At 46.6% G+C, this 139875-nt stretch overlaps 14 protein-coding genes, 1 long non-coding RNA gene, 1 other non-coding gene and 1 pseudogene across 18 annotated transcripts; 9 read left to right on the forward strand and 8 right to left on the reverse strand.

Annotated features, from left to right (window-relative positions):
• The first annotated feature begins 2830 nt into the window (after positions 1–2830).
• Positions 2831–4505, forward strand: LOC4341942 (xyloglucan endotransglucosylase protein 7). Its single transcript, XM_015785680.3, has 3 exons — positions 2831–3194; positions 3285–3478; positions 3923–4505. The coding sequence occupies exons 1-3, from the start codon at positions 2907–2909 to the stop codon at positions 4305–4307; spliced, it is 867 nt and encodes a 288-aa protein (XP_015641166.1). The 5' UTR covers positions 2831–2906; the 3' UTR covers positions 4308–4505.
• Positions 4506–5856: 1351 nt separating this feature from the next.
• Positions 5857–7465, reverse strand: LOC9271654 (uncharacterized). Its single transcript, XM_015785681.3, has 3 exons — positions 7048–7465; positions 6723–6771; positions 5857–6638 (listed from the first exon to the last, which is right to left on the reverse strand). The coding sequence occupies exons 1-3, from the start codon at positions 7363–7365 to the stop codon at positions 6430–6432; spliced, it is 576 nt and encodes a 191-aa protein (XP_015641167.2). The 5' UTR covers positions 7366–7465; the 3' UTR covers positions 5857–6429.
• Positions 7466–14395: 6930 nt separating this feature from the next.
• On the reverse strand, positions 14396–15826 carry LOC4341944 (probable xyloglucan endotransglucosylase/hydrolase protein 25). Its single transcript, XM_015786197.3, has 3 exons — positions 15445–15826; positions 15176–15369; positions 14396–15085 (listed from the first exon to the last, which is right to left on the reverse strand). The coding sequence occupies exons 1-3, from the start codon at positions 15697–15699 to the stop codon at positions 14662–14664; spliced, it is 873 nt and encodes a 290-aa protein (XP_015641683.1). The 5' UTR covers positions 15700–15826; the 3' UTR covers positions 14396–14661.
• Positions 15827–21697: 5871 nt separating this feature from the next.
• LOC4341945 (DEAD-box ATP-dependent RNA helicase 35B) lies at positions 21698–24777 on the forward strand. The gene is made up of 2 exons (NM_001421825.1): positions 21698–22768; positions 23661–24777. The coding sequence occupies exons 1-2, from the start codon at positions 21777–21779 to the stop codon at positions 24526–24528; spliced, it is 1860 nt and encodes a 619-aa protein (NP_001408754.1). The 5' UTR covers positions 21698–21776; the 3' UTR covers positions 24529–24777.
• Positions 24778–29149: 4372 nt separating this feature from the next.
• LOC9271809 (uncharacterized) lies at positions 29150–30367 on the forward strand. Its single transcript, XM_015788769.3, has 2 exons — positions 29150–29635; positions 30026–30367. The coding sequence occupies exons 1-2, from the start codon at positions 29277–29279 to the stop codon at positions 30111–30113; spliced, it is 447 nt and encodes a 148-aa protein (XP_015644255.1). The 5' UTR covers positions 29150–29276; the 3' UTR covers positions 30114–30367.
• A 779-nt stretch (positions 30368–31146) lies between these two features.
• On the reverse strand, positions 31147–33484 carry LOC4341946 (DNA-directed RNA polymerases II, IV and V subunit 8B). The gene is made up of 5 exons (XM_015788767.3): positions 33421–33484; positions 33124–33200; positions 32722–32879; positions 32284–32381; positions 31147–31472 (listed from the first exon to the last, which is right to left on the reverse strand). Exons 2-5 carry the CDS (start codon positions 33194–33196, stop codon positions 31361–31363), a joined length of 441 nt encoding a protein of 146 aa, XP_015644253.2. The 5' UTR covers positions 33197–33200; positions 33421–33484; the 3' UTR covers positions 31147–31360.
• Positions 33485–33627: 143 nt separating this feature from the next.
• Positions 33628–35058, forward strand: LOC9270055 (uncharacterized). Of its 2 annotated transcripts, none has more exons than XR_003242985.2 (2): positions 33628–34147; positions 34823–35058. It is a non-coding gene; the product is annotated as an uncharacterized lncRNA (long non-coding RNA). The 2 variants fall into 2 exon arrangements; XR_001547019.3 differs by having other exon boundaries at positions 33628–33779.
• A 3134-nt stretch (positions 35059–38192) lies between these two features.
• Positions 38193–39923, forward strand: LOC4341947 (AAA-ATPase At3g50940). Its single transcript, XM_015786574.3, has one exon. The coding sequence runs from the start codon at positions 38239–38241 to the stop codon at positions 39763–39765; it is 1527 nt and encodes a 508-aa protein (XP_015642060.1). The 5' UTR covers positions 38193–38238; the 3' UTR covers positions 39766–39923.
• A 2406-nt stretch (positions 39924–42329) lies between these two features.
• On the reverse strand, positions 42330–44132 carry LOC4341948 (AAA-ATPase At3g28580). Its single transcript, XM_015785741.3, has one exon. The coding sequence runs from the start codon at positions 44062–44064 to the stop codon at positions 42550–42552; it is 1515 nt and encodes a 504-aa protein (XP_015641227.1). The 5' UTR covers positions 44065–44132; the 3' UTR covers positions 42330–42549.
• Positions 44133–48737: 4605 nt separating this feature from the next.
• On the forward strand, positions 48738–49345 carry LOC107281317 (uncharacterized; annotated as a pseudogene).
• Positions 49346–55817: 6472 nt separating this feature from the next.
• LOC107276211 (homeobox-leucine zipper protein HOX18) lies at positions 55818–57488 on the reverse strand. The gene is made up of 3 exons (XM_015788201.3): positions 56883–57488; positions 56585–56664; positions 55818–56486 (listed from the first exon to the last, which is right to left on the reverse strand). Exons 1-3 carry the CDS (start codon positions 57315–57317, stop codon positions 56213–56215), a joined length of 789 nt encoding a protein of 262 aa, XP_015643687.1. The 5' UTR covers positions 57318–57488; the 3' UTR covers positions 55818–56212.
• An 8229-nt stretch (positions 57489–65717) lies between these two features.
• Positions 65718–65818, forward strand: LOC112939458 (small nucleolar RNA snoR128). Its single transcript, XR_003243172.1, has one exon. It is a non-coding gene; the product is annotated as a small nucleolar RNA snoR128 (small nucleolar RNA).
• A 211-nt stretch (positions 65819–66029) lies between these two features.
• Positions 66030–68891, reverse strand: LOC4341949 (probable protein phosphatase 2C 59). 2 transcript variants are annotated; one of them, XM_026026191.2, is made up of 9 exons: positions 68827–68891; positions 68663–68754; positions 68125–68252; positions 67911–68009; positions 67646–67804; positions 67338–67424; positions 67127–67218; positions 66894–66968; positions 66030–66503 (listed from the first exon to the last, which is right to left on the reverse strand). In XM_026026191.2, exons 1-9 carry the CDS (start codon positions 68833–68835, stop codon positions 66333–66335), a joined length of 912 nt encoding a protein of 303 aa, XP_025881976.1. In that variant the 5' UTR covers positions 68836–68891; the 3' UTR covers positions 66030–66332. The 2 variants fall into 2 exon arrangements, with proteins under 2 accessions (XP_025881976.1, NP_001408755.1); NM_001421826.1 differs by having other exon boundaries at positions 66031–66503; positions 68663–68891.
• Positions 68892–69570: 679 nt separating this feature from the next.
• Positions 69571–70819, forward strand: LOC4341950 (cleavage stimulating factor 64). The gene has a single exon (XM_015788203.3). The coding sequence runs from the start codon at positions 69645–69647 to the stop codon at positions 69942–69944; it is 300 nt and encodes a 99-aa protein (XP_015643689.1). The 5' UTR covers positions 69571–69644; the 3' UTR covers positions 69945–70819.
• Positions 70820–73377: 2558 nt separating this feature from the next.
• LOC4341951 (protein ENHANCED DISEASE RESISTANCE 2) lies at positions 73378–77039 on the reverse strand. Its single transcript, XM_015788199.3, has 3 exons — positions 76517–77039; positions 75822–76413; positions 73378–73595 (listed from the first exon to the last, which is right to left on the reverse strand). Exons 1-3 carry the CDS (start codon positions 76904–76906, stop codon positions 73588–73590), a joined length of 990 nt encoding a protein of 329 aa, XP_015643685.1. The 5' UTR covers positions 76907–77039; the 3' UTR covers positions 73378–73587.
• Positions 77040–89039: 12000 nt separating this feature from the next.
• LOC4341952 (exocyst complex component EXO70A1) lies at positions 89040–91821 on the forward strand. Its single transcript, XM_015787568.3, has one exon. It carries the CDS (start codon positions 89381–89383, stop codon positions 91400–91402), a length of 2022 nt encoding a protein of 673 aa, XP_015643054.1. The 5' UTR covers positions 89040–89380; the 3' UTR covers positions 91403–91821.
• A 1074-nt stretch (positions 91822–92895) lies between these two features.
• On the reverse strand, positions 92896–96503 carry LOC9272123 (eukaryotic translation initiation factor 5). Its single transcript, XM_015787569.3, has 2 exons — positions 96387–96503; positions 92896–94825 (listed from the first exon to the last, which is right to left on the reverse strand). Exon 2 carries the CDS (start codon positions 94508–94510, stop codon positions 93158–93160), a length of 1353 nt encoding a protein of 450 aa, XP_015643055.1. The 5' UTR covers positions 94511–94825; positions 96387–96503; the 3' UTR covers positions 92896–93157.
• Between the last annotated feature and the right edge of the window lie 43372 nt (positions 96504–139875).

Below are 139875 nucleotides of genomic sequence, written 5' to 3' on the forward strand. Positions count from 1 at the left end.
TCTGAAACAAATCTTTGATGATTTTCATACTATATACGTCCATTCTTCCAATATTAATGTTTGAAATTATATGCACCATGCATATATTTACCCTGTTGCGCTGATCCACTACAATACATATATGCAGTCTTCATCAGTGACTATGACTTTTCTACAGAGAAAATGGAGGGATATGTTACTTTTCGTTAAGAAAATGAAGTGCATTTTAATATGAGTTCCATAGAGCCAAATTAAACCTAGTTGGTTCGTGCCAATGCGCACCGAATCTCTCACCAACTGAGCTCTTGAGCGATAGTGATCGATTAATTTTGTTGCCACCATTATCAAAGCTAGTCTATAATGTTCTATCACTTGGAAACCTACGTTTCAAAGAAAAACGAAAAGGTGACACACGTGTCCCTCAGAGGACCACCAGGCAAGCAACACAAAGTGATCACCAATGCATTAGCACTAATCATAGAGAACCCAATGTGGTTAGTCCACTGAATGCTCATGCATTGTGGCTGACTAGCTACAAATTAATATACGTAGTACAATATATCAGTTGGAGGCTGGAAGAAAAAGAACAGCCTACAGCTCATCAGTGCGGATAGCTGAACACTCTGATAGTCTGATGTATATGCATGATTCCCAACTTTACCAGCCGACCCATTATCATCCTAGAAATTGGCGACACCACTTGATCCATAGAAATGATTTTATGATATAGGAATCGAAGGCCATGGCGACCATTACTGTCGCAACATGATTCTTGCATGCGTAGCTCCCCTTTTGATCTATCTGAAAAAGATAGGTTTAACAAGAGCTAAAGACGGTGGACAATTGAATGGGATGGGTGTTGTTGAGCAGATAAGGCTAGCTACATCTACATGGTCATGGAATGGAGCACTTGTCTAGGCTAGCTCTAGAAGAGAGCATTATAGGGTATATGCTTGTTGGATTGATTATTGGACGAGCGGTATGCATTTGGGATTCTGAAGCTTATATTAGCACGGTCAGCGTTACATTTCTCTGAAAGTCTGAATTCGCCTTGTTCACGGAGTGCCATTTAATTTTGCAGTACGTATGCATAAATGATCAGTTCGTCGATGCATGTATTTCCGAGTTCGATTGATGCTACGATAATTATTGACAGCCTGATCTAATACTTCAATCCTAGGGGTTTAGACAGAGTCGGTTAAGCTGTCGCTTTGATTTGAGAAATGAGAAATTCAGAGCGCATCTCCCGTGCTCCCATTTTTGTCAAGCTGCAGACGGTGTATGATGCGTAGTCGCCTATGGTGATCTTTTTATCCACGGGGAATCAAAACTGGTCAAAACCTAGCTATGCGAGGGAAAACGGCCAACAGATCGTTCGTTAAGGTGTCGACTTGGCTTTACCTGATTCCCTTTGTGCGTGTGTTGGTTGTGTCAGGCTTTCATCTTTTGGCTCAACCAGCATATGCTAATACTAAAATTTAAATTTTTAATTTAATTTTAAAGTAGTTTTTGAGTTTTTTTTATCATAATTTCTTTTACAACATAATCGTTTAAGTCGCAAAGAAAATAAATGTAAATGTTTTAATCACACATTATAGTTTTTCGCTAATACGCTATTTGGCGTATTTTGTGCATATAGCCATCCGATGAGGCTATCAGTTAAAAGAATTGCTCCTACAACTGCAGATCAGAATCTCTTGCTGAGTAGTACCTTTCTAAGGATTGTTAAAAAAAAAAAAGCTTAATCCATATATGTTCATTTAATCAGCGTGTAATTGACAAGCAAGCAGTAGCATAAATTTCCATAACAAGCTAGCTAATGAATAGGACATCTAAACAAACTAATCCTAATCACCATCATGCTCTTATTAGTTCGGTTCGGTCACATCGTTTTTAAATCCGCACCCGTTTGTTTTTGCGTGCATCATATCTCTTCATTCATGTTTCGTTAGTACAGCTGCAATCTGTGCGTACTTATCAGTGATCAATGCATGCATTTGAGTGTCACTCCACGACTCCTCAGCTTGGGATCAGAATAGGTGACGAGAGGTTGCCGATCATTCGGTATTTCGGTGCAGTGAGCCAGCCGGACATACAACCTCTGCCCACATGTCAATTGCACACAGGGTTCATAGTCCCGAGCGGTATCTTAGGTTATAAAAAAATATATTGGTAAATCAATAAAAACCAATGGAAATCGAAGAAGTTTTTTTTTTGTCAAAAAATCAAATTTTAGTTTGATTTTTTTTAACTTGACTAAAGAAAAAACGAGTGCTTTGTGCTATCGTGGTAGTCCAGAAAATCCAATTTTCGCGTAAACTAGACTGATTTTTGTTGGGATTGTAAACGCTTGCACCTAATACATATATATTACTGCACAACAGCATAGCAGGGCAGAGGCAAGACTAAGGCAGCTTAGACTTGAGCCCGGCTTACCTCCATAAATATGCTTAAATCCTTTTAAACCATTACATATTTTTCTAGAAAACCAATATCCTATTAATTGAGCCCTACTCGAGCGCTAGGCTTAGAAAATTTTTGGCTCCACCGCTACTACACAGAATTCCGTTCCGAGCCAGGAACCCCTTTTCCTGCATGCGCGTGACGCACACCAATCATATCACAACACTAAACCGAGCAAAACTAAGGCCCAAAAAAGAAGCAAACTGGCTAAAACCAAGCCGTGCGATTCTGACCCGTGTGTACGTCCACATCGTCAAGCCGCTCAATGGATCCAGCTCATGTACGTTACATTACACCCTCTTCTCGTCTCTGGTCCAACCATCCGACCGAAAGGCTACCCTTCCACTCCAGTGGCCTATAAAAACCGCAGCTCGCACAACGATCTTTCACCACCACTGCACGAAAACCATCTGATCGATCGATCAAAAACCGAATCCAATCCAACAGTGTTACACACACACACGATGGTTTCTTCTTCCAATCCCGGGAGAACGCCGCCGTTGGTGGCGGCGATTGTGTGCTCCGTGCTGCTGCTCGCCGGCGGCGCCGCCGGCAACTTCTACCAGGACGTGGACATCACTTGGGGCGACGGCCGCGGCAAGATCCTCGGCAACGGCCAGCTCCTGACGCTGTCGCTGGACAGGTCGTCCGGCTCCGGCTTCCAGTCCAAGAACCAGTACCTGTACGGCCGCTTCGACATGCAGATCAAGCTCGTCCCCGGCAACTCCGCCGGCACCGTCGCCACCTTCTACGTACGCATCGCATCGATCATCGCCAATCGAGTACATATGCGTATGCCTGCCTGTAAGAGCTAATGGTGATTGGGTGTTGCGTGGAAGCAGCTGTCGTCGCAGGGGTCGCAGCACGACGAGATCGACTTCGAGTTCCTGGGGAACGCGAGCGGCGAGCCGTACACGGTGCACACCAACGTGTACAGCCAGGGGAAAGGCGGCCGCGAGCAGCAGTTCCGCATGTGGTTCGACCCTACCAAGGACTTCCACACTTACTCCGTCCTCTGGAACCCCTCCCACATCCTGTACGTATCACGGTTATGTTCTTTTCAACTTTTTTTACACCAATGCACTTATACATTAGTAGAGTCGTGGTTATATGACTCAACTCATTAGAATATAAATTCTGTTGCTTACGAATATTAAGTAATTTTATCATACTTGAAAAGTACTGGGAGGTGCCATATTTTTTAATTTAAAATTTAGTACATCTAACTACTAATTATCTTGAGTTACCAAAATTTCTAGTATAAAATCTTATTACCTCTAGACACTTTATCAAGAATTATAAAATTCCTCATGAATATTATGCATGTGTAGATGGGCTTTTAATAAGATTTTAGTGATATCGAAAATATATCATTGGTTTGTGTTAGAGTGTATAGTGGTGTGCGCGTGCGCGCGTTTATCGTGGTAATCGCTAAAATGACAAAAGGATCAACTTCTGTTAATCTGTTTTGTTTGTTCAGTTTCTACGTGGACGGGACGCCGATACGGGAGTACAGGAACACGGAGGCGACGACGGGGGTGGCGTTCCCGCGGGCGCAGGCGATGCGGGTGTACGCGAGCCTGTGGGACGCGGAGGAGTGGGCGACGCAGGGGGGGCGCGTGAGGACGGACTGGTCGCGGGCGCCGTTCACGGCGTCGTACCGCGGGCTCGCCGCGAGCGGGTGCACGTCGCAGGACGCCACGGCGTGCGCCAACCCGGGGAGCCCGTGGATGTACCAGCAGCAGCTGGACAGCGCGTCGCAGGACCGGCTCCGGCAGGTGCAGAGGGACTACATGATCTACAATTACTGCGCCGACACGTACCGGTTCCCCCAGGGGTTACCGCCGGAGTGCACTGCCAAGTAGGAAAAAAAAAGGGGCACTTGAAACTATTTTATTGTAGAATTATTCTGTATCTATTGCTGTATGTGTTATTGTCGTGTAAAAAGTAGTAGAGAGATGGGAAAAGGATACGAGGAAGATAATAAGTCGACGACGATGGATGTATAATAAGTTTGTTTGTCAAAAGTGGCTTTAAAGATTGTGAGAAATATTCTTTGGGCATTTCGATCTGTTGTTACAATGACATGGTACATATGCGACGGGGACCGGTTCACGCGCCATTACGCCAAATTCGACCCAAAGATTAGGATTGAAGTGCAATTAGAACGATTGGAAAAATGATTGATGGAATGGAACCAACCGCCCTGGGCACCCGGCGGCGGCTGGACTTCCGTACGAAGACAATCTTTCATCAGGGGTCCAACTTTGCGCACCAAAGCTCAGGACCTCAGAATTCCACAGACGCGCATGCACGCCATGACGCCAGCCTCCTATGATCCTATCAGAGACAATTAGCCATGATTTCGAAATATAAAATTTGCTAAATGATATTTAAACGTTGTGATCTTTACTGTAGAACATAACAAGAACATGTATCCGCTATAGAACATGTGAAAAGTACGAATATACCCCGAGAACCATATGCTTGTAAAGTGAGTGAGGATGTGTTCGCTGCAGGCGGTTGGGAACGTATCTCCAGCGCACGGAAAACAGAGTGGTCTATTAGCGTGTGATTAATTAAGTATTTGCTAATTTTTGTTTTCAAAAATAGATCAATATATTTTTTAAGCAATTTTCGTATATAAACTTTTTGCAAAAAAACAACATTTAGTAGTTTTAAAAGCGTGCGCACGGAACATGAAAAAGATGGGTTGGGAACCCTTGCTGCTAAACTAAGCTTGAGTCTAGTTTAAACCCTGGCCACTTTGACTCCCCGATCCCCTTGTGTCCTCGACGTCCTTGCATCCAATATGAGTGTGCAACTATAGGAGCAATTCACCTGTGCGGAGGAGGAGGGGTGCAGGAGGGGAGGCGGCGATGGCGAGGCTTCCTCACCTCTGCTCTCTCTCCGCTCCCGTTGTCGTTCTGCTCCCGCCGCTCCGCCGCTCCGCCGCTCTCTCCATCTTGCTCGCCGCCGATGATAAAGCAGGAGGAGTTGGGTAACTGACATGTGGGTCCAAGAATTATTTTATTTTTATTTTTATTTAAGTTTGTTTTTATTTTAGTGCCACGTAAGCACCACATCGATGCCATGTGGAATGAATACCAAGTCAACCCACCATGTAGGATGAAACCGCCTCCGAAACCGCCAGAGAGTTGATTTGCAACAGTTTTGAAAGTTAAGGGACGGGTTATACCCGGTTTTGCAGTTGAGGGGTGCGATTCAACCACGCTCATGAGTTGAGGGAAGCAAAATAGACTTATTCCTACATTTGTTTTGTTGGTCTGGCCCGCAAACCAGTCCACCGCGGAAAAGAGGATGGGCCGTGTGTCCAGTTCCGCCTTCCGAACTCCAAAGCCTTATATTTGGCTGTGGGCTACATCGCTCTGTGATGGACAGTAAGGCCTGGTAGAAGGAAAAAGTACACCGAAGGTCCCTCAACTTGTCATCGAGTTACAAAATCGTCCCTAACCACGAAACCGGATACAACTCATCCCCCAACTTATAAAACCAGTGTAGGATTAGGTCCCTCGGTGGTTTTGCACCCGGTTTTGTCCGACGTGGCGGCTGAGTCAGCGTGAGACCCACGTAGGACCCACATGTCAGGATGCCACTTCAGCAGGCTGGCCTCTCCCTTCCTCTCCTTTCCTCTCTTCTCTCTCTTTCTCTCTCTCACTCCTCTCTGGACTTGGCAGGCCGGTCGACGGTGGGGAGGAGGTCGCCGGCGATGCGGTGGCGGAGACACGGGAGAATGGGACGGCGGCGGCAGGGCGAGGCGGCGTCGGCGGGCGAGCGCGGTGGCGGAGAGGAGGCGGCGGCGGCGGCTGCGACGCGGGAAGCCGAAGGCGACGGCGTGGGTGAGCGTGGAGGCAAAGTGAAGAAAGCTCACCTCCTCTTGGATCTAGCCACGCCGCCTGGCACCTGCCTCGCGGCCGCCAGCTTCGCCTTCGCCGGAGAGGCCGTCGTCGGGGCTGGCAGATTCTCCTACACCACCACCACCACTGGTTTCTGCTGCTCTGGCTGCGGCTGCGTCGGCGGCGGCGCAGGCGTCGGCAGAGACGACGACGATGAAGAAGAAGGAAAGGCAGCGCAGAACGCCTTGAGAAGCTCGTCGGCGTAGGAGAATCTGCCAGCCCCGCGTCTCTGGACTGGGCAGGCCTCTACGAGTTCAGGTCCAGCAGCTCGATGTATAGCTACAATGAGAATTGTACTGGAGTATGAGATAGTCAATCCGTGATGAGATAAATGATAGCTCACTAGTAGCTGCATTCAATCACCTCCATCAACACCTCCACCTCCTAGCATTCGTTCATTAGCAGCATTAACCTGAGAAATATGAATAACTGTCATCTTCTTCGTCGTCATACCCAGATAGTTAAGAGTTAGAGATTATTGCTTTAACAATTTTGCAAATATTTCTAGAAAGATTGAGGATTAGTGAAAGTCAAACACAAGACTAATCCCACCAAATGTGTGGCCACGCGCACTAATCCTACCAAATCCACACGAGCAGCATCAGATTCGAAACGCACCATAGCCACGAACACAAGCATCGGCAAGGATCGAGGAAGGGAATGAATTAACAAGGAAGGAAGGACGTACGATGGCGACGGTGGCGCCGTCGACGGACCAGAGGGTGATGTCGTCCTTGTGCAGCTTGAGCGCGCCCGCGCCCGCATCCGCCGACAGCCGGAACGCCTCGCCGCCGCTGAGCCCAAGTGCCGCCGCCATGGCGAACGATGCCCTCGTCGCGCCGCTGCTCGGTGGCCGCCGCCGCCGCTGCTTGGGGAGGAGTGGGAGAGGGAGTGGGAGCCGCGACGGCGTCGTCGCCGCCGCCGCCTCTCCGCCACCGCGCTCGCCCGCCGACGCCGCCTCGCCCTGCCGCCGCCCTCCCATTCTCCCGTGTCTCCGCCGCCGCATCGCCGGCCGACCGTCGGAACTCCTCACCCGGCGACCTCCTCCCCACCGTCGGCCGCCCTGCCCAGTCCAGAGAGGAGTGAGAGAGAGAGAGGAGGAAGGGAGAGGCCAGCCTGCTGACGTGGCATCCTGACATGTGGGGTCCACGTGGGTCCCACGCTGGCTCAGCCGCCTCGTCGGACAAAACCGGGTGCAAAACCACCGAGGGATCTAATCTACACTGGTTTTGTAAGTTGGGATGCGTTGTATCCGGTTTTACGGTTAGGCGACGATTTTGTAACTCGATAACAAGTTGAGGGACCTTCGGTGTACTTTTTCCCTGGTAGAATTGTGCACAAGATTGGGCTTCTCCTGTACCCCACTTTGCACCTAAGCTAAGCCCAAGAAGGCTACGGGATTGGGAATTTGGGAACCCGCTTTTGCACGTAGCCTGTCACTAGTAGAAACTACAAATCTACAAGGAAATCCACGTTTTCCTCAAACGATTATGGGCAAACGAAAGGGATAGATATCCCAGGCGAATCTGTCGGCACTCGGCAGCAACACGATGCAGCATCGTGCGGAATAGCGGCAGGATTTCTCGTTGCACCACACGACGACGTCGTAATAGAAGCGCTAGCTAGCTACACCACCAGTGGCACGGTCGCGACGACGACGTTGCCTCGTCCGGTCATCAGTCGAGCTGAGGCGATGACAAGAGAAAAATTGACAATGTCTGATACTCTGATGCCAAAGTTAAATCGCGACGCGACGTAAGATCGATCAGCATCAGCACCGGCGCCGACGAGCCCGCGTGTTGATCGGTGATCGCGTTGCGCGGTCACAGGCCTTCCCGTTGTCAATGCGGACGATTTGTGGTCTCACCGGCTATCGAATCGCAGTAGCAAGATGTGGATGCATCCGGTAAGTACTATAAGTCTATAACTCCTATTACCAATATTGATCGGGGATTTTTTTTTTCGCGAACAGATAAAATGATTACACGTCAATATATTATAAGAAAACGAGTTTTTGTTACACAGCACCACTCAGCTAGACAAGCCTATGTCAGGGGATTGCTGTGACATCCCGACCCAATAAGGATTAGGCCTGTGTGGCCCATATAAGTTGTGTGCGCATGTTTAGTACCACCTTACTAGTTTAGCCGAGTGGAACCGACTTATAAGGCCTCTTCCTTCCAACCACATCACTCCCGGGTTAACCCTTTTACACGAAGCGATAACGAAAGTGTAAGGGGAGTGATGTGTGTAAGTGGGCCTGCTTATCGGTTGGGCTACGCTACGCGGTTTTGGAGGGATGGTTGTTACAATTGCAGATTTGCTATTTAGCGCAGCTGTGCTCCTGACTTACGTTTTTTTTTTTCTAGAAACTTTCGTATGGAAATTTCCAGGAATTCAGCTGCGCTAAACTATTTTGTTTGTTGCACTCGCGGTACATATGAGCACGGACGAAAGCATGAAAAGGGTAGGACAATGATAAAATTTTCCAGCTGTGAACTTTTGAGTTGAGCGATCGGACAGGATTGTTCATGCACAAGCACAATGGATAATGATTGGGTTCCTTGATATTTCGAGTGGTGATTGGGGTTACTAGCGGCAGAGCAGAAAACAATGCAGGATTTCAGGCAACATCAAAGCTGGATCAGTTGCACAAAAAAGCACAAAGGCACTAACACCCAAACATTAAACCCTACTACCCGAAAGCAAAGCCTTTTGCCGAGTTCGTAGCCTCTTGAGCGCCGCACCACGGTTTAGCTGGACACAGACAGTGTCCAGAGTTCAGAACAGAGTACACATTTAAGCTCTCAGCAAGCTACGATCGAGTTGGATCCAGCTCGATGTTCATAGGCCGAGTTGAAAGTTCAGCAAATGCATTCTTGTTGCTCGTCAGTGGCTATTAAAGCCTCCTTTAAATTCGGATGGGTTTCAACTTTCAAGGCCATGCCTTTCATCTCTGCGAGATGATTGACATAATTTGGGTTGTTTCAGGCCATGTGCCATCACATGTGTTCTCCAAGCTTATAGTTAAACAGATAGTGTGATTTATAGCTTGCATCTCCATCACCTTCCAACTAGGATGAAGTGCATACATGATAGATCTAGATAGTAACTGAAACCCAAGTAGTGACAAGCAACTGAATTATCTTCTTTCAGAAAAGAAGCAACCGAGTTTTCTCATACTTGACCAAACTTAATGATGTCCAGGACTATCTAAGGCGTGATCCAATCCAAGAGGAGGACTAGTCTTGCACGTATAGCAGCTGTCCGCAGGAGAGGGACTGGTCCCTCAGTTATCAGAAAGTCGCTTTAGAATGCCATTGATGCATCAAAAGTAGTAATCCCAATTCCCAAATGCTAATTAGGCTAGATGATGATCCTCTAATATCTAATCATATGCAGGTTAGGCCAGGGTAGTTGTCTGAACTCAGGTGTGCCAATTATGTTGGTGCTGAAATTGTGCAATTAATTTGGATGAATGTACTGAAGCTGGAATTTGCAATGAGTCCAACTCAGCTACTGTATCTCTGTTTTATTTGTAGTGCGAATTTTAACCTGTGACTCTGTTAGGCAAGTGAAATCTGGAAATGTAGCAGCATATCTGGAATGGATTGCATGTAATCTCATCTTCCACTAGGTTCAGGACCATCTTGCAATCATCAAATGATTAATTAATTAAAGAGAGTGTGGTATACAGCTACTATGTAAGACCTTGGATCATTTAGTAATAGCAATTATGATGTTTTTTTCTCTTATAGCTTGCACAGTACAAATAAACATGTTACATGTGCGGCAAGAAATAGCGTGGACTAGCAAGGAGCCAAATTCTATAACAATTTTCACGTAAAATAAAATAACATATGATATATCCTAATACCATGAATCTATATTTATTGTTTATATTAAGACGGAGGGAGTAAATCCATTCGAGGTTAATCCTACGATCCAAAAGACCCCATATTTTTTCCCACGTTTACCTATAAAATTTCTATTGAATTATGATCCAAATTAATGCTTAACTAAGTTCCCGACCTTAAATGCAATGTCTTCGGGATGTGTCTCCTTTTGGTCGAGTTCTTTTTTAAAAAAAAGAAAAAAGAAAAAAGAAAACTAAGTTAGAGCAAGATTAATAATACAACTAACTTGTTGGTTCTTTATAGCCTTTTCTTAGCCTACGCATATAATAGTTAGCTATTTACAATTCATATATGGCACACCTGTCTCTCTCACGTAATTTTTTGGTTATTGCGTCCAAGCTGACTGTAAGTTTACAGCCCGCTTCTCCTCTCTTTTCTCCTCTACTTTAGCATTTAGCGGAATTACAACCCCCTATTATACTTGCTCTTGTCTCTACGTGACTTGTCAACGGCAGTATAGCACTGCAGCTAGTGCTAGGGTCTTGCAAGAGAACAAGAGATGCAGCCCTTGCAGCCCTTGTTTAGTTCCAAACTTTTTCTTCAAACTTTCAATTTTTTCATTACATCAAAATTTTCTTACATATATAAACTTTTAATTTTAGGAAAAGTGGAACTAAACACACCCGCAATGCAGAGTGCAACGAAGGCGGCAGAATGACACTAGCTAGCATATACGGATATACCCCCACCCATAAATAAAGCGTCGTGGACAACCAATTATTTGGCTCCCTGTTTAAACTTCATAAATTTGACAATGTGGGTATATCCTGTTCTTGAGTCTATCATTGCACTGCGTACAACCAGCTCAATCATGCATAGATCAGTACTGGTTCAGAGTTATTTTTTCCTCCTGGAATTGGATTTCAAACTCTCATTGAAAAATTTGTACACTTTTTCCACGAACGCGTAAAAGGATTGCACATCAATATATTAGAAAAAAAGAGAGTTTGTTTACACAACGCAATCAGCTAAACCGGTTTATGCTAAGGGGAGGGAGAAAAAACAAAACAGAAAAACCAAAAATGAAGAGAGTACGACGACTAAACGCAACTCCAATCAGCGGAAACAGGGCAAAAAGAAAAAAAATGTATACACGACAAAAAATGTATACACGACATGTTGGTGTTGAAGTTGTTAACTCCCTGAACCGTCCATGATTTAATTGCTGTTCAAACCAAGCTTCCAAAAGTTCTAAGGAATGTCATTATCTAAAACAAAGGGGCTCAAGGAATGTAGGAGTACATAATTTTTACTAGTACTACTAGTAGTAGTTTACAAAAGGAAGAGCAGATGTACTAGTTTGATCATGTGTGTTGATGCTCATGCAAGAGTCACAAGTTGTGATAGAGCTTTTGTGTAGCAATCAATCGTAAGTCACTGGTTACTGCAGATACCATGCATGCCCACTCCCAAATCCCTATCAGACGACACCCGAAGAGACATGATGAGGTGACAAAACAGCCGGACGTCGGTTGCATACTACTCGCACACTGTAGGTACAGCTAACTATAATGACACTTAGCGAACTTATATCCCAACAAGAAACAATGGTGCATAAAGAAAAAAAAAACAAGAAATAGGGACATCTTTAGTCATTCTCCTCTCCATTTTTTCTGGTAAATCATCCATTAGTGTAGATTGCCAAAGAGATTGTTGTACTTAGCTCAAAACTCACCAACGGACTCATGTTCGTTTGAAATAAGTTGTTGAGTGAATTGTTGCCGCAGATTATCTACTCGATTATAGGGATAAATTAATATTTGTGGTAAATATATTTAACAAATAACGAAAATAGGTGGTCTAAGCAATATAAGTAGAAGAAAGTTCTTTTTATAGAAATTTTATTTTATTTTACCACCGCGTAAATAATCTGTTTGAACAGTTTGATAAATAATTAAAAAGAACTAAGGCTTTGTTCATGACAACACTTTGGATGAGGTGATTCAATAACACAAAAAAATGAAAAGAAGTCACATGATTAATTAAGTAAACTATTATTAATTAATTTTCTAAAATAATTTTATGTAACAAGTTTTTATATAAAAAATATCATTTAATATTTCAGAAACCGTGCTCATATAAAAAAAAACTCTCTAGAACACAGCCTGATCCTAATAGGTTGTCACAATATTTTGCAAAACTGCAAGCTCATCCTTTGACTTTTCATCATGATTCATTAAAGCATTGTACCGAAGATTTCTACTACTACTCCAAATTTAACAGTTTAACACCACGGAGTACTGATCGTCTACAAACGGGCTAACGTCCCTACCAGTTTAACACCACAACCAAGCGGTGTGGGCGACTGAAACCGCAAGTAGCACCTACTAAATATTTAGAAAGCAATTCTACGGTTTTTAAGGTGATTTTGGTACCTCATGGTATCTCACATTATCTAAGTAACATGAGATACCAAATTTACAATAGAAAAAATAATGCCTTATGATATATTCTCAAGTAACGTAAAATTGTTTATTCAGAAAATTCAGACACTCCTAGTAGCTGAAAGCCTGAAACGGCTGGTCCGTGAGACCGTGACCTGACCAGCTCGAAAGGATAAGGCAAGCAGCCACAGCCCACAGCCACCATCTTTCTTCAGAGAAAGAGAAGATCACGGCTTGTAGCTTTGTTCCGGTACTCTGTACTGTGTAGCAGCAGCGATCTGTTTCTGTTGGTGAATTTTGGCTCGATCGATCAGCTTCGTGCTGATCCAAAAATCCGACCGACGATGGCCAGGCCAGCCATGGGCGAAGGCTATCTACACCCTGTGAATCTGTCGGTGCGGCCACTTGTCCGAATCAGAAATTGAACACGCATTTCACATCGATCGCCCAGTGCCCAGCGAGACAACTGAGAGTCTGCAGACCTGACGGATCATTACGAGCCCTTGTCCTTCTCGTGTATTCGTACTCGTGCCCCTTCTCGTCGTCTTCTGTCCTGTGACTCGCACAGTACTCACTCATGCTGCTGCTTAATTAGCCTTGTGGATTAACTGAGAGAGGGGCATCTGAATTTGATTCTGAATCGAGTTAGTAACTGATTTGCTTGGATTTGATTCTGAATCAAGTTAATTGATCTGTTTGTTTGGTTGTTCCATGCTGATATACTCGTGTGTGACGTAGACTAGTGGTAGCATCTTTAGTTAATCGTATCTTAATTTTCGCACTAATCACGAAAGCTCTCTTGTCGAACCAAACATCCATATCGTGAATCGTAAAGAATTACTAAGACGCTTAATTTTTTAATGATCAATTAAAGAGACTGTTTGGCATCGAATAATGGAATAGGCTACGTACGTACTACACACAGCTGTTCAACACCTGGAGACCGCAACATCTACTCCGATAGACCCAGTGCTGAGTAGGAGTACGTACGTAAGTAATTGACCTGGTGTTGACACACACTGCTGACCAATAAGACCAATATCAACTCTTTTTTTTTTGAAACCCGATAGACCAAGATCAACTTATTTCAACGCACAGTGCATGACTGTACCACGAGTAATTAATCAGACCAAAACTCTATACTTGTACACCTCCGCTTACAGTAAGTTCATTTCTTAAGTTTCCCTCATTTATTCCAAAATAATTTGATTTTTAAATAGAGAACAATAAAGAAATAAGTAATTGTATTAGGATTTGAGAAATTGAGAAATTCTTACTTTTTTATTTTCTAGAAATGTTTATTTTAATCTTATTATTATTATATGGTTTAGTCGCGAGTTCGCTTGGATATATATACTTTTAGAAAATTATGAGCTGCAGTTAGAAATCTGATCATCTCAAGTTAGCATGCGAGTTTTTTAAATAGATTTCTTATATAAATCCTTCTGTATTATCAAAAGTGAACAGTCTTAAAAAACCGACTCAAATACATATATGTATTTTTAAAAGCAAACGAAATTAAAAACCGATTCATACACGAATAACGTATCAAAATATCGACAAAAACATTTTCAATATTTATAATAGTAGAGATAGAGATTAATACGTGCGAAATATGTGAAAAATGAATTTGTTTCGGGATGGGATTGAGGGAGTAGTAAGCAACAAAATTTATACAGTTGCAACGTAGAGCAGATCACGATCACGTATGCACATCGAGGACGAGACACATGTATGTTGTTGAGGAATATATTACACATGAATTGTTGCATGGACACGATCAGTTACACACGAACAGGGCGTGCAGTGGCTTACTACGAAACAGAGAACAAAAAAGAATTTTACCCACCACAGCTACATTACACTTTTTTTTTACCACCCCCAGTGCCAATCTTTATTTATTTTTACAGACGCCAGCCAGTCACCTTCCTCATCTCCGGCCATCTTGCTCCGCCGGCGATCGACGACGACGACGACGACGACGATGGGATATTCTTACTATCACATGGAGCACTCGGCGGGGACGCCCTGGGGGAAGCGCTTGGGATCGGTGCAGTAGTTGTAGATCATGTACTTGCTCTGCACCCACCGCATCCGCTGCTGCCGCGTGAGGTCGAGCTCCTGGTTGTACCATCCACCGGCGGCGGCGGCGGCGCCGGTGCCGGGTGCGGCGTCGGTGCCGACGGTGGCGCCGCAGCGCGTGCGGCCACCGGCGGCGACGACGCAGGCGTCGGCGCGGAAGCCGCGGTAGGAGGCCGAGAAGGGCGCGTGCGTCCAGTCCGTCTTGACGCGTCCACCCTGCGTCGCCCAGTCGTCGGCGTTCCACAGGCTGGAGTAGAGCCTCATCGGCTGGTTCTTCGGGAACGCGATCCCCTTCCCCTCCAGGTTCCTGAAGTCCCTGATCGGCATGTCGTCCACCATGAATCTGCAGCAACAAACAAAACGAACAATCCATTCACGATTCATTCTCTTGTCACCTGTAAAATTTCTGAATTCTTGTGTGGACTTGACTTACATGATGTGCTTGGGGTTCCAGAGGATGGAGTAGGTGTGGAAGTCCTTGGTGGGGTCGTACCAGAGGCGGAACTGCATCTCGCGCTGGCCCTGCCCCTGCGTGAACACGTTGGTGTGCAGCGTGTACGGCTCCCCGGTCACATTCCCCAGGAACTCGAAGTCGATCTCATCATGCGTCGGCCCCTGCGACGACAACTGCACACACAAACACCATCAGCTCACATGATCACATCGGCGACAACAACGGCGGCGGCGGAAGGTGACACTCACGTAGTAGGCGGTGACGGTGCCGGCGGAGTTGCCGGGGACGAGCTTGAGCTGCATGTCGATCTTGCCGTAGAGGTACTCGTGCTTGGACTGGAACCCTGAGCCGGACGTCCTGTCCAGCGTGAGCGTCAGCAGCTGGCCATCCTCGAGGATCTTGCCACGGCCATCGCCCCAGGTGATGTCGAACTCCTGGTTAAAGTTGGCCGTCGCCACCATGGCCGACATGGCAACCAACACGACCACAAGCAGAGCCGCCATTCTTCTCCTCTGCTCCAACTCAAACAAAACAAAAAGGCCTTTTAACCAACCAGCTACTAGCTAGCTCACTGATCAATGGGGGAGCTCGAAGCTTAGCTTTGGGTTTGTGTCGGTGATCAGTGTGTGTGGGAGATTCAGGGGGCGAAGCTGGGGTTTATATAGGGGTTTTGGAAGATGGTTGGATGGATGGTGCCGCGAAGTGAGTGATCTTTTCTCTGCCATGCCATGCCGTGCCATTGCCAGCCGTGTAATGGGTGTGAGTTGGCACCAGAGGGGCGAGAGACAGCGGCCTCTGTAGCGAGCAGCAGAGGGGGCTCGGCTCGGTTCGGCTCGACGACGCCATAGAGGGTCACGTAGTAGTATAGTACAGATATTAAAATCGACCGAGACGTTCAGCGAATTCTGGACGCAACGGCTCGTTTGCTCATCGCTGGATTTGCCATCTTTGGTTGTGTTCTCCTCAGAATTCAGATGGCCGTATAAATTTTCTTGTGGTTCTTTGGTACTCCGTCCTACGGAGTAGTATAATATAAGAAATTTTAAAGGTACGTGATATTTTCTAGAAACTACGAATCTGAATAGGACCCCAATGCACCAGGTTTAACTGTACATAAATTTGGTGGACTATTAGTTCCAACCAAAATTTAAATTTTAAAAATAACTATTTAATCGTTGTTTACTTTTTAGCATTAGTTTTTAAGTCGTTAAATGCACATTTTAAAAAGATATTTATTAATTATTTTTTCGCAATAAGCGTATCAGTCATGTGCGAAACGATGACAATGCAGGAAAATGCATTGCTAATATCAGCCTGGCTTTGGATTCTTAATTTCTTGCAAATTAATGGCTTGAAGATTTAATAGAGTTTGCATCTCAAATGACAGGTTAGTGATTTGCCTAACTCGTCATTTTGATGGAATTTATTTCCACAGATTTTTTTAAGAAAAGAAGTTGCATTGCTATGAGGGCATCCACAATATAAACTATTCCATTCAGCCACCTATTAACATTGTGCAACTAGTTCATATAAAGAAAATAGCAAAATGTATCCATATGCATATGAACTACCCATATGATATAAATAATATTATCTATCTCTATTTCTCTCTCTTCTCTTAATGTCATATTGTATCCATATACATTTGTGAGAAGTGCTATAGTTAAAGTTTATTTAACTTTTACTATATACATTAGTGGTGTCCTGAGAACATGTCAAACTTGTGCTGGTACTACCTCTGACCACTCACACCATTCGTTTCATTTCTTTTGCGTTCATGAATTCAGGTGTTGTTTGGATCCATGGACTTAACTTTAGTCTCTATATTTAGACACTAATTTAGAGTATTAAATATAGACTAATTATAAAACTAATTATATAAATGGAAGCTAATTCGCGAGACAAATTTTTTAAGCCTAATTAATCTATAATTAGAGAATATTTACTGTAGCATTACATAGGCTAATCATGGATTAATTAGGCTCAATAGATTCGTCTCGCAAATTAGTCCAAGATTATAGATGTGTTTTATTAATATTCTACGTTTAATATTTATAATTAGTGTCTAAATATTCGATGTGATAGGGACTTAAAAGTTTTAGTCCCATCTAAACAGGGTCTCAATCACGCTTTTTTTTTCAAGGACCGATTTTTTTAGAGCACATCAAGTGCAATCATCAGTCTGTGCTACAGTACTACGCAGATACAGCTAGCTATAATTGCATGGCAAGCAATTGCATATCTGTCAGAACTATATTAATCAGAGTGTCCTACGATACGTACGACTGTACGAATACTGGTTGTCAAAAAGTTATGAATCTGTTTGTTTACTCCACCGTATCTTTTTAGGCAATTAGTATGAAATTTTTAGCTAGTGCAAACATGACTTTAACTGCGGATTTTGCACCATGAGAATCCTTGATGTACTACTAAGTAGTAGATTGTTCAGCTCCTGCACAATTTTAAGGGATAAATTAAAATTGACACATTTCGACGTATTGGTAGAATACGGTCCCGTGTGATTACAAATACCGCCAATGCTCCGCAGAGGTTTTGAAACGTGTCATCATTTTCTTGGAAACATACTCATGCCACCTCAATTTTGCGATTATGAAACTGATTAAGACATTTGATAAGGATAGGTACCACGCATGGGAGTTGAAAATAAAGGATGCCAATGTAATCAACCAACCACCATGAGCTACGTGCTGTACTCCCATCTTAAAAAAAAACAACCTAATAAGATATGTGACTCCTCCTAAGACAACGAATTTAGACAAAGAGTAATAAGAGGAAGTACTTTTTAGTGATATCCTGCATCAATCAAAAGATCAATGCTTAAGCTATCATGAATTTACAGGGCTTTGATGCAGGGGAGAAATCTTGATGTACAACTATCTTTTCCTAATCTCAAGGCTAGTTTGCAATAATTTTAAAAGTTTACTATAGTTTCTCTGAAAATAATGGTTTTGTAGGTACTCCCGGGTCTCAAATATAAGTAACTTTAAGCCCGATTTACATGAGTTTTTTAGGCTTGTTAGGTTTGGAGGAATTTCAATTCATAGAAATAGAAAATGTGGAGTAATAGAAATGTATGCGCACATTAATTCATAGAATTTTTTTCAAGAGATTCGATTGGATAATTTTTTTTTCTATGTTTTCTGGATTTTCTTTTGTTTTCGTATATATCTCATTCCTACAAACCGAATGATACTATCATACTAGTAGGAATTGATGAGAACATGGAGAAATTAAATTATGTGTTCTTCAACTGAATCTCTAGCTCTATGTACATGCCTGGCCTCAATCCAGACGCAAAGGTTGTGTTTAGTTCAGCACAAAGTTTAGATTTTAGTTGAAATTGAAGATGATGTGACTGAAAAGTTGTGTGTATGACATGTTGATACGATGGAAAAGAACTAAAGTTTAGATCCAAACTTTATATCTAAACACAGCCAAACCCACGTTACAAATTCTAAACCTCTGTCCGACACTCTGGCCTGGCTCACACGTACACAGACAAAAACTCCAAGAGCCCTCCTCGTTCCCACCGATCAATGGAGAAGAGTATAAAAAAAGAATTGTACCCGGTCGTGCAAAGCCATGACTCGTTTTTTTGCAATACGACGACTCGATCGAGTTGTTTCACACACGACGTACTAGGATACGCGCAGCTGAACAACAATAATGTACGCGTGGAGTAGTTTCTCATCAGCCCCAATTGCAGGTTACCAATTGTTTCGCGATGCACGCGTGGCCTACGCACGGACGCTAGCTAACCTGTAGCGAGTACTCCGTACATCTGCATGCAGATGCATCATGCATACTACTACTACTGCGATGAATTGAATCAATCAAGGATGGGGTCCCTTCCTCTTCGTTGTTGATCGTGTGCCAGCTAGCATCTGGAGCAGCTACTACCTCACTCATCAATCGTGTGCTGCACGTACGCCGTACGAGTGGATCAGCAAATCTACAGCTCCAAATTTGAAGGGGAGTTGAACGCTCACACGCCTGCCTGCCTGCCTGCCTGCCTGCTCCCCGCCATTAACACAAGCCTGATGCTGAGCTGAGCTGATCGATCTGAAGAAGCCTGAAGGGATTCGGACCCCCTGCCGGATGCATGGGATGCGCTCCGCCGCACGCCTTAAACGCGTCCGATTAATTCCAGCCGTGACCGGCCGATGGATCGATCGATCGATCACCACTCACCAGCAAGCATCAACTAGCCTTTAGCCTTATCATTGCGACTGATTCGTGCGTCCCTCCGTGGGTCCTAGCTAGCGTTAGCTGACTCGCTCTCGGCTGCGTTTATGGCTGCCAACTCCAAAATTGTCGCTGAACACAGCGCCCTGTGAGTGTGTTCAATACTCGCAGTCCTAGCAACATCAGTCGCCACACGTATCATCTCTACATTGCGAGCACTAGCTAGCAGAAGCACTGTACTGTACTCCTTCTGTTCCTAAATAGTATTCCCTCCATTTTTATAATATAAAACTTGTTTATATTTATATAAATGTTAATGAATATAGACACACATATATATCTAGATTCATTAACATATCTATAAACTTGGGTAATGCTAAAATATTTACTTTATAAAACAGAGAAAATACTACGTATAAGAAAATTTGGTTGGATGTGATATATCCTACTACAAATAGTACATCACATCTAATTAAAGGAGTACTCCATTGCTGTTGCTGCTGCTGCTGAGGTCGTTACATAATATACAAAATACTTGTCTCCGCGAGAAGATTATACTATACTAATAGTCGCATACTGAAAGTATATACAGTACGATGTTTCCAGAAAGCACGAAACCAGCGTACGCGCAACCGCGGCACGCCGGTTTTGCTCCCGGGTAGCAGCTGGTCGGTTGCCTACTCTGCCTCGTCGCGTCGCCACGCGTACGTGACGGCGTGTGAGCGGCATGCATGATTTCTTCGCCTTTTTACATGGGCAGATCGAGATCAATCCGCCTTCCCCGGCCGCGTCCTCCGCGCGGCGGCATCCCGGCGTCAGGCCATCATTCCCCGGTCGGGTCGGCACTGCACCACCGTACGTTACGTGGGGTTGATCTCGTGACGCCATAGCCACCGCTGCGCTCCAGCTGTGCCACGGCTCGTACGCGTACGGTTCGCGCAGCGCTGGGGTGGCCGTGCGCCCGTGCGCCCGTGCGCGCGTGCGTGCGCGAGCCCGGCATCCGCCGTGTGTCCCCCGTGCGCGACCCCGCTGCCGCTGCTGCTGCAGCTGCAGCGCCTGCGCGCGGCTGGCACGTGTTGTCCTCGCGAGGCTGGCTGGCTGCTGCGCGTTTTTGCCTTATCCGCTGCGCTGCTGCGTGCGCTGACGCATTCGCCGTTCGTCCGTCCGTCCGTCCGGCCCACCGACGAGACGAGAGGATTCGTCGCATCCTGGCGGCAGCTTGCAGGGAGGGAAGGGATCTCTCGATATCTCATCATTCAGACGAGCCAAGTTCGATGGATCGATCTGGGGCTCTTCAAAATTGGATGGCTAGCTACCACCGCCGTGATGATTCAAAGCATTGTTTTGTTGCATCATTTACGCGCTCGTTTAATTTGGCAGATGGGCGACATTCATGCATGGGCATTCATAGCACGGGCGCCGTAACTCGCCGATTAGACTGACATCGCCAATTTTTTTTTTAATCTCCACCTCGCTCCAAGCATCACGTGCCTAAATAAGTGTTACAGTACAGGGCTAGTGCTATTGCGTGAAGTGAAATTTCCATTCTGTGTTTTGAACAGGCAAAAATATAGCGTGGATTATTGAAACTTCCGTTTTGGCGATCGATATGATACACTGGTACACACAGGGGATAGTCTTCTGATAGGCTGGTGGGCCGGGGTGGCAGAAGGCGACGCGAAAGGACGTACGGTGCACTGCTGTGAATGCTGTTCTCGCAAATGGCAACCAGCTGTATGCATGCATGGCAATGACGATAAAAACATGGACTATCATTTGCTTCTCATCTGCACCCTGCTGCGCAGTGCACTCATGGAGTGACGGTCTGTACGGTGATAGAGTGGCTGCAGTACTGTTAAGAATTAAGATTTTTACGGCAACACATGGACAGTGACCGTGTAACACTTTTCAATGTTGATGTAGGAGTATGATTCTCAGTATGAGAGGTGTAAAGAGATTTTTTATGAGACTGGACTCCATATTTGATTTACCTCCATTTCCTACTGACAAGAGTTTCAACCTCAGAGGTGAAAAAATTCCAGCACCCCCGCCTGTCACCTCTCCGGCCATGTGCCATCTGACGGCCCACGTAACAATCAGACCGGACTGGAGAATCCCTGGCCATTCATTCATGGGCTGACCATAACCAACAAAATGGGCCAGGCCGTATCCAAGACTGGTCGGCCACATAAAATCTCCAGATTTCACAAAGCCCAAATCTCTACTGGGACTCGCGAACTTGGCCCAGCTGCATCCCAAAGCCTTTCTACTGGGCCTCCACGCGTATCAAATCTAGCGACTTCTAGGCGAAACCGACTTTTGCCACCACTTCCTCTCCCTGGGCGAATCGCCTCCCTCCAACTCGTATCCCGCCATGGCCGCCGCCGCCGCCGCCGCCGCCGCCGGCGACTCGCCCCGCCGCGGAACACCGGACAGCGATGAGGAGGACTACGAGGAGTACGTCCCCGTCGCCAAGCGCCGGGCCATGGAGGCCGAACGCCTCCGCCGCGCCACTAAACCGCCGACCACGAACGCAGTTGCAGTTGCAGCCCCGCCGCCGCCGCCGCGCTCCACCTCGTCGCCGGCGGTGGGTGAGGTTGCGGTCAAGACGAGCCTGCTCGTGAAGGCCACGAAGCTGAAGCGCGAGGCCCCTGAGGTGACCCCGGCCGAGCGGCTGCTCCAGCAGGAGAGGGAGATGATCGAGCACCTCTCCGACCGCAAGGCCCTCATGCCCGTCGGCGAGATCGCGAAGGGGATCAGCTACTCCGAGCCGATCACCACGGGGTGGAGGCCGCCGCTTCGCCTCCGCCGCATGCCGCGGTCCCGCGCGGACGCGCTGCGACGGAGCTGGCACATCCTTGTCGACGGCGACGACGTGCCCCCGCCGTCCCGAAGCTTCGGCGACCTCCGTCTCCCGGAGCCCATCCTCCGCGCGCTCCGCGGCAAGGGAATCGAGAAGCCGACCCCAATCCAGGTGCAGGGTCTCCCCGTCGCGCTCTCCGGGCGGGACATGATCGGGATCGCGTTCACGGGGTCCGGGAAGACGCTGGTGTTCGTGCTGCCGCTCATCATGGCGGCGCTGCAGGAGGAGATCCTGATGCCGATCGTGCCCGGCGAGGGCCCGTTCGGGCTCATCGTCTGCCCGTCGCGGGAGCTCGCGAGGCAGACGCACGAGGTGATCGAGATGTTCCTCGCGCCGCTCATGGAGGCCGGGTACCCGGAGATACGGCCGCTGCTCTGCATTGGAGGCGTGGACATGAGGACGCAGATGGAGGTGGTGAAGAAGGGCGTGCATATTGTAGTGGCGACTCCTGGGAGGCTCAAGGATTTGCTCTCCAAGAAGAAGATGAATCTTGATAACTGCAGGTATGTGGTGCACTGATTTCTTCAGGAATGCTCTGCTTCCATGGCTAATTGTTCACTGTCATCAAATTGGCATTCATAGCGCTATGTTCATATGTTCAGTATCATGGAAATGGTGGGTTTTTTTTTTGAAGTATGAACAGCTAAACAGTATTCAGTTTAGTGATATAATTGTAGAAAATGGTTTTTACTACTGCTTATGACTTTGTCAAAAGTCAGAACACTACGTTTATAGAACAGAATATATGCAAACTGCAGAGATGGTCTTCCTTGTAGCTTGTCAACTGGAAATTGAAATTCAGCCAAAATTAGTGATCAGCTTAAGTTTTGGCCTTTTGGGTGAAGATGATACATAAGTACAACTTTCAAGTAAGAGTAGTCATTTCGAAGGGGATGTGGAGAGATGCTAATATTCGATTCTATCTGCTTGTGTAAAACAAGATTCTATCTGCTAATCATATGAAAGTAATAGAAATGTCGATGCTCAAAGCTGAAAAAATCAAACAAGATGGAAAGAAGGCTGCAGATGTGTCTTGAATCTACTTTGATTCCTTTCAGTTTTGAGCCTCACAGCATAGCCAAATATACTGATTGTATGCTTCCAGTAATTAAACCATTTGTTCGAGCCTCATCGATTTCCCATATTTCCTAATAAGCCAAAACGGCTTATTATGAAATGAAAATTAATTTATAGGTAAAACTTTTATATTTTTGTTCGTAGCGACTTAAAAACCAACGGTAAAAAGAAATTACACTGAGAATATCTTAAAATCAACTCCAAAATCAAGTTCAAAAATTCAAATTTTGGCTTTTGCTTTGGCTTATTAGGCCAACTGATGGAGCTCTCATTCCTTGATTATTTGAATGTTCTCAATAATTTTCTTCATATGTCCAGGTATTTAACACTAGATGAGGCGGACAGACTAGTCGATCTTGGATTTGAGGACGACATCAGGGAGGTGTTCGACCATTTCAAGGCACAGAGACAGACACTCCTCTTCTCTGCCACCATGCCAGAGAAGATCCAGAATTTTGCAAAGAGTGCGCTAGTGAAACCAATCATTGTCAATGTGGGAAGAGCTGGAGCAGCAAACCTTGATGTCATCCAAGAGGTTGAGTATGTCAAGGAGGAAGCAAGAATCATATACCTCCTTGAGTGTCTCCAGAAAACCCCACCCCCTGTGCTGGTTTTCTGCGAGCACAAAGCCGATGTCGATTACATCCAAGAATTTCTTCTTCTGAAAGGTGTCGAAGCTGTTGCAATCCATGGTGGAAAAGATGATGAGGAAAGAAAAGACGCGTTCAAATCATTCAAAGCCTCAGAAAAGGATGTATTGGTAGCTACAGATGTTGCATCCAAAGGCCTTGATATCCCTGATATCCAGCATGTGATCAACTACGACATGCCTGCTGAGATAGAGAACTATGTGCATCGGATTGGAAGAACCGGCAGGCGTGGGAAAACCGGCGTCGCAACGACATTCATCAACAAGAACCAGACAGAGACTACGCTTCTTGACCTGAAGCAATTGCTCATCGAATCAAAGCAAAGGTTACCACCAATTCTGGCTGATCTTGATGATCCACAGGAGGACGATAAGGTGGCCATTGCTCAGCAGAGTGGTGTGAAGGGCTGTGCGTTTTGTGGTGGCCTTGGCCATCGTATCGAGGCCTGCCCCAAGCAGCAGCTCCAGAACAGTGTCACGCTTGCTCGAGCAAGAAGTGATTACTTCGGTGGTGGTGGCTACCGGGGGGAGATTTGATCATCAAGTATCACTAGATTTGCTCTGCCATGTATGTAGTACAGCCATCTACAATGGACCAATGGTTCAGTTTACTGTACATATGTGAAGTTGTACCTGCTCTAATAAATTGTCTGTACAAAATTACTAGCTTCTGACTGTATTTCTAACCGGCAGCTTTACATCGCCCATCTTCTGACCTGTGTTTGAATGATGTACATACACTGTATTTCAGGTGTTGGATTTATGTCAATAATTATTTTCTGTTCACCATGCCTGCTTGTACAATAGGACAGTGTTTTGCAGAAATGTTGAGGAGTTACTGACTAATAGTAATACTTTTGAGGGTTGAAGTCTCCTCACTAGTTTACTGTTTTTTTAACCAGATCTCCACTGTACGGCCATACTGCAATGTTTTCACTCGAGTTGGAATTATGCGGTCATTGACAGTGTTAGGCTGTTTGCCTACTACTGACATTGTTAAATGCCAGGGTGATTTCAGCACAGAAGACCAGCAAGCTGATATCGCCGTACTCTTTTTCTCTACTGCTACACTTATTGTCATGGATTCACCTTGAGAAGGAAGGTCGAAACAACAAGTTGAGAAGCTCGAAACAACTTCTTGAATCTTTATTCCCAGGAAGATCGAAACAACAAGTTGAGAAGCTTGTGAAACACCAGCTGGGTACACCATTATGTTAGTTTTTAACCAGACGGTTGCTTGAAAGTTTGTAAGGAAGATTTCATCTATGGGTTTGTCTGTACTGGTGAAGAAAAGTTACTGTCAAGTACGAATTGTCCAATGGGGGTCCGGCCCCTACGTAGGAGCTGCAGGAATTAAACCATCTCTACAGACTCCAAACTTTTCAACATTTGTACATGTCGGACAGTACTGCATTGAAAATGATTAGGCCCCTCTGACTTGTAGGAAAAATGTAGAAATTTTAGAGGATTTCAATCCTATGGAAAAAAAATTCTAGGAAGGCATTTGAAACAAAGGATTGAATTCTATCCAATCCTTTAAAATTCATATGGAATGAGTAATCCTATGCACATTTTGGAGGAAAGTTAGCAAGAGGTCTAACTTCTTGGAACATTTCCTCTGAGTCTATCTCTCTCATCTGATTCCTGCGTTTTTCCTGTGGTCCAATCAAACAGCCATTCCTGTGTTTTTTCTATTCCTCTGTTTTACAATTATATTCAGTTAGAATCATGTGTTTTTCCTATTCCTCTGTTTTTTATTCCTACGATTCAAAGGGGCTCTCATCCTGCACTGGACGGCTAGCTGCATGTTTCATTTGACATGGAAACTAGATTAACTAACCAGTTTTTCAGCTACTTCATGTTTCATTTACAATATGATTCATCGTGTCTGCAACTAACCATGCGCGAGATGAATGAATGCTCACGATCGATTCCCATCAATTTCCAGGTCTGCAGTGCAAGAAAGATTGGGTACTGTACTGCTGCTGTTCTGAATTTCTGGTGTTAGTACTTAAATTACCACATCAAATTAATAGAGGGGCCTGCATCCATGGTCATTGGGGCACCATTGCTGCCATTGCTTCGAGCCATTTATGGCAACTCTATGTACCACCGCGGAAATGCAGCTAATGATTCGACGTCTGAAAAGGACCAATCTTTCTGGTGCAGCTCGTTTTCAAAGCTCTCGATGAACAGTCCCAACAAATACGAGTACAGTTAAGTGGATTTTTAAATGCTGGGTATATATGTTGCAACATACTCTCCAACCGTTCCATAAAACATAAATCTAGTATGAACTGGCATATTACATACTAGGTTTGTTTTTTATGAGATAAATCATAGTACTAGGTTTGTTATTTATGAGATAGATGGAATACTCCCTCTACTAAAAATAATATTTAAGGCTTTAGATAAGATTTCGTTAAACTTTTGAAATTCTGACTATGAATTCTTAAATGCATAGTCTAAAAGCAAACGGAAAACAATGGCAAACGGAAAAGTTATTATCATAATAACACAAACTTACTAAGTTCTATAAGTTTATTCTGATAAAGGAGGAAGGAAAAACGTGGAGTCTGGCGGGCGTAGGGCATCTTGCCGCCTGGCTGATAGTGTAATTGTTTTCGGTTGCTAGGGTCGCGGCCTTATAACTTGTAAATACTTACTTTTTGTACAGTTTATTACTTCTCTATTCAATGAAAATTGGCGTCTTGCCGATTTCGTTCAAACAAAATAAATTTATTCTGATATAAGTTGATTGTTAGAATTTGAAAAGGTTTGATCAAAATCTTGTTTCAGAATGTCAAAGATTTATGATAGGAAGGAGTATCTCGATACGATATGCTTGTTTATCATATTGCAGTGAACCATGCATATAATACTATGTATCTCCTATAGCTCATTTGGGAGGCCTCTTTGTTGCTGATGCTTGTCTCACTCACTCGAATACTCGGTCACCATGCATTCATGCATAGCCATGATCATTCTTGTAAAGGTAAAGGGAAAAAAAGGAACTGGGTAAAGGCAGAAACATAAATAAGTTTAGCTTTGAGCTATGCATGCATCAGTTGTGCCCAGGCTTTGCAACTCATGTACCGGCCCATCCCTCGCTACCTATCTCTATATGGCAGTAATTGTAATCAGACAAACGCTATAGAACGTGTAGTAAGAAACAGCACAGGAAATGGACCAAGGAAACAGCTTTTGCTTACAACATCGGTCAATCAGTACAGCTCGATCCCACAAGAGAAGAGTGATCAATGTTAAGCAGAGGTTTGATATGATTTTGACAGCCATGCATGTACATGAAACAGAGAGGGTTTTTCTCACGGATTCAGAGAAACTGGAAGCATCGGATGAAATTCATGCTGAATTTTTGTTGTATCTGATCGAATCGTAACTCCCGAGACGGTTTGTGTGTCTCTTTCTGAATCAAGTGCCCCCATACTAAAACAAGCATGCAGATCGATGCAGGAGCTGAAATCCAAGAAGCAGCAGCAAACTGCGTCAAAACTCATGAAATCATTTAACAACTCGTCTGGTCTGTCAGTATAAGCTCACGTACACATGTACACACAGAATACAGAGTAGTATAGACTAGCTAGAGTATACGTACAGTAGTGCATATATACAGCTTGCGTGAGGTATTTTGAGTTTGTAGCTCTTCAGATGAAAACTGTGCAGTGCAGTTTCAACACCATGGGGTGTGTTTAGTTCAGCTAAAATTATAAATTTAGTTAAAATTGGAACGATGTGATGGAAAAATTGAAAGTTTATGTGTGTAGAAAAAATTTGATGTGATGAAAAAGTTAGAAGTTCAAAGAAAAATTTTGGAACTAAACTCGGCCCAAGAAAAGAAAACGAAGATGAAAAATACAGTACAAGAAGCAGCTAGCAGCAGCAACATTTTCTTCAGTGCTACTGCTAGCTAGTAAGTCCTGCTAGTGCTACTCTAATGCACGTTTTCAGTGCTACCTATCGTTGGACAGGTACATAGTCCACTCCCTAGAGACATCGACATGTAATGAACCAACCACCGATGAGCACTCCATTATTATCATCACACATGCACACACTACAGTCTATCTGTAGACTGTACCCTCTCTCTCTCGAGAGAGAGAGATACCCAAGGAGTAATACGAACTGAAGAGTACTGAAGAATTATGGGCACGGACACGGTCACACGGCCGCCGGAAACGGAGAAGAATTCGAGTAACACATGGAGTATGTGCACACTGTGTTGATCTATCGATCGATCGATGGATCTCACCGGTGAGGTAGCATGCAAAAGGCAGTCAAACCCGGCATGCATTTCCGTCGTCGTCTCGGCCCATGCATACACAAGAGAGTGACCTCTGCAATGCCATTGCCATGTTCTCTCTCTAGATATAAAGATATATATACTCCTTTCGTTCTAGAAAAAAAGATCAAATTGTATAGATAAATCTAGACAAATAGTTGAAATATTATATTTATTCTCAACAAAACTAATACGAGAGGTGTCGATAATACAAATTCACAATACTATATATGTTATATATCATAATAAAGTTATTTATTTTAGGACGGAATAAGTACAGGCATAAATACACGCACAAAGTGAGAGGAGGAAGGGGATTGAAGGCTCATCAATGTGGTTGGGTGTGGTACTAGCTATAGCTGCATCCAGGAGCATGGGGTGCAGTGCAGCCTTTCTTTTTGCAAAACTGTAAAAATCCTAGGACACTTACACACATGTACAGCTATTAATTACTACCTCCGTCCCAAAATACTTGTCGCTTTGAGTTTTTGTTTGTAATGTCTGATCGTTCGTTTTATTAAAAAAAATTATGAAATTATTATTTATTTTGTTTGTGATTTACTTTATTATCAAAAGTATTTTAAGTATGACTTATCATTTTTTATATTTACATTAATTTTTTAAATAAGACGAATAGTTAAGCGTTGAAAAAAATCCCATTAATCGACATAAATTCTCCAATAATAAACACGTTTAGTTCCATCGTGTGTTCTGTCCTCTGGCAAGCGCAGTTTTGGTTAATTAAGTAAATAATTGTCCTCAGAAAGTGTGGTTAATAATATTGGTAGCCGTAGTTTGTCAGTGTGGTACTGTGGTGGTCACCACAACTGCGCGCTGTTAAAAACGGCGAGTGTTCGTTTCACCTGCGTGTGTCTCCCTCCTCCTCCTCTTCTTCTTCCTCCCAACCATCATCAACAACAACAAGAACGTGCGTACTCGAGAGCGCGCGCGCGCGCGCCACGGCGCCACCTCTGCGTGGAGCTCCATGAGGAGGCGGCGGTGGCCGGCACGCTGCGCCGCCGCACTGTGCATCGCCGTCGTCGTGCTGCAGCTCGCCGCCGCCGCCGCTGCCAGGTCACTGTCGTCGTCTAGGCGCCGCGCGCACGACCACGGCCACAGGGTGGCGCTGCCGGCGTCGGCGGCGGCGGTGGCGTCGTCCCTGCAGCAGCCCGTGCATCGCGCCGTGGCGAAGGCGAAAGGTGGTGGACGCTCGACCGCCTTCGACGCCGGCGGCGGCGTGCCGTGTAAGGAGAAGAGCGGCGGACACGGCGGCGCTCCGTCACCGTGCTCCGACGACGACGACAAGCGCGTCGTGCCGACGGGCCCGAACCCCTTGCACAACAGGTGATGATCGCGCGGCAAGAACTCCATCGCGATGCCCAAGCTAGAAGACGAGCAACAGCGAATGCGAATCGAAGAGCAAACTAACAAGCAATCAAGGCAAGCATTGTAGACAGATACAGGGTCAGTGAGCTGCAATTAGTTAAGCAGCAAGCAGCATTGTAGCCATTGGTGTTGCAGTTGCATAGTGAGTTCTCTGCTGGTGCTCAACTGCTCTCATCACCTCTGTTCATCATGGACTAGATAAGCTAAGTTAGTAAAGTAGAGTATTAGCATTTTTTTTAATATCTTTTTTGCTGATGAATTCTATTTGCTCCTTTCTTCTCTGAGCTTTTGTCTGCCAGCACTTGGGTGTATATTCTGTCTAGCTGTGTTGGTTTTGATTTCTATCAGAAACAAGAATTGCCCTCATCAGCTATTCCTCCATGGGGTGTTTGTTTCGATTCCACAAGTGGAAGATTCTGCAGTTCATCATGTCTGAGGATCGCTTCTTTCCACCCCAAAAGCTTCACAAGATGTGATCTCCTGAACTCTGAAGTAAAAGATTTTGATTGTATTCTTCTGCGTAGAAAGTTAGAGAAAAATAGTACTTCCTCATGAACTCATGAATTTCTTGTGGCTGTGTAGGGCCTGTATCCCCATGACAGAATGGGCTTTAGTTAATAGCCATACTGAGCACAATATGTGTATGATTCTTTTAATTACTAGTTGCTCAGAATACACTGTTCCTACTCATCAACAGTCTCTTCGAACCAGCATGCATAAATGCTCTTGTACTCTCTTTGTTTCTGTCCTTGTTGTTTATTAGCACAGCCATTTGATTCTTGAATTGATGACAGGATTAAATGTAGGCTCAAAATCAGTACTGATAGCAGATGTACACAATCCTAGCAGCACATAATAAAGATGGCCACCAAAATTTGAAGCATGAAATCTCTGAAGATATGATCCCAGGAAAAGAAAAGCTGTGGCAGTATATATGGTGAGTGAGTACTGTTCCTAGGTGTAATGAGTAGGAGCTGCTCTCCATGGATTGTTCTTGGTACAGAGCCCTTTCCAGCTCTCAAAAAAATTTTGTTCAAGAGACAGTGGTCCAGCCATCTTCAATCTCTCTTTGTGTTTCTTGGCAATGGTTCTTGAGCCTTTCTGTGCCTTGCAGGAGCTAGTAGGTTATTAAATCATAAGCTGTCCCCAATTCATATCCTGCTCTCTATATATGGTAGTAGTAAAGGCTTCTGCTCCTGGGCTGCAACTGGTTCCTGTCCTCAGGAGGACCTGGAAGGAAATGGCATGTGAACTTTGTAACCATCCAAAAGTATGTAGGGAGTAGTGGAGTACCAGCCAGCCAGGCAGCCACAGCTATACATCCGGTGTTCATTGATCTGCTGCTGCAGATTGGGTGGTCCATTGTACTCATAAGAGCTGAGGATACGAGTATTGAAGTTTCAGGCACGCAATGTCATACCCCCTGATAAATACCCACAAGGACAACCTGCACAATGCAGTGTACCAAATGCGAAACAACGGGACAATTTCACATAACATGCTTAAATGAGTTATGTTTCAACAAGTATTTGTCGATGTTTGATACAAAGTTGCATTGCCACCCAAGGGAGTGGATAGGGGTGGTGCGCAATTAGCATGACAAGAAACCATCAAATGGAGATCAGAGGCTGGCTATAGCCTGAAAGTTAACCATCATCACAGGTTATTAGGTAGATAGTGCATCTACACCTTTCGAATGAGGAGGAACAGCCTCTGGTCCAGCTCAAAGCTAGCGGCACTGGAGGGGTCACCCTTGAGCATCATCAGAAGGCCACCAAACGATGCATAGATCTCCCTAGAATGGAAAAGAATGCAATTCATTAAAATTCATAGCACAAAGGGAGTTGACATCATCACATGATACAGGATTACGTTAAAAATAAACTTGATACAGGACTAACAGTAGTCTAGTACAAGCTGTGTAGCTGTAGGCCAGATTTACATATTGGCAAGGCGAAAAATTGTTCTTTGAAGGTACTTATCTTCGTATAACATGATTCACATAACAATGATACAATTAATTAAGTAAATGCACTTGAATTGAATTAACCAAGTAGCTGAAACAGTACAGACAGCAATGGGATGCATATGAACTGTTCGAACAAACTGAACACCTGAGTTCTTTAGCTAGTGATTATTAATCTTGTTGACATTACATGATATCAAAGTAAGAATAGCCTTTAGTGCACAAAGAAAAACCCCATGCAAAATCATTATAAGCTAGTCACTTCAACTAATTTTGCATCTTTTCTTTGGAAAAGCTAAAAAACTGAGTGCACTGATATGTTTTTACCCTGGACAATAGAAAAATTAGATTGATCAATAAGACCATCTTGATGCACTCAAACTAAACAAAAAACAGCCATTTATTCCTAAAACCAAATACTGAAAGTTCTCTTAAAGGATCCTGAAGCTTAAAGAAAGCATTTAATAATCAAAACTACGCACTTCATCAGCATGGTTAATTAACCCTATAGGATAAGTTCATCTGGGATATGTTGAAAAATGAGCAAAGAAACCCCACTTAAGCCTTACTAGATTATGATAAACCATGCTCCTGCTAGACAATGCAAATTGATTAAATTTGAAATTCATAGAAGCCATACACTTTGGTGGCTTGACCACTGGAACTGTCTTCTGAGATCTTGTAGAGCTTTCCATGCATGACATAGTCAAACTTGTCAGCAAGTGTTTTTCTGCCAGCCTGAAAGATAGAAATGATATATAATGTTAGCACCATGCACAGAGTTCTGGCTATCAAATATGTGCCTAAATGAATATAAGCCCAAGCGAAACAACAACATGATTCTAGGCAACTAACACACATTCTGAGTGGCATTTCCATAATTCAATTAGCACATTATTTAATGTTAGCATCATGCACAGAGTTCTGGCAATTAAATATATGCGCCTAAGTGAATATAAACCCAAAGGAAACAAGAACATGATTCAAGTGAACTAAAACACATTCTAGTGGCATTTCCATAATTCAATCGGCACATTATTTTTCAAAATCAACTTGTAAGGTGAATAAGGCCCATCACCTGCGTGTAGAAGCCAGTGTCCGGAGTTCCATCCAGATTCAGAGTAGGAGCTAAAACCATGGTGAATCTGTCACCAGCACGCATCGGATAGACCTCAGTAGCAACATCTAACTGCATGTACATGTCGAACTGCTCGCTACGAGCTTCGATGCGACTAACTGTACATAGACATGGAAAAGGATAACATTACTTCAACAAAGATCTGCACCAACATTAAGCACAAAAAACGGCATACAACTCAAAGATCTAAACAATGTAAAGGAACTAGAAAATGGCCTAAGTTCGAAACCAGCAAAGCTCTAACAAGTAACAAATACTCCGGGAGACATATTGTCAGGCATCATAGCAAACCATATAGTAGACGCAGAGCTCAATTCATTGTACAGCCAGGTAAAATTATACCTCTGTCGAACTTCTTCCCATCAGGATCGAGCCTGGTCACAGTGAAGATATCCTCGAATAGGTGCTCAACCATTTTCCTGCTCAAGAAGGAGAAGAACAACAACTTCAATTTCACAGTGCTCCAAACAACAAACCTGCTAATACTGCTAATAGCACAAGAACCCTCCCCCCAGTAGGCGAGCAGAACAACGACAAGGCCGCGGCGGCTCCAGGAGGCAGACCGCTGCTCCTGGTCCGACTTGCAGCCGTCGTGGGAAGGGCAAAGAAAAGACGGGGTGGTGGGCATCGGAAACATACCTCGGCGGCGGCGGCGGCGTGAGAGGTCGCGAGGGGAAAGCCGGAGTTGGCTGCGAAAATTGGCAAGGGTTTTTACATGGTTGGGTTCTTGTGTATGTGGCGGAAAGAGGGGGGAGGAGTGGGGCCCACATGGCAGTGACGCAAGAAAGGGGTCGGGGACGGGTCAACAAGGCGGTAGGAAAAGAGAGGACCCGGGGCCCACAAGTCAGTGGCGAATGTGGGCCCCATTCTCGAACCGCCGCCGCCGCCGCGCCGATCCCCATCTCCGAATCGCATGGGGCGTCGTCGGCGCTAGGGTTTCGCCTCCGCTCCGCCGCCGCCGTGATGCCTTCGCGAGAGAAGCCGACGAGCAATCCGCGGTAAGCCTTGCATTCCCGTCCCGGCGGTGGCGGCGCCAGTTCGCCTTGGTGTTTGTGCGGTGGAGGAGGAGGGGGAGATAGGGCAGGATTCGTTAGGTTAGGGTTTCGTTTCTCTCCAGCCGGATTTCCCCCCGCGGAAGCGGCCGCAAACGAGAGCGGCGACCCCGCGTAGCACACCGGAGAAACCTTAGGTTCCGTCTCGAGGCGGTGGTTGTGTCGTGTCGCGTTTGGGCGTCGGAGATGGAGATGCGTTGGTGTGGGTGAACGCGGGGTCTCACTCCACAGCTCCCACGTTGAGCCATCGTAATGGAGCTTGGTGCGCTGGGAAATCGCCGGGTAGGTCTCGGATCGGAGGAACCTGCTAGAAGGTAACGGCAATTCTCATCCCACGCAAGTTTTTGAGATTTGTATCCTGTGTACATTACCCAGTGCAGCATTTGCAATTCCAGGCTTAATTTGTAGGTTCTCTTGCCATAACCGGTTCATGCCTGTCGCGATTTTGATCGCTGTGATCCATGTAGATTAGTTCTGAGTCGTCCGATGCCCTATTTGTCATGAGTCGTGACAACCATTGTCTGTTGGAATTTCAACTGGGAACCATCAGATTTTTTTTTCCTATTTGCTGAAGCTCTGATTCCAGAATGTAACAAATTTTGCTGGCTAGATAATTTATGTGTTCCTGTTTTGGTTGTGTTTGTGTTTTGCATCCTATGCATAGTGTTGTGTTCCATTGATTCCGTTATGTATGGAAGGAGAAAAGCGTTGCTCTATGTTGTGGTGGTAGAAGAGGCTTGTACTGGTGCCTCTGCCTATTCAATCTGCATTTGCTAATAACAAATATACAACGATGTGTTCCGGCTACCCAAGGCGTAGGTTAATGACTTTGATAATGGAGGTGAGGCAGCTTTAAAATTCTGAGATACTTGTACTTGGTCCATAGGTAGTCTTTTATCTTAAACAAAATTCCGTACTCATTTAATCTTTTTACTGTGACTGAGCTTAGTAACAAGTAGAAATAACCTGGTTTCTTCATAAATTTGCAGATGAGTAAGAAGGCAAGTATAGGGAAAAATATTACTGCATATGGGTGGCCCATCTGTAAGAGGATTTAGTTTGCTGCTAACTGTCTTTAATTGCTCTAGCTATAATCTGTTCTTGTATATCAATGCATAGTTTGTACACCAAAGAGGGAACATGTTATGGCGCTCTGCAGTTATGCTGCTGCTGTTCATTATTTTCATATCCATCTTTAACGTGGTAGCTCAGATCTTCTTTTTGACTTTTTGTTTACACAATATCGTCATTTGCCCCACCCTTCCATCCTTGTTATTACTAGTTTAGTTCATTAACATGCCATATTTTTTTAGGAGATGTTTTTGCTGCCTCCGTTCCTGTTTTTGTGTGAGTACATGTGGAGTAGTTTTTAGTTTGCTATCTTTGCTCAAGTTTATCTGTTCTCTTTACTTAAGTTAGAACCAAATTGGTAGCATATTGAGATTATGGTTTGGGTTTCTTTTATCAAGAAAGTTTTGATACTAAAACCATTGTTTTTTGCGGCTTTTTTAAAATGAACAATTTGGTTTGCTGCCATGATATGTGGATTAATAAAAACGCCATTTCCTATCTGTTTTGAAATTTCTTCAGTGGCTGATTCTTTGCTGAACAATAGTACAACACTCGGGCTTGGAATTCTTGGGGTGAAAGTTGATATCAATGTGCATTTGTTCTTTGAAGGTTTATATTAAGTTGCAGTTATGTTATAGGCATATGTCACTGAATCAGTAAATCAGTACTTTATAGGTCCATATCCGAATGACATGATATCATAGTCACTGCCTAACATCTGTGATAGTTTCATGGTAACTATGAAATAATAGCATTTGCTAATATTCAGACCTCAGAAACCCATATTCTTATTACTGATTACTTTTATGAGAAACCCAAGGCTTGGCTCATCCAAAATAGGTGTGTTAACTATTGCTACTTCAGGCTTCCCTTTGTTGTGTTGTGTTTAGGTATTTCTCTGTCTGCCATTTCCTTTCTAATTTGATATGTCGTTCTTCTGATAATTTAGTTCTGTATAAATTGCCCCTGTTTTATCTCTTGACATTATGCTCATTTGAAATGAACAAAAAAAAGTTTAAATGGATTTATGATATTTTCATTTTAATGGCATCCTTTTCTAAAATCTTGTCCTGTATGATCATTGTTGTTTCTTCCAACTTTCCAAGCACATTGGTTAATGAACTATTAGTTGATTGTTCAAACTGATCATAAAATATCTTTTTAAACCATCTTGTGCTGTGTATGATCGCTCTTGTATCCTTCATGCAAGTTAATTAACGAACTGTAATTCGTGGTTCAAATTGATCATAAAATATAATTTTAAACTATATCTTGTCCTATATAGCCATTCTTGTATCCTTCATTCAAGTTGGTTAATGGACTTGTTATCAGGGAATTACTGGTCAGCACAACAAAATAAGTCTGTAAAGTCAAGCACGAATAGAAAAGGTCAATCTTTTCAATAACAATGTAAAGCACAAGAATTTATGTTATAGTGTAAAATTGTTGTCCTAAAACAGTATGCAAGTCATTATCAAATTATTATACTGTACTGAAAGATGAGCACAACTAAACTATGTACTTCCTCCGTTTCACAATGTAATTCATTCTAGCATTTCCCACATTCATATTAGAGAGATGCTTGAATGAACATCAATATGAATGTGAGAAATGCTTGAATGATTTACATTGTTGGGAATCTCTTATGATGACCTTCGATTATGCTCTAGGGTGTGTTTTGTTGGGAATGGAAGGGGACGAATTATGCTCTTGTCCATTCTATGCTGAAAGTCCTGAGTTTCCCACTTGAGTATACTCCTATGGTCCTCCACTTGAGTATACTCCTATGGTCCTATATGCTGCTGATCTGTTCGCGTGGGTATCATGCACGGTGGAGTAGTTTATTTCTCTAGCTTAATTGTTAAGTGCTCTTTAGTCAAAGCTTCCTTGGTCGCCAAGGCTACGAATTAACGTTATTGCCGTACTACTTAATTACTAAAAGATGATCGAGGGAAACAGCGTCGATCTGCAATGATTAACTCTCAAGAGTCAAGAGTCAAGTCAACTAATCATCTCTATTCGTACCTCTATGTCGGTTTGGCTACTGTGGGCTAAGCCCATGATGCTTGGCCTAACCCCAGCATCTGTATTTGGAATTCTTTTTTGGGAGTACCTATACATCTTTCGAAAGATTTCTATGGTCGTATCACACAGATTTTTAATCTTTGGATTAAAATCCGATAGATATAATAAAAAGCAAAAAGCAATTAAGAAACACCATAATGGACACTAAATTACCATATCCTCAAGAAAAAGACCAAATCCAATACAAAATTTAAAATTTACATGCGTAGATTCAAAAATTACAGTGCAACTTACAAAAGTTACAGTGTAAGTTTTATAAATTACACTGTAACTTATAAGAAAATGCACTGTAAATTTGAGTGAGAAAATCGAGTGAGAGATAAGAAAAAAAATCTTTCGAGTGAGATATAGCAAAATTGTTCTTTTTTTTACTAACCATAAGAAAAGATCATACGATATTCAGTGATTTGGCATATGAAGAAATCAACAAAAATAACTACAAATGGTAGCGTGAAAAGTGTACTACCTGCTAATGCTATGGTTCAAAGACGAGGTTAGATGCATATGGCCATCCAAATACTTGAAAATAAAACCGACGGCCATCACCCATCTAAACCTATCCCACTCAACCAAACTCATTAATCATTATGGAGGTATACTAAGCATCGTATGGAGTAATCAACCCGATCTTTTCATTATCACCTCTGTCTTAAAAAGACCCTTTTTCTTTTCATATTTCAGCCAAATCAATACAAACCTAAACAAATCATAATACCCTCCATAACTCCACGTAATAACTAATATAATGTTTGATAAATAAGATATGGATTTTCATCCCTCGAGGGGATGTCCCTCCTTGACAACATAGATTAATATAAAATATTTCACTCGAACAATATGTAAGACCAAATTCAACTTCTACAAGTTGCAACAAAAAGAACAAACTAAACTGAAAATAGTTATCGTACATTCATAGCTATATTTGTTATAACTTGTAGAAATTGAATTTTAACTTGTATTTTTGTGGATTGATATATTTCGTACTAATCTATCTTACTATTTTTTTTAAAAAAAAAGTTTATATATGCACGAAACAAGAGGATATCCCCTCAAGGGATGAAATCACTTTCCCTGATAAACATGCTAATGAAATTCAAGGTAAATTCTGTATCTTAATCAAGTAAGAACGGGGCTAGGTCGGTTCCGTAGCAAGTGTCCCGAGCTCCTTATATATACATAGCCTCGACATGGCCATGGCAATTCGAGTTCCATTCGAACACGAAGCCATCTATCTAGCTTGCAAACACACATGGGGGCGCCTCTGAAGCTGACCTGGGCCTCGCTCGGCTCGCTGTTCGCCACCGCCGTTCTGGTGCGCACGGCGGCGCGCGACTTCCTCCCGCCGGAGGCGCACGGCCTGCTCCGCGCGCTGCTGTCGCGCGCCGCCGCCGCCCTCGTGACGCCGTGCGACGCCATCATCGTCCACGAGACCGACGCCAACGGCGTGCCCAACGAGCTGTACGAGGCGGCGCAGCTCTACCTCGGCGCGCGCTGCCTCGCCACGGCGCCCGCGATGCACCTCCACAAGGCGCACGGCGCGGCGGCCGCCGTGGCGTCGCTGCCGGGCTCCCACGCCACGCGCGACGCCTTCCGCGGCGTCCGCGTGCTGTGGACGTCGCAGCTCGACGGGAACGCGAGCTCGTCGTTCGGGGGAAGCTTCTCCTCCTCCTCCTCCCGCCGGTGGGCGCCGCCCCCGATCGACGGCTGGCAACGGTGCCTGCGGCTCGAGTTCCGGCGACGCGACCGCGACGTCGTGCGCGACGCGTACATCCCCTTCGTTCTCGAGGAGGCGGCGGCGCTGCGGGCAAAGTTGCGGGAGAGGAAGCTCTACACCAACAACGGCGGTGGTGGCGGCTGTTACTACGGCGACGGCGGCGCCATGGACGATCACCAGATGCTCTGGAAGGCGCACAAGTTCTCGCACCCGTCCACGTTCGACTCGCTCGCCATCGACCCGGCGCTGCGCGACGACATCCGAGCGGACCTGCTCCGGTTCGTGCGCAGCCGCGAGCACTACGCGCGCGCCGGCCGCGCGTGGAAGCGCGGGTACCTGCTCCATGGCCCGCCCGGCACCGGCAAGACCAGCCTCGTCGCCGCCATCGCCAACCTCCTCGAGTTCGACATCTACGACCTGGAGCTCACCACAGTGACCTCCAACTACGACCTCCGGAGGCTGCTGGCCTCGACGCGGCCCAAGTCGGTCATCGTCGTCGAGGACGTCGACTGCTCCCTCGGACTGTTCGACCGGACGCGCGCGCCGGCGCCGCCGTCGTCCCAAGACGACGCCGACGCCGACGCCGACGAGCAGCGCAACCGTGCGATGCTGCAACACGCGCTAACCCTTCTGCCGCCGGCGGTCGAGGCGGCCATGCGGCGGGAGACGATCAGCCTCTCCGGCGTGCTCAACTTCGTCGACGGCCTCTGGTCGTCGTGCGTCGGCGAGAGGCTGGTGGTGTTCACCACCAACCACACGGACAGGCTCGACCCGGCGCTGCTCCGGCCCGGCCGCATGGACCGCAAGGTCGAGCTCGGCTACTGCAAGGCCCCGGCGCTGCGTGTGCTGGCCAAGAACTACCTCGGCGACGACGACGACGCCGACGACCACGACGAGATCATGGGTGAGGCGGGGAGGCTGCTCGATGAGGTGCAGGTGACGCCGGCGGACGTCGCCGAGGTGTTCATGGGATGCGACGGCGACGACGGAGCCCACGTCGCGCTGCAGAAGCTCGTGGACGAGCTCAACGCTAGGAAAGGAAAAATGAATGGGCCTAAATGACTTTATGGGCTTCATAAGCTTTAAGCCCAACTCGTTCTGTTTCAGTATGCATTTTCCTATTGTTTTCGTATTATTGAATACTACTTAAAAGTCAACGGCGTCATACATTAAAATATGAAGGTACTATTTAGCAAGAAATCCAAAAGTTGAGTTTGGCACGCTTCGGTCAAGTCTTTTACTGGTCGGATGGGTGGATTAATCTTTTTCCAAATTTTCTACCAGTTGATGATGACATGACATCAAAGATTGCTACAAGTTCTTTGCCATTGGCTAAAGCAGAAAAGATGCATGTGGTGGTTCTTCGTATATGCACCCTGAGTAATAATATGCAATTCATGTAGGATCCACCAATACATGTTTAACTTTTTTTAAAAAAAATATCTCTCAGGTCATAAATATTTTACTTTAACACAAAATATTATCAATTTTTTGAAATTTTGACCATCAATAGTTTATTAAGTTCTTAGTTGTTAAACAAATGGCATATATGTAGGTAGGTTTTCACTTTTCAGTACTATCGTAATATCGTGAAGTCATTCAATTTTATAATTTCTTTTTTACAATGCAAAGTTGATGATCAATGCTATAAAAGTTTGACAAATGATCCCATTGTTTTGCTTATGCTTATAAACCAAAATTTAAATTTTTTAAACTTGATTTTAAGTTATTTTTGTGTTCTTTTTATCATGGTTTATTTTATGGCACTCGTCTTTTACCGCTAAGAATAACGTTTTACCCATAAATAATGTTTTTACTAATAAGTAATATGAATAAGTATAAGGATAACTAGACCACAAGTCTTGTTCTAAATGTTAATTATTTATTTATACCCGAGAAAGAGAGTGTGTGTATTATGGTCAGGACGGCATCTCACTGACCTTAAAATAGGTTAAATATCATATTTTCTTTACCGTGGGGAGTATTGTTGATGAGGACTAAGGTTCTGAATCTTCCGTTAGGTACTAGATAGGTTAATTGTGGAGACTTGATGTTGATGATTCAAAAGCTCCGATCAGAATGACCGAACCCCGTGCAATCACTACACCACCCCTCTGTTAGTTATCACCCGAGCCGAAACATGGTTGATCTCGCCAAAAAGACTATATTCCGTAAGCGAATCGAGAACACAAGTAAGAGAGTAGAAGATGCAATTTGAATATATTGCGAATTTAAGATGGAGCTCATAAGTTGGTGTTCCACAGACCAAACTAGCAGCAAAACTGCAAAATCCAACCCTAATTTGATGACGGTAACTGATTAAATAGATTCTAGGGTCGACCTAGGGTTGTTATAGCTAGGGCGCACACCCCCTTGGGCTTAGCCCACGAGTCACGACACAATTACAAAGCCCAAAGTTCAAATCGGACTTGGACTGGATGAGGTACATGGCTTGTTTTGTAGATTACCAATAGATTAGAAGGAATTTTGATGTGTGATCAGAACTATATGAAAGTAGATTCCATAAGCTTTCCAATAAATAATCATGGGCTCCGAGATTCCTTCTAGATCATTGGCTAGGTCCGTTTGAAATTAATGCTATTAGGAGACTTGAATCCGAATCCAAAATGTGCATAATTTCCTCTCTTCTATAGACTAAAAGTGATATGGTGATGTATGAGCAGTCTTTAGGAAAATCTTAGTTTGGTCCCCGACCAATTTATTTGATCATCCAAGCACTTCGTGAGCCCGCTCTCATTTCCTTCACCCATGCTAATATTTCTTCAAACGAGAAGATATAAAACTTATGGTGCAGTAATATTTGTTCAAACGTATAATAAGTAAACCTATATAGAATCTATGCATCTTTAGCTTGTTGAAGTGTAACATAAACATGGTTATATCTGAGCCAGTGTTGTTCTTGTCAATTGTTTTCGCATTGTTCCGAAAACGACAGCTTTGTCCTTGTAAACAAGAAGTAAGGTTAAAGTTATGTACACGTAGAAAGATAGATCATATCACCAAATGCCGAGCCAGTTTCAAGAATTCGAGTCACCTATGACCTATGGAAGTCGTAAAGTGTATTAGTGGCCTGACTCATCTCGAAATATTGGATAAGGTAAGCCTGTGCTCTGATTTTTCGGCTCCTCTAGCTTAGTTTAACCCTACCGTTAGTCAAAAGCTCCATACATGACTTGTTAACCTACTCTTATTTTGCCCATTGCTGTTACTTCTTTTATGTCGAGAATGCTAATCCGCAACCAGTTGTGCGCGTCTTCCCCGGATGATTGGACACGTGTCGCGTGCGAAGAGGGAAGCGGCGGACGGCACGCAGAGTAGAATTAAAAACTCTACCTAATTCTATTGTAGTTTTACAAAAATACCTTTTGAACTTTTAATATGAAAAACAATCAAATATAAATGAATAGCCACATATAAAATCAAATTGAGATGCGCGCAAGTAATTGCAGAAATTTAACCTTGTGCTAATGACTACTGTGAATTTGCGTTATCAACAGCAGCCAGCCAGTACGGACGGCCAATGTTCGTTGCCATCAAACGTCCACGTCGACGTATATCCGGAGATCAAAACAAAAGCAGAGGAGACGACATGGTGCAACTTCTCATAAAACGCAAAGAAAATTGCTGAAAAATTCAGAAAGCCACACACCATTGCAAAATGCAGCAAATCCTCAAATCCTCCATCCATGGCGCAACCATGACACGATCACAACCGACCTAATTAATACCTAACTCGAAACCAAATCACCATGAAAATTATTAATTATATATTGATCATGATGCTGTTCAAGTTCAAGCAATCCGCAATGGCGGCTCGTCTGCTTTTTACTCTGTCGTCATGGCCGCCTCCTCTGTGACAGGCACCGCCGGCGCGTCCCTCCTCCGCCGCAGCTCGTCGGCGAGCTTCCTCAGCGCGGCGGTGGCGCCCGCGCCGTCGCAGCCCATGAACACCTCGGCGATGTCGGCGGGCGTGATGAGCACCCCGGCTGCGAGGAGGCCCTCGGCGTCGGCCATGAGGCCGCTCACCGTGTCCGGATCGTCGGCGGCGTCCTCGCATCCTTCGTCGCCGACGCCGACGCCGAGGTAGTTCTTGGCGAGCACGCGGAGCGCGGGCGGCGAGCAGTAGCCGAGCTCGATCTTGCGGTCCATGCGGCCGGGGCGGAGCAGCGCCGGGTCGAGCCGCTCCGGGTGGTTGGTGGTGAACACCATGAGGCGCTCGCCGACGCAGGATGACCAGAGGCCGTCGACGAAGTTGAGCACGCCGGAGAGGCTGATGGATTCCCGCCCCATCGCCGCCATGGCCGCCGCAGCGGCCGGGGAGATGATCGAGAGCTGCGCCGCGTTCTCGTCGTCGCTCGCCTTGTTCTTGCGGTCGGAGAGGTCGAGGGAGCAGTCGATGTCCTCGACGACGACGACCGACTTGGGCGTGGTGGAGACGAGCAGGCGGCGGAGGTGGGAGTTGGTGGGCACGGTGGTGAGCTCCAGGTCGTAGACGTCGAACTCGAGGAGGTTGGCGATGGCGGCGACGAGGCTGGTCTTGCCGGTGCCGGGCGGGCCGTGGAGCAGGTACCCGCGCTTCCACGCGCGGCCGACGCGCGCGTAGTGCTCGCGCCGCGCCGCGAAGCGCAGCAGGTCGGCGCGGATGTCGTCGCGCAGCGCCGGGTCGACGGCGAGCGTGTCGAACGTGGAAGGGTGGGAGAAGGCGTGCGACGTCCAGAGGCGGTGGTGGTCGTCGCCGGGGGCGGCGGCGCGGTTGGTGTAGAGCCGCCGCTCCCTCGACCTGAGCCGCATCTTGGTGGCCTCGTCGATGACGTGCTGGATGTAGTGGCCGTGGATGAGCTCCCGATGCTGGCGCGGGAACTGCAGCTCGAGTCTGCGCGGCTCGCCGCCGCCGCCACCTCGGCCATAAGGGTTGTAAGGGTTGAACACTCCGCCGCCGCCGCCGCCGGCGGAGGCGCCGCGCTCGACGGGGCGAGCGGTCCACTTGACGAGGACGCCGCGGAAGACGTCGTGGGTGGTGTGGGCGTCGGGGAGGGAGGCGACGGGGCGGGGAGCTTGGTGGGGCTTGTGGAGGCGGACGGTGGGGGCGGTGGCGAGGCAGCGGGCGCCGAGGTAGAGCTGGGAGGCGTCGTAGAGGTCGTTGGCGCCGCCGCTGGCGCCGTCGGCCTCGTCGATGAGGATGGTGCCGACGTGGGGACGGAAGGCGGCGGCGAGGCGGGTGAGGAGGCGGCGGAGGAAGATCTCGGCCTCGGGCGGGAGGAAGTCGCGCATGGCGGTCCGGAACACCATGATGGTGGCGAGGAGCGAGCCCACCGAGCGCCAGTCCAGCACCATCTCCATGGCGGCGACGAGACGACGACGACGACGACCTCTCGCTCGCTACTCGAGTGTGGAAGTGGAGGTGGAGTGGAGGTGGAGGTTCAGGTGGTGGGGGTTTTATGCGTGCGCGCGGCGCGGCGGGGTGTAGTCGATCGGAGCGATCGATCGAGTCAAGTGAACATGATTAGTACACAACATGCTAGATTGAGCTCCTGTACCTTTAAATACACGGTGTTTTTATCATTAACATGTGAGTCCAGACATCGTCGGATCCACGTGTCAGTGATAAAAGTCACGTGACTTCGACGGTAGAGGATCTTGATCCCAACATGCTACCCCATACTTCCGCATTCCGAATGAAAAATAAATCAATATAAGATGTAACTTATTTTATATGAATTTAGATATAACTTTGTTAAAATTCATATGTTACATCGTGTACAATGTTTGCTTTTCATGCGCTGGAGAGAGTACCGTGGATGAGGCAGTTGATGCTGACGGAATGCGTCCAATAATGGAGCTCACCTTGTGACTTTGCGAGTAATGTGTATGGATATCTCCAAAATTCACTGAAGAGAAATAGAGGATGCTATTGCTCCTGTCCTAAGGACCAGTTCGGATAAATGGATGTCGGATATATATTATCTAATTTTGTGATAATACTCGAGAGTTAACAATAAATTAATTATTGTAAATTGGAAAAAGTACAAATTACCCCCTGAACTATCGCGGTCGATCGAATTACCCCCCTGAATCTGAAACCAGACATTGTTCACCCTGAACTTTTAATATCGGACGAATTATCCCCCCTTAGACCCAATCCAGAGCGATTTTTTCCTACATAGCGTACGCGTGTCAATCCAGTCAACATTTTCTTTTAAAAAATTGGTGGGACCCACCTGTCATTTCTCCCCTTCACCTCTCTCTGCGCAGAGGGGCGGGCGGCGGACGACGGCAACGTAAGACGAGGAGGGCCATGGATGAGGATGGACGCCGCCACCATCGCCAGACCACGTTGTTGCATGTTGCTGCCGCGCTTCTTGACGCCGCTGCCATGGATGAGGTTGCCGCGGCGGTGCATGGGGCGGTGCTCAAGTGGGCGCAGGTGCAGCAGGAGCGACGGTGGCGCGAGGATCCGCCGCCCCTGATCCTCGGGAGCGACGTCGGCGCGTGGATCTAGAGGCCTTCATCATCTGGAGCGCCTGGGGGAGCGGGAGGCGTCTTTCTCCTCCGCCACCGTCAAGTCCATCATCGACTAGTCGCTCTCCACCCCCTCGTTGTCCCCCTCCACCATCGCCGCCGCGGCCTCCACCCCGACAGCACGCACAGCGCGGCGTGGGGATGGGAGGTGGGCGGTGGCGCGCGGGGGCGGAAGGACGGAGGGCGGCGGTGGGTAACAAGCCGACGGCGGCTTGGTTGCGCGCGGGCGGGCGGCGGCACGAGCCGGCTAGCGCCATCACTCGCCCGAGAGCGTCGTCGTCTTCGAGCTTCTGCCACGTGGCGCTGTTGTCGTGTGGTCTGAGCCTCCAAGGGCCTCGTGCCACCGCGTGTAGAGGCCATCACCTCCTCCTCCTCCTCCTCCTCGAGCCACCATGTTGCCGTGTGACATTCCCTTGTTGTGCTCAGCCCCTGTGTCGCCGCGGGCCGCCACCGCCACCGCCACCGCCACCGCGGGCCCCTCCTCCTTCTCGTCGCCACTGCAATCGGCACTGCCTCCACCTGTCTGCCCCCGCCCGTCCCCTCACGCCGCCGGCCACCTCCCGTCCCTGCGCCGCCATGCCTATTTTGTGCCCGAGAGAGAGAGGAAATGGGGTATGACATGTGGGTCCCACTATTTTTAAAAAAGAAAATCCTGACTACATTGCCACGGGTATGCCACATAGGACAAAACCGCTCTGGATTGGATCGAGGGGGTAATATGTCCGGCATTAAAAGTTCAGAGTGAGCAATGTCTGGTTTTCTAGTTTAGGGGGGTAATTCGGTCGACTGCGATAGTTCGAGGGTAATTCGTACTTTTTCCTTGTAAATTTAAAATTTATTGCGGAAAATGCTTAGAAACTTATAGGACATTTAAAAAATTCACACTATTTAAAAGCTCGGAAAACGCGCCACCCATGGTCTTCATTCATTGGATGCATTGCTCTTTATTTGGTGTTTGCAGCTAGTGCAACTTAACCCGAGTCGAAGAGGGTGTTTGGAGGGACTACAACCTAAAATCCAAGTTAGTGAGGAGTTCAGAGAGAGAAAATAATTTCTTTTTAACTCTAGCATATTTCCGTAACTGTTACATAAAAGACAGACGCATATGGACCATACTCACACAGCCACAAGCGGATCTCACACCAAGCACACCTAGTAGCGGAGCCAATAAGATCTTTGAGGCTGAACAAAATTTAATATAACTAATATTTACTATAAAAATTTCATCATCAATTTACTTATCTTAACTAATTAAAAGATTAGTATTTTTCCAATCGTCACCAAAATTAGTATTAGTATTTTTCGTCCGTATGTGCAATTTTTTCCACTTGTCCGTGTACGATCTCCTCCCAAAATTTTGGTTCGTCAGTACATGCGAGATCGAGAGACCGCATCGTACATGCGAGATCGAGAGACCGCATCGCTCCTGTCTCGTACGTTCGTAGAAGCCCAGAACTAATGCACGGAAACGAAAGAAACTGAATCAGAAATCCAACAACAATAAAGCAAAACCATCCCAAAAATTAAATCACCGGGGCCAAAAAAAAAAGGAAAAAATTGCAAAAAAAAATCAAGTATTGGCCGGCTTGGCGAGGCAATGGGGAGGAGGAGACGCAGCCCAGTGCGCACGGTCCACCCCCTCACCACGCACCTCCAAATCCATGGACCCGTGTGAGCGTGGGGGCGAAGAGACGACGGATCCATGCGGGAAGGGAAGAGGTCGCTGGATCCACCCCTCCCATCGCCGCCGATGGCGGATCCGCACGAGAGGAGGGCGGAGAGATGACGGGATCCGTGCGGGAGGGGAAGAGGTCGCCGGATCCGCCCCTCCTGTCGCCGCCGATGGCTGATCCGCGCGAGAGGGAGACGAAGAGACGACGGGATCCAGGCGTCGGTGGTGGATCCGCACGAGCAGCATCAATGGCTTGGAACCGTTGCATGAGGAGGCCTTGTCGTCACCCCCAGTCAGCCACTGCGCTTCTTCATCTTCTCGCTGTCGCGCTTCTCCATCTTTTGCCGCATCAAGGAGAGGAGGCGCCGCTGGCCGCTGCTGCAGCCGGTAGGCGGAAGAAGGCGCCGCTACTACAGGGAGGAGGCGCAAGGGCTGAGTATGGGAGGATGTGAGGGCGCACGCTGGTGGAGGCGCTGGATGCCTGGATGACGACGTGCGATGTGAATGGGGAACGACCGAACGAGTGAGGAGGGAGAGAGACAAAGAGACTGGGATTGAGAAGAGCCTAGAGCTCTTTGAGCAGAAGACCTCTTGGAGCTGGCAACCTCCTCGGTAATGAGGTACGAGCTTCAGTTTTTTCATTAAAAAAAACTATGACCGGTCAAAGTTCCTTTCTTTATTGTGATATTGATTTTCGCTGAAAAAAAGTTTTTTTAGATACACGTAAGAGTACTTCACAACTAATGATGATTTTTCTTTATTACTTATATTGTTGACATCAAAATCACTTAAAGTTTCAGTAAATACAAAATATTTGTTTGAGACAAAAAAATATCGATTGAAAAAAAGTAAAAAGTTTCCACGAGATAAGCCAAATTAGAGTATTCGCGCTATCATCCACATGTCACATGACCTGTCTCCACGCGAGTCCACGTATAATTTTGAGTTGACAGATCGAGAAAGCATGCATGACTACTAGAGACTATGAGTAAATATGCAAAACTATTTTCAATCTGCGACACTGCTACATGATATATTTTCTTGGACGCCACCCACTTTTGTTTCCATGCGGTCCGTAAGTAGAACCGCATGGAAAAAGAGGGGGACAGGTGCCGGGCTGTCGCCCGCACGGGAAAATACATTATCCCGCGTGGGCGACTTAAGCCAACCGCACACGAATTTTCAATAGCACGGGCCCACCGCTTTTAACCGCGCCCGCACACATCTCCTCCTCCGCCCGCTCCTCTCCTCCCACCTCCCTCTTTCCCACTCCACTCATCTCCTCCTCTCCTCCCACTCTCCTCTTTTCCCCTCTCTCCCGGCCGGCCGGCGGTGCGACAGCATGCGGCGGCGCGCGGCCCCTCCCTCCCCCTCCCTCAACTGCGGGTGGGAAGAAGGGCTGCGAGAGCAGGTGGCAGCGGGCGACCATGGCGGCCCCTCCCCTCTCTCCCCTTGCGGATCCTGCGGAGGGGCGGCGGATCCGGCGGCGCGCACCCCCTCCCCTCCTTCCCCTTGCAGATCCGGCGGAGGGGGGCGGCGGATCCGGCGGCGCGCAACCCCTCCCCTCCCTCCCCTTGCAGATCTGGCGGAGGGGAGGCATGGGGGCCCAGTGGAGCGGCGGCATGCGTCAGCGGCCGGTGTGGAGGTGAGGCAACGGCGTCGGCGACCGGCGGATCTATCTCTCCCCCTCCTCTCTTTGTTATTTGTGATTCTTTGTTATTTGTGAGATGCGTTCTTGGAGTTCATTTGCTGCTGTGAGATGTGTTCTTGTGATGTGAGAGTTCATTTGTTGATGTGAGATGTGTTCTTGTGATGTGAAATCATTGTGTGTCGATGTGCGACTACAGATCTGGTGCCAGTGACCAGAAGGGAGGTTGTCCTCTGCATCGGCTACGATGATGATGACCTCGCCCTCGTCGACATCACCTACCCCAAGCGTGACGTGGACAACATGCAGTGGTTCCGGGAAATCACACTGCTATACCGTGGCCACCGCCACTCCGCACCCTTCGTCCTCGGCCTCATCGTGCTCTGTGGCCATGCGCCGCGCAACAACTGGTGCCCATAGGGGCGAGAAGGGCGTGCGCGGCCATCCTCGGGACCTCGGCACCCTGATCCGCTACGTCGCGATCTACATCAGCGGCTCCCATGCCTTGTGTACCAGCCCGACTGCAACCAGTCCGAGTATACCGTCAGCGTGCTTCCTTTCCATGAGGACGGCGGAAGGATGGCGCGGCTCCTCACATTCCTGCGCAACAGGCGCGTCACGGTGGCCTGCGTCGGTGCGCACGAGGTGATGGAGAAGCTCACAGAGGAGTGGGAATTGGACGTGGCATGGCCGGCGGAGTTGACGGATCTGTTTTCGTTCACGTGTTCGGCAAGGTGTCCGGGGTAGGCGGCAAGGTGGCCGGGGTGGACGCGGTGAGGCTGCCCAAGGAGCTGGAACCGGATAAGGAGGAGATAAAGGAGAGCAAACATGGGGGTCTAGGGGAATTTTTGACAATTTCTCTTTTCTCAATAGCCGGAAATTATTATTTTAATGAGCATGGTGTCACTAGCATAAGGGTGGAAACAAGCCGAACCAAGCCTAGCTCGTCTCGGCTTGCAGTGGCTCGCAACAAACTAGGCTTGGCTTAGCTCGGCTCAGTCAGGGAAACAAGCTAAAACTTGAGCTCGACTCGGCTCGTTTTCTGGCTCGAGCCAGCTCGAGCTGTCTTGCAAGCCTTCCTGTTGAAACACCTCTTCATATATATTTTGTAATTATTAAAAAATCAAAAATAAATCATTAACATGTAAAATTTAAATAAGTTTATATATTCAATTCTTCAAAATCTTAATGATAAATTTCAATTTGACAAATAATAACGCCACAAAAAGTAAAATAATCGATATAAATACATGATGGCCTAGGCTCGCAAGTCAAAGCAAGCGGCTCGCGAGCTAGCTCGGCTTGGCTCATTTCAGCAATGAGCTGCAAAGGAGGCTTGGGCTTGGCTTATTTGGCTTACGAGCTGAGCCAAGCCAACCAAGCTCGACCAAGCCCGAGTTGAGCTCACGAGCCCGAGCTTTTTTTCCACCCCTGCACTAGCAAATATCCAACTTTTACATCCCAAAAAGTTAATCTGTGTAGTGTCCCACAGCTAATTAAAGCCGTGAAGTCACGATGTCCTGTAGCAAAATTTGCCTATTTGGTTTTGTTACACAGAGGATGAGTTAATTTCTCCATATCTTCACAATTTTCAGCTCATGTTTTATGAAGGGAGCAATATTTTTCAACTCCACACATTTTCTTCACATATCAACGCACGGGTATATTCCTATAGTTCTCTCATTTTTTTAAGGCTTATCTGCTTAGAAATATATATCCCGCAAATATAAAGAAGATTAATTGTCAAGAACAACACGACTCGACTTTGATCAAACTTCAACCACCCACTATCATCTGTTATCCGTGCAACGCACGGGCGTTGCACGGGCATTATGCTAGTTAATATTAAAATTTAATGGAGTTTTCGCCGGCGAGCCCGGACTAACCGGGCGGTGGCTCTGCTACTTGGCACACTCACAAACCCATGATGAGTGAGTTCCCTAACACACACTCAAAGAAGAGACTGATAGCAAATCTCTGGTTCCACTCACGACTCCACCATCACCACCGGTGCTTTCTTCTTATGTTGCGAAGCAATATCCTTTTCTTTTTTCCTTTACAGTTGAATGCAAGTCCTTTACGGTCACTCGCATATGCACGTCATGCATGACCCGAGGCTGCACAAGAGAATGTTTGTATGATTTCCAATTTTCCACAATGGCAAACCGATCCTGCTAAAGCTGAAAGAGATAAGTGGAGAGGCAGAGGGCGGCTTGTATTTTGATCTCGCTGAAGCTGAAGCCTGAAGGGATCAAACGACGGAATCTCGATGACTTGACCTACTCCATCCGTCCCAAAAAAAGACAAACCCTAGTTTCCGTGAACAGCGTTTGACCGTCCGTCTTATTTAAAAATTATGAAAAAAATTAAAAAGACAAGTCACGCATAAAATATTAATCATGTTTTATCATCTAGCAACAATGAAAATACGAATTATAAAAAAATTTCATATAAGACGGACAGTCAAAATTGGACACGGAAACCCATGGTTTGCCTTTTTTTGGACAGAGGTAGTACTTCTCAAAAGCGAAAGCCACCTTTTTTGTGTGCATTTCGTACTAGGAAAAAGTACGAATTACCCCTCGAACTATTGCGGTCGTCTGAATTATCCCCCTGAAATACAAAACCGGACATTCTTCACCCGTAACTATGCAAACCGGATGAATTACCCCCTCGACCCAATCCACGGTGGTTTTGGTCTACGTGGCAGTCCAGTCAGCGTTTTTTAATTAAAAAATTATGGGACCCGCATGTCATACACTTCTTACTCTCTCTCTATTCTCTCTCAATCTTTTCTCTCTCGCACGGCGGGGACGAGCGCGGGGACGGGCGGTCGGCGTGTGCGGTCGGCGAGGCGAGGCGAGCGCGGCGGCACGGACGGTGCGGACGTCGGCGCGGAGGCGGAGGCGGCGCTGATGGCGGAGGAGCGTGGCGGCGGAGCTGTGTGGCGGCGGAGGAGCGGAGGCGGCGGAGTCAGTTGTGGCAGAGGCAAAGGCAAGGTTTGTGGTGAGAGCGTGCAGCGGCGTGGTTAGCGCTTTGGCACAGCAGCAGGGAGGAAGGCACGCGCAAGTGCATGCATGAGCAAGAAGAGGAGAGAAGGAGGCGGCGGAGGAAACGGCGGCTGCGACCCGCCGGTGACCGATGCGCTATCCATGGACAGCGGCCTCCGCGAGGTGTCCCTCTCCGTGGTCTTCTCCGTCTGGTGCCTCCTCCTCCTTCGCTCCCAGTGTCATGGATCGATCAATGTCATGTCACCCTGGCGTTTGATTGATCTCTTCTTTGTAGATTTCTACGACGATGTCGAGGACGGAATGCGTGAAAACTACTGCAAGGTAATGCCGCTGGAGGCCTACATTTTCCCGACTGAGTATAACGCCTCCGCGGCCGCGCCGACGTGCCAGCCATCGTTGCACCCGCCGGAGCCGTAGCAAGAAACCGACCACCGGAGCCTGGAGCCGTTCAACAACACAACCGGCAGCAAATCGTCCACGGACGCGGCGCTCGATGAGCTCGACGAGTTCCGGAGCCGGATCCTGCAGGGCAAGGCCGCGAACGGCCGCATCCCCGACGGCGCGGCGGCCCACCGGCTCGAGCCAAGCGGCGCGGAGTACAACTACGCGGCGGCGTCCAAGGGCGCGCCAAGGTGCTCGCCCACAATCGCGAGGCCAAGGGCGCCGCCAACTTCCTCGGCGCCACGCTCCTCCGCCGCCTCTGCCGCCTCATCTCCTCCGCTGCCACACAGCTCCGCCGCCACGCTCCTCCGCCACCTCCGCTCCTCCGCCGCCACACAGCTCCGCCGTCTGCGCCGACGTCCGCGCCGCCGCACTCGCCTCACCTCGCTGACCGCACACGCCGACCGCCCGTCCCTGCGTTCGTCCTCGCCGTGCGAGAGAGAAAAGAGTGAGAGAGAGAATAGAGAGAGAGCAAGAAGTGTATGACATCCGGGTCCACAATATTTTAATTAAAAAAAACGCTAACTAGACTGCCATGTGTACGCCACGTAAACCAAAACCACCGTGGATTGGGTCGAGGGGGGTAATTCGTCTGGTTTGCATAGTTATAGGTGAAGAATGTCCGGTTTTATGGTTAGGGGGGTAATTCAGACGACCGCGATAGTTTGACGGGTAATTCGTACTTTTTCCTTCGTACTGCTACGTGCAAACGACAAGCACATTTGCGCAGAAACTCAAGGACACAACAGACACACGCGTTGCATTCTGTTTCGCAGCTGCTTCCTTTCTCCAGCTTTTTTGTTTGCAGTCGATCGGCTTGTTTCAGCCGTAGTAGTACAGTGTGATTTGGTATTATCCTGCAGGAATTTTTGGAGTTGGTGGTACCAACAATAGATTATAGTAATTTTACTGTCCTTAAGGAGGTACCATGATATACCATTTTTTCTACTGTACATAATAACCTAGATAGGTATTATGAGATACCAAATTTTACACTAAATTTTTGGTACTCAAGGTACTTTCCCAGGTACCGTAGAATTGCTCAACAGAAAAAGGCTTTTTCGAGTGGATAGGCATAGGCAGGCTCTGATCGTTTGGCTTCGGCTTATCCACATGGACGAATAAAAGAATTCTACATAGTAAAACTTTTACAATGTTAAAATACAAAGGCTATGTTTAGTTCACGCTAAAATTGAAAGTTTGGTTGAAATTGGAACGATGTGACAGAAAAGTTGGAAGTTTATGTGTGTAGAAAAGTTTTGATGTAATGAAAAAGTTGGAAGTTTGAAGAAATATTTTGAAACTAAACACGGCGAAAGTATATCTGTATAATTTGTGGTTTCAAATACAATGTTAAAAGCAAAAACGATAATAAAAAACTCTAAAATTTAATTTGAAGATAAAACTGATAAGCCAATAAACAGATGGTGAGAGTGCGACTCTCTGAAGCGTTTACAGGCTTTTGTGTGAAAGTTCCCGGAAATCTCGTGTTGACAAAGAGTCAAGAGCCGTCCAAAATTCTGGATTTGCTTCCGCCATGTCTACTTCTCATCCTGCCAATAATCAGCCGAAAGTTTCTCGCCAATTTCCTACGTAATATTTCCTATTGGTCATTAGGAAAACTAATTTTTATTTGACCCATGCTTAGGACAAGAAGACTAGACCGGATTGTACTATTAATTAGGCTGGTCCCTCATGTTGATCAGCTCGGTGATTATCCTGTTGTTAAGTTAGGCTTGTCCTGTAGCAACTGGACTTTGCATCCCAAGTCATGATTCTACCACACAATTTAGTATCTGCTCAGATGTTCATCACGGCGTGCCTTTTCAAGCTCTAATCAACATGTACCGATGTACGAGCTGCACGCGTGCTCAATTTGTTCTTTACCTACTCCCTCGGGATGTGTCATGTCCAATTTTAAATTTATTTTTTTTAAGGGGAGTACTCAATAACAAAATATGTCAGATTCACATTTTTATTGTTTTCATTAATATTGCTATTTCGGCATTACTAGATAGCGTAGGATGTGTGTTTGTTGACGGTGTTACCAAATTCGCTAAATTAAGTTTTTAAGAGTGGTAATTTATATAGAATTACCAAAATTTACAGCAACAATACATTTAGTTTATTGTTTTAGGCCGTGTTTAGTTGCAAAATTTTTCTTTAAACTTTTAACTTTTTTTATCACATTGCTACAATTTCAAACAAGTTTCTAATTTTAGCGTGAACTAAACACACCCTTAATACTAAATTAGTAGGGATAAAAGTGATTTCGAAAGGAACAAGCGAGTCTACATCACTGTGGCTGAAATGTGAGTAGGAAAACGAACGGTCGACGAGAAAAGCTAAGTCCTGTAGCTAATTTGGCTGTGGTGAAAAGCACCATCTGTCGCTCTCCCCTTTGCTGCTTTGCACGTACGTGATGTTGTCATACATATTGTCGTATTACTAGTTGATCGGGTTGAAGATTCTCTCCTGCTGATATCTTGTTTACACTGGCTGTCTTGTACAATAGGCTTGATAAGGAGTCTAAGTTTTTATTTTTCCTATAACTTTAGTTATCTTCAAAAGAAAATTTCATATAAAAATATAGGAGGGTAGTTCATTATTACTCCCGGGTACAATTGGTGCACGGATTTGTATTCCACCTATTGTGGCGGAGGCAAGAATTTTACCGATCAGTTTCATTTGATACTTGAGTGATGATAACTTTAAACCCATATAAATTAAAGTTGATATAAATGGTTTGAAAAAGCTATGGGGTCAGCTCAGGGGCGGAATCAGGCATGGGGCAGTTAGGGCTTGAGCCCCATGCCTAGCTCCATAATTCCCATTATAATCATGAAAAATGTTATGTAACTTATGAAAATATTTGAGATCTCGTTAGCTCAGCCTTAGACGTGGAAATTTTCTGGCTCCGCCACTGGGTCAGCTAACCCATGCACTTCTATATGGATCCAATCACTGCTCGGATAGTCTTGCTACGTGTCCTCCCTTCTGAAATGCTTATGACAGTTGTAAAAAAAAACTCTGAAAAGAATTGATGATAGGAAATGTTGTGGGAAGATACTTGTATTTTGTCTTTTGTTATAGTTATAGTTACAGATATACTAAAAATCTGGGAAGATACTTGTATTTTGTCTTTTGTTTCATAGTTTCCTCGGCAGCGGCAAGGAGCACTATTTGTTTGTTCATATATATTGAAGAGAAATGAAGATAAATGAGATCCTAGCATTTTACTCTGTTTCAATCATAACAAAGTTGGTTAACACTTAAACTTTGCTCTGTGTTTTGAACTTTTGATCACTCATGAGCATGAGACCAGTTCTCTGCTATTGTTTACGATAATAGAAGGTTCACTAAACAATGAAAACATCTGACCTCTGCACCAAGTAGTTCTCATAGGATTATTTTCCCAATTAATAGGATGTAAGGGCTTGTTTGGTTATATCCAATTTTTTTTGGCAATGGTAAGATCTGGCAATGCCAAAATTTTGTCACCTATTTGGTTGGAACCAAAAAACGGCACCGATGTTAAAACTAGTCAATCTTGCCAAAAAAAAAATGGTAACATTTCAAACATCAACCTTACAAATGACACAGGATCAAACATATACTGCATGATAATTTCAACAACCCCCCCCCCCCCCTCTCTCTTCTCTCCAAGATAACTTGCATGGCCTTATACTCTCTCTCAATATCTGAGATCATATATATTCCGTACTATAACATATATTGATTGGTATGAAGAAAACCAGATTTGTTCAAAAAAAAATCGTCACACGTCAATCACTGATGAGTATGAGTAAAAGCTTAAATCAGCTCAGGATTCAGGAATATGAAAATAATAAGTGTGCATGGTTAATGTGTGCAGCCCAATCAGTACCAGTAGGCAGTTGCATGTCCAGTCCGGCCCACAAGAGGGTGCTGGTGATCAGGCAGTTTGTTCTCAAGAGGCTTTCTTGTTGAGTTTCACAGCAACAAGTCCATAAAAAAGCCTAGCTAGGTTGCATGCTGCAACACCGCATGCAAAACCTTACATAAGGGCGTCAAATCAATTACTAAGAGTTATATATATATTGGCACACCTAGCTAGTTGATCATCTACACGAAGTCGATCGATCATCACACCTCCATATTCATCAGGTGTTTGTTCAAACTCCGAGTACAAACTAATAGTTAAATTAATTTATATTATTAAGAGCTATAGCTGGAGGAGCTCTTTCCCGTCTCGCCGCCGCCGCCGCCCATCACGGTGACCTTCTCGCAGGACGGGCAGACGTTCACCATCGCCGCCGCCGCCGCCCTCGGGAACTGGACGTAGAGCTGCGAGCCGGCCGCCGCCGCCGCCGGCGAAGCCAGCCGACGCAGCTCCATGAGCTCATGCTTGAGCTGCTTGTTCTCCTCGGTCAGGCTCTCGCAGCATCGCTTCAAGAACTCGCAGTCCACCTCAGTCTGCTTCAGCTTCGTCCTGCGTTTTGATTTAATTTTTCACAGATGTTAATCATAACACTAATTGCAGAATTTTGTAATCTCCAAACTGAATGTAATTAATTTAATTCTACGAACCTGGCTCTTCTATTTTGGAACCACACTTCGACCTGTCTCGGCTTCAGTTTCAGCTGACGAGCGAGCTCGTGCTTCTGAGCCTGTCATATATGAAACAACCATGAGATACGTTCATCAGGTAGCCCTAGAAGAAGCAGAAACTCATACGGCTCGATCTCTTGATCTCAGTTGACCAAGAAATCATCAGTTAATTTCTTACTAACTACATGGATCATATGCATGAATCGATCGAACAGTTGTGTTAAAATCCCAAAGAATTAGTAACAGATTACTCGATATGATGTGCACGTAAACGTACATGAGAAAGAATGTTGTGGACGCGGAAGCTGTCCTCGAGCAAGGTCGACTGCTCCTTGGTGAGCTGGAGCTTCTTCCTCGTGCCGCCACCGCCGCCGCCGCCGCTGCCGCCATCGCCGCCGTCGTCGCCGAGGCTCAGTACACGCGAGCGGCTACCGTCGCCGCCGCTGTTCCTGATGGACCTCATCACCCTTAGCCTTGCACCTCTCTCTCCCTTCATGATCTTGCTCCCTGAAGCTTGTTCTTCATCACGGCCATGATCATATCCCCTCGTGATCTCTTCCTTGACATGCTGGGAGAACAACATCTGCACCGGCGACGGAGACGACGGTGACCTCCGGCAATCGTCGCCGCCGTATGCGTAACCGCCGCCGCCGATCCCGAGACCAAGCCATGAACCTAGATCCTCTCCTTCCATGCTACTAGAGCTATACATGGACTATATCTTATGTAGAAGCTTCTATTCTATGTAGAAGAAGAAGAAGAAGAAGAAGAAGAAGAAGCAGCTATAAGTTTAAGGTGTTTGCTATGGAGAAGATGAAGTGTATGTAGAAGAAGAAGAAGAAGCTAGAAGCTTACAAGGTGTGTTTGATAGCTATGGAGAAGAGAAGAAGGGGTCAAGAAGAGGAGTAGTGTGTTTATGCTAGCTTTATAGGTGACAACAACAACTCGATCAACAAGGTCGGTTTCTTGTGTAAATTGAAGAAGAAAATTATACCGCATGCGGTTAATTATGGGGATCAATTAAGCTAGCAGGCGTTTGCTTGTGTACGGAGGTGAATTACCGACATAATTTAATGTGTCATTTGACTGAAGAGGAAGGCGATGAAAGGGATCGGAAGGTAGCCAATTAAGAGGACTAGCTACTAGCTAATGGTAGGGCGGTTTCTTGGACACCAGCATCAGATGCTATCTGTTACAGTATCAGGAGTGTGTTGTGAAACCGACGACATTTTAATTGGCAATTTGTGTTAATAACGCCCGTGCTAAATGCCTAAATGTAGTACTATATGATAGTAAATTGCTCTGCTTTTTTTAGAGCGGTCAGATACAATGCACTTAGATTGGTATGAATTAATTTAAAAATGACAATTTCCATTTCTTTAGTGAGGCACAAGAATATTTTTGTTCATTTCTAGCTGCAATGTAATGTGAAGTGGGTGCCTAGTGGATTTGTGCAAGTGCCGAGAACTCTTCTTTAGCTTTATATTAACAAGCCTAATTAAGTTGCTACCATGAGTTTTTTTGCACGAAGAACACATTTTGTACTAAGTTGTAACAAAACATTTCATTGACGGTCTGCTGACTGGTGTTGTTCATATGAAGCAAGTGCACGGAGAACGACACATTTGTAATTTTTCTAGGAAGGATCAGTCCACGTTTTACAAAACAGAGAAGCATATCCATTATCGTCTCCCTCCAGTCACAGTTTAGCCTATTTAATCTCCATTCGCAACAGCCAATTCCTTTTATTTTTCTCGAGGCAGGAGAGAATGAAAGACAAATTAAATCTATGTTGTCCTCAAACTCTTCTCGCGAGTTTTCTTTTTTAAAAAAGAAGACAGAGAAGGATGGCTTCAAATATAAATATACTCTATTCGTCCTAAAAAATTGTAATGTTTAAAAAACAAGTTAATATAAAATGAAAATAATCTAGATAACTCTCATTAAACGGGGGTGCTTCAGAATGGAGATAGTTGGGGTAAGGCACGGTTTAGTTCTAAATTTTGAACCCAAAAACGTCACATCGAACTTTTCTACACACAAACTTCCAACATTTCCGTTACATCGTTTTAATTTCAATTAAACTTCTAATTTTAGCGTGGAACTAAACACACCCTAAGATTGGAAGGAATTTAAATGAGTGGTGATTGGAGTGAAAAATAGTACTACTCCAAGTCTAAATTGATGTAGTTTAAGCGTAAAAAGTTGTCCCGTAAAGATTGTAATTTTAGAGTGGGTCCACTATAATTATTTAATAGTAGTATCATTTCATCGATCATTTTCTCTTAGTTTTAATTAGAACCAGAAGCATTCCCACGTCCTTGCTCTTCCTGCATTAATGAAGAAGGTCACAGTAGTATTTTAACCTCCTATATATTTAATCTATCTTTAACTAGCTAAAAATATAATCTTTTAGGAACGATGGGAGTACTACTTTAGAATCGTATCCTTTTACAAACTTTAAGTGCTATAGTTATATTCTTTTTGTACTTGGATTTTTTTCCTTTCTACTGGCATAAATGTATAGTATTATCTATTACTCTCTCCATCCATAAATATAGCCATTTATAGGTTTATTATAGATTAAGGTTGAGCACAGAAAACTTTGTTGGAAGGGGGGCAAAGTGAAAGAAAAAAAATGTATGGTTGTAGGTTCTTTTGAAGTAAAAGGCTCGATTATCCATTATGTAAAAAAAATGAATGAGATATGATTAATGATACAAGTAGTACTTTAGAATCGTATATTCGTAAATAAATTTTAAACGTTTGAAATGCTTATATTTATGGACAAAGTGGAGTATAATATTACTAATTGTGAAACTTAATTATGACATTTTAATAACGTGTGTTCTAAATATAGCACATGATGGTAAAATAATCCAGTGATTTTATTCTCGCTGGGTAAAAGAAATGAGGCTAGCATTGGCCGGGTGAGACTTACTTAGCTAGGTGTGAATTTAAAAAGGACATATTGTCCATTTTTTTATGACGCACAAGAATACTTGTTCTGCAATATGTGCAGAGTGGACTAGCGGACTTTTGCAAGTGCCAATATGGTTCAATGGGAGTATGAGCTTTATCAGGCCTAATTAATTAGTGTTTGCACATGATTAAACACTATCTGGCACAATTGCAATAACAAAAATAAATCGAGTGAAGCTCGTGTAACACACCAATTTAGGGGTACGTGAGCGCAAACTACTCCTTCAATTAAATGAACTAAGTTTTACATTATTTAAGGTGTCATGGAGTTTTTTTTTAATTATATAAAACGAATCCTGTATATAAGAGACATTGCAAGATTTTATATTGTCATGGACCAATCGACACCAATCTCTACTCCAGTTGAATCTGAATCAATCCTCATGCTTATTCCTGGCTATATATTCATGCACCCAAGAGACCGGAACAATTCGCAATGCCCACTGCCTATTAATGCTTAGATCTCTCACAAGCAGCCGGTCCATAGGGAAAAATAACACCTCCAAAGTAACTGGATTTTTCACATTTTGATTCTTTTAAAAAACTTATTTCGCAAATAGACCCCTAAAAAAACTTTTCCCAGAAATGGTCCTTTTTGGCGCCAGAGTGGCTGGCGCCATCGTCCAACGGGACGACGCCAGCTTCTCTGGCGCCATCCTCCTGCCACCGTGGCACACGCGAACCGACGTGGCAGGAGGAGGGCGCCACAATGGCTGGCACCGCCCTAGGGATGAGGCATGCTGGCGCCGCCCCTCTCCCCCCCCACCACCCCTCGCCTCTATTCCTGTTTCTCTATATAGAGTTGCAACCTTTTTATTTTTATTTTAGTTTTTCGGATGTTTTTTCGCACTTAGGATCACGATACAACCAGCCACAAAAAAAAAATTTAAAACTCGAACGGAATATACCACTTAGCTAGATATGCGAAAATAGCATACCACTTAGCCTACTTTACACCTTCATCAAAATTAGACCATAACTCCTTTAATAAAACCATTTGATCAGCATGTTAAACATAATGCACTCTACCACTATATGAAATTACTTAATCTCTAATTCAAATATAACCACATGAAATGATAGCCATAAGTTAAATAGTACAGAGAGATGTATTTTTTTTATTTTTATTTTATTTTTTTGATATTTTTTTCACACTTAGGAGAATACAGGAACCAACCATAGAAAAAATAAACTCAAATGGACAAAATATGTGACTCGTAGAATTTTCCAAAGCTCTACTGAAAAGTCATTCGGGTATCATTTATTAAAATAGACGTAACTTTCTCATACGGACTCAGAATCAGGCAAATAATATATCCACAGACATCTACAGAAAAAGTTACATCCGATTCTCCCCGCTTTGTCGGGTACGGCGATTCTAAAACCTCCAAATTCTGCTTGCAAGATTGTGTTTTCGAGGAGAGAAGTTTTTCGGTAGAGCTTTGGAAAATTCCACATGCCACATATTTCGTCCGTTTGAGTTTATTTTTTATATGATTGGTTCTTGTGAGTTCCTAAGTGTGAAAAAAATATCAAAAAAATAAAATAAAAATAAAAAAGTTGCACATCTCTCTCCTCTGCACTAGTTTGGAGAGAGAGAGGAGAGGAGAGGAAAAATTCTACAGGTCACATATTACATCCATTTGAATTCAATTTTTTTTATGGTTAGTTCTTGTTTGTCCCTAAGCGTGAAAAAAAAATCAAACAAATAAAAGAAAAAAATCGGGGGGGGGGGGGGGGGCGCCAGCCACTCTGGCGCGCTCCCCCTAGCCACCTCAACATCGCCCTGCCACGTCGGTAGGGGGTCGACGCCAGAGAGGCTGGCGCCGTCCAGTTGGACCAAAATGTGAAAAATCCAGTCCAAAGTAACACGCATGATAAGTTTCTGAAAGCGGCACATCATGACAGTTCCGTGTCCGATGATTTCTGGGATTATCCCCAAAAAAAAAAAAGCCTAAGGCCCATGTATATAAAGAAAAGGAAAAAAATCTTGGTAAGAGATAAGAAAGTGAAAAACTCTCCTATTAATATATCATGATATATATTTGATCAATTCTACACTTCTACTCCCTCCGTTTCAGATTATAAGTCGTTTTGACTTTGATCAAAATAAAACTGATTAAAATTTGATCAAGTTTATAGAAAAATAGTAACATATTCAACACAAGACAAATATACTATAAAAGTAAATTCAATTAGAAATTTAATGAAACTAATTTAGCGTTATAGATATTGATATATTTATCTATAATCTTAGTCAAACTTAAAGCAGTTTGATTTTGACCCAAGTCAAAACGACTTGTAATCTAAAATGAAGATAGTACTATTATATATATTGTTTCATATATTTGTGGTATTTTAGAAAAATATTAAGTTCAATCACCCATACCTAAAATTCTAGATAAGTCACTAGGTGGTTTGCAGAATTTTGCCATGGTTCATCTTATTTGAGTCTATCTTGTTCTTGAAAACCATCTCAGGCTTTCAGCAGGTTCAGTGCATCACCAAGAAAACTCATGCAAGGTGGTCTGCAGAGTTATTTTCCATGGATTATTATATTTCAGTTTCCTGTTCTTGAAAAATTGCCTCATGTTTTCAGCATTTTCAGCAGGTTCAGTGCATCGAGAAAACTCTTGACGAAGAACGAATTTATCTTTATCTCCGGCGGCAGATGCCGCATTTACTGAAGAAAATGCAATCAGCGATGGGGACACGTGTGCCTCATGTGCAAATAATGTGTAAGCTAACCAAAAAGAAAAACTTAAAATGGACAGCAAATTCTCTGATAATCTGGCCAGCTCGGAACAAAATCTAGGAGATGATCTCAAATTCTCAATACCACTTACGCCGAAAAAAAAAAGTCTTTATTTTGAACGCGTAAAAACTTTGCACGCGAAAACAATATAATATTCTCAATACCAGTATACCACAATCTAGCTTCACAGCACACGACTAATCAGTATATAACTTAAACTTGCTTTGAGCTTTTAATCTGGATGCCGTCGTTCTTACGGTGGAGAATTTGGCTGATATCTCCCCATCGTTTGTCAGGGGATTATGCAGTCAAAAGGACGGGTTTTGCGTATTTAAAGCCGCTTGATAGCCAAGCTTCAATTCAGTAAAATAGTCAATCCACCCATCCTGTCGTAATAATGCTGGTAATTAGCTTGAACCGTTCAATTACATTGGTCTAGCATTGATTCAGTTCTCCAATTGATGATGCTTGCGTTTCTATCTTTTGCTAGCTTTGTGGCTGTTGAACCATGAACAGTATCTTTGTACAGGAGGAAGTAGTCTCTGCTGTAGTGAACTGGTTCTGTCAAAATATTCTCCTTTTTGCTCAGGTTTTTCAAAGTTCTGAATTTTTTTGTCGGCATTTCTAAGTTAAGTTCACATGTTGTAAATGATATGCTTCGGAGATTTTAGGAATCGGAGGGAAGAGAATCGAAGTAACAATGTACTGAACTAGCATTAGTCCTGATCACCATGACAGGGCACTATAAAAAGATGGGTTAATTAATTAATTAGTGGTGCAAATTGATGCAGCTGCCATGCATTGAATTTTGCATTTGTCTTCTCTTCTGAATTCAACTGCTATGGTGTTTTCAGGTCTTCTCTTCTGAAACAACATTCGCCTGAGCTGCTTCCTTAGTCATACAGTTAGTTGCAATTCTCTGTCTGAACCTGACATGCATTTCTTCCACAGATTAAAATTAACAGGACGTGTCTAGTGCTTCCCGGAAGTTTCAGATTTCGCATCAAATGTCGATGCATGGTGAATTTGAATTTGTTTCATTCGATGATCGAGACGTATCGCTGGAGATGAAGACTGATAATAATTAATAAATCTCCACGTGCCACTAAAATCTCAACAATCATAGCTTTGCATGACAATGTCATCAGTACACTAAGAGAACAGATAGGATCAGTGTTAGTCCGGCTGCTGCCGCGAGAGAGGAAAAGAAGAACATGATGAACTAATCAGTGATTCGATCAGGCCGTAATTATGAACGCTGCCGGAGTCGTTTCTTTTTCTAGGGACAGTTCAGAGAATGAGAGTGCTGATCGATCGATTTGACAATTTGACAATCTGACAATGACACCAGTGGAGAATGAATCGAAAAAAACTGAAAAGATCGATGAACAAACAGTGTATCGACGAACAGGTCGCTTGATCGCTGGGAATGGACAGTTTCTTGCGCGAGGGGATCGATGCTTACGTGAGTGCTTCCGAATGGTTGGTGCCCCGTCCTTGTCTCGGTGGCAATGATCTTGGACTGCCATGAAAGATTTCGCAGAAAGATGAGGAAAATCGGTAGGAGAACCCACACACACGAGCGTCTCTGAGATTCTTGGTTTGACTGTCTAAAGCTCGTAGGAAGCTGAAGAAGCACACAGTTTCAAAGGTTACAGTACTTTTTATCGTCTTGCCGGTCATCTTAGTTGCCTGATGTGACGAACAATTCAACTGGAACAATTGTAAACGTTGCAAGTACAATTTGTGGAGTGGAGATATATATGCTCCTCATCATCTGAGAAATCTGGAGCAGAATCGATCAAACTTGACATCAGCCGTTCAGGTATCGCCAAAGTAAGTACAGCATCCGGTTCAGTTTCAGTGATGTCAGTAGCCAATTCTGCTTTCTGCACTGCAAAAGAGAAAAGTCCACTTTATTTTTCTTTTTGAGCGGGAAAAAATATCTACTTTACGTCGTTTAAATGGGGGTCCAGTTTCAATTACATATCCCTCAACCGTAAAGCCGAATATAGTGTATCCCTCAACTACCAAACCAATCCAAATCAAGTCCCCAAATAGTACTATGAGCGGTTTCGATTCATATAACATCTTATTGACCTAGTCTTCATCCCATATAATATCGTGATGATATTAACATGGCACTAAAAAATAAAAATAAATAAACACCGATGAACAAGATATTACATGGGATGAAGATCCTGTAGTTCGGTTAACGTTTAAGTGGAACTACAAAAAGTTGCTGTGGTCTAGTAGTTGACCACAGACGGTCTTCCTGTAAGGCGTACTCCAGAACCGCTAAAATGTTAACCGACGAGATAGAGGAATTGAATACTCTGGAGCTCCTCTCCTTTCACAGCTGCCAATAAATGAGTTCTGCTCCTTCCATAGTTGCCAAGAAACCAAGAGGACTAGGAAGTCGAAGCCCTTACGAAGATGCTTCAGCAGGCAATTCCTAGAAGTCGGCCACCAAACCTAAAGCGTGCAACCGCGGGAAGGAGCGAGGTCAGGCCAGCCAAGTGAAGACAGCACATGGTGCCAAACCTGTCGAACGAACACACAGTCGATGAGGATGTGACTCGTTGTTTCAAGGAGCGAACACAACGCGGGAAGAAGGGAATGTCAGTGACATGGGGTTTCATTTTTTTCCCCTAATTGTAAGTACAAGATAGGCGCCACGTAGGACACAACTGGATCAACACGCCACATCAGCCGTCATCAAAAACTACCGAGGAACGTAGGTTCTAGAGGTTGAATGTGCTTCATAGTTGAGGGATGTGACTGAAACTCGATACTTAAGGACCTAAACTGAACTTTTCCACTGCAAAATGCAAGCGAACTGGGCCGAGAGTGGCGAGGTTGGGCTGGGCCGGAGGCCTATGTAGGATGGCATGTACAGTAATAAACCCTACATCTAGGGGCTTTTCCGGAAGGGTCGCTCTATAAGTTTGCAACACCCCAGCTAGGGTTTCCATCCACATTCCACCTGCGGCCGCCGCTATCATCCACATTCTCGACTCTCGTCAGCCTTCACGAACACCACAGATCGATCTGCGGCGTTCGTTTGGTTTGGTCTGCGATGTGCTTCTTCGTGTTTGTTTTGCTGTTCTCTTTCGTTTTTTTAGCTGTTTGGTTTGGTTTGGTTTGGTGATCTGAGGATGGACGCCGGCGATGAGGAAGAACATGGTTCGCTCGTCTGAACGGTGGGTTATTTACCCACCTTGCAGATTTTAAAAGTAGTCTGAGCCGATGCAAATTTCCTCTGGATTCATCGTTTTCCTTGATGAGTTACTGGCTTTACAGTTTTAGACCTTAAAAATCCTTTGTTTTCACTTATGTTTCTGTCCAGTGAAATCTCTCCGTTGGGATATTCAGTTGCAGTGATGAGTATCTCTTTTTTCGAGAGCAGGTCTCGATCTGCTTGATGAGTCTGGGAAATAATCACCTTATTTCCTCCTGAGCGGTTACCTGAGCAACTCTTAGCACCATCCAAACTCTTTGGAGTTTCCCCAACACATCTGACTTTTCTTGGAATACAATTTTTTTTTTTTGCTTTCTTAGCTTCTTGTTTGTCTCACTTTGCTGATTTAATAGATTAACGTTTGCATATAATCTCAATTTTCAGGTTCATTTTCAACTGCAAATTCAGAATGTACTTAAAAACATCATTACGCAAGAGACACAAACTCTCTAGAATGGCACACATATCATTACATCAAGTTTAGTAGAAAGCTACATCATATGATTGAGGACCAACACTTAACCTGCGATTGCAAGTTGCCCTCAAACAAGATCAGGGCAACGCAAGCAACGAAGGAGATGGCAAAAAACACATCCCCCGACAAGTTACAATGTTCAGCTACAGCAGCATCCACAGATGACACTTATGACAGATGCATCATCTGCTTGGCACAAGACAACCATAAGGTCGAAGAAACTTGCAAGAGCAATGAAGAACGGTGTGTATGGAAGAGAGCTATGATTGATATGTTAGGAGGCTTGATCATTCGTCGGTCTCTCTGGCAGGTGATTCTCCTGCTCCAAGAAACGGACGACGAGGCAGGTGATGTTGTCTGCGCTTCCCCTCTGTGAGGCCTCCTGGAGGAGCTTCTTTGCAGCCTGCTCTGAATCCAGAATTGGCTTCACCATGGCCACAGCTTCCTGGGATCACACGAGAATACATGTTATTGCTTCATTTTTTTCACAAGAGAACACATGTTATTACTTGCATTTCATATAGGAGATTTTGAGAAATTAAAAATACATTTCAGATAGGAGATTTGGAGATTGAAAAAACATGTCATTAGTACTTTATTACTGGCTTCAGACTTCAGAGTTCAGAAACATGCATTTCAGAGAGGAGATTTGGATAAATTAAAATGATTCAGAGATCAGAAACATGCATTTCAGAAAGATATTTGGAGAAATTAAAATGATTCAGAGTTCAGAAACATGCATTTCAGAAAGAGATTTGGAGAAATTAAAATGATTCAGAGTTCAGAAACATGCATTTCAGAGAGGAGATTTGGAGAAATTAAAATTAGTGTGTACCTCGTTGGTCACCACGTCCCAGAGGCCATCACTAGCAAGGATGAGGAACTCGAGAGAGCTGTCGACCACCTCCTCCTGTACAGATCAAATAAGCAGATAAATGTCGAATTTCGATTTGCAACAGTACATAACGTAATATGGTCGTATCCTGAAATCGTTCATGGCCTCTATGCATATACTTTCTTTATGAGCTGCATGAATTATGAATTTGAGATTGGAAGAAACTTGAGGACCTTGATCTCTGGATCAGCAACCACATATTGCTTCAGGAGTTTGTCACCAAATGCTCGAGAGACAGCAAGAACACCACCCACGCGCCATGTTCCTACAAAATTTCCGCCAACAGAATTTTAGCATTTTTATAGATTAAGGACTTGGTGTTCAATGTCGAAAAAAAGGGTAAATGTAGCATCAGCACAATGAATAGATCAAGAGTTGAAATACCAGCCCACATCACAAAACCACCAGCATCCTCTATCCTCTGCCTCTCGTCTGACTGATCAGGCTTGTGGTCTCTTGACACAGCTATAGCTGCATCATCAAGATGAAATAATGCATCACAAAACTGAGGTTTCAATCATTTTAGAAGCAAATTGTAATAGGTAATATAGAGTTGCTCGGTTGACACAACGAACATTCATGATACAGACCAGGACAGGACATTGGTTGAAAAACATGTACAGGTGAAGCACTTACGCTATCTGCCCAACAATCAGTAAAGTAAACATGAATTGAAATGTTCTTAATCTTACCATCTCCTCCTCTACAAATGACAGCCCTAGAATCTCCAACATTTGCAACGAGCAGACGGTCGCCTACGAGAATTGCAGTGGAGGCAGTCGACCCTGCATCTCGATTGTGGCTGGTTTCAGCTTTCAGAAGTTCAGAGTCCGTGCTAGTGTAAGTTTCAGCTGCAGGACAGAATGTTCAGGGAATTAAACATCCAAAGTGCAAACAAAATTTTTGGGTGAAGTAGTTTGCTTTAGAGAAAATAGACACAGATAAATAGCACAATACCAATTGCAGACTTGGTATCACTGAATAACTTTGGGTGCTTGATTAAATTGGTGAAGAGGTTCTGCTTGACGAATTCTGCTGCTCGAGCTCCACCATGACCTGCAGAAAACAAACCACGTAGTATTACGATCAGTAATCACTGAATAAGCAGGTGACGATATTTATTTAAGTCAACACAAAACACTAATTGCATCATGAAAAAGCATCAGATTACCATCAAAGACACCAAACAGTCCAACGGTCTCTCCATCGACACCATCAATTCTGGTGTCATAGAAGTCCTCCATGGAGGATCTTTTTCCAGGAGAGCTCGCATAACCATAGCTAAATTTACCATTTGCACTGTCATGATAACACAAGAAGAACAACAATATCAGGTAATAATAACAGAAACGAATTCTCTGTCAATGGCTATATACAGATATTCGAAACTAACACTCCCAATCCAAAATGAAAAATCACCCATCTAATAAATAAAAACCCCCATCGTTTGGCTTTTTTCATAATAAGCCAAAACGGCTTATTAGGAAATAAAAATAAATTTGTAGGTAAAACTTTTATATATGCGTTCTGGGTGATTTAAAAACCAATGTTGTTAAAGAAACTACGTTGAAAATATCTCAAAATCAATCTTAAAATTAAGTTTAAAAATTTTAAATTTGGCTTATTCGTTGGCTGTTCGGCCCCCAACTTGCTTAAAACGGATCAAACGAAAACGAAATCAGAAAGAGAGATGAAGCGAAACGGAATACCTGAACCCGCCGCCACTGCCAGGCGAGCCAGCGGCCTCTCCGGCGAGCCCCATCAAGCGCACCTCGCCGTCGTCCTCCTCCTCCTCCGCTCCCTGCGAGAGACAGGAGCAGCACGGGAACAGCGACAACAAGGCGAGAACCACCAACGAGCCGAGGAGGAGCACCTCACGCATGCACGCGAACGACGGAGGAGGAAGAAGAAGAGGATGGCGATCGATCCGGGGAACGCGGAGCTCGCTCGTGTCCCCCCTCCCCCCCTATAATGGAGGACCGGACGCGCGCGCGCGCCGGGCGTCACGTGGCGCCACGCCGTGCGCGCCACGCCCGCGCCCATGGTTGGTTTTGGTCTTGTGGTTCTCCTCCTCCTCCTCCTGCTGCTGCTGAGCACGGACGAACACCTCGTCGTGGGAGACGAGGAAATGGGAGGTGACCTCCACGTGGCGCGAGGGCGACCCGACCGGAGCTCGCGCGGGGCGACACGTCGTCGCCGTGGACGACGGTTTGGCGCCTTCTTTCGCGGTACACGTCATGGTGGCGAGATGCATCGAACAAACTCCGTACTATTCAACTGTTTGATGCTTTCCACCGTCCAGATGTTGCAAATTAAGTGCTTCATATGCTCTTTATTTTTTAGAAATTTAATAATTTAGCAATTGTTTTTGTTAATTTACTTGAACGGATACTAATGAAGATGATACTACGTAAGATCATCTAAATGCATAAAAGTGAATTAGGATATCAGATAATCGAGACCTAATTTAAAAGTACAAAATAGGGTCGGATCAAATACTTCCAACGTGTTGAAACATCTGGAAACGTGTTGAAAGTTCACGAATCGAACCCAACGCGTTCGTACTCGCCACCGACTCAGAAGTCGGAAATTAAACTACTCCTTGTATAGAAAAATCGAAAGGCTTTTCAGATTCAATCATCAAACCAAACCTGTTCGATCGACTTCGCCCCGGTTCGAAGTTCGCCCGCCATGGCCGCCGTGTCGTGCCGGTGCAGCAGCGTGGTGTTCGTCGGCAACGTCTCGTACCGGGCCACCGAGGCGGAGCTCCGCGACGCGTGCGAGGAGATCGGCCCCGTCGAGTCGCTCCGCCTCGCCGTCGACGAGGACGCCGGCAACCGGCGGAGGGGCTTCGCGTTCGTCGAGTACCTCGACGACGAGACCGCCCGCAGCGCGTGCCGCAACCTCGACCGCCGCGCCCTCCGCGGCCGCGCGCTCCGCGTCGACCTCGCCGACCTGGGCTGCGGCGGCGGCGGGGGCGAGACGGACTAGCCAGTGGGCGTCGAGGACGCCACGCACGCGGCGTCGCTCGTCAACGGCGCGCCACCCAGCGCCGCCGTCACGGCGTACCTCGCCGGGCTGAACCGGCGGCAGCTGCGCGAGACGGTGGACGCGGTGGAGGCGCAGGGGGACGCCGCCGTGGAGGAGATGAAGCGGGCGTACGCGGGGCTCGCCACGCTGCTCGAGCAGGCAAGGATACTGCTCGACATGGCCGACGCCGACGCCGCCGCCGCGGCGGCGAAGCGCAAGAAGCGCGGCGCGAGGGATCACCACCACGGCCGTGAGGCCCAGCTTGCGTCAAAGCTGAGGAAGCTGAACGATGGCAAGCCCAGCACATCCATGGCGTTTGTACTGTAGCTAGTCGTTCACAACCCAATCGCAGCCCATGGGCCGGTTTCAGCTGGGCCGGCCCAAGCACAGAGAATTTCACCGGCATCCTGCACAACGAGATGGCACGGCCGAGATGACTACCGATAGAGTAAAACGTGCTCGGTTAAACACGATTCGCCATTTCGCCCCCACGTCGGCCCGCAGATCGTACGAGGTCTCTCCACGACACACATTTGCATTAGCCACTGCACACAAAACCATATGTGCACAGCAAAAAGATCAACTGGAGGCAATGGGTGGATTTTGCCGACATGTGGGCGTTTATTTTCCTTGGACAAGATCAGTGCTTTCCACGGTAGCAGATCTAGATCCACAGGTATAATGCATTTGCATATGGTCACAACAATGTCAGGTCTTTATGAAACACGCGCCTCTGCAAGACTGCAACATACAGCCTTCACAAACGTACAACCTGCGTTTAATTTCGGCCTTAAGCCACAGAATGTTAACGATTCTATCTACCAACTGTAACTGCATATAGCCACATTCATGACTGATAAGATAATTTCAGATAAAAGTAGTAGATGAAATTTGAGCTATTTAATCATGTATTAAGTTAAAAAAGTTGAAATATCTTATAGTATATGAAATGGAAGTAGTATAGGAGTCCGCATAACATTGTGATAGGAATAGACAAAGGTAAAATTGCTCAAGACTTCAAACCTACTCCCAAAATAAGCAAACGTAAAATAAGATGGAAAATAACCTAGTATAAAGAATCTGGATATGGCTATATCTTATCATATTTTAGGTTTCTTTATTTTGGAAAAAAAAAGTTTTGGGCTCATTTGAATTGCAGGAACGAAAAAAAATAAAGCAATAGAAAAAACATATGGTTCTGACAGAAATGCAAGTGTAAAACTATAATTATAAAATACAAAAAAAAACATATGAATAACTATTAAAATTACATAAATTTGAGAAGAGATAAAGACTTAAAGGAAACTTCCCATAAGATTCTACCTCTTAAATTTCCTCCAAAACTTACATGAAATGAGACATTTTATAGAATTTCTTAGAATTTAATGTTTTGATTCGGAGGGCTATATAAGAAAAAAGTCTTATAGGAATAAATTCTCTAAAATTTCTATGATTTTCCTTTAAATCAAAGGGGTCTAAATGTCCCATTCTATTTTAACATGGGATGGAGGGACTAAGGGTCCCTTTGAATCGCATGAATGGAAAAACGGAGGAATAGAAAAAACGTAGGATTTTGACAGGAATGCAAGTGTAAAACAGAGGATTGAAAAATACAGGAAAAACACAGAAATAACCGTTTGATTGGACCACAAGAAAAACGCAGGAATCGGATGAGAGAGATAGACTCAAAGGAATTTTTCCAAGAGGTTGGACCTCTTGTTAACTTTCCTCCAAAATCTCTATAGGATTAGTCATTCTATAGGAACTTTTAAGGATAGTATTGGATCCAATCCTTTATTTCAAAGGCTTTCATAGGAATTTTTTTAATAGGATTAAAATCCTTCAAATTTCCTACACTTTCCTACCAATCAAAGGGGCCCTAAAGTTCAAAAGTCTATGAATCGCATATGAACTGACACCGAAATGCACTACTCGCAAAGAAGTGCATTTGTGTGTCATCTTTTCAGTACTGTACAGTGTACACATTGCATGTCTAGTGACCAGTGACACGGGTGTGACAGGGAAGGGGGGCCTGATTGTCTGGATCTTGGTGTCCTCTCTCTGACACTCCGATATTCATCTTCAATTAAATTTAGGTCTCTCACCAAAATTTTAGTCTCTGAGAGGACTAAAGTTTAGTCCCTCCCACCCAAACATCACCTTAAATCGTGTAACTAAAGATTAAGGGACTATTTAGTTTACGAACAAAAACTTTTGGCGTGTCATATTGGATATACGAACACACATTTAAAGTATTAAACATGGATTAATAACAAAACAAATTGCAGATTCCGTCTTAAAATTGCGAGACGAATTTATTAAGCCTAATTAATCCGTCATTAGTAAATATTTACTGTAGTACCACATTGTCAAATCATGGCGTAATTAGGCTTAAAAGATTCGTCTCGCAATTTACACGCAATTTGTGTAATTGGTTTTTTTTAATCTATATTTAATATCCTATATATATGTCCAAATATTTAACGTGACGGAGTGAAAAACTTTTTGTTTCGAAACTAAGGCTGTGTTTAGTTGGATCCAAAGTTTGGATTTTGATTGAAATTGGAGATGATGTGACTGAAAAGTTTTGTGTGTATGACAGATTGATGTGATGGAAAAGGACGGAAGTTTGGATCTAAACACAGTCTAAACAGGCTCTAAAGAACGTGACGTGCAGACGAGAGGAACACACTCCCATGCCGGATCTCTGCCACTGTCCTCTGCAATCTAGGAGGAGTAACTTTTGATGACAAGACGACGTGCCTGCAAAGGTGTCACGTCCTGAGCTCTTTGCAGAGTCAGGATATGCCTTCCTTGCCTCATCAGGTTTCCGTGCTCAAACTTCCAAAGCTGCCCACTTTGAAGTTTGAAAAAGAAGCAAGAAACAGAGAAAAGAACAGCATGCAAAGAATGGCCGTGTGCCTTTTTTTCCTGCATTGTGGACGGAAGAACAGGTCGCAATTTTCTGCCTCGTTTGTTCAGTACCAAGAACACAGATATATGTGCAGTTATTCAGTTGATTCTGACGGTAGGTGGGAATAGAAATTGTACTACCTGAAACCTGATCGTTCGTCTTATTTTATTTTTTTTAAAAAAATATAAAGAATAAGTCACGCATCATATTTTATAATCTAATAACAATAAAAATACTAATTATAAAAAAAAATTAAATAAGACGGATGATCAAAGTTAGGTAGAGAACTTATGGCTGCACTTATTTTGGGACAGAGGGGAGTAGTACGATTTGGTTTTGCAGAACTTTTTGTAGTAGTACTAAAACACAGAAGTCAGAAACAGGCAACATTCTGTTTCTGTTGAACGGGTTTCGCTTGATTGGACATGATGGCAGAAAAGATGATGGAGCACTCAAGAGAGAAGCTGCATTCTGCTGCAATTGAAGAGAAGAATGGCATCATAATTACGAATAATATACTATTCTCATCGATCAGGTTTCAGTTCTGATCACAGCTTAATCAGTGACTTGCACATTATGATCAAGGGAGTATTCGCCGCTTCCCCATTTTATGTGCCCCGGCCTTTCTCCTCCGGCTAGTTCGATCTCAATCCCCTCTTTCTCCATCCAAAGATCTCTCTTCCTTCGCATCTATTTTCCTGAAAAGAATGAATTCAAAATGTTACTATTTGTTTCCTGCACCATTCAAACATTCAATATTACAGAACAAGGTTCAAGTTCTCAAAAAAAAAAAAAAAACAAGGTTCAAGTTCTGAACTTCTGATGCATTATAACAGTTCCACATGGCGCAAAGGTAAATGACAAGCATCCAAGCATGTAATTGAAACAATGAATAAAGTTACTAAATAATGAGTTATGATCCATAATCTCAGTTACATTGTTCAGAGTGAATTTATCCATTCAACGGACGAAGACTAATGGGCAGCAGTACTCTATACGACGATACAAAGACCTAACAATTTCTCAAGACAGGACTGATTGTGTATATAGAGGTTCTGACCATTCTTATACTACCAGAGAGAAGTATTTAGGTTGTGCTTGCAAAAAAGGACTCTGAAGATGACCACACAACTGAATGTACTATAAGAATCTCCTAGAAAAAAGAATGTACTACAAGGCATACATGTTCCGTTGTCTAAATGAATATATCTTCAGCCAACAATGGAAAAGTGATTACGATAGCTCACTAAGAAATAAAAGAAATGGATCACAGCAAGGGTTGCAATTAAACCACAGGATGAAGGTACATTGTTTGATAGGTCACCATTATGATGGCCTCAATGTCACTTGAACAACTTCTACAAGCATGAGTGCATCAAGCTAGAAAGAAAGTATGATCAGCAAAACACCTAAATGGCATACTGATCATATGTGTAGTAAACACTTATGTAAAGCACACATGTCAGTGTTCCCCCCAAAGCAACTAAACAACTAACCATGCAAGTAAAGGAACAATGAAGGCAATCTTGCCGAACAAAGGATTTAAACACACCACCAACCGCTCAGTCCATGACAATGAAAACAATATGCTTTCCCTAAGCTACAGATCATGGCCAATGTGGACCACAATTGGGTACACCTGCGACAACTAGTACGCGATAAACAGGTAAAGTTAGCAGAAGTTACAGTGCTAGGCAGTTGTAAGCATATTGCAAGTGCACACCTCCTGAATTACTACACCCTTTTCAGTACCAAAACTGGCCATTGTGTGGAGATTATCTAACTTTTACTGTTCACACCATTGTCCTTTCCATTCTCCCGGCCTAGCAAAGACATTCCACCCCCACATTCAGTTATGAAATTAACAGTAGAGCATGTTCTGCTATGTTCTACACTTCCTATTCTAAATGACATGAGACACAGGGTGAATTGCAACTAGGTGCTGTTCTGTACTCCCCCGTCCCAATACGTAAGGGATTTACCCGGCAAAAAAATATATAAGGGATTTTGAGTGGATTTGACACATCCTAGTATTATGAATATGAACAGAGAGCACGTCCAAATTTGTAGTACTAGGATATGTCACGTCCATCCAAAATCTCTTATATTTTGGGACGAAGGGAGTACGAGGCATTAGCAGTTGCACGGAAGTGGCAAGCAAGGGCCAACCACTGCAGATCCTGAACTCCTAGAAGAAAGATGGGGCCGTACGCGTGCCAAATTAACAACCAAAGCACACACATATACCAAGATGCATGAGATTAATGTGGACATTGATTAGTACTGTCATCAGATATCGCAATCTTGGACCTCGATAGAAAAAAGGGTCAAGAAAAACGCCTCTTGTTTTTGTCATAGGACGTACTACTAATTAACCAACAGCATCAGATCCCTAGAGCAGACTTACACAGAAGCAATGACAAAACAGCAATGGTCCCTGTCATCCCAACATCAGATTAATTGCTTTTCGGACTAACACACATCAGATCAGTTTATTTATTATCAAATAATTAAACAAGATTAGGAAATCTCAACACTTTGACAAGAAAAATATCCCCACCGCAAACAGCACATCAACACATTACTCTCAAGGAGACGAGACGAAAATGCGTTGAGACTTGAAACAGTACAGAACATCACTGTCATTTTCCCTTGTAAGACTCAATGTCACTAAAAAACAATCGACTCCACCCGAATAAATCACTTGCTAGAATTTTGTAACCCGGATAATCAAGAACTAGTTGCTCAAAGGTAGCATGTGCTACGGTGCATCTTTTATTACGCTACTGTAAGTTTATACCAACAGGTTCATGCTTTTTAATCAATAACAGTGATTAAACAGTGGCATTGCGAATCCGAATTGCGAAACAGTATTAGCACTGGTATGAAAAAGAATGGCTGAGGGAGAAGAATTGAGCCCTAACCTCCTCCTCCGCTCCCGCGTTCCTGGCAGCTCATCGACCTCCCGACCTTGCCGGCGGCGCGTTCTTGGTGGCGGCTATCGTTGGCCACCTTCGCCGAGTGAACCCTGAATCCGGCGCCAGCCCTGCCGGCGTCGGGGACCACATCGTCGGGCGCCGTCTCGACATACTTGGCGGCGCCCATCTCCATCTGCGCGATGCGCACGGCGCCGAAGAGCCTCTCGGGGAGCTCCTCCTCGGACTGGGACTCGACGAGGAACCCCATGTCGATGGTGACGGAGGTGACCGCGCCGAGCGCGAGGTGGAGGATGGCGCTGGCGATGGCGGAGCTGCCGATGTCGACGTCGATCTCGAGGTAGCCGTCCCCGCCGTGGTAGCGGCAGGTGAGCGCGCGGCCGAGGAGGCAGGCGGCGTAGTTGCCGACGGTGGCGCGCACCAGCCACGGGCCCTTCACGATCCGGTTCACGATCTTGAACCGCGCGTTCCGGTACGCGTCGTCGCCGTGGACGAACCGCCCCAGCAGCGACTCCGCCGGGATCGCCGCCTCCGCCGCGAAGTAGAACACCGCGCTGTACGCGTCCGGCCGCCCCGGCACCTGCACACGAACCGAACCAAGAGATTGATTGTCACAAACAATTCGATCGGCGTCGACGCGCAGATGCGATCGATCGGGGGGGGGGGGGGGGGGGGGAACGGACCTGGAGATTGACGGCGAGGAGGAAGTGGGCGGAGGGGTCCTTGCGGAGGCGGGCGCGGCGGAAGGCGGCGGCGACGGGGATGTCGTCGCGGGCGAGGACGTGGTCGAGGCGGGAGTGGCTCCTTAACCAGTCGACGCCGGCGGGGCGGAGGAGCCACTCGGCGGCGGAGGGCGCCTTCCCGCGCCTCCCACCCCCACCACCGCCACCGCCGCCGCCGCCGCCGCCGGAAAAGTACCCCCTCGCGCGCAGGTGGAACAAATCCCCCGGCGGCGAGGCCCACCCATTGGCGCCCCTCTCCAGGTCCACCTGCCTCAGCGATGCGCCCGACACCGCCTCCTCCCTCCACCCCTGCTGCTGCTGCTCCTCCGCCTGCTCCCTCCTGGGGCTCATCGCCGCCGGCGAGGGGAGAGACAATAAAAGAAAAAACAAAAAAGAAAAAAAAAGGAAGGGATTTTTGGTTGGGGGAGGAGAGGAGGTGGGTTCGGTGTTTTTGCGCGAATGGAGGGAGGAGTTGGGGGTCGCTGCTTCTTCTTCCAGCTCTACCTATAAAACAGTGGGAAAGAAAAGGAAAAAGGAATTTTTGATGCGTGATTCGTAGAGGAACCAAAATAAAGGTCTCGCCTTTGCTTTGAAGCACCTCTCCCCCTCCCTAATTTGCACTTCTCTTGTTGATTATCTTGATGTTTCTATTTTTTTTTCTCGAAACACGGGACAAACGCGGATGCTAGAATACATACGTGTACAGTCATCTACAGATTGATGGATCATCGTGAGGTTTTTTCTTCCTTCCGAAACATGAGACAAGCATGGATCGCGAATGCTAAGAGGGTGTTTGGGTGAAAGTTTAGTCCCTCTCACCCAGACACCCCCTAATATATATACGTGTACACTCATTTGTAGATTGATCGATCATCGTGAGGTTTTTTCTTCCTTCCCAAACATGAGACAAGCATGGATGCTAGTATACATACGTGTACACTCGTATCTAGATTTATCATCGCAATGTTTTATTTTCGAATGCGGTTACTCGAATATTTATGTAGTTATGTACATACTCATCTCCATAAATATAATATGAGCAAAAAGAAAAAAAAACTCTTGTCTTTGCATTTAAGCATCTCTCGTCCTCCCTAATTTGCCCTTCTTTCGTTGAATATCATGACTTTTTTTCGAAACACAAGATAAAAGCGGATGCTAATATATATACTTGTACACTTTTCTATAGATTGCTGACTATGATTTTTTTTCTCAAAACACGGGACAAACGTGGATGCTAGTATACATATGTGTACAGTACACTCATGTAGATTTATCACCACGATGTTTCTTTTTCTTCTCAGAACATGCGGACGCGGATGCTCATATATATACGTGTACACATCTCTATAAACATAACATACGCAAAGGAAAAAGCCCTTACCTTTGCGTTTAAGCATCTCTCGTCCTTCCTAAATTGCACTTATCATGATGTTTTTTTCGAAACACGGGACAAACACAGATGTCCAATGTGATATTTTTTTCCCTAAACACACGACAAACGTGGACGCTAGTATACCAATGTGTAACCCACCCTCCCCTCCCCCACTCCCAGTATACACATGTGTACACATCTCTATAAAACGTAACACGCGTAAAAAAAAGCTCTCACCTCTACGTTTAAGCATTTCTCCTCCTCTCTAATTTGCGCTTCCGTGTTGATTACCATGATGGTTTTTTTTCAAAACATGGGATAGACAAGGATGCTGGTATATATACGCGTACACTTATCTTCATAAACTTAACAAGTAGATTCTATTCATTTGATCACCTCCAAAAAAAAAATGGACTATTGACGAAGTACCTTGGTGTGTTAGCATTGTTTTTCTTCAACTAGTAATTACCAATTATAATGCGTGATACACGTTGCACTATCCATGAAATTTATCATAATTTTTAGATAATCCGTATGTAACAATTTATGATGATCACAAACACGGTTAACGTTTTCGACTAACAAAGACCAAAAAACCCCATGAAATATAGAGGTTTCGATGCAGTACAAAAGCAGATTCTATGAAATTCGGAATGGTTTTCAATAATTCAAATTTAAGACAGTAAAATCAGCCAAAATTTGATTAAAATTTAGTGAAATTTAACAAAAAAAAACTGTCATGTCGCTATGGTCGATCGGAATCCGGCACTCAATCAGAAGGGTAAACCATAATCCGTGAGCGTATAAGAAAACCGGCGAGGAGTCGTAGGAAGAAACAACAGACGAGTAAGCGATAGATAGTTGGATCTCGAATTTGCGTTGCTGCCTTCGTGGGAACGAACGGTCGCCACGCCTTCGCCTGCGTACGTGCTTGTCCTGTCCGGCGACGGCGACGGCGGCGGCGGTGGCGAGGATCCACGTACGCTGACATGTGGGGACACACGGCGGCGCCGTACGCCGGCGCGTGGACTCGCGACACGTGTACATGCGACGGAACAGTTGAGGGGTTGGATCTGAATCATCTGATCTGATCACGAGATGCGATCGTGCGATGCGCCACCGACAAGATTCGGGGGGGTCGTAGTGCCTCTTATCGCATCGACCGTCCAGTCTCCATCCGACGGTCCGAAAGTAGGACACGTCGAACAATGCATATACATACTGTACATGATTACGCCTACGTGTGTCAGCAACAGTATTTTTCTTTATAATTACACAATGCAACTTAGACACTCCCAACGTATGGGCACTCACCCCTATGAACACACGCACACAAACCCTACCCAGAGCATCTTCGAAGACTGCCTACCACTGAAAGCACAATGCCGATAAATCCGCGAAGATTGCCTACCACTGAAAGCACAACGCCGATAAATCCTGAAAAATTCGCTCCCATATAGAGTCGAACCTAAGATCTAAGGTGCTACTGAGTTTCTTGTAACCATTAGGCTATAGGCCCTTTCGCGTGTCAGCAACAGTATTATGGCTGAAGGAGCCGCAAGCACTCACCAATTGTACATGCATGGCCGTTTGCTTGGCAAATACAGAATCACATGATACATCAATTTTTCAACTTGCACGAGATAAAAAGTGACTGCTTAATTGGGCATGCAAATTTTCAACGCAACTATGCACATCATTTGTACTGTTGTACAATACTTGCGCAATGGACTGACAACTGATGGAAGTATATATAATCGAAACTGGAAGTACTCCTTCCTCCATTTCAGAATGTAAGACTTTCTAGCATTATCTATATTCATGTAGATGTTAATGAATCTAAACACATGTATATGCTTAGATTCATTAATATTCATATGAATATAAGCAATGCTAGAAAGTCTTACTTTAAGAAACGGATGGAGTACTTAAGAGTGCTTAGCAATCTTTACCTTTTCATTCCTGTTTTATTAAAAACCGACCAAAAAGGTAAAACCCGATAACTTTCGATAAACGTCATATAAAAACCGACTAATATCGATCGGTTTTCATATATTGAGATCTAATCGGTTTAGTGAACCCTCATACTATGTATAGCTACTAATAATAAGGTAGCAGTTGGCAGTTGTGAGTCGTCTCTGCTACTTCTTCAGTTAGCGTCAAGATGTGAGGCCAGATCAAGATGGCAGTTTAAAGCATCCACAGCTAGCTAAGCTCCATGGTCGACGGAGTAAGGCTACAGTACACAAACATGTGGATATCGGTTTATAATAATCTTGCGACGAAATTAGTAGTATATCGAGACTCGTGTCTGTTGAATCTATCCATTATCAAACACCAGTGGCCGGCGTGTTGTGTCCATGTGCAACAACAGTATAAATTATACCTCCTGGCACTGACAATCTCCTCTTAAACTTTCCCATTCTTTGACAAAATATTGAAATGAGAGCTGACCGATTTATGAAGAAGAAGCAGGGCCTGTTTGGCAGCTCAAGCTCCAGCTTCATCCTTTCTGGAGCTGAAGCTCAGCCAAACAGTTTTAGCTCCACCAAAACTGAGAGTAGAGCTGGGTGAAGTTCTCTCACAAAATAAACTAGAGTTGTGGAGTTGGGTTTAGGCAGCTCTATAACTCCACTCCAGACCCAACTCCTAGAGCTAATTTAGAAGTTGGAGCTGTACCAAACAGGCCCGCAATCTACTCCTATCTCTGTTCTTGCCTTGATCCATCCTCTTTAACCAACTTTGTGAATACTGAACAATTCAGTCTGAAAGTTACAATACCCTTGAATACTACTCCCTCCATCCCAAAAAAGACAAACCATGGGTTTCCGTGTCCAACTTTTGACCGTCCGTTTTATTTGAAAAAATTATGAAAAAAATTAAAAAGACAAGTCACGCATAAAGTATTAATCATGTTTTATCATCTAACAACAATGAAAATACTAATTTAAAAAAAAGTTCATATAAGACGAACAGTCAAATGTTGGACACGGAAACCCAGGATTTGTCTTCTTTTTTTTGGATGGAGGGAGTACTTTGAACGAAATGCATGCCTCTGAATATTATTATTAAAGTAAATTTCAGAAAATCCTATATTTTATGGTCATAATGCATGAAGTATTAAGCATAAATTTGATCATAAAACATGGAGTAGTATTAAGCATAACTTAGAAATGCCTAGCTAACAAGTTGCAGTTGGTTAGGCTGCCAAATGATTGGCCAATCGAGCCAATGCAACTGCAAGCAGCGGCCAGAATTATGCGATCGATCGGCGAGCACATGCACACCCACTTGCAGTGCAGCTAGCAAAACATTGGACAGCGCATTTATGCATGCACACCGGCCGGCGCGGTTGGATTCAAACTCAAACATGGCAAAAACATCTTTGAATAATCCACGGAGAAACAAATGTTCAGTCAGTCTTTGCATTGGAATGCTAGCCATCGGCAGCCAGTTGCCTCTTTCTTTCTATCAGCTACAACTACTCTTTTTTATCTTAAAATATAATAATTTACAACATTCTAATAATAAAATACTATAACTTCTTCTCCTCGTAATCGGGATTGCCTACACATTTGTCGGGTGATTTTTAACAAGAAATCACCCATATTTTTTTTACACTTAGATTTATATCCAACGGACTACAAAATAAAATAACTAATACAAATTTACTTATTCAATATTTTTATCAAAATTATAGTGCACTTACATATCATATCAACTAAATTTACATATGTAATTTTAGTTATATAGGACTGTAATTTTATATTTTAAATACTTACATGTCATATCTACTGAATTTACAAATGTAATTTTAGTTATATAGGACTGTAATTTTATATTTTAAAGAAAATAACAAATACATATTTACTTACACTTTATTTTTATAAAAATTACAGTGCACTTACATGTCATATCAACTGAATTTACAAATGTAATTTTAGTTATATAGGACTGTAATTCTATATTTTAAAGAAAATAACAAATACATATTTACTTACACTTTATTTTTATCAAAATTACAGTGCACTTGCATATCATATCAACTGAATTTACAAATGTAATTTTAGTTATATATGTCTGTAATTTTAGTTACATATAAGTTACAGTGTAATTACACTATAATTATATTGTAATTACATCTGTCAAATTTCTAAAAAAAAATTATCGGCAAATATAAAAAAATTGAATAGAACAGGTTTCTAGAGATGGTAGATTTGTTGGGCATGGCCGCATGGTGGTGTAATCTAGAAGGTCGTCCCGTCCGGCGATCGTCTCCACTCCTCATGCCCAAAGGGACGAGCACAGTGCGAACAAGATCATCCCGACCGGCTGACCACGCATGCAGCCTCCACCATCGTGCGGTCAGCAAATCCGTGAAATCACCGGGAAAAAATCACACGACAGATTTCTAGCGAAATCGAAAGTGAAATGTACAATACCCCATGAGAATCATGCATGTTCTAAAATATAACTTCTCCTCCCGCTAGTAATATTTAACTATTCAAACTCTTCACATACTTTCTCATCTCAACCAATCATAACATTATCATAAAATTTTACCATTTCTTAAAAACATTATCATAACAATTTACCATATTTTTAGAAAACTAAAAGGGAAATAATACCCCATGAGAATTGGGGGTTCAAAATTACAGAACAAAATCAGTTCTATCGCCCCCCCCCCCTCCTGATACAATATTATTTCGTCTGAGATTTTTTTAATTTGGTAATATTTGTTCAAATTTGTTTGAATTTTGTTTAAAAAAAATCAAATAACTGTGGACCAAAATAATCAAAATTTCAGCCATATTGTTACCCCTGATACAAATGGCTAAAATAATTAAATAAAGATCGAACCTTGAAAATCATGCTAGGGTCAGCATTCGAATCCAGGTGGGCTCGACGAACACCCTCGCACCACGCTAGAGCTATGCTCAGTTGTCAACAATTTACTATTTAATTTTACTTATTTTCTTAATACTCTTATCTAATTTTAAAATCTCTTTGGACGGAAGAGATTAGCTAGCTTTCTTCTTTCTCCTGCTGCTGCTGATGCATATACTGTCATATACTGTATGAGCTTGTTTTATTCGCTAATGCGTTTGCTTAAGCCAATCGTTAGACAGAGAGACAGCAGCCAAGTGGACAGAAAAACAGCAGCAGCAGCACACGCATGCGTGATCACCTGGCTGTATTCTCTCCTCTCTCCTCTGCGCTGGTCGCAGTTGTTGCCAGCAGGGAGTTCAGATGATTGTTTTGATCTGAATAATTCAGATTTCAGGCTGGTCTTAAACATTTTGGAGATGGGAAGTTTACAGGAAATCTTTGCTGCTGCTCTCTTCTGGATGATTTGTCCACTTGTCAGAAGTGAAGCAACATCTAGCTTGAAGCATAAGCGCAGGAAAACAAATCTGAAAGACCTAATTAGCTGTAATTGTAAGGCATAATAACTTCGAAAAGGTAAATCGTAAAGAGACAGTAAGCAATGGCTTAACAGATACCCATTCTATGGATGTCATCTTCAGTTTATTCCCAAGGAACAAAGTATGTGCATCTCATATTCTTATGCCATTATGTGCTCATCTTTACTTTCTTTTTCAAGTATATGGCCCCATCTTTCCGTTCAAGAAAAATCTGAAAATGTTTATGGCCTCGTCTGCTGAAACAGGAGTTGAACAAGAGTGGCCGAAAACCGAGGCAGTGAGGAAGCACATGGGCTTGTACGAATGTACAACCAGACTATGTTTCATTTAGGCCTGATTGCTAAGCCCATTTATTTAAATTGGATTATTTCTGGGCCTTCTGGTGGAGCACATGGGCTTGTACAATTGTCCAACACAAGTTTAGACTAGATTAGTAGGATGCCTTTATTCATCCTTCTTTTTTTTTTCTGTAACTGTCGCTCGAATAAAGTCATTTATCAACTTTGCTGGAAGAGTGGAAGATTAGCAGTAATCAGTGTAGTGGAGTAAGTTCTTTCTGTGTTGTCTCGTGATCTGATATAACATGCTGACCACTTGTAAACATTGTAAGTTTGTTACACACTGGCACAACTCAGGATCGATCATTACAAGGCAGTACTTTTTTTTAAAATAATAATAATAATAATCTTTGAGCAACACAAGCCACTGAAATCAGGACAACCAAGTGTTGAGACTATAGGTAAACTTCTGGTTCTATTGTCAAGCCAACCTCATTAATTAGCTGCCTAACTTTTCATCTTTCCTAATCTTGGTCATAGTCAAACATGCACGGAAATTTTTTTTTTCTTATCTTAATCGTAATAGTCAAGCATGCACGGACAGCCTCGTAAAGAAGATTACACAAGTGCAGGTATAAATTTAACTTGAAGGATCATGTTGATCCATTCAGGCAGTAGCAGCAGCTAACCAACCAAACAATGCTGATTCACTGAAGAGTCAAGGAGATGGGCAATTTTTCCTCTGTTAGGAGCAACTGATCAGGACGAGCTAAACTGATATCTCATCACAAGCTACATGCATCAAAATCCACTTCCTTATCAATCGCCACAATTTCATGCATAATCTTGTAACTACTTCAGGGCTCTTCAATTCTTTCAGAGATCAGTACCAATTGATTACCAAATGATAGTATGAGCCGCAAAAGTGGTTGGGAAAACACTGCACTTTTGCGTCTCTGCATTGCCTGAAGTTTAGCAAAGCTGTTGAGGCATGCGTATGCATTGATCAACAGAAAGATCACAATGCTGGCTAGTGTTATGATTTTCACAAGTCAAACAGAAGAAGTTTTGTGTTCAGCTACTCTGAATTTGAGTTTTGTTTTTTCTGCATCTACTGTTGTTAAGATCTCTGAAACTCACGAATGGTCGAGATTTTCAGGGCCGATTTGTCTCATTAGCCGACGAAATAAAGTACTACTCCCAAATGCTTTGATGATCCCAAATGCTGTCCGATTCAATTGAAAAGCCTGATGAAGTAGTGGGGGGAGTTTCCATGTTCTTTTCTGTCATACCAGTGACCTGCTACCGAAGTACATGCTTGTGACATTTCTTGGACTATCTGTACACCGATATACTATCCCCAGTCTGTTTGATCATTCTGCATTACACAGATATCCCATCATGTGAAAAAGAACTATCTTAATTTACACCGCTAGTGATTTCTCTTGGGTGTAATCATATATTCATATTTGAGAGTAAGAATGTCTGAATTCAGAATTTGAAATGTCGAAAAGATGAAATTTTGAGGGAGAAATGGGTTGAAATATAGGTGTGTGAGGGCTCTCCCTTTTGAGTTGATCAGAGGTGTTTCAGTGTTTGTCACTACCGGTATCTTATTTTAAATCGCTAATCGTTTCTCTTGGGGACAACATATTTATCACTGCATTCGAGAGTAAGAACGCTTGAATTCAGAATTCGAAACCTCCAAAAGATGAGATTTTGAGGGAGAAATGGCTCTAAAATGTGAGCATCTGAGGCTTTCACTTTCTCTTGAGTTGATCAGAGGTGTTTGTCAGTACCGGTGGTTTGGATGGCAAAACACGGCCAGGACCAGGGCTACGTCCATATCGCATCATCAACTGATGCGACATGATTCTAGTTAGTCGGTAGGCGTGTCCATCACCAACATGTATGTCCTTGTCCCTGCAGCCTCCATCCCCTGCCTCTTCATCGTGACAAACTCTGCAATCTACTCTCTGCAGGAAAGATAGATAGCTTACCTGCAACCTGTGACAAAAGAAAACTGACAATACGATTCAGTCTAGAAAAAGACAGGGTTCTGCATTGTGTTGTGGTAATCAAATTCTGTTCATGTTGGACTAGTAATGTCATCTGATTCGGCTATCATGTTTCATGTTAGTTAGTAGATGATACTACTTAAGTCTTAACATACATAATTAATATGCCTTGTTAGTTAATTATGTTATCTTCTTCAGCACATGTGACTGAAAATCTATGCTGCATCTTCATCCCATTGTTTGTGAACTGGGAGACTGGAAATTATTAGTACTAGTGGAGCACTGGTGTTGCTAACATCTGTTTCATTCTGTGGGTCCTGGGGCCCATTCATTGCCATCCCCTGAAAATTCCAAGAACAAATGGGGCCCACCTGGTGATACTCTTGTGGGCCCAAGCGGCGCGGCTGTGTTAAGCTGAAATGTGCTCAACGGTCCAATTGCAATCAGAGGGTTTATCAGGTCAGCTCGTTTAAAATAACACAGCAAAGAATCTAAAAGCTGCATTTCTCATGCCAAAGTGCTGCTTCAGTCCACTGTGCTATGATAACAATCTCCCTATTCCGACATAAATAATTCTGTTTTTGCTTGCAAGCTTGTAACAGGGAGTCAGGGACCCACATTTTTGGGGTCCCAGAGATTCTTTTTTCTGAGAATTGAGAGTGTCAGCACTCAATTATGCAGTAGATTACTACTGAGAAAGAGCTAGTGGTACCTGGTAATGGAAGTGTTTGCTTCGTGCTTAGTGCTACTAAGTAAGACAGCTGTTGCATCTAGCTTGTAACTGTTTAATTACTGTGCAGGGCAGTGCAAAGCATGTGGATATGGGTGATGGGGATCTTTGTGCCCCCAGTATTGAGGTAGCCCATGTGTGGTCTGCAGCTTAATTAATCATTCATTCATGCATCTATCTTCTTTGTTAACAAAGGTAGTACTGGCTCCTTTACCCTGAAATGCCTTCTGTTCTCCTTCTTAATCATGATAGCAAGGTTTGCATTTTTTTTTAGACATTACAGGCACAATTGGAATTGGTACTTGCCTGGCAGTAAAAGAAGAAGTACAATTGTAATTTGATCAATTTTGTCAAAACTGTCCTTCCCTAACAAAGAATTCCTTGTGAAGTAGTAGCATGTATATGATTCCTTATTCTTTCCTCATGCGTCATGTCTGCTCAGCAAATTAATGATTTCTTTTCATAAAAAAGGAGCCTTAGTGATTCTTCTTTTTTGATTTGAAAGCATACGATGATTCCAATTTAAAAAAGCACACCATAAAATAGCCTTTTAGAGCTGATCATTCTCATAGTTCCCCTTTGGTGCTTCTTCTTTTGAAGATAAAGATAGGCCTAGCAGGTGCATCCACAAGGGAAAAAGGCAAACCAACTGTTTCCGTTGTCAATTCTGAATTACTAATATAAGAGTCTCTGGATGCTGCATAATGCAGGCAACTTTTGAGAATTATCAATAGACCAAGAAAGAGTACTACGCAATTGCCTTGTCATTTCATTCCACTGAATGCCAAGTGCAGATCAAGCCAGAAGCACTAGGCAGTGTCATTTTTGCTGAGGTGTAGCTATCCAGGATCATATCGGTAGAGAAGACCAAGAAAAAAGATAGCCATGTATCTGTCTTCCAGACACTTCAAAAGGTGGAGTAGAAGATAAACCTGCATGAAAATTCAGTGGTAGAAAATTTACAAAAAAATATATTTTTATACGGTACATATACACCCTTGAATTTCTGGTATAAGTTCTGCATACACATGATCAAACCATGTACTGACAGCAACTGCACCATTTCTTTGAGTCATGTACTATTGCAATCTTGTAAGCAATCTAGTATAGTACTAAATATGTTTAGTCAACAACCATAATGTATTTAGAACGACCTAGGAAATTAAGCTGCATATGCAACGTACACTGTGCTAGAAGTCAAATTCAGGTAGCCCAAGAAAAAACTTTACATGCAAGCTACTCCAATGACCAATGGTCGCAGCGTGTGACTTCATTGCACGCATCATCGTCTCTGTGGAGTTAACCAAATCTCACGCCCCGACCTGCGATTTGAGCCCAGAAAACTAAGTACAAACTGAAGAAGAAGAAGAAGAAGAAGAAGATGAAGAAGAAGAAGAAGTGTTTGTGTCATTGTGTGTTGCTGGTGATCACCAACCAGGCCATAAATAACCGTAGTTAGATCCAACCAACTTCCAGTGATGCACTTGACCACACCACCATGGCAACAGCAGCACTGACACCTTAAATGCAAATACAGTTATCAAAAAATAAATTGTACTACTAGTAGTAGTATACACTCTACTCTACTGTATAAATACTCCACTAGTAGCAGAGTGTGGATTCAGTTCTTCCCTGTCCGGTTAGGTGCAGCACATCTACGTTGCTTGCACGCCAGTTCTTCATCCCTGTCTCCAGTGCACCCATGGATACATGCGTGCATAATTTGTACAGTACTAGTACAGTAGTAGTACTGCTAGTTATTAGTTTATCACATTCAAAATCTTCAGTTTTGATATAACAGCATCCTAGTACTGGTTTCAGGCTAGGGTACAACAGTACAGGTAAGTACCAGCAGTTGGCCATAAAATTTGTGAGAGTGAAACAGCGTTTTACTATCAGGGATGATAACAATAATTGTGGTGAAACTCACGCGGCTAAACAGGAACTCAACCTTAGGATCCCCTGACAAAACACAGCCACAGGCCACAGCAGCATCAAACACATGTGCCCTTATTGTTTCGCCTATGCGTTTAAATTTTAAAACTTAATTTAGAAATTGATTTTATAGTTTTTTATCATAATTTATTTACAATATTTAATTTTAAATCGTTAAGAACACGATAAAATTTTGCTCATCAATTAGCTTTTTTACTAATAAACGGTAAAAGAAAACATTAGCAAAACAATAAGACTCCAATCACGTGCAACCGAGATCAGGATACTTTATAGTGATGAATGATAAACTCACGTATCAGTAACAAAGTCTTCGTTCTTTTCATGCCCAGGGAAGAATATTTCATAGTTCACGCAAAACAAAAGGACTTGTTAGCACATAATGAATTAAATATTTAATTATTGTAAACTTGAAAGATGGATTTATTCGATTGTTAAGCAACTTATATAATCTTTTTTTAAAAAATGTATCGTTTAACGTGTTAATAGAAAACGAGATAAACAGGGCACACGATGATTTTGAAGGTAACCGATGTTTATCCGTGGCACCGTGCCAGTTTCGCGGGTGGCGCAGGCGCGCGGCCGATTTTTGGTCCATCTCTCCCGCAATCCAACGCGTGCGCGGTGCGCCCGCCTCGCGGCAGGCAGCCGAGCTGTCTCCAACCGTGCCGTGCAGCCCAACTCGTCGTCCACCTCACACTCGCCGCAGCCTCCTCTCCTCCCCTCGCCGCCGCCTCCTCCATCGCGGACGCGGCCTCGAGACCCCACACTTCCAAGTTCCAACCACAACACACACAAACCCCTCCTCCCTCCTCCACTTTTTCCGTCGGAAAAGACTCCGCCCCCTTTCCGCCCTCGCCTTCCTTCCCTCCTTTCTTCTCCCACCCTTTTCCAACCTAAACCTCTCCTCCTCCTCCCCCTCCTCGCCGCCGCCTCTCTTCCCATCTCCCCTCACCTACTACTACCTCTCCATGTCGCCGGATAACTAGCGTCCCAACCAGCCTCGCCGGCGAGGAGGAAGGTGGTGTCTCGCATTCTTCTTCGGGGGATGGGGGTGGGGGAGGAGGAGGGACGCGGGATGGCGAGCCTGCTGGCGGCGAGGCGGGCGCTGCGGGCCGGGGTGGAGAGGTCGCGGGCGCTCAGCCACGCGCTGGCGCGGGCGGGGCCCAGGCTCGGGGAGATCCGGGCGAGGCTCCCGCCGATGGAGGCGGCCGTGCGCCCGATCCGCGCCCCGCGGGACGCGCTCGAGGGCGCCGGGGAGTGCGTCGACCGCGCCGTGGGGCCTGCCGCCGCCGTGCTCAAGGTGTTCGACGCCGTGCACGGCCTCGAGCCGCCGCTCCTCGCCGCCTCAGCCGCCGCCGACGACCTCCCCGGATACCTCGCCGTGCTGTCCCGCCTCGAGGAGGCGCTCCACTTCCTCTCCGACAACTGCGGCATCGCCTCCCAGTGGCTCGCTGACATCGTCGAGTACCTCGGGGACCGCAGCCTCGCCGACCCCCGCTTCGTCTCCGACCTCGCCGAGGCGCTCTCCCACCTCAAGACCCCCTCCGCGAACCTCGACGGCGGCCTCCTCGCCGCTGCACTGGACATTCTTGAGGCCGAGTTCCGTCGCCTCCTCACCGAACACTCAGCTCCGCTCGCCATGAAAGAACCCAACAACAGCTCCGACCCTGGCTCCATCACGCCGCCGCGGATCCCCGCCTCCGCCGTGCACAAGCTGAGCTTGATCCTTGACCGGCTCGCCGCTAATGGGCGGCTCGGCACCTGCACGGCTGCCTACGCCGATGCTCGTGGAGACACGGTGAGCGCCAGCCTTCGAGCGCTCGGCCTTGATTACTTGCACGACCCAGCTGAGGATGCTCAGGTTCTCACCCCAAACGTCGAGCATTGGGGGCGGCATCTGGAGTTCGCCGTGCGCCACCTCCTAGAGGCGGAGCGGAAGCTCTGCGTCGCTGTGTTTGAACGGCGGCCTGAAGCCGCATCCTCATGCTTCGCCGAGATTGCGTCGCGTGCTGGCATCCTTGATTTTCTCAAGTTTGGCCGTGCTATATGTGATGCCAGGAAGGATCCCATCAAGCTCTTGCGGTTGCTCGATGTGTTTGATTCTTTGAGCAAGCTGAGAATGGACTTCAACCGGTTGTTTGGTGGAAAGGCATGTGTCGAGATCCAAACCCGAACCAGGGAGCTTGTCAAGAGGGTGGTGGATGGTTCCGTGGAGATATTTGAGGAATTGCTCGTGCAGGTAGAGCTGCAGCGCAATATGCCGCCTCCAGCTGATGGCGGAGTGCCACGCATAGTTAGCTTTGTTGCCAAGTACTGCAATCAGCTCCTTGGGGACCCGTATCGCTCTGTGCTCACGCAGGTGCTCGTCATCCATCGCAGCTGGCGCAAGGAAACCTTCAATGACAAGATGCTTGTTGATGCAGTGCTTAATATTGTCAAGGCCCTTGAGGCCAACTTTGAAGCATGGTCAAAAGCGTATGAGGATGTGACACTGTCGTATCTCTTCATGATGAACACGCACTGGCACTTCTTCAAGCACCTGAAAGGTACCAAGATGGGTGAGATCTTAGGTGATGAATGGCTCCGGGAGCATGAACAGTACAAGGATTACTACTCAGCAGTGTTTTTGAGGGAGAGCTGGGGAACACTTGCACCGCTGTTGAGCAGGGAGGGTATAATCTTGTTCTCCAAAGGCCGGGCTACAGCAAGAGATTTAGTGAAGCAGCGACTTAAATCGTTCAATGCAAACTTTGATGAGATGTATCAGAAGCAATCTGCGTGGATCATATCAGATAGGGATTTGCAACAGAAGACCTGCCACCTTGTGGTGCAGGCTATAGTGCCTGTATACCGGAGCTTCATGCAAAACTATGGGCCGCTTGTCGATCAGCAGGATGCCAGTGCAAACAAGTATGTGAAGTTCACTGCTGAAGGTCTAGATAAGATGCTCAGCACACTCTTCTTGCCCAAGCCAAGGAGAGCTGGAAGCTTCCAGATCAGACACTCAAATGGCAAGATTACGAGCGCAATGACAGGGTTGTATCGAAGCTCTTCCACACTGAAGTAGCTTCAGTTGAAGTTCAGGGATATTGGATGTACAATTTGTGCAATACCATTAAAGATCCCGGTTGGCCGGGAGACATAATTATGGCCCAGTGACAAGAACAACCGGATCATAACAAGAACTAAGCTTCTCCAGTACTGACAAGTGGCGAGGAGAACATGAGTGACTCGCTTTGCATATCTGTGCAGTCTCCTCCACCCAAGTTGTTTCTGTCGCCTCTGTTATTATCTCTAGCAGTATACTCGATTCATTTTAGGAACTTTGTGTGGGAAACAGAAGATGTGTAACCACTTACCTGGTATGTGTAAAAGATTGGTTGTATTTCAGGGGGGTATTTAGTTGTTCCACATTCTATAAGTTTTAATTTTATCACCATGCAATGAAATATAAGGAAAGTACAATATTACCTCTGTTGATCAAAATGATTGTGGCTAATTGATTACTGATTATATGAGGCAGTAATAAACCTCTCAAATTTCTATTTGTAGACATGTTCTTGCATCTTATATCCATAATTTTGTACTGCAGTAATGCAGTTTACCTTTAGGATTCCCCATGTTCAGCTGTATACAGAAAGCTTGTGTAGTCCTGTGAGGCAGTCTCTGTATATCGCAGTGTGTGTAAGTTCACTTCTGTAGTTCTGGAGATCTGTATGTTCCAGTTATTCCCCTTGATACAGGTCCTGGATTACTGGCTACAGTACCTCGATGAACAGAAAGGCAAGAATGTTTACTAGTAACAATTTACCTGGTGGGAAGTCCATGTCAGATATGTTCGGAACTTGAAAGTCTGGAACGGAAATATTGGCGTGAGCACCTTGTTGAGATGTCGGAAGCACTGGTAAACTGAGATATTTTTCAGGAGTTTCCTGCAGCTCCATGCAAGGCAGCAGGAAGAACATGAGGGTGAACACCCAAAACCTGGCATTCCAGGTTCTGTTGTTCTGCATGCGGCAGTTCCACAAAGAATGTTCAGGTACTGCCGGCTTATCCCAGCAGATATGCCATCAGATTACCACTGGTTTATTCTGATGCCTCAACAGAAAGCTCGCTGAACCTGGTATAGCCTACCTGTATGTACCACATATATCCTTGCTAGGAGTACTTGGAAATATTGGCACAAGTACAACGGTACTCGGTAGTACCTATCCTTACAAAAAGTGGTACATTTTGATCAGAGAGTGACGCTCAGTATCAGTATTGAGATCATAAAACATGTTGATCAGTGTGGGACTTTCAGTATCAGTATTGAGATTAGTACACGTCGAACACAGCGTGACGCTCGGTATCAGCAGAGAGATAACTAAGCTTGACAAATGACAACATGTAATTGTCACAGGAGCTTAAGACGTTTCATACTTGAGCAACAAAGCGATCAAAACACCAGCACATCCTGCATCCAGCCGCTAAGTACACAGGCAAGATAATATCAAGCACGTAACAGATGCAGCCAGTAATAATCTCACAAGAGCCAACAATAGACTCCGATATTACGCATTGACACATAAAACACATTAAGGTTTTGATAGATAAAAAGATCTCCAGCAGGAGTGTGACACCACATAGTCTGTAAGGACCGTCTGGGTTTATTGACCAACATTACAGATAAGCAAGCGCACAGGACACACGAACAAACTCGAAGCACTCATAACTCGTAGGAAAAGCACACGACGATACGAACTGGAAATATTCATGGCGAACGAATACTCAAAAGACGATAAGGCGAAGTAGGCGATGATTGGGGACGAGGTTGGACGCGTCACTCTTCCTCGGATTCAGAATCCGCGCTCTGGAGCCACTCCACGAATGGTTTGGCATTCTTCACCACCTGGGACTCCTTGCCAGCAGCAACAGATTCATTGTACCACTGAGTTATCACTTCTTCATCCAGGATGTCCCCATCATACAGGGCCTTGAGAACAATCGGCACCTCCTTCACAGCTTCAGGGCTAGACTTGGCACCGAAGGCCACCAGGGCTTGCAGCAGGACCATCTGGGAGGCTTCATCAGGTACAGCAGCCGCGAGGAATTTCTTCTTCTTCACAACCTCCTTGGCAAATCCTTTGCCGAGGCCGCCAAAGAGTGCATCAAAAAGAGCATTCATAGCATCCTGGGGTGGCAGGGCTGAGGAAGTCATCAGACCCTTGAGCTGAACAGCAGTAGCACCCTTGCTCAAGTTATCCTTCATCTCCTTGACCAGATCATCATAAGGACTGCTTTTAGCCTCTTCAACCACATGTTTTGCACTTCCGTTGGAGGCACCCTCCTTGTGTGAGGCCTCGTGCTTCTTCTTCTTCTCAGGTTCTTCAGTGGACAGCATCACCATCTCAGCAGTTGCAGCGCTCAGTTGCTCTTGCATGCGCTGTTTTGCAGCCTCCAGCGAAGTGTCAGTCTGCCACTGGACATCATCGTCGTCATCCTCATCTGCAGCCACATTGTCACCATCATGGCTGCGAGTTGGTGAATTTGAATGATCCTCATCAGAGCCAGAAGCAGCCTTCTTCTTCCCAGCACCACTTTTAGAGGAGGTGCTTTCCTTGGATGCACCTTTCTTCTTTGCTTCCTTCTTTAGCTTCTTCATCTCCTCATCAGCAGCCTCACCTTCCTTTAGACGCTCCTTCTCAGCTCTCCTCATTGCCTTCTTGTCTTTCCCACCACCCTTCTTCTGTTCAGGTGGATTCTTCAGGATAAAAGTTGTGAGCTTGTCCCTCATGTCAACGTCTGACACGAAACCACAGGCAGCACACTTCAATGTAATCATCTGGGCCTTGGAGATGAGGACCTCAGTCTCAGGGTTGCCACATCCATAGCATTGGACATACTTCTTGATGAAGTTCTCGAGGAGACCAGCCAGTTTAGCAGTATCATGTGCCCCATTAACCAAGGAAGTACCAGTCTTCTCATCAAATTTAGACTGTGCACCAAGCTCACATCCAAAGTACTTTGTTGTGTAGGAAGCAGGCCTAGCTAGGGCTTTTGCTATATCCACCATGTTCACGATGTTAGTCTTGATGCCATTGCCACGGCCTTCTATTTTGGTGATCATCCTGGGCATCTTATACCTGTAGAAAGCATCATCGCGGTTTGAAGCACCAATGTTTTGCAGAGCCATCTTGGATTAATTTTCTTTCACCGAGATAATATCAGAAGCACCAAGAGCCAGAAGTGACAATAGTCTTGATCCTTGAAGTGGATCAGCAGAAACCAGTGCACTCCAAGAGCAGCCAGAAGTTTGCATAAATTGACAAGGCTTCGGATGCATGCAGCAGGGCCTTCCAAGCGGGAGCTTGTGCCTTTTTCTCGTCCGAGAATATTCTCCAAGTAATCCAACTGATCCCAAGTAAAGCAAGTCTTGTTCAGACATAAAAGAAGCTTCAACTTTTAGACCCTCCACTTTGTCAGATTGCAGCAAAACTGATGCTGCCTCCTGCATCATACGTCAACATCAGATTCTTCACTCATACAGACACCATAGAAATGTACTTATGTAAGAAATAATTCAAATGCAAGTAAAATATACAATATACTACATATCTGATGCATATATATGATACCAAAGTTCAAACGAATACTATAAATCACTTATCACTTAAATATTCACTCCATCAACAAAGCGAACAATCTATCTGTTTGTATTCTACTTGCATTATCCTGTATAAAATATTAGGATAGTGAATAAAACCATTTGCATGTCCAAAATACTGTACAAGAATGGCATTTGTATGAATGCAAGATGAAGAATGCAACAAAACCATGTTGCAATGCGCAACAGGCTCCTTTGTTACATTATAATGCCAGCAAAAGTTGAAAACCACAAGGCACATTACTGAAAGTTCTAATATGTCAGACACACTGACCAAACAGTTTGTACTATTATACAATTGAAGCACTTATTACACATTTGTCGAATTCAGCATATACTGGATTAATGTGTCATCTAGATCATCTGCATAATAAACCTTTCACCAATATTATATAGGATAACCACTCAGAAACTCTATGGACCAAACAAATAGCATAACCATATCCATCAAAAGTGCAACCAGAGCTAAATAGACAAGGAGACTGTCACTCAGGAAATAGAAAACAGAAGCTCGTAAGTGCGACATAGCTACGAGTAAAGAAGTAACCATGCATAAGCAAATAAAACTGTGATTTTGCTGGCCAACATCAAAAGTGCACACTAGGCGTAGTAAACAATGCCATAAATAAACTCAGCCTAGCAGATTGATGACATCATGGAAAAATTAATACAAAAGGAAGGATAGTAAATAAGGAATACGATAGCAATTGGCAAAAACACATGAACATTCAATTTCAGATGGCAAAATATTGCAGTAATAACTGGGAATGGTCTTATTAGCACGACGAAACACAATGCACCAGTACAACTACTACGAGATTTGATTACATAATGGATTCGATCACCCCCTAAATACCAGAATGGCTAATTCAGTGTACTAAGAAACATACGACAGACATCTTTTGCATAGCACTACATTCGATGAAACAATCGAAAGTTTCATAAACTATCACTACAATAATTAATGCTAGTAAAATCCAACCAATAGATGGTAACTAATGCAACTGCAACATGTTTAACGCATCCTAGCAGCATGAAGTACAACAATATTAACTGAAAAACTACACGAGGCACAATAATCGAAGCTGGATGAACTGCAACAGCACGAGTATATGAAAATCCACGCAACATCACATGACCGAGCTGACACGTTAGATAATAGACGCAATATACACACCCAAAGTATCTGTATTCCCCCAAACTCCATCACTAGCAAATTACTCATAATCAGGACTATCAACGACTTCCCAAGCCTTAGAAATCGTTCGATCCGACGAGATTTGACCATGAGAGAACTCCTAAAATGGCATAAATCCGCACCACTCCAGATGCCGACCAGAGAGAAACCGAAACCTGCAGAGGGTGAGGAGATCAGGGGAGGAGGAGGGATCGGGGAGTTGCTCACCTTGCGATGGGCGGATTGGATTTGGGGACGTCGGCGGCGGCGGCGGGATCGACCCGACGAGGGTTCGCGAAGCGTGGGGAAATTTGCTTGCGGCGGCTGGATTGTGGAAGAGGGGGGAGGAGGATGGTTAGGTAGGGGTGGGTTATATAGCTAGGTTGGCTAGGGCTTCCATTCCGTGTTGGGGTTGGATTCGAATTCTGTGAGAGGGGGGAGGATCTGTTGGGCCTGAAAATAGGCCGGACCAGGGCTTAGTTTGGTGGATTCCCACGGCCTGTTTTGCAAGAGAAGAGAAGAGGAATGGAAGTTTAAAGAAGGGAGTTGATGGTGTGATTGATCATGGGAGTAAACATTTTTAGTACACATCTCTTGTTTGGTTTTCGCATCTAATTCCCTCACAGTCTCATGAATTAACATGTCTTCCTTAGATAAGAGATTGGTAGGAGTCGGACGCCTTGATTCTCTATCCTAAACCCTCTCGAATTCTCAAGTCCTCCAACCAAACTAAACTTTTTAAGCTCGGTTGGCATGTTCGTTGTGGTGCGAATGGCCGGTCGCGAGTTCGACTCGCGGGACCTCACCTCGACGGGTTTTTTCTCGTCTTTCTTTAGGACTGTCCTTCGGGTAGTCTTGACTAGAAATAACGGTACACATATACACACGCGTGAGTGTTCAGTGGGACTGTATGTTTCCTGTGCACCGAAGCCTAATGCCTCTAATCTCAATCTTAGCGTGTGTTAGGGACGCGCACGCGTGTGTGTGCGTGTGTTGTTGTGGCGTGTGTGAGTGTACACTCTGAGTTGTATCCTCTGTCACCAACTCCCTCAAACCAAACCGACCCCTATTATTTTGGGCTGTAATAAGGTCCTTCACAGTACGTCTAGCTCTCGTGTGAACTTTTGATGCGCCATCTCGGATATCGGCGGCGGCGATCGGCCACGAGGGTTCGCGAAGCGTGGTGAATCCTGTGGCGAGCGGTGGTGGTTAAATCTCTCTCTAGAAGAAGACTCGAAGCGGGCTGTATCTGGGCTGGTATGGGGTGAACTTTTTTAATTGGGCCGTAATTATTTTACACACCTGTACATGTGGGCCGAGAGCGCGGGAGTCCGCCAGAAAAATTATGCCGTCTCGAACTCCCGACGTCGCCGGAGACGAAGACGAATACGACGGCGAGTCGGCGACGTCGACACGAGATGGAGCCCAATTTCTCCCGAGAAAACGGCGCGAGAAACGAGGGGAATCTCCTCCTCTCGTGATGCATCGCACACAACAATTAACGCCGCTCTAGCAACCTGGGAGTACTCCTATCAACACAAACACACAACAGCAAGATGGAGCTAGCTAGAGATGCTCTTTGCATGCAACGATGCAAGCAAGAAGAACACTACTCCTGTAGAGTGGTAGTAGCGGCAGCTATACACGCCTATACAAGCGAATTTTTTTAAAAAATAATACGATTTTAATAGAAAATCGCAAAAATATAGGTCGGTTCGACGAAATCGTAAATTTAGCACCCTGTCGAACAACCGTGTCTCGATAGAGGTACTTATCGAACTATGGCAGTTCGACATGTACCTGTCGAACTGCCATAGTTCGATAGGGTAGTTGGTCCAAGGGAAAAAAATAAAAAAAGGACAGTAACAGTGCCTGGCAGGACATATCGAACAAGCAAACTTCGATAGGGTGGCATGTCGAACAGCCCAAGTTCGATAGGGTCTCAGCTACAGTGTGCTACAGTGTTTTTCCTCTTTTTAAAAATTATTTTATCATCTGTCGAACTGCCGGCACCCTGTCGAACTGCGGTTGTTCGATAGGTACCCTGTCGAACCACGGATATTCGATAGAGTGCCAAACTTGCGATTTCGTCTAACCGACCTATATTTTTGCGATTTTCCTTTAAAATCGTATTATTTCCAAAAAAAATCCTATACAAGCACGTTGGGTGCATGCACTGCACGCAGATGAGTGAATGCATCGCGTTGATCGAGCCATGGATGTCACGGTGCATCGACCTGGGATATTAATTAATCCATCCGTTCTGCTTCATCTTATAATTAAGTCGCTTTAACTACCTTTTAAGTTAAAGTTCTATAAATTTAACTAAAATTATAGAAAAGTTTAGCAGCATCTAAAACAACAAAATAATTTCATTAAATCAAGAATTGAATATATTTTTATAATATCTTTGTGTTAAAAATACTACTATATTTTTTTTATGAACTTAATCAAATTTATACTACCTCTGCCTTACAAATACTCTATTTTTCAGTTTTTAGATGTAATGTATGACTATTCGTCTTATTTAAGAATTTTCTATGATTAGTATTTTTATTGTTATTAGATAAAAAAAAGATATGAATAGTATTTCATATGTGATTAACTTTTTCATAAAATTTTTAAATAAAACGAACAATTAACGTTGGACATATAATAAATTTAAAATGCAGTCTTTATGAAACGGAGGGAATAAGTTTAACTGATAAAAAAATCAAAACGAGTTGTAATACGAAACGGATGGACTGGTCCTAGTGCGGTGTCTTGGATGGCGAAGCTAGCGAACGAACCTTCCATCGATCGATGAGAGATCGAGCAGCCGGAGAAATTAATAGTTCCCGTGTGCCCGGCCGGAATCTGATTCCTTTTGCTAAAGTGTGCGCATGGCGTATGCCCAATACTTTGGAAATTTCTTTATTCACAGCATTCAAGCTTCTTTATAGTTGTTTTGCTATGTGAACTTTCAAAGATGTTGTCAACTTTAGGTTGTACGCATCATATTATGCCAAGCAGTCGGTATATCACTTGGATCATATTATTCGGGGATTCACACCGCATATGCTATATATTGATATCAAGTCACTTGGTTGATTACAATTATCAAAACCACTCGGTTGGTTAGATTATTTATTCCTTGACTATATGTTTGGATGGTTCAATTAACCACATAGTCGGGGGCTACACCTATTAGGTGCATCTATTCGATGCACCTGACTTTATTTTTCAGCCCTCCACAGTCTTCAGATTTGGTAAAAGTACTCGGGAGACCATGGCGAAGATGATTGAAGCACTCGGCTTTGGAGTAATCTAGTTCGAGAGAAGATTATATTTTCGACTGTGAAGGTCTCAGGGGCTACTGTGGAGATTATGGGTACCCCATATCCACACGGCATGGTTATCCGACTAGTAATAGGGGATAACATATATGTATGGAATATGTAACAGATCGTGACTTGGGTATTACGTTTCCCTATATATTATGGAACGGCCTAAAGTTCTGGTTTGATAAGATTGTAAAGTAGATTTAGGAAACCGATACCGTATTGGTTAAGGTTTCTATCTTGTAATCCTGCCCCCCATCCTATATAAGGTGGGCAGGAAGCCCTCTAGGGGGCATGAGACACAACCTGATCGTCAGATCAATACACACTCGGCGGATTCAAATCCCCAAACAGGAGTAGGGTATTACCTCTCATTGAGAGGGCCTGAACCTGTCTAAATCCTTTGTCTCTGCATCCATCCACTTTTAGGTCTCGTGCGCTACCCCGTTTTATTATTGCCGAATTCATGTTTCGACACGATGAGAGATCGAGCAGCCGGAGAAATTAATAGTTCCCGTGTGCCCGGCCGGAATCTGATTCCTTTTGCTAAAGTGGATACCTAGCTTCGGCGGCGACGTACGTCTCCAATGGAATCGTACATGTGGAGATTATGGATATCCCATATCTACACGGCGATGATATTTGGACTGAATATAGGATACCGAATATAGATAGAATATCTTATGTGTATCCTGGGTTTGTTTCCTGACTTGTATATCAAGGAAACAACTTAAGACTTAGTCGGTCACGACTGTATTTAATCTGTATCTGTGTATTCCGTTAGGGATATAGATTATCTTTTGTAACCCGGACTCCTTCCTATATATAAGGGGGGTCCGGGCGCCTCTAGGGGCAGTTGTTGGATTTTCTCCAAATCATACAATCAATAACACACTCGGCGGATTCATCCCCGGACAGGAGTAGGGTATTACTTCTTTTATAAGAAGGCCTGAACCTGTATAAATCCTTTGTCTCCAAACCCATACACTTTCCTAGCTTGATAGCCACCCCCTTTTATTATTGCCGAAATCTAGTTTCGACAGTTGGCGCGCCAGGTAGGGGTAGCGTCAAGCTTTTCGCCGATCAGTGCAATGGGTTCCATCTCCGGCATCGACGGCCTCGTCTTCCCACCCGGGCAGACGTTTCGGTTCGGCAGCCTCGACTTCGTCACCAACAACTTCGGCAAGATTTCTCTCCTCGACTCGGAATCAGACCAGTCGGGAGAGAACCGGATTTCGGTCCCGTTTGGATTCCCGAACGCGGCTGAAAGCTACTTCAAGACCATCTCAACCGAGTCGGCTTCAAACCACTCGGCCGAGATCGCATCTTCTCCAACGATACCAGATCAAGATGATGGGGCTTACCCACCAGTCCTGATGAAGCTCCCCGACGATTTAGCGGCCGTCTCCACCACGACAGCGTCTTCATCCCGTAGGCCTAGGCGGAAGTCGGCTTCAACACCGATTTCGCCTAGCTTCAGGGAAGTCGGCGTCATCCTCCAACCACTCGGCACGGTTTCGACGGATCAGCTGGATGACTACAACAGCTCTCCCACCGTCGACTCACGTCCTACTGACATTGTGGAGTACGACGAATTTAGTTCTCGCTACAACGACTTCGACGACTTCGACGACTTCGACGGAAGCCTAGATGACAACTACACCCCTCTCTACTTTGGCGTTTTCATGGCCAATAATGAGACGGAGGAGCAACGCCAAGCCCGGGAGACCGAAGAACGTCGCCGACTGGAGGAGGAGCATCAAGCACAAGAACAAGAATGGCTACGGCGTGAGCAGCAGGACCGTGAGCGGACCGCGAAGGAGGCTGAGGATCTGTCACGCCCAGAAATTCCCGAATAGAATTCCAAGCAGAATGTGCATTAAAATCCCCGTCCAGGACCAGCCGGGGTACACAAACGACAATGTTGACATTCAGATCCACGTCTTACAAACATCATAAAAGTCTTACAAAAAATGCAGCGGAAAACAAAAGGAACTGGAGCTAAGCCTTGACTAAACTGCAGCGGGAACACCACTCCACAGGCATCCTCGACGGCACGGACGAAGCCTACTCCTCGGGGAAACCTTCATCTGACACATACCTGTCCTCTGGGGTTGGGAAAAAGTAGAGCAAGACTGAGTACTACCCACTGTACTCAGCAAGTCATACCGGAATAGGGGTATGATGCAGGGAATTAACAAAGAAGAGCTAGAGTGGTTCATTTGCATAAATACTGGCATTTATAAACAGGAATTGAATGCGAAAACGGTTGTAATAATTAAGCAGTATTAAACATCCGCTGTCCAACGCTAACCCACGTTGCGACAGGCCCAACCATCCACCTAAACTATCCAAATTCATCAGATTACACTAGGGTGAGACTAATCACGGTGAATCTGGTTGACCGCCCATAACCGCGGGCACGGCTATTCGAATAGTTTTACTCTGATCAGAGGTGTACAACTGTACCCACAAGACACAGCCCCACGACACGTTTCCGTGCGCCGACATGCCACCACGACATCCCGGAAAGAGGCTGTGACAGGACCATTCGCATAACCCCCCTCTAACCAAGCACACCACACCTCAGGTTTCACCCCCACTCCTCGCAAGGCAGCGGGCAGTCCCCTCTCGTGCCTAGGTGAATCCGGAAGCCGCATAGGCCGTCGCAGGGCCCATCCAAACTCCATCACGCCCACCCTTGCCTGGATGCGTCGGCTAGAGGAAAGCTACACTACAAGCCCAGCCGTTGCCCACGCTGGCTTGTGGTAAGTACGATAAGTTCTTCCAGGGCATCCCGCGAACCGGTCCTTAACTGCCATGGGTGCGACCAGCAAAACCATGCACCCACAGCCCACCATGTGATTCATTTTAATTAACCAACACCAAAGCGGTGGTACTAATCCAACATTACCATTAGAACCAACAGTCTAAACATTAATATGATTTTCCCCATTGTGAACTAGTTGAACTAAGCATGGCTAAGCAATTCCTAGTCCAAACTCTAATCATGTTATAACCCCAAGCTAACAAAGGAGCATGGTATCAAAATAGTATGGCTGTAACAATAGGTAACCATCCCATAGTAATATTGCAAAACAAATGCGATATTTGAAGGAAAACATTAGGACATTTGCAATATAGGATCAATATGATCAAGTGACAAGCATGACTTGCCTTGCTCTGCTGCTGGAGGGACCTCGGCGACTATCTCGAAGTACACCGGAACGTCGGAGGAATCGGAATCTAACGACATACAAAGCAAACATTGCAAACAGGCTATAAGACTACTGAAACAGAGAACAAAACCATTTTTAATGGATTCTACACAATTTCCTTGATTTACTGAGACTTGAATGGGATTAAACGGAGCTCGGATGAATTAGTTATGAATTTTAGAAGATTCACTGTGTTTATTACTATAACAAAAATCCTTAAATAATTTATTGCGCAATAAATTCCAGGGCTGACGTCAGCACGGGGGTGCGGCGCCGACATGCGGGGCCCACCGGTCAGCGGCCCGGGAGAGAGAGAAAGGGGTGGCGGCGCGCGGGCCCACTGTCAGCGGCACGGGAGGTGGAAGGGGCGGCGGCGCCACGTGGCGGCCGAACCGACGGCCCCGATCTACCCAAGGGTAGATCGGACGGCGGCGGGAGCTCGCGGTCGGGGCGCGCGGGCGCGGCGCAAGCCGAACCGGCGACCATGGCGCCGGCGGCGCGGCGCTCACGCGGCGGCGGCGCGCATGCGGCAGCGGCGCAAGGCGACGGCCGACGGCGACCGACCGGCGGCGGAGAGCGGCGGCTAGAGGAGGAGCGGCGGCTACACAGCTAGACGGCGGTGCGGCGGTTAAACGGTGCGGGAGAGAGAGAGAAAACGAGGAGGAGGGTCTCACCGACAACGGTCGACGACGGCGGGCGTCGGAGGACGATGACGACGGCGGGACGAGCTCCGGAGCCTCCTAACGAACAAAAGGAGAGGGGTTAGAGAGGGAGGGAAGGGCGCGAGAGGGCGAGGGCGCCGGCCGAAGGCGGCGGCCATGGCGTCACTCACCGGCGCACGACGGGGTTGGGTCTCCGGCGGCGAACCTCAGCGGAGGAGGGGTGGACGAGGTAGATCTCGACCGCGCGAAGCTAACGGCGACGACGGCGCAAGGCGGCGGCGAGCCTAGCGGCGGCTAGCGGCGGCCGAAGTAGCAAAAACGGCGGCGGCGGGTGGTTGCACGGCGCGGGAGCGATGGGGAGCTCGGGAGAGGTCGGCGCAATGGGGAAAAAGTGAGAGGGAGTGCCGGCGATGCTTAAATAGGGGGAGAGAGGGCCGGACGTGGCCGGGAGCGGCGGGAATCGCCGGCCGACGCGGGGGAGTGGGGAGGAGAGAGAGGCGGGATTCGGTTTTCGAATCCCGGCCATCTCGGGCGCGGGCGCGAGCGGGAGAGAGAGGGGAATGGGCGCGGAGGGCGCGGCGCACGCGCGGACGTGGCCGACGTGGCCCGGGGGAGGCGGAGGCGTGGGCGCGGCGGCCGTTACGGGTGCGGCGGCGCGAGCGGGAGAGGCGGGAGGTGGGAGACGGGTCCGACAGGTGGGTCCCACCTGTCGGCGACCCCAGGAGGGAGGGAGGCGGGCGGCCGGCTGCCGGGCTGGGCCTCGGCCTGCGGCCGGCCCAACAGAGAGGGGGGGGGGGCAAAAGAAAGGAGAAATGGGCCGACGGCCCATTTGACAAAAAGGAGGAAAAAAGAAAAAGAAAAAGGAAAAAGGATTTTCCCTGGAATAAAATATTGCTTGCTCAATTTTAATTGGTTAAAATTATTTCTAGAGCTCTGAAAATTCCACTAAAAATCCTGTTAATGAATTTTGACATGTAGAACTTAAGAAAAATTCCACATGTCAAGTCCGATTATTATTTGCATTACTTTCTTAGGGTTTTCTCCTGATTTCACCTGCATTTTCTTGGGGTCATTTGAAAATTACGATTTTGGCTAGGGAGGAAAACTTCGGGGTGTGACAAACCTACCCCCCTTAAACGGAATCTCGGCCCCGAGATTCGGAGGAGCTGGTGAAGAGGTGCGGATGGGCGGCTTTCAACTCATCTTCCCTTTCCCAGGTTGCTTCCTCTTCCGAATGATGACTCCACTGAACACGGCAAAACCGGGTAACCTTGTTTCTGGTTCTCCTTTCGCTGGTATCAAGTATGCGAACCGGCTTCTCAACATAAGTTAGGTCCTCCTGGATATCAATGTGTTCCGAATCCGCCTGTTCTTCAGGTACCCTTAAACACTTCTTTAATTGGGACACGTGGAACACGTCATGGATGCCGATCATGTTGGATGGAAGTTCTAGCTGATAAGCAACTTCTCCCCTTCGTTCCAAGATTTTGTATGGTCCCACGAAGCGTGGTGCCAACTTGCCTTTCGTCTGAAAACGATGTACTCCCCGGAGCGGAGTGACACGAAGATACACGTAATCTCCTGCCTCAAAAGTGAGCTCCCTTCGACGGTTATCCGCGTAGCTCTTCTGTCGAGACTGGGCAATCCTCAACCTTTCCCTGATGATTCTGACTTTCTCTTCTGCTTCCGCTAATACTTCTGTTCCGAACAGTTGACGTTCGCCTGTCTGATCCCAGAAGAGAGGTGTGCGGCACTTCCGGCCGTATAAAGCTTCAAACGGTGCCATCTGTAGACTGGCCTGGTAGCTGTTGTTGTACGAGAATTCCGCATATGGCAAGCTTTTGTCCCAAGCTCCACCAAAATCAAGAGCGCAAGCTCTCAACATATCTTCCAAGATTTGATTGACTCGCTCGGTCTGACCATCAGTTTGCGGGTGATAGGCCGTGCTGAAGTTTAAACGGGTCCCCAATTCTTCCTGCAGTTTCTGCCAAAACTTTGAGGTGAACTGACTACCTCGGTCGGATACTATCTTCCTGGGTACCCCATGCAAACACATGATCCTTGCGAGGTACAATTCTGCCAATCTCTTTCCCGTATAGGTGGTATGTACTGGTATAAAGTGAGCAACCTTAGTGAGTCGATCCACGACTACCCAGATTGAATCATGTCCCGATGATGTCCGGGGCAGTCCCGTTATAAAGTCCATTCCGATCTCCTCCCATTTCCATTCCGGGATTTGAAGAGGTTGGAGTAAACCTGCTGGTCTTTGGTGCTCTGCTTTCACTCATTGGCAAACATCGCAGAGTGCGACGAATTCAGCTATTTCCCTTCTCATGCTGACCCACCAAAATTTTTCTTTAAGGTCTTGGTACATTTTGGTGCTGCCTGGGTGAATGGAGTACTGGGTCTGATGAGCCTCGGTGAGTATCAGATCCTTCAGTTCTTTGTCGTCAGGTACACACAATCTTTCTCCCATCCAGATTGTGCCATGCTCATCTTCGTGGAAATCCCGAGCCTTTCCGACTCTCATGTTCTTTTTCAGTTCTGCTATTTCCGGATCATTTACTTGAGCGGCTCTAACTTGATCCACGAGCGTAGGCCGTGCCTCCAGAGCGGCTACAAACCCGTGTTCAACAATTCCCATGTTGAGATGTTCAAACTCCTGCCGCAATTCCTCACACATGCCCTCGATGCATAGGGCAGTGCAGTAACTTTTCCGGCTTAAAGCGTCTGCCACCACATTGGCTTTACCCGGGTGGTAGTGAATACTCATGTCATAGTCTTTGATTAGTTCCAACCATCTTCGTTGTCGAAGGTTTAGATCCGGTTGGGTGAAGATGTATTTCAGACTCTTATGGTCCGTATATACTTCGCAGCGGTTGCCAATCAGATAGTGCCTCCAGATCTTCAAAGCATGAACCACTGCTGCCAATTCCAAGTCATGAGTTGGATAATTTCCTTCGTGTGGACGCAACTGCCGCGAGGCATACGCAACCACTCTGCCCTCTTGCATTAGGACACATCCAAGTCCGTGACGGGATGCATCGCAATAGACTTGGAAGTCTTTCATCTGGTCGGGCAGGATCAAAACCGGTGCGGATACTAATTTCTTCTTGAGCTCCTCAAAACTCTTATCGCACTCAGCTGTCCATTTAAACTTCTCATCTTTCTTAAGCAACTGAGTCATGGGTCGGGCGATTCTGGAGAAATTTTCGATGAATCGGCGGTAATAACCTGCCAGTCCTAGAAAACTCCGAATCTGCGACACGGTCTTAGGTGGGGTCCATTTGGTAACTGACTCCACGTTCGATGGGTCGACTGCCACACCCTGAGCTGTAATGACATGACCCAGAAATTTTACTTCCGTCAACCAGAAGTCACACTTGCTGAACTTGGCGTATAGCTGGTGCTCCTTCAACTTTTCGAGTACCAGACGGAGATGTTGCTCATGTTCTTCCTCGGATTTTGAGTAGATAAGTATGTCGTCGATGAATACCACAACAAACTTGTCCAGAAATTCCATGAACACTTTGTTCATCAGATTCATGAAGAATGCGGGTGCGTTGGTAAGTCCGAAAGACATAACCGTGCACTCATATAGCCCGTACCGAGTGGTGAAGGCCGTCTTCGGAATATCCTCTTCCCGGATTCTCAGCTGGTGGTAGCCTGATCGCAGGTCTATCTTAGAAAATACTTTAGCTCCTTTCAGTTGATCAAATAAATCGTCGATTCGCGGCAAAGGATATTTATTCTTGATTGTGACCTCGTTGAGTGCGCGATAATCAACGCACATCCTCTTCGTCTTATCCTTTTTCTCCACAAAAATGACCGGAGCGCCCCAAGGTGAAGTGCTTGGTCGTATGTACCCTTTCTGCAGCTGCTCATCAACTTGCTTCTTGACCTCTGCTAATTCGTTGGCCGCCATTCTGTATGGTCTCTTATAGATTGGAGCGGTTCCCGGTGCCAAGTCAATCCGGAATTCAATCTCTCTCTTGGGTGGCATGGTAGTGAGGTCTTCGGGGAACACTTCTGGATACTCGCAGACTATGGGTATATCTTCCAATTTTCTCAAGTTCTTCTCTACGGTATCCACTGGGATTTCCGTCTCAATCTGATTCAACGAGACCCCTTTCTTTGGTGAGACTAGAGATTTGTACACCACTGTTTCTCCCTTCTCGTTGGTCAAGGTGACTGTGCGACTCGCACAATCGATGACTCCCTTAAACTTGGTCAGCCAATCCATCCCAAGAATGACATCTAGGTCTTTGGATTCGAGAAGAATGAGGTTGGCTAGAAATGGTGATCTTTGGATTTCTATTAGCACTGAGGGGCTAAAACTGACTGAGGTTGAACTATTTCCCGGGGTATGAACCCTCATTGGTGTGCTAAGCTCTTCTTTCCTTAACCCATACCTCCCCACAAATTTCTTTGAAATGAAAGAATGCGTTGCACCAGAATCAAAAAGTACTGTTGCAGGGATTGAGTTAACAGGGAACGTACCCAGTACGACCTCCGGTGCTGTTTGTGCCTCCTCCGCAGATGCGTGGTTGACACGAGCCTGGATAAACCTTGGCCCGGCACGCCTGGGCTTCGGGCATTTGTCAGCGAAGTGGCCAAGCTCGCCACAATTGAAGCAGGACCCTGGTTTTGCTCCCGTCTCCTTCTTGGCTTGCGCGGGCTGGCCTGACTGTGCCGGTGCCATTGGTGGGCGTGGAGCTGTACCGCGGTTGGGCTGACTTCCATGGTAGTTTTGACTGCCACTGGTGCCCTGGTGGAAGTTGCTAGGGTTGAACGGGCGGTGCTGGCGGACGATCATGGTGGTAGGTCCACCCTGCTGCCCGGGAGTGAAGCGCGGCCTCTGGTGACTTCCCTGATGTGCCCTGAACTGAGCGGCCTTCCTCTTCCTGTCCATCTTGTTGCGTTGGTCCTCCTGACGGATTGCCTTGTCGACCAGCCTCTCAAAGTCAGCGTAGTCCCCAGATATCAGTTGGTTGGTCAGCTCATCATCCAAACCCGCCATGAACTTCTCCTGCTTCTCGGCGTCGGTGCGGACATCCTCTGGTGCATATCGCGCGAGGCGATTGAACTCGTGGAGGTACTCTGTCACAGTCCTGTTGCCCTGATGGAGCGCCCGGAATTCCCTCTTCTTTTGTGCCACGACCCCGTCTGGCACCTGTGCCTTCCTGAAGCTACGGCAGAACTCTGCCCATGTGACTTCAGTACCCGGTGGGCGGGTGGCCATGTGGTTGTCCCACCAAGCTGACGCAGGACCCTGAAGCTGGTGTGTGGCAAAAGCGACCTTCTCCTGATCATTGCACTGCAGGAGATTCAGCTTCTTCTCTATTGCATGGAGCCAGTCATTCGCCTCCATGGGGTTGGTGGTGCTGGAGAAGGTGGGTGGCCTGACGCGTAGAAATTCTGGCAACTTGGACTGAGGGGGAGGGGGACCAAACTGCTGGTGCTGCTGTTCGGCGTGCTGCATCATCCTCTGGTGCATCTGCTGGTGCTGCTGCTGCATCTGCTGCATCATGGCTGCCATCATCTGAGTTTGATGTGCCATAACTTGGGCAAGGGTCGGATTCTCGGGAAGTGGTGGCGGACCATTGCCAGAATCACTGTTGGGGTGCACACCATCAGCGCGTTCTTCGCCGTTGCTGCCCTCGCCTGTCGTGCGGTTGCCAGTCCTGGTGTAGACCATCTGGAGGGAAGAGCAGATGGGGGAAAAGAAGAAAAACAGATGCTCAAGAACTAAGCTTTATTACAAAGGAATTAAAACTGCAATTGTTCTGATCTGAATTAAAAACACTTAAAAGAACAAGCAAACATCCTTATTAAGACAGCCATATCATAGGCACATGATATCGACCGTCAACTGACCCCAAACAAGCAACCTAAACACACAAACTAACAACCAGAAGCTAGACCATCGATAAACTAATGGGAAAACGAGCCTAATGCTCGGAACGGCTCCTGCGGTCGGTGGAGTCGAAGGCGTCCTCCTGCTCGTCACCCGGTCCCTCTGAGCGACTCCTGGAGCCTGACAGATCAGTCTCGCCGCTGCCACTGGGAGTAGCAGACAACCAACCTCCGGTACCATTGGCTGAACCTCTGGCGGCTGATGCTGGAGCGAAGGAGAGAGTGAACGCGGGAGCTGGAACTGGAGCTGCAGGAACTGCGGGCGGAACTGAAGGTGCTGCGGGAGCTGCTGCTGGAGGTGGGTTCCTGGGCGCAAGCTGGATGCGCACAGGTGCAGTCGTCGTCTTGCGGGGCATGGTGCGGATCCGGACTCCTCCTGGCGCTGGAAGACCCTTTAGCTGAGCGTTCTCCTTCTTCAGGCGCGCTATCTCGTCCTTCAGGGCGACGATCCTCATGAGCTTCCCATCGTTCAAGGCCTTGGTCGCCTTGTGCAGGTCCGAGTGCATCCTGTCCAATCCCCTCATCACAGCACACATGTGACCAAAGGTGGTGTCGTTCTCGCCAGCTGTCGGACGGAAGGAGCTGACGCCATCACCATGGGCTCGACGGGGGTGGTAGCGGTACGCCGTGTCGTGGAAGATGTAGTCGTGGCGCTCCCGTAGTCTGGCCATCATCAAGTAGGCCGCCTCCTGACAGGCGTGATCTGCTGTGCCTCCAGATGCCTCGACCGCCATGTTAGCGAGGCAAGTCCCCACGTAGCCATGGACCTCCAAGCGGACACGGTGAGGAAGCTCGCCACTGAGCGGCGGAATCGTCGTGTACTCCGGCGCGTTGAGGTAGCCCACCACCAGTGTCATACGTGCCAACTCTGCCACGAAATCGATCATGCCTTCTCCGCGGTGGTTGGGTGGGTGACCGGCCATCTAGAGAAGACAAAGGAGTAGGATCAATGCATGCTCAAATCCAAATTTAAATAAAGCAATAAAAGACTCAAATAAGAGAATCGAATAGAAGCGAAATTTTATGCATAGATCATTTTGCATGAGAGCGAATAAATAAGACAGACTCATATAACGACAAAGTAATGAGAAATTAGATACATATTAATAATAACAAACGAAGCATAAACACCTTGCAACCCATGTTATAGAGCTAGGACCTAATGCATTTCACCCATCAAACCCCAACTGACTGACGAATAAATCCCAATAATTTTACTAAAACCCTAGACTGACTCGTTTTGAAAAACCCCACTTAAACGAGCGACCAAGATTTTTCCCTTGAACCACAAGAACAGATCCCAATTTTCCCGGAACAAATCCAATTGCAAAGAGCATATGCAATGAAAAGGATTCAGAGGGCTCTTAGGTTTAGAGGGCTCTTAGGTTTCCATTTGGCTTGTCCTACGGTCAAGGTCGGCTCTGATACCAACTTGTCACGCCCAGAAATTCCCGAATAGAATTCCAAGCAGAATGTGCATTAAAATCCCCGTCCAGGACCAGCCGGGGTACACAAACGACAATGTTGACATTCAGATCCACGTCTTACAAACATCATAAAAGTCTTACAAAAAATGCAGCGGAAAACAAAAGGAACTGGAGCTAAGCCTTGACTAAACTGCAGCGGGAACACCACTCCACAGGCATCCTCGACGGCACGGACGAAGCCTACTCCTCGGGGAAACCTTCATCTGACACATACCCGTCCTCTGGGGTTGGGAAAAAGTAGAGCAAGACTGAGTACTACCCACTGTACTCAGCAAGTCATACCGGAATAGGGGTATGATGCAGGGAATTAACAAAGAAGAGCTAGAGTGGTTCATTTGCATAAATACTGGCATTTATAAACAGGAATTGAATGCGAAAACGGTTGTAATAATTAAGCAGTATTAAACATCCGCTGTCCAACGCTAACCCACGTTGCGACAGGCCCAACCATCCACCTAAACTATCCAAATTCATCAGATTACACTAGGGTGAGACTAATCACGGTGAATCTGGTTGACCGCCCATAACCGCGGGCACGGCTATTCGAATAGTTTTACTCTGATCAGAGGTGTACAACTGTACCCACAAGACACAGCCCCACGACACGTTTCCGTGCGCCGACATGCCACCACGACATCCCGGAAAGAGGCTGTGACAGGACCATTCGCATAACCCCCCTCTAACCAAGCACACCACACCTCAGGTTTCACCCCCACTCCTCGCAAGGCAGCGGGCAGTCCCCTCTCGTGCCTAGGTGAATCCGGAAGCCGCATAGGCCGTCGCAGGGCCCATCCAAACTCCATCACGCCCACCCTTGCCTGGATGCGTCGGCTAGAGGAAAGCTACACTACAAGCCCAGCCGTTGCCCACGCTGGCTTGTGGTAAGTACGATAAGTTCTTTCAGGGCATCCCGCGAACCGGTCCTTAACTGCCATGGGTGCGACCAGCAAAACCATGCACCCACAGCCCACCATGTGATTCATTTTAATTAACCAACACTAGAGCGGTGGTACTAATCCAACATTACCATTAGAACCAACAGTCTAAACATTAATATGATTTTCCCCATTGTGAACTAGTTGAACTAAGCATGGCTAAGCAATTCCTAGTCCAAACTCTAATCATGTTATAACCCCAAGCTAACAAAGGAGCATGGTATCAAAATAGTATGGCTGTAACAATAGGTAACCATCCCATAGTAATATTGCAAAACAAATGCGATATTTGAAGGAAAACATTAGGACATTTGCAATATAGGATCAATATGATCAAGTGACAAGCATGACTTGCCTTGCTCTGCTGCTGGAGGGACCTCGGCGACTATCTCGAAGTACACCGGAACGTCGGAGGAATCGGAATCTAACGACATACAAAGCAAACATTGCAAACAGGCTATAAGACTACTGAAACAGAGAACAAAACCATTTTTAATGGATTCTACACAATTTCCTTGATTTACTGAGACTTGAATGGGATTAAACGGAGCTCGGATGAATTAGTTATGAATTTTAGAAGATTCACTGTGTTTATTACTATAACAAAAATCCTTAAATAATTTATTGCGCAATAAATTCCAGGGCTGACGTCAGCACGGGGGTGCGGCGCCGACATGCGGGGCCCACCGGTCAGCGGCCCGGGAGAGAGAGAAAGGGGTGGCGGCGCGCGGGCCCACTGTCAGCGGCACGGGAGGTGGAAGGGGCGGCGGCGCCACGTGGCGGCCGAACCGACGGCCCCGATCTACCCAAGGGTAGATCGGACGGCGGCGGGAGCTCGCGGTCGGGGCGCGCGGGCGCGGCGCAAGCCGAACCGGCGACCATGGCGCCGGCGGCGCGGCGCTCACGCGGCGGCGGCGCGCATGCGGCAGCGGCGCAAGGCGACGGCCGACGGCGACCGACCGGCGGCGGAGAGCGGCGGCTAGAGGAGGAGCGGCGGCTACACAGCTAGGCGGCGGTGCGGCGGTTAAACGGTGCGGGAGAGAGAGAGAAAACGAGGAGGAGGGTCTCACCGACAACGGTCGACGACGGCGGGCGTCGGAGGACGATGACGACGGCGGGACGAGCTCCGGAGCCTCCTAACGAACAAAAGGAGAGGGGTTAGAGAGGGAGGGAAGGGCGCGAGAGGGCGAGGGCGCCGGCCGAAGGCGGCGGCCATGGCGTCACTCACCGGCGCACGACGGGGTTGGGTCTCCGGCGGCGAACCTCAGCGGAGGAGGGGTGGACGAGGTAGATCTCGACCGCGCGAAGCTAACGGCGACGACGGCGCAAGGCGGCGGCGAGCCTAGCGGCGGCTAGCGGCGGCCGAAGTAGCAAAAACGGCGGCGGCGGGTGGTTGCACGGCGCGGGAGCGATGGGGAGCTCGGGAGAGGTCGGCGCAATGGGGAAAAAGTGAGAGGGAGTGCCGGCGATGCTTAAATAGGGGGAGAGAGGGCCGGACGTGGCCGGGAGCGGCGGGAATCGCCGGCCGACGCGGGGGAGTGGGGAGGAGAGAGAGGCGGGATTCGGTTTTCGAATCCCGGCCATCTCGGGCGCGGGCGCGAGCGGGAGAGAGAGGGGAATGGGCGCGGAGGGCGCGGCGCACGCGCGGACGTGGCCGACGTGGCCCGGGGGAGGCGGAGGCGTGGGCGCGGCGGCCGTTACGGGTGCGGCGGCGCGAGCGGGAGAGGCGGGAGGTGGGAGACGGGTCCGACAGGTGGGTCCCACCTGTCGGCGACCCCAGGAGGGAGGGAGGCGGGCGGCCGGCTGCCGGGCTGGGCCTCGGCCTGCGGCCGGCCCAACAGAGAGGGGGGGGGGAAAAGAAAGGAGAAATGGGCCGACGGCCCATTTGACAAAAAGGAGGAAAAAAGAAAAAGAAAAAGGAAAAAGGATTTTCCCTGGAATAAAATATTGCTTGCTCAATTTTAATTGGTTAAAATTATTTCTAGAGCTCTGAAAATTCCACTAAAAATCCTGTTAATGAATTTTGACATGTAGAACTTAAGAAAAATTCCACATGTCAAGTCCGATTATTATTTGCATTACTTTCTTAGGGTTTTCTCCTGATTTCACCTGCATTTTCTTGGGGTCATTTGAAAATTACGATTTTGGCTAGGGAGGAAAACTTCGGGGTGTGACAAACCTACCCCCCTTAAACGGAATCTCGGCCCCGAGATTCGGAGGAGCTGGTGAAGAGGTGCGGATGGGCGGCTTTCAACTCATCTTCCCTTTCCCAGGTTGCTTCCTCTTCCGAATGATGACTCCACTGAACACGGCAAAACCGGGTAACCTTGTTTCTGGTTCTCCTTTCGCTGGTATCAAGTATGCGAACCGGCTTCTCAACATAAGTTAGGTCCTCCTGGATATCAATGTGTTCCGAATCCGCCTGTTCTTCAGGTACCCTTAAACACTTCTTTAATTGGGACACGTGGAACACGTCATGGATGCCGATCATGTTGGATGGAAGTTCTAGCTGATAAGCAACTTCTCCCCTTCGTTCCAAGATTTTGTATGGTCCCACGAAGCGTGGTGCCAACTTGCCTTTCGTCTGAAAACGATGTACTCCCCGGAGCGGAGTGACACGAAGATACACGTAATCTCCTGCCTCAAAAGTGAGCTCCCTTCGACGGTTATCCGCGTAGCTCTTCTGTCGAGACTGGGCAATCCTCAACCTTTCCCTGATGATTCTGACTTTCTCTTCTGCTTCCGCTAATACTTCTGTTCCGAACAGTTGACGTTCGCCTGTCTGATCCCAGAAGAGAGGTGTGCGGCACTTCCGGCCGTATAAAGCTTCAAACGGTGCCATCTGTAGACTGGCCTGGTAGCTGTTGTTGTACGAGAATTCCGCATATGGCAAGCTTTTGTCCCAAGCTCCACCAAAATCAAGAGCGCAAGCTCTCAACATATCTTCCAAGATTTGATTGACTCGCTCGGTCTGACCATCAGTTTGCGGGTGATAGGCCGTGCTGAAGTTTAAACGGGTCCCCAATTCTTCCTGCAGTTTCTGCCAAAACTTTGAGGTGAACTGACTACCTCGGTCGGATACTATCTTCCTGGGTACCCCATGCAAACACATGATCCTTGCGAGGTACAATTCTGCCAATCTCTTTCCCGTATAGGTGGTATGTACTGGTATAAAGTGAGCAACCTTAGTGAGTCGATCCACGACTACCCAGATTGAATCATGTCCCGATGATGTCCGGGGCAGTCCCGTTATAAAGTCCATTCCGATCTCCTCCCATTTCCATTCCGGGATTTGAAGAGGTTGGAGTAAACCTGCTGGTCTTTGGTGCTCTGCTTTCACTCATTGGCAAACATCGCAGAGTGCGACGAATTCAGCTATTTCCCTTCTCATGCTGACCCACCAAAATTTTTCTTTAAGGTCTTGGTACATTTTGGTGCTGCCTGGGTGAATGGAGTACTGGGTCTGATGAGCCTCGGTGAGTATCAGATCCTTCAGTTCTTTGTCGTCAGGTACACACAATCTTTCTCCCATCCAGATTGTGCCATGCTCATCTTCGTGGAAATCCCGAGCCTTTCCGACTCTCATGTTCTTTTTCAGTTCTGCTATTTCCGGATCATTTACTTGAGCGGCTCTAACTTGATCCACGAGCGTAGGCCGTGCCTCCAGAGCGGCTACAAACCCGTGTTCAACAATTCCCATGTTGAGATGTTCAAACTCCTGCCGCAATTCCTCACACATGCCCTCGATGCATAGGGCAGTGCAGTAACTTTTCCGGCTTAAAGCGTCTGCCACCACATTGGCTTTACCCGGGTGGTAGTGAATACTCATGTCATAGTCTTTGATTAGTTCCAACCATCTTCGTTGTCGAAGGTTTAGATCCGGTTGGGTGAAGATGTATTTCAGACTCTTATGGTCCGTATATACTTCGCAGCGGTTGCCAATCAGATAGTGCCTCCAGATCTTCAAAGCATGAACCACTGCTGCCAATTCCAAGTCATGAGTTGGATAATTTCCTTCGTGTGGACGCAACTGCCGCGAGGCATACGCAACCACTCTGCCCTCTTGCATTAGGACACATCCAAGTCCGTGACGGGATGCATCGCAATAGACTTGGAAGTCTTTCATCTGGTCGGGCAGGATCAAAACCGGTGCGGATACTAATTTCTTCTTGAGCTCCTCAAAACTCTTATCGCACTCAGCTGTCCATTTAAACTTCTCATCTTTCTTAAGCAACTGAGTCATGGGTCGGGCGATTCTGGAGAAATTTTCGATGAATCGGCGGTAATAACCTGCCAGTCCTAGAAAACTCCGAATCTGCGACACGGTCTTAGGTGGGGTCCATTTGGTAACTGACTCCACGTTCGATGGGTCGACTGCCACACCCTGAGCTGTAATGACATGACCCAGAAATTTTACTTCCGTCAACCAGAAGTCACACTTGCTGAACTTGGCGTATAGCTGGTGCTCCTTCAACTTTTCGAGTACCAGACGGAGATGTTGCTCATGTTCTTCCTCGGATTTTGAGTAGATAAGTATGTCGTCGATGAATACCACAACAAACTTGTCCAGAAATTCCATGAACACTTTGTTCATCAGATTCATGAAGAATGCGGGTGCGTTGGTAAGTCCGAAAGACATAACCGTGCACTCATATAGCCCGTACCGAGTGGTGAAGGCCGTCTTCGGAATATCCTCTTCCCGGATTCTCAGCTGGTGGTAGCCTGATCGCAGGTCTATCTTAGAAAATACTTTAGCTCCTTTCAGTTGATCAAATAAATCGTCGATTCGCGGCAAAGGATATTTATTCTTGATTGTGACCTCGTTGAGTGCGCGATAATCAACGCACATCCTCTTCGTCTTATCCTTTTTCTCCACAAAAATGACCGGAGCGCCCCAAGGTGAAGTGCTTGGTCGTATGTACCCTTTCTGCAGCTGCTCATCAACTTGCTTCTTGACCTCTGCTAATTCGTTGGCCGCCATTCTGTATGGTCTCTTATAGATTGGAGCGGTTCCCGGTGCCAAGTCAATCCGGAATTCAATCTCTCTCTTGGGTGGCATGGTAGTGAGGTCTTCGGGGAACACTTCTGGATACTCGCAGACTATGGGTATATCTTCCAATTTTCTCAAGTTCTTCTCTACGGTATCCACTGGGATTTCCGTCTCAATCTGATTCAACGAGACCCCTTTCTTTGGTGAGACTAGAGATTTGTACACCACTGTTTCTCCCTTCTCGTTGGTCAAGGTGACTGTGCGACTCGCACAATCGATGACTCCCTTAAACTTGGTCAGCCAATCCATCCCAAGAATGACATCTAGGTCTTTGGATTCGAGAAGAATGAGGTTGGCTAGAAATGGTGATCTTTGGATTTCTATTAGCACTGAGGGGCTAAAACTGACTGAGGTTGAACTATTTCCCGGGGTATGAACCCTCATTGGTGTGCTAAGCTCTTCTTTCCTTAACCCATACCTCCCCACAAATTTCTTTGAAATGAAAGAATGCGTTGCACCAGAATCAAAAAGTACTGTTGCAGGGATTGAGTTAACAGGGAACGTACCCAGTACGACCTCCGGTGCTGTTTGTGCCTCCTCCGCAGATGCGTGGTTGACACGAGCCTGGATAAACCTTGGCCCGGCACGCCTGGGCTTCGGGCATTTGTCAGCGAAGTGGCCAAGCTCGCCACAATTGAAGCAGGACCCTGGTTTTGCTCCCGTCTCCTTCTTGGCTTGCGCGGGCTGGCCTGACTGTGCCGGTGCCATTGGTGGGCGTGGAGCTGTACCGCGGTTGGGCTGACTTCCATGGTAGTTTTGACTGCCACTGGTGCCCTGGTGGAAGTTGCTAGGGTTGAACGGGCGGTGCTGGCGGACGATCATGGTGGTAGGTCCACCCTGCTGCCCGGGAGTGAAGCGCGGCCTCTGGTGACTTCCCTGATGTGCCCTGAACTGAGCGGCCTTCCTCTTCCTGTCCATCTTGTTGCGTTGGTCCTCCTGACGGATTGCCTTGTCGACCAGCCTCTCAAAGTCAGCGTAGTCCCCAGATATCAGTTGGTTGGTCAGCTCATCATCCAAACCCGCCATGAACTTCTCCTGCTTCTCGGCGTCGGTGCGGACATCCTCTGGTGCATATCGCGCGAGGCGATTGAACTCGTGGAGGTACTCTGTCACAGTCCTGTTGCCCTGATGGAGCGCCCGGAATTCCCTCTTCTTTTGTGCCACGACCCCGTCTGGCACCTGTGCCTTCCTGAAGCTACGGCAGAACTCTGCCCATGTGACTTCAGTACCCGGTGGGCGGGTGGCCATGTGGTTGTCCCACCAAGCTGACGCAGGACCCTGAAGCTGGTGTGTGGCAAAAGCGACCTTCTCCTGATCATTGCACTGCAGGAGATTCAGCTTCTTCTCTATTGCATGGAGCCAGTCATTCGCCTCCATGGGGTTGGTGGTGCTGGAGAAGGTGGGTGGCCTGACGCGTAGAAATTCTGGCAACTTGGACTGAGGGGGAGGGGGACCAAACTGCTGGTGCTGCTGTTCGGCGTGCTGCATCATCCTCTGGTGCATCTGCTGGTGCTGCTGCTGCATCTGCTGCATCATGGCTGCCATCATCTGAGTTTGATGTGCCATAACTTGGGCAAGGGTCGGATTCTCGGGAAGTGGTGGCGGACCATTGCCAGAATCACTGTTGGGGTGCACACCATCAGCGCGTTCTTCGCCGTTGCTGCCCTCGCCTGTCGTGCGGTTGCCAGTCCTGGTGTAGACCATCTGGAGGGAAGAGCAGATGGGGGAAAAGAAGAAAAACAGATGCTCAAGAACTAAGCTTTATTACAAAGGAATTAAAACTGCAATTGTTCTGATCTGAATTAAAAACACTTAAAAGAACAAGCAAACATCCTTATTAAGACAGCCATATCATAGGCACATGATATCGACCGTCAACTGACCCCAAACAAGCAACCTAAACACACAAACTAACAACCAGAAGCTAGACCATCGATAAACTAATGGGAAAACGAGCCTAATGCTCGGAACGGCTCCTGCGGTCGGTGGAGTCGAAGGCGTCCTCCTGCTCGTCACCCGGTCCCTCTGAGCGACTCCTGGAGCCTGACAGATCAGTCTCGCCGCTGCCACTGGGAGTAGCAGACAACCAACCTCCGGTACCACTGGCTGAACCTCTGGCGGCTGATGCTGGAGCGAAGGAGAGAGTGAACGCGGGAGCTGGAACTGGAGCTGCAGGAACTGCGGGCGGAACTGAAGGTGCTGCGGGAGCTGCTGCTGGAGGTGGGTTCCTGGGCGCAAGCTGGATGCGCACAGGTGCAGTCGTCGTCTTGCGGGGCATGGTGCGGATCCGGACTCCTCCTGGCGCTGGAAGACCCTTTAGCTGAGCGTTCTCCTTCTTCAGGCGCGCTATCTCGTCCTTCAGGGCGACGATCCTCATGAGCTTCCCATCGTTCAAGGCCTTGGTCGCCTTGTGCAGGTCCGAGTGCATCCTGTCCAATCCCCTCATCACAGCACACATGTGACCAAAGGTGGTGTCGTTCTCGCCAGCTGTCGGACGGAAGGAGCTGACGCCATCACCATGGGCTCGACGGGGGTGGTAGCGGTACGCCGTGTCGTGGAAGATGTAGTCGTGGCGCTCCCGTAGTCTGGCCATCATCAAGTAGGCCGCCTCCTGACAGGCGTGATCTGCTGTGCCTCCAGATGCCTCGACCGCCATGTTAGCGAGGCAAGTCCCCACGTAGCCATGGACCTCCAAGCGGACACGGTGAGGAAGCTCGCCACTGAGCGGCGGAATCGTCGTGTACTCCGGCGCGTTGAGGTAGCCCACCACCAGTGTCATACGTGCCAACTCTGCCACGAAATCGATCATGCCTTCTCCGCGGTGGTTGGGTGGGTGACCGGCCATCTAGAGAAGACAAAGGAGTAGGATCAATGCATGCTCAAATCCAAATTTAAATAAAGCAATAAAAGACTCAAATAAGAGAATCGAATAGAAGCGAAATTTTATGCATAGATCATTTTGCATGAGAGCGAATAAATAAGACAGACTCATATAACGACAAAGTAATGAGAAATTAGATACATATTAATAATAACAAACGAAGCATAAACACCTTGCAACCCATGTTATAGAGCTAGGACCTAATGCATTTCACCCATCAAACCCCAACTGACTGACGAATAAATCCCAATAATTTTACTAAAACCCTAGACTGACTCGTTTTGAAAAACCCCACTTAAACGAGCGACCAAGATTTTTCCCTTGAACCACAAGAACAGATCCCAATTTTCCCGGAACAAATCCAATTGCAAAGAGCATATGCAATGAAAAGGATTCAGAGGGCTCTTAGGTTTAGAGGGCTCTTAGGTTTCCATTTGGCTTGTCCTACGGTCAAGGTCGGCTCTGATACCAACTTGTCACGCCCAGAAATTCCCGAATAGAATTCCAAGCAGAATGTGCATTAAAATCCCCGTCCAGGACCAGCCGGGGTACACAAACGACAATGTTGACATTCAGATCCACGTCTTACAAACATCATAAAAGTCTTACAAAAAATGCAGCGGAAAACAAAAGGAACTGGAGCTAAGCCTTGACTAAACTGCAGCGGGAACACCACTCCACAGGCATCCTCGACGGCACGGACGAAGCCTACTCCTCGGGGAAACCTTCATCTGACACATACCCGTCCTCTGGGGTTGGGAAAAAGTAGAGCAAGACTGAGTACTACCCACTGTACTCAGCAAGTCATACCGGAATAGGGGTATGATGCAGGGAATTAACAAAGAAGAGCTAGAGTGGTTCATTTGCATAAATACTGGCATTTATAAACAGGAATTGAATGCGAAAACGGTTGTAATAATTAAGCAGTATTAAACATCCGCTGTCCAACGCTAACCCACGTTGCGACAGGCCCAACCATCCACCTAAACTATCCAAATTCATCAGATTACACTAGGGTGAGACTAATCACGGTGAATCTGGTTGACCGCCCATAACCGCGGGCACGGCTATTCGAATAGTTTTACTCTGATCAGAGGTGTACAACTGTACCCACAAGACACAGCCCCACGACACGTTTCCGTGCGCCGACATGCCACCACGACATCCCGGAAAGAGGCTGTGACAGGACCATTCGCATAACCCCCCTCTAACCAAGCACACCACACCTCAGGTTTCACCCCCACTCCTCGCAAGGCAGCGGGCAGTCCCCTCTCGTGCCTAGGTGAATCCGGAAGCCGCATAGGCCGTCGCAGGGCCCATCCAAACTCCATCACGCCCACCCTTGCCTGGATGCGTCGGCTAGAGGAAAGCTACACTACAAGCCCAGCCGTTGCCCACGCTGGCTTGTGGTAAGTACGATAAGTTCTTCCAGGGCATCCCGCGAACCGGTCCTTAACTGCCATGGGTGCGACCAGCAAAACCATGCACCCACAGCCCACCATGTGATTCATTTTAATTAACCAACACCAGAGCGGTGGTACTAATCCAACATTACCATTAGAACCAACAGTCTAAACATTAATATGATTTTCCCCATTGTGAACTAGTTGAACTAAGCATGGCTAAGCAATTCCTAGTCCAAACTCTAATCATGTTATAACCCCAAGCTAACAAAGGAGCATGGTATCAAAATAGTATGGCTGTAACAATAGGTAACCATCCCATAGTAATATTGCAAAACAAATGCGATATTTGAAGGAAAACATTAGGACATTTGCAATATAGGATCAATATGATCAAGTGACAAGCATGACTTGCCTTGCTCTGCTGCTGGAGGGACCTCGGCGACTATCTCGAAGTACACCGGAACGTCGGAGGAATCGGAATCTAACGACATACAAAGCAAACATTGCAAACAGGCTATAAGACTACTGAAACAGAGAACAAAACCATTTTTAATGGATTCTACACAATTTCCTTGATTTACTGAGACTTGAATGGGATTAAACGGAGCTCGGATGAATTAGTTATGAATTTTAGAAGATTCACTGTGTTTATTACTATAACAAAAATCCTTAAATAATTTATTGCGCAATAAATTCCAGGGCTGACGTCAGCACGGGGGTGCGGCGCCGACATGCGGGGCCCACCGGTCAGCGGCCCGGGAGAGAGAGAAAGGGGTGGCGGCGCGCGGGCCCACTGTCAGCGGCACGGGAGGTGGAAGGGGCGGCGGCGCCACGTGGCGGCCGAACCGACGGCCCCGATCTACCCAAGGGTAGATCGGACGGCGGCGGGAGCTCGCGGTCGGGGCGCGCGGGCGCGGCGCAAGCCGAACCGGCGACCATGGCGCCGGCGGCGCGGCGCTCACGCGGCGGCGGCGCGCATGCGGCAGCGGCGCAAGGCGACGGCCGACGGCGACCGACCGGCGGCGGAGAGCGGCGGCTAGAGGAGGAGCGGCGGCTACACAGCTAGGCGGCGGTGCGGCGGTTAAACGGTGCGGGAGAGAGAGAGAAAACGAGGAGGAGGGTCTCACCGACAACGGTCGACGACGGCGGGCGTCGGAGGACGATGACGACGGCGGGACGAGCTCCGGAGCCTCCTAACGAACAAAAGGAGAGGGGTTAGAGAGGGAGGGAAGGGCGCGAGAGGGCGAGGGCGCCGGCCGAAGGCGGCGGCCATGGCGTCACTCACCGGCGCACGACGGGGTTGGGTCTCCGGCGGCGAACCTCAGCGGAGGAGGGGTGGACGAGGTAGATCTCGACCGCGCGAAGCTAACGGCGACGACGGCGCAAGGCGGCGGCGAGCCTAGCGGCGGCTAGCGGCGGCCGAAGTAGCAAAAACGGCGGCGGCGGGTGGTTGCACGGCGCGGGAGCGATGGGGAGCTCGGGAGAGGTCGGCGCAATGGGGAAAAAGTGAGAGGGAGTGCCGGCGATGCTTAAATAGGGGGAGAGAGGGCCGGACGTGGCCGGGAGCGGCGGGAATCGCCGGCCGACGCGGGGGAGTGGGGAGGAGAGAGAGGCGGGATTCGGTTTTCGAATCCCGGCCATCTCGGGCGCGGGCGCGAGCGGGAGAGAGAGGGGAATGGGCGCGGAGGGCGCGGCGCACGCGCGGACGTGGCCGACGTGGCCCGGGGGAGGCGGAGGCGTGGGCGCGGCGGCCGTTACGGGTGCGGCGGCGCGAGCGGGAGAGGCGGGAGGTGGGAGACGGGTCCGACAGGTGGGTCCCACCTGTCGGCGACCCCAGGAGGGAGGGAGGCGGGCGGCCGGCTGCCGGGCTGGGCCTCGGCCTGCGGCCGGCCCAACAGAGAGGGGGGGGGGGAAAAGAAAGGAGAAATGGGCCGACGGCCCATTTGACAAAAAGGAGGAAAAAAGAAAAAGAAAAAGGAAAAAGGATTTTCCCTGGAATAAAATATTGCTTGCTCAATTTTAATTGGTTAAAATTATTTCTAGAGCTCTGAAAATTCCACTAAAAATCCTGTTAATGAATTTTGACATGTAGAACTTAAGAAAAATTCCACATGTCAAGTCCGATTATTATTTGCATTACTTTCTTAGGGTTTTCTCCTGATTTCACCTGCATTTTCTTGGGGTCATTTGAAAATTACGATTTTGGCTAGGGAGGAAAACTTCGGGGTGTGACAAACCTACCCCCCTTAAACGGAATCTCGGCCCCGAGATTCGGAGGAGCTGGTGAAGAGGTGCGGATGGGCGGCTTTCAACTCATCTTCCCTTTCCCAGGTTGCTTCCTCTTCCGAATGATGACTCCACTGAACACGGCAAAACCGGGTAACCTTGTTTCTGGTTCTCCTTTCGCTGGTATCAAGTATGCGAACCGGCTTCTCAACATAAGTTAGGTCCTCCTGGATATCAATGTGTTCCGAATCCGCCTGTTCTTCAGGTACCCTTAAACACTTCTTTAATTGGGACACGTGGAACACGTCATGGATGCCGATCATGTTGGATGGAAGTTCTAGCTGATAAGCAACTTCTCCCCTTCGTTCCAAGATTTTGTATGGTCCCACGAAGCGTGGTGCCAACTTGCCTTTCGTCTGAAAACGATGTACTCCCCGGAGCGGAGTGACACGAAGATACATGTAATCTCCTGCCTCAAAAGTGAGCTCCCTTCGACGGTTATCCGCGTAGCTCTTCTGTCGAGACTGGGCAATCCTCAACCTTTCCCTGATGATTCTGACTTTCTCTTCTGCTTCCGCTAATACTTCTGTTCCGAACAGTTGACGTTCGCCTGTCTGATCCCAGAAGAGAGGTGTGCGGCACTTCCGGCCGTATAAAGCTTCAAACGGTGCCATCTGTAGACTGGCCTGGTAGCTGTTGTTGTACGAGAATTCCGCATATGGCAAGCTTTTGTCCCAAGCTCCACCAAAATCAAGAGCGCAAGCTCTCAACATATCTTCCAAGATTTGATTGACTCGCTCGGTCTGACCATCAGTTTGCGGGTGATAGGCCGTGCTGAAGTTTAAACGGGTCCCCAATTCTTCCTGCAGTTTCTGCCAAAACTTTGAGGTGAACTGACTACCTCGGTCGGATACTATCTTCCTGGGTACCCCATGCAAACACATGATCCTTGCGAGGTACAATTCTGCCAATCTCTTTCCCGTATAGGTGGTATGTACTGGTATAAAGTGAGCAACCTTAGTGAGTCGATCCACGACTACCCAGATTGAATCATGTCCCGATGATGTCCGGGGCAGTCCCGTTATAAAGTCCATTCCGATCTCCTCCCATTTCCATTCCGGGATTTGAAGAGGTTGGAGTAAACCTGCTGGTCTTTGGTGCTCTGCTTTCACTCATTGGCAAACATCGCAGAGTGCGACGAATTCAGCTATTTCCCTTCTCATGCTGACCCACCAAAATTTTTCTTTAAGGTCTTGGTACATTTTGGTGCTGCCTGGGTGAATGGAGTACTGGGTCTGATGAGCCTCGGTGAGTATCAGATCCTTCAGTTCTTTGTCGTCAGGTACACACAATCTTTCTCCCATCCAGATTGTGCCATGCTCATCTTCGTGGAAATCCCGAGCCTTTCCGACTCTCATGTTCTTTTTCAGTTCTGCTATTTCCGGATCATTTACTTGAGCGGCTCTAACTTGATCCACGAGCGTAGGCCGTGCCTCCAGAGCGGCTACAAACCCGTGTTCAACAATTCCCATGTTGAGATGTTCAAACTCCTGCCGCAATTCCTCACACATGCCCTCGATGCATAGGGCAGTGCAGTAACTTTTCCGGCTTAAAGCGTCTGCCACCACATTGGCTTTACCCGGGTGGTAGTGAATACTCATGTCATAGTCTTTGATTAGTTCCAACCATCTTCGTTGTCGAAGGTTTAGATCCGGTTGGGTGAAGATGTATTTCAGACTCTTATGGTCCGTATATACTTCGCAGCGGTTGCCAATCAGATAGTGCCTCCAGATCTTCAAAGCATGAACCACTGCTGCCAATTCCAAGTCATGAGTTGGATAATTTCCTTCGTGTGGACGCAACTGCCGCGAGGCATACGCAACCACTCTGCCCTCTTGCATTAGGACACATCCAAGTCCGTGACGGGATGCATCGCAATAGACTTGGAAGTCTTTCATCTGGTCGGGCAGGATCAAAACCGGTGCGGATACTAATTTCTTCTTGAGCTCCTCAAAACTCTTATCGCACTCAGCTGTCCATTTAAACTTCTCATCTTTCTTAAGCAACTGAGTCATGGGTCGGGCGATTCTGGAGAAATTTTCGATGAATCGGCGGTAATAACCTGCCAGTCCTAGAAAACTCCGAATCTGCGACACGGTCTTAGGTGGGGTCCATTTGGTAACTGACTCCACGTTCGATGGGTCGACTGCCACACCCTGAGCTGTAATGACATGACCCAGAAATTTTACTTCCGTCAACCAGAAGTCACACTTGCTGAACTTGGCGTATAGCTGGTGCTCCTTCAACTTTTCGAGTACCAGACGGAGATGTTGCTCATGTTCTTCCTCGGATTTTGAGTAGATAAGTATGTCGTCGATGAATACCACAACAAACTTGTCCAGAAATTCCATGAACACTTTGTTCATCAGATTCATGAAGAATGCGGGTGCGTTGGTAAGTCCGAAAGACATAACCGTGCACTCATATAGCCCGTACCGAGTGGTGAAGGCCGTCTTCGGAATATCCTCTTCCCGGATTCTCAGCTGGTGGTAGCCTGATCGCAGGTCTATCTTAGAAAATACTTTAGCTCCTTTCAGTTGATCAAATAAATCGTCGATTCGCGGCAAAGGATATTTATTCTTGATTGTGACCTCGTTGAGTGCGCGATAATCAACGCACATCCTCTTCGTCTTATCCTTTTTCTCCACAAAAATGACCGGAGCGCCCCAAGGTGAAGTGCTTGGTCGTATGTACCCTTTCTGCAGCTGCTCATCAACTTGCTTCTTGACCTCTGCTAATTCGTTGGCCGCCATTCTGTATGGTCTCTTATAGATTGGAGCGGTTCCCGGTGCCAAGTCAATCCGGAATTCAATCTCTCTCTTGGGTGGCATGGTAGTGAGGTCTTCGGGGAACACTTCTGGATACTCGCAGACTATGGGTATATCTTCCAATTTTCTCAAGTTCTTCTCTACGGTATCCACTGGGATTTCCGTCTCAATCTGATTCAACGAGACCCCTTTCTTTGGTGAGACTAGAGATTTGTACACCACTGTTTCTCCCTTCTCGTTGGTCAAGGTGACTGTGCGACTCGCACAATCGATGACTCCCTTAAACTTGGTCAGCCAATCCATCCCAAGAATGACATCTAGGTCTTTGGATTCGAGAAGAATGAGGTTGGCTAGAAATGGTGATCTTTGGATTTCTATTAGCACTGAGGGGCTAAAACTGACTGAGGTTGAACTATTTCCCGGGGTATGAACCCTCATTGGTGTGCTAAGCTCTTCTTTCCTTAACCCATACCTCCCCACAAATTTCTTTGAAATGAAAGAATGCGTTGCACCAGAATCAAAAAGTACTGTTGCAGGGATTGAGTTAACAGGGAACGTACCCAGTACGACCTCCGGTGCTGTTTGTGCCTCCTCCGCAGATGCGTGGTTGACACGAGCCTGGATAAACCTTGGCCCGGCACGCCTGGGCTTCGGGCATTTGTCAGCGAAGTGGCCAAGCTCGCCACAGTTGAAGCAGGACCCTGGTGTCGCGACCGGGAAAATTGCCTTTTCCCGAACGCTAGTGTATCAATCCCCGTCCCAGGAAAAGCCGGGGTACACCATACAAACATGATATAAAAGACACATCTTTATTATATCGATAATATTTACATTATTACAAAGGCACTTAAGGCCTGACAATCAAAAATAAACAGCAGCGGACTAGCGGGCCTACGGCTCCATCTTCACAGGCGCTCAACTGGGGTATAAGCCAGGACTCCACCTAAGACATCTTCTTCAAAGCTTCTCTTACTGAAGAGGGGAAAGATTGAGCAAGAATGAGTACAACCACAGTACTCAGCAAGCCACACCGGCAGATGCATGATTAATGCAAGGGGGGGTACAAGGGGATAATAATAGGGGTTAGGTTTTGCAGTAAACAGCATTTAAAAGTCACTTAGTTGCCCAAAGCCATTTTGTAAAGACGATCCTAGAGCTACACAGTATTATTAAACAAGGCCGTGACCCCTCACGAACCTGCCTTAACCCAAGGCCTACGATGATTCGGACCGAACTGGCAACCCGACCTGGGTTCCAGCTCGTCCCAAGCCAACCCAGGCCAACCATTCCATATTTTAGTTGTTGAGCAAATTTTAAGAATTAAAACACTGACTTGGGTACATTGCTAGGCTTGCCCATATCCGAGGGCTCGGCTATTCGAATAGATTTACTCTGATCAGAGGTGTACATCTTTACCCACAAGACACATCTTTACTCCGCATTCCATGGCCTTGGAACCCGTCGTAAAGATGTGACATAACCCTTCACCCATCCTAGCCGTGAACAAAAGTACCGACCCAACCCTGCCTACGGCCGGTATCCCGGGACAGGCAGGCCAGGGTTGAGCCCCTAGCAACAAGATCTAGACCGGGTGCGCCACACACATAGGGGTGAGACCACCCGCGTACTAGTCCAGTGCCATGGCATCTCGACTAACGGGCACCGACCCGTGTAGTCTTCATTTGCCTAGACATCTCGACTACCGAGCCGCAGCTCGCGTAGCCTTCATTTGCCTCAGAGATATCCATCGTCGCAACGACTTCATCCATCTCTATCCGTGTCCTTTTGTTCAGGACTAGACTGAGCACCGAGTTAAGCCTTACCCATTAGACATGTGGTTAGTACGGTAGTGCTTTGCAACAGAGGCCCGAGCTTAATCCTTATAGTGGCCGGGGTGCTACTTCCCATAACTGGCATGCACCCAAACCCCACCGAAAACAGGTTTTAGGGGTTTTGAAAGAGAAAGAGAGGTGTATGTCCAATTCCACCATAATCCAACAATTCCATAGTGTCCAAATGATATGAGAATTCCCAAAGTCTAAAGTTATGAAACCACCTAATGTTGCCTAATTATTCAGCAAAGCATCCACCTAAATTTATACTAGTGGAACCATGAATAGAGTACCCACTAGTTGGGGTTTTGTTTATTCTAGGGTGAACAAGGTAATAATAACAATAGCAATAATAATGTCATAACAAAGGTAAATAGGCATGGCTAAATAAAACAGTGATAACGCGGGAATTTAAACAAAGCGATAATGCAATAATTTAAATCAAAATAATTTTATAAACTGGGATTCAATATGCTCAAGGATGATGTGACTTGCCTTGCTCGCTTTCCCAAACGCCGGCTTCAACTTCCACGAAGAGCGGATCTTCCGAAGCTGCAGCGTCTACACGACCAACGGAAAAGAAAAGGCTTTTACTCTAATAAACTCCATACAACAGGCAGGAACAAAGCACAAAAATGGGTTCTTGACTTCTTAAGGAAAAATTAGAGACTTGAACGGTCCAATTCCGAGTTCAAATGGCCAAGTTATGGCCATTTGAAGTTTATATGCTCTTTAAATGGATATTTACGAATTTCTTCATTTAAATTTTAATTAAAAACCCATTTATTGCGTCAGCCGAGGGAGAGGGCGCGCGGACCGGGTCCACGGGAGTGGGGCCCACGCGTCAGCCTCTCGGTCCACGGTGGACCGGGAGCACGCGGCTGGCGGCGGTCGGCGCCGTGGGTCCCACGCGTCAGCCGCACCCGCGGGCGCGGGCGGCTGACGGCCGGGCCCACTTGGCAGCCGCGAGGGCGCGCCCGAGGGCGGCCTCGCCGGCGCGGCCGACGGGAGCGGCGCGCCCGCGCCCCGATGGTCACCGCCGGCGACCACCGGCGCAGCGGAGCGGCGCCCGAGAGAGCGGAGAGAAGGGGGAAAGCGAACGGCGGTCTTCGGCTCACCCCGGGACAACGACGACGACGAGAACGGCGGCCGGAGTGGAGGAAAGCGGCGGCGCGGTTCGGGATGACGAGGGCGACGGTGCTCCGGCGGTCGGCGGGCGAAACGAAGGAGCGGACGAGGTCGACGACGACGCGGCGAAGCCGATGGAGGTGACGCCGAGTGGGGAGGAGGTCCGGAGCGACGACGGCGGCGAACCGGAGCTCGGCGGCGACGGCGGAGAGAAGGTGCGACGGTGCGAGCACGAATCCGACGGCGAGAGCGAGCGGCGAGCGGCGGAAACGGAAGAGCGAAGCACGGGGATCGAATATATAGCAACGGGAGGGGGAGAGCGCGGCCGGGGAGAGAGGAAACCGCGCGCGGAGATCTCGGGCGCCATTGAAGACGCCGGCGAACTTCGCGGGATGAATCCGGACGAATCCGAGGGAGAGAGAGAGGGAAAAGAGGGGGAATCGGGAGAGGGAAACGCGGGGAGTAATTCCCCCCTCTTTAAGGCGCGCGGGGAAGGCGGGATGCGGCGGAATCCGCGGCGGCGGCGGCGCTAGGGCACGGGCGCGGCGGCGGGCGCGGCGGGAGGAAGGCGATGACAGGTGGGCCCCACCCGTCAGCGAGAGTGGCGGGCGGGCCCGCCTGTCAGCGGCGCGCGCGCGCGCGGGGAGCCGATGGGCCGCGGGAGAGGAGAGAGAGAGGGAGAGGGAAGTGGGCCGAGCCGGCCCAAGAGGGAAGGGGGGGGGGGGAAAAAAGAACTTCTTTTAGGGTTTTCTTTTTATAAAACCTTTTTAACTTTGTTCATTTCTTCTCAATTATTATTTGTGCTCTGAAAATTCCACTAAAATTTGAGGGCTCCTTTTAGACCAAGGAGAATTTAACAAAAATTCTCCGGGTCACATTTGAATTTTTCTTGTACGTATTTTAGTGTTTGCCAATTTCTTTTCGAATTTTAATTAATTCTATTATTCCTTTTAGAAGATGATTTTTATTTCGGGATGAATTTATCAGGACGTGACACTGGTTTTGCTCCCGTCTCCTTCTTGGCTTGCGCGGGCTGGCCTGACTGTGCCGGTGCCATTGGTGGGCGTGGAGCTGTACCGCGGTTGGGCTGACTTCCATGGTAGTTTTGACTGCCACTGGTGCCCTGGTGGAAGTTGCTAGGGTTGAACGGGCGGTGCTGGCGGACGATCATGGTGGTAGGTCCACCCTGCTGCCCGGGAGTGAAGCGCGGCCTCTGGTGACTTCCCTGATGTGCCCTGAACTGAGCGGCCTTCCTCTTCCTGTCCATCTTGTTGCGTTGGTCCTCCTGACGGATTGCCTTGTCGACCAGCCTCTCAAAGTCAGCGTAGTCCCCAGATATCAGTTGGTTGGTCAGCTCATCATCCAAACCCGCCATGAACTTCTCCTGCTTCTCGGCGTCGGTGCGGACATCCTCTGGTGCATATCGCGCGAGGCGATTGAACTCGTGGAGGTACTCTGTCACAGTCCTGTTGCCCTGATGGAGCGCCCGGAATTCCCTCTTCTTTTGTGCCACGACCCCGTCTGGCACCTGTGCCTTCCTGAAGCTACGGCAGAACTCTGCCCATGTGACTTCAGTACCCGGTGGGCGGGTGGCCATGTGGTTGTCCCACCAAGCTGACACAGGACCCTGAAGCTGGTGTGTGGCAAAAGCGACCTTCTCCTGATCATTGCACTGCAGGAGATTCAGCTTCTTCTCTATTGCATGGAGCCAGTCATTCGCCTCCATGGGGTTGGTGGTGCTGGAGAAGGTGGGTGGCCTGACGCGTAGAAATTCTGGCAACTTGGACTGAGGGGGAGGGGGACCAAACTGCTGGTGCTGCTGTTCGGCGTGCTGCATCATCCTCTGGTGCATCTGCTGGTGCTGCTGCTGCATCTGCTGCATCATGGCTGCCATCATCTGAGTTTGATGTGCCATAACTTGGGCAAGGGTCGGATTCTCGGGAAGTGGTGGCGGACCATTGCCAGAATCACTGTTGGGGTGCACACCATCAGCGCGTTCTTCGCCGTTGCTGCCCTCGCCTGTCGTGCGGTTGCCAGTCCTGGTGTAGACCATCTGGAGGGAAGAGCAGATGGGGGAAAAGAAGAAAAACAGATGCTCAAGAACTAAGCTTTATTACAAAGGAATTAAAACTGCAATTGTTCTGATCTGAATTAAAAACACTTAAAAGAACAAGCAAACATCCTTATTAAGACAGCCATATCATAGGCACATGATATCGACCGTCAACTGACCCCAAACAAGCAACCTAAACACACAAACTAACAACCAGAAGCTAGACCATCGATAAACTAATGGGAAAACGAGCCTAATGCTCGGAACGGCTCCTGCGGTCGGTGGAGTCGAAGGCGTCCTCCTGCTCGTCACCCGGTCCCTCTGAGCGACTCCTGGAGCCTGACAGATCAGTCTCGCCGCTGCCACTGGGAGTAGCAGACAACCAACCTCCGGTACCACTGGCTGAACCTCTGGCGGCTGATGCTGGAGCGAAGGAGAGAGTGAACGCGGGAGCTGGAACTGGAGCTGCAGGAACTGCGGGCGGAACTGAAGGTGCTGCGGGAGCTGCTGCTGGAGGTGGGTTCCTGGGCGCAAGCTGGATGCGCACAGGTGCAGTCGTCGTCTTGCGGGGCGTGGTGCGGATCCGGACTCCTCCTGGCGCTGGAAGACCCTTTAGCTGAGCGTTCTCCTTCTTCAGGCGCGCTATCTCGTCCTTCAGGGCGACGATCCTCATGAGCTTCCCATCGTTCAAGGCCTTGGTCGCCTTGTGCAGGTCCGAGTGCATCCTGTCCAATCCCCTCATCACAGCACACATGTGACCAAAGGTGGTGTCGTTCTCGCCAGCTGTCGGACGGAAGGAGCTGACGCCATCACCATGGGCTCGACGGGGGTGGTAGCGGTACGCCGTGTCGTGGAAGATGTAGTCGTGGCGCTCCCGTAGTCTGGCCATCATCAAGTAGGCCGCCTCCTGACAGGCGTGATCTGCTGTGCCTCCAGATGCCTCGACCGCCATGTTAGCGAGGCAAGTCCCCACGTAGCCATGGACCTCCAAGCGGACACGGTGAGGAAGCTCGCCACTGAGCGGCGGAATCGTCGTGTACTCCGGCGCGTTGAGGTAGCCCACCACCAGTGTCATACGTGCCAACTCTGCCACGAAATCGATCATGCCTTCTCCGCGGTGGTTGGGTGGGTGACCGGCCATCTAGAGAAGACAAAGGAGTAGGATCAATGCATGCTCAAATCCAAATTTAAATAAAGCAATAAAAGACTCAAATAAGAGAATCGAATAGAAGCGAAATTTTATGCATAGATCATTTTGCATGAGAGCGAATAAATAAGACAGACTCATATAACGACAAAGTAATGAGAAATTAGATACATATTAATAATAACAAACGAAGCATAAACACCTTGCAACCCATGTTATAGAGCTAGGACCTAATGCATTTCACCCATCAAACCCCAACTGACTGACGAATAAATCCCAATAATTTTACTAAAACCCTAGACTGACTCGTTTTGAAAAACCCCACTTAAACGAGCGACCAAGATTTTTCCCTTGAACCACAAGAACAGATCCCAATTTTCCCGGAACAAATCCAATTGCAAAGAGCATATGCAATGAAAAGGATTCAGAGGGCTCTTAGGTTTAGAGGGCTCTTAGGTTTCCATTTGGCTTGTCCTACGGTCAAGGTCGGCTCTGATACCAACTTGTCACGCCCAGAAATTCCCGAATAGAATTCCAAGCAGAATGTGCATTAAAATCCCCGTCCAGGACCAGCCGGGGTACACAAACGACAATGTTGACATTCAGATCCACGTCTTACAAACATCATAAAAGTCTTACAAAAAATGCAGCGGAAAACAAAAGGAACTGGAGCTAAGCCTTGACTAAACTGCAGCGGGAACACCACTCCACAGGCATCCTCGACGGCACGGACGAAGCCTACTCCTCGGGGAAACCTTCATCTGACACATACCCGTCCTCTGGGGTTGGGAAAAAGTAGAGCAAGACTGAGTACTACCCACTGTACTCAGCAAGTCATACCGGAATAGGGGTATGATGCAGGGAATTAACAAAGAAGAGCTAGAGTGGTTCATTTGCATAAATACTGGCATTTATAAACAGGAATTGAATGCGAAAACGGTTGTAATAATTAAGCAGTATTAAACATCCGCTGTCCAACGCTAACCCACGTTGCGACAGGCCCAACCATCCACCTAAACTATCCAAATTCATCAGATTACACTAGGGTGAGACTAATCACGGTGAATCTGGTTGACCGCCCATAACCGCGGGCACGGCTATTCGAATAGTTTTACTCTGATCAGAGGTGTACAACTGTACCCACAAGACACAGCCCCACGACACGTTTCCGTGCGCCGACATGCCACCACGACATCCCGGAAAGAGGCTGTGACAGGACCATTCGCATAACCCCCCTCTAACCAAGCACACCACACCTCAGGTTTCACCCCCACTCCTCGCAAGGCAGCGGGCAGTCCCCTCTCGTGCCTAGGTGAATCCGGAAGCCGCATAGGCCGTCGCAGGGCCCATCCAAACTCCATCACGCCCACCCTTGCCTGGATGCGTCGGCTAGAGGAAAGCTACACTACAAGCCCAGCCGTTGCCCACGCTGGCTTGTGGTAAGTACGATAAGTTCTTTCAGGGCATCCCGCGAACCGGTCCTTAACTGCCATGGGTGCGACCAGCAAAACCATGCACCCACAGCCCACCATGTGATTCATTTTAATTAACCAACACCAGAGCGGTGGTACTAATCCAACATTACCATTAGAACCAACAGTCTAAACATTAATATGATTTTCCCCATTGTGAACTAGTTGAACTAAGCATGGCTAAGCAATTCCTAGTCCAAACTCTAATCATGTTATAACCCCAAGCTAACAAAGGAGCATGGTATCAAAATAGTATGGCTGTAACAATAGGTAACCATCCCATAGTAATATTGCAAAACAAATGCGATATTTGAAGGAAAACATTAGGACATTTGCAATATAGGATCAATATGATCAAGTGACAAGCATGACTTGCCTTGCTCTGCTGCTGGAGGGACCTCGGCGACTATCTCGAAGTACACCGGAACGTCGGAGGAATCGGAATCTAACGACATACAAAGCAAACATTGCAAACAGGCTATAAGACTACTGAAACAGAGAACAAAACCATTTTTAATGGATTCTACACAATTTCCTTGATTTACTGAGACTTGAATGGGATTAAACGGAGCTCGGATGAATTAGTTATGAATTTTAGAAGATTCACTGTGTTTATTACTATAACAAAAATCCTTAAATAATTTATTGCGCAATAAATTCCAGGGCTGACGTCAGCACGGGGGTGCGGCGCCGACATGCGGGGCCCACCGGTCAGCGGCCCGGGTGTCGCGACCGGGAAAATTGCCTTTTCCCGAACGCTAGTGTATTAATCCCCGTCCCAGGAAAAGCCGGGGTACACCACACAAACATGATATAAAAGACACATCTTTATTATATCGATAATATTTACATTATTACAAAGGCACTTAAGGCCTGACAATCAAAAATAAACAGCAGCGGACTAGCGGGCCTACGGCTCCATCTTCACAGGCGCTCAACTGGGGTATAAGCTAGGACTCCACCTAAGACATCTTCTCCAAAGCTTCTCTTACTGAAGAGGGGAAAGATTGAGCAAGAATGAGTACAACCACAGTACCCAGCAAGCCACACCGGCAGATGCATGATTAATGCAAGGAGAGTACAAGGGGATAATAATAGGGGTTAGGTTTTGCAGTAAACAGCATTTAAAAGTCACTTAGTTGCCCAAAGTTATTTTATAAAGACGATCCTAGAGCTACACAATATTATTAAACAAGGCCGTGAACCCTCACGAACCTGCCTTAACCCAAGGCCTACGATGATTCGGACCGAACTGGCAACCCGACCTGGGTTCCAGCTCGTCCCAAGCCAACCCAGGCCAACCATTCCACATTTTAGTTGTTGAGCAAATTTTAAGAATTATAACACTGACTTGGGTACATTGCTCGGCTTGCCCATATCCGAGGGCTCGGCTATTCGAATAGATTTACTCTGATCAGAGGTGTACATCTTTACCCACAAGACACATCTTCCTCACGTGTTACCACGCGCCACATACCACCACGGTATTCAGACGGAAGACGTGACATAGTTTCCAACCCATCCTAGCCATAAACAAGAGTACCGACCCAATCCTGCCTACGGCCGGGATACCCGGGACAGGCAGGCAGAACTGAGCCCCTAGCAGCAGGGCACCAACCCTCTGCCATATGACATCTCGACTACCGGGCCGCAGCTCGTGTAGCCTTCATTTGCCCTGGAGAATGTCCATCGACACCCGACTTCATCCATCTCCAATCCGTGTACTTTTGTTTAAGACTAGACTGAGCCACAAACTAAGCCTTACCCATTAGACATGTGGAAGTACGGTAGTGCTTTGCAACAGAGGCCCGAGCTTAATCCTTATAGTGGCCGGGGTGCTACTTCCCATAACTGGCATGCACCCAAACCCCACCGAAAACAGGTTTTAGGGGTTTTGAAAGAGGAAGAGAGGTGTGTGTCCAATTCCAACATAAGCCAACCATTCCATAGTGTCCAAATGATATGAGAATATCCCAAGTCTAAAGTTATAAAACCACCTAATGTTGCCTAATTAATCAGCGAAGCATCTACCTAAATTTATACTAGTGGAACCATGAATAGAGTACCCACTAGTTGGGGTTTTATTTATTCTAGGGTGAACAAGGTAATAATAATAACAATAACAATAATAATATGGTCATAACAAAGGTAAATAGGCATGGCTAAATAAAACAGTGATAACGCGGGAATTTAAATAAAGCGATAATGCAATAATTTAAATCAACATAATTTTACAAACTGGGATTCAATATGTTCAAGGATGATGTGACTTGCCTTGCTCGCTTTCCCAAATGACGGCTTCGGCTTCCACGAAGAGCGGATCTTCCGAAGCTGCAGCGTCTACACGACCAACGGAAAAGAAAAGGGCTTTTACACTACTAAACTCCACATAACAGCAGAAACAAAGCACAAAAATGGGTTCTTTACATCTTAAGGAAAAATTAGAGACTTGAACGGTCCAATTCCGAGTTCAAATGGCCAAGATATGGCCATTTGAAGTTTATATGCTCTTTAAATGGATATTTGCGAATTTCTTCATTTAATTTTCAATTAAAAATCCTATTTATTGCGTCAGCCGAGGGAGCGGGCGCGCGGACCGGGTCCACGGGAAGTGGGGCCCACGCGTCAGCCCCACGGTCCACGGTGGACCGGGCGCACGCGGCTGGCGGCGGTCGGCGCCGTGGGTCCCACGCGTCAGCCGCACCCGCGGGCGCGGGCGGCTGACGGCCGGGCCCCACCTGGCAGCCGCGGGGCGCGCCCGAAGGCGGCCTCGCCGGCGCGGCCGAAGGGAGGGGGACGCGCCCGCGCCCCGATGGTCACCGCCGGCGACCACCGGCGCGGCGGAGCGGCACCCGAGAGAGAGGAGGGAAGGGGGAAGGCGAACGGCGGTCCTCGGCTCACCCCGGGACAACGACGACGACGAGAACGGCGGCCGGAGCGGAAGAAGACGGCGGCGCGGCTCGGGATGACGATGACGACGGTGCTCCGGCGGTCGGCGGGCGAAGCGGAGCGGCGGACGGGGTCGGCAACCACTCGGCGAAGCCGAAGGAGGGGTCGCCGAGTCGGAAGGACGTCCGGAGCGACGTCGGCGGCGAACCGAAGGTCGACGGCGACGGCGGAGAGAGAGGAGCACGGCGCGGGCACGAAACCGACGGCGAGAGCGAGCGGCGAGCGGCGGAAACGGAAGAGCGAAGCACGAGGGACGATTTTATAGCAACGGGAGGGGGAGAGCGCGGCCGGGGAGAGAGGAAACCGCGCGCGGAGATCTCGGGCGCCATTGAAGACGCCGGCGAACTTCGCGGGATGAATCCGGACGAATCCGAGGGAGAGAGAGAGGGAAAAGAGGGGGAATCGGGAGAGGGAAACGCGGGGAGTGATTCCCCTCTCTTTAATGCGCGCGGGGACGGCGGGATGCGGCGCAATCCGCGGCGGCGGCGGCGCTAGGGCACGGGCGGGCGGCGGCGCGGCGGGAGGAGGGAGATGACAGGTGGGCCCCACCCGTCAGCGAGAGTGGCGGGCGGGCCCGCCTGTCAGCGGCGCGCGCGCGCGCGGGGAGCCGATGGGCCGGGGGGGGAGAGAGAGAGAGAGGGAGGGAATGGGCCGAGCCGGCCCAAGAAGGGAGGAGGAGGGGGAAAAGACTTCTTTTAGGGTTTTCTTTTTATAAAACCTTTTTAACTTTGTTTATTTCTTTTCACTTATTATTTGTGCTCTGAAAATTCCACTAAAATTTGAGGGCTCCTTTTAGACCAAGGAGAATTTAACAAAAATTCTCCGGGTCACATTTGAATTTTTCTTGTACGTGTTTTAGTGTTTGCCAATTTCTTTTCGAATTTTAATTAATTCTATTATTCCTTTTTGAAGATGATTTTTATTTCGGGATGAATTTATCAGGACGTGACAAATCCACCCCCCTTACAAGAATCTCGTCCCCGAGATTCGAGGAGGCTAGCAAGAAGATAGGTTGGGCGGTCTTCTCTTCTTGTCTGACTTCTTCCGTTGCGTCTTTTATAACAAACTTGCCTAGCAAAACTTCTCCACTCGGGACTGCTTGGCTCGATCTCCTATTGCGGATGGAATCTTCTCTTCACCTGACTTGTCCCTGGTTGAACCTTTAGCTGACTTCGACTGGGTTGCGGCACTTGAAGATGGGGCTTCAGTTCCAGAACTTTGCATAGTTCACATCTTTGGAGTCAACCTCATACAAGTTACCCACTTCATGTCATGCGTCGAGATCAGCTCGACATTACTAGGATACCATGCTTGTGATACCAGCTTGTCGTCATAAGGATATCAGGCTTGTCATTTACTTCTAACTTGCCACAAACTGCCTCATATTAGCTTTCCTGGTCTCCGGGTGCTAGCTACTTCTGCTATTCGATGCGAGGGTCGATAACTTTGCCTTTGAATTATGTTTCTCAACCGAACCAACTTCTCCCACTTGACATGCTTTGGCGTCTCCCCAAATGGCTTTACTGCTGGACTTCTTATTGTTTGATCGTTATCCTGCCAAATCTGAAGCTTCGTTGTCTGACCTCTGTAGACTATCTTCGAACGTATCACCTGATTCATAACTGGGAATAGCTCCCACGAACAAGCAACGCAGATTCACTTTCTTTATGTTCAGTTTACTTTCCGCTATTCTCTTCATGTTGTCATCATTTAGCATTCAACGTATTCCTGTGCACCTTCAGCCTTGATGTGTTCTTTCCCATTGGATCATCTCCCAAGACATGGCGTCGCCTGGTAACCGGGGCTTGCACTTTTCACTCCGTGTAGCATCTGATACCGAGTTGAAGACTTCACCCCTTGCCTTCATAGAAACACTTTTACCTAGGTCATCTTGCTTACTTAATGACAAGGTGGCTGTTGTGGGGCAATTACAATTAGGGGTCTTCCTTGAGCGATGCAGAGCATGTTTCTGTTTATCAATCACCTTTCGGCCTACTTCTTTCATGCTAGAGAACATCTTTGCCAATCTCTTTTATCAATCTTCTTTCGGCTTATCTCTAACAGGGGGTATTCTTTAATGTGGATTGCGGACGCTTCTGGGGATGATGAGGTCCTTTGGCTTGCTGCCTTTCAGTGAAACCTTGAAGTGTTTCGCCAAAAGCTATACTGACTGTCATTGCCTTTGATCCGAAAAAGACACATCTGAAACTCTTAGTCCAAACAAATGTCTCTTTGGTTAATCACTTGATTTTCTTTTCCATCCTCAGGTTGGTGATTAGCTCGAGGTTAGAATGTAGTTCCTCTGGCACGAGACCCTAGGTCTCCTTTGTCAGTAAACAATTATACACATGATCACATATCCGCATCTTCCAAAAGAATCCTCTTAGAGCTTGTTTTTATTACAAATTTCTCCCATATTACATGAATACGAGGCACTGCTTTAAACAAAAAGGGAAGGTGCTTAACATCGGTACATTGTATCTACTATGGGTTAGAATTAACATGAGGCCTCACAGGTATGGCGTTTGCTCCAGTGACCACAAGGCGAGTGACTTGTCTTCTTCTTGCATAATGGCCGGAGTGATGGCGCAGGTTACGCTTCGGCTGTGGACAATCTCTAGAGAAATGACCTGGTTCTTTGCAGTTGTAACAAATCAACGTCTTCTTTACTGAGCTGTCCATCTGGGGACGATCATTTTGACTTGGAGTTGGAATTGGTGGTTGGGAATCCTTGCTAACATTGGCATCAGTGGTACCATTATTGCTATCACCATTGGAGTCCTTCCCAGAGTCAAAATTGCTAAGGTTGTCATTCTGGGTTCCAACATTGATACTATCGTTGACATCTTGGTGAATGCTACTGACATTGCACGCTTTGTTCGAGTGGTCACTAATGGGGCAAGAACCATGGTTGTTGGTGGTATCATCATCATTAGTATTGCTAGTGTTGTTGTCTGCATTGCGTTCATCTTCTTGGGGCAGGAACTCTTGATGCACAACAGAAGATCCGGTGATCTGAAGTGGCTCAGTGCGCTGTCTTTGGTTACCACCTGGAATTACTGGGATGTTGACAATCCTTCTCTTGCAGTTCGTCATCCGATTATGCTCACTTTCGAGTTGCATGGCTTTGTCCACAAGTTTCTCAAAATCTTCATAATCCTCTAGGAGTAGTTGCACTGCGAGCTCATCTTTTAACCCCTGGAGAAA

Source organism: Oryza sativa, chromosome 6, assembly GCF_034140825.1.
Source record: "Oryza sativa Japonica Group chromosome 6, ASM3414082v1".
Lineage (NCBI taxonomy): Eukaryota > Viridiplantae > Streptophyta > Magnoliopsida > Poales > Poaceae > Oryza > Oryza sativa.

What these genes read in the sequence shown, in the direction of transcription:
- LOC4341949 (NM_001421826.1), bottom strand. Translation starts at nt 68,835, where the DNA reads ATGCGTGAGGTGCTCCTCCTCGGCTCGTTGGTGGTTCTCGCCTTGTTG. An exon ending in ACTGTTTGGTGTCTTTGATG is followed by an intron (nt 68,010 to 68,124) that starts GTAATCTGATGC and finishes TGTTTTCTGCAG; the next exon opens with GTCATGGTGGAGCTCGAGCA. An exon ending in GGGACGTGGTGACCAACGAG is followed by an intron (nt 66,504 to 66,893) that starts GTACACACTAAT and finishes GTGTGATCCCAG; the next exon opens with GAAGCTGTGGCCATGGTGAA.
- LOC107276211 (XM_015788201.3), bottom strand. Translation starts at nt 57,317, where the DNA reads ATGTATAGCTCTAGTAGCATGGAAGGAGAGGATCTAGGTTCATGGCTT. An exon ending in TCCACAACATTCTTTCTCAT is followed by an intron (nt 56,665 to 56,882) that starts GTACGTTTACGT and finishes CATATATGACAG; the next exon opens with GCTCAGAAGCACGAGCTCGC. An exon ending in TTCCAAAATAGAAGAGCCAG is followed by an intron (nt 56,487 to 56,584) that starts GTTCGTAGAATT and finishes ATCAAAACGCAG; the next exon opens with GACGAAGCTGAAGCAGACTG.
- LOC4341946 (XM_015788767.3), bottom strand. Translation starts at nt 33,196, where the DNA reads ATGGTTGAGCACCTATTCGAGGATATCTTCACTGTGACCAGGCTCGAT. An exon ending in TGGGAAGAAGTTCGACAGAG is followed by an intron (nt 32,880 to 33,123) that starts GTATAATTTTAC and finishes GTCTATGTACAG; the next exon opens with TTAGTCGCATCGAAGCTCGT. An exon ending in AGTGGTCAAGCCACCAAAGT is followed by an intron (nt 31,473 to 32,283) that starts GTATGGCTTCTA and finishes TTTCCATTCTAG; the next exon opens with GGAGATCTATGCATCGTTTG.
- LOC4341945 (NM_001421825.1), top strand. Translation starts at nt 21,777, where the DNA reads ATGGCCGCCGCCGCCGCCGCCGCCGCCGCCGGCGACTCGCCCCGCCGC. An exon ending in ATGAATCTTGATAACTGCAG is followed by an intron (nt 22,769 to 23,660) that starts GTATGTGGTGCA and finishes TCATATGTCCAG; the next exon opens with GTATTTAACACTAGATGAGG.
- LOC4341950 (XM_015788203.3), top strand. Translation starts at nt 69,645, where the DNA reads ATGGCCGCCGTGTCGTGCCGGTGCAGCAGCGTGGTGTTCGTCGGCAAC.
- LOC9271809 (XM_015788769.3), top strand. Translation starts at nt 29,277, where the DNA reads ATGAGGAGGCGGCGGTGGCCGGCACGCTGCGCCGCCGCACTGTGCATC. An exon ending in CCGAACCCCTTGCACAACAG is followed by an intron (nt 29,636 to 30,025) that starts GTGATGATCGCG and finishes GATTTCTATCAG; the next exon opens with AAACAAGAATTGCCCTCATC.
- LOC4341947 (XM_015786574.3), top strand. Translation starts at nt 38,239, where the DNA reads ATGGGGGCGCCTCTGAAGCTGACCTGGGCCTCGCTCGGCTCGCTGTTC.
- LOC9272123 (XM_015787569.3), bottom strand. Translation starts at nt 94,510, where the DNA reads ATGGCTCTGCAAAACATTGGTGCTTCAAACCGCGATGATGCTTTCTAC.
- LOC4341952 (XM_015787568.3), top strand. Translation starts at nt 89,381, where the DNA reads ATGGGGGTGGGGGAGGAGGAGGGACGCGGGATGGCGAGCCTGCTGGCG.
- LOC4341948 (XM_015785741.3), bottom strand. Translation starts at nt 44,064, where the DNA reads ATGGAGATGGTGCTGGACTGGCGCTCGGTGGGCTCGCTCCTCGCCACC.
- LOC9271654 (XM_015785681.3), bottom strand. Translation starts at nt 7,365, where the DNA reads ATGCGGCGGCGGAGACACGGGAGAATGGGAGGGCGGCGGCAGGGCGAG. An exon ending in ACGGCGCCACCGTCGCCATC is followed by an intron (nt 6,772 to 7,047) that starts GTACGTCCTTCC and finishes CATATTTCTCAG; the next exon opens with GTTAATGCTGCTAATGAACG. An exon ending in AGGTGGAGGTGTTGATGGAG is followed by an intron (nt 6,639 to 6,722) that starts GTGATTGAATGC and finishes TTCTCATTGTAG; the next exon opens with CTATACATCGAGCTGCTGGA.
- LOC4341944 (XM_015786197.3), bottom strand. Translation starts at nt 15,699, where the DNA reads ATGGCGGCTCTGCTTGTGGTCGTGTTGGTTGCCATGTCGGCCATGGTG. An exon ending in GCACCGTCACCGCCTACTAC is followed by an intron (nt 15,370 to 15,444) that starts GTGAGTGTCACC and finishes TTGTGTGTGCAG; the next exon opens with TTGTCGTCGCAGGGGCCGAC. An exon ending in TGGAACCCCAAGCACATCAT is followed by an intron (nt 15,086 to 15,175) that starts GTAAGTCAAGTC and finishes TTGTTGCTGCAG; the next exon opens with ATTCATGGTGGACGACATGC.
- LOC4341951 (XM_015788199.3), bottom strand. Translation starts at nt 76,906, where the DNA reads ATGAGCCCCAGGAGGGAGCAGGCGGAGGAGCAGCAGCAGCAGGGGTGG. An exon ending in TCCTCGCCGTCAATCTCCAG is followed by an intron (nt 76,414 to 76,516) that starts GTCCGTTCCCCC and finishes GTTCGTGTGCAG; the next exon opens with GTGCCGGGGCGGCCGGACGC.
- LOC4341942 (XM_015785680.3), top strand. Translation starts at nt 2,907, where the DNA reads ATGGTTTCTTCTTCCAATCCCGGGAGAACGCCGCCGTTGGTGGCGGCG. An exon ending in GCACCGTCGCCACCTTCTAC is followed by an intron (nt 3,195 to 3,284) that starts GTACGCATCGCA and finishes GCGTGGAAGCAG; the next exon opens with CTGTCGTCGCAGGGGTCGCA. An exon ending in TGGAACCCCTCCCACATCCT is followed by an intron (nt 3,479 to 3,922) that starts GTACGTATCACG and finishes TTGTTTGTTCAG; the next exon opens with TTTCTACGTGGACGGGACGC.